This window comes from Sceloporus occidentalis, unplaced genomic scaffold (assembly GCF_023333645.1).
Source record: "Sceloporus occidentalis isolate IW3139 unplaced genomic scaffold, rSceOcc1.0.p SCAF_1, whole genome shotgun sequence".
In the NCBI taxonomy this organism is placed as follows: domain Eukaryota; kingdom Metazoa; phylum Chordata; class Lepidosauria; order Squamata; family Phrynosomatidae; genus Sceloporus; species Sceloporus occidentalis.
The window spans coordinates 169359510-169503688 of record NW_028316981.1 but is presented as its reverse complement, the minus strand read 5'-3'; the positions used below and the strand labels follow the sequence as shown (position 1 = coordinate 169503688).

The 144179-nt window shown below is 43.1% G+C and overlaps 1 protein-coding gene across 7 annotated transcripts; it reads left to right on the top strand.

Annotated features, from left to right (window-relative positions):
- Positions 1–38129: 38129 nt before the first annotated feature.
- On the top strand, positions 38130–137353 carry LOC149322705 (retinoic acid receptor gamma). Of its 7 annotated transcripts, none has more exons than XM_089481749.1 (9): positions 38130–38304; positions 89939–90046; positions 116164–116312; positions 120212–120353; positions 128043–128203; positions 130898–131074; positions 131589–131793; positions 133472–133630; positions 134692–137353. In XM_089481749.1, exons 1-9 carry the CDS (start codon positions 38130–38132, stop codon positions 134871–134873), a joined length of 1458 nt encoding a protein of 485 aa, XP_089337875.1. In that variant the 3' UTR covers positions 134874–137353. The 7 variants fall into 7 exon arrangements, with proteins under 7 accessions (XP_089337875.1, XP_089337881.1, XP_089337885.1 ...); XM_089481755.1 differs by lacking the exon at positions 38130–38304 and adding an exon at positions 76079–76266; XM_089481769.1 differs by lacking the exon at positions 38130–38304 and adding an exon at positions 89018–89185.
- The last annotated feature ends 6826 nt before the right edge of the window (positions 137354–144179 follow it).

The window sequence follows — 144179 nt, the reverse complement described above, 5'->3', positions numbered from 1 at the left end:
GACCACTACATCATGCTGTTCTGTTTCCAAATTTACACAGTTAATAAAGAGCTGCTCTTTCAGTTTGAGGTAGACAGGGCAAAAATGTTCCTCATGAATCTGGCACGTGCCAAAAGACCCCTTGTCTTTTAATCTCTCTTACAGTGACCAACCAGTCTTATGGCTTTGAAAGAAACACATTCATGGTTCTTCTGTACTGTGAAAGTTCTATGTTTTAAAGACAGATGAATTTTCACTTCCAACTAGCAATGTTGGCTTCAGTTGTTTGCGTGGTAGCTGTCATTGTTTCACCTGTGAAGGAAAAATAGCCACAAAGATTAGTTAGGAACAAGAAGTAAAAGCCACTATCATGTCTGTTGTTTCCCCAGATCAGATACAGGCAGGTGGTGGAGGAAGAGGAAGAAAGTGGTATGACAGACCTTTGTAACCTGCTTGGGACTGGGTCTTTCAGGAATCCCAATTATTTTTATTGTGCTTATACCTGTTAACTAATAGGCATTGTGGTGATGGTGGTGGATTATTGTAATCTACAATTAAAGCTTTATTTGACTCACTACATTGATTTGTTGGTGATTGCACTTGTGGTAGAGAGGTACCGTAATCTCTTGTATAAATTAGGAATGGTGCAGCGTAAGACAAACACTATGCTGATGTCACTCTCAAATTTTAGCAGACCTGGGACCCCTCTTGTGCCAGTCATAGCCATGGATAGATTCCATTAATTTACATCTATTGTTAAGGTGATTACTTTAGGTCACTGGACCAGATGCTTTGAATAGCTGGAGCATGATGCTGGGTGTGGGTCTTGAGCTATTCAGAGTTGGGAGTTTGGATAAAGTGTGAATAAATCTGTAATAAGCAGGACTGGCTCTACCATTTGGCAAAGTGAAGTAGCTGCTTCAGAAATGCTGGGGAATTGATAGGTGCAGCATGGTGGAAGCTGCTGTGTGTATATCCTCCAACCTAGTGCTTCTCAGGCTATCTGATGTGCTAGGGACTGGCATTGTGCCCATTGGCTACAATTGCTTCCAGGGACTGACATCTGTCCAGAGACCAACTACTTTGAGTAGCACTACTCCATGCCCCCCAGCTCTCCCAATCGGACAGGGAAGGTTCCAGTTATTCCTCTGTTGTCCCACTTTTTCAGCTGTTAAAATGTCCCAGTTTCTATCTCCTGCTTTCATGTCCTCCGCTTTGTCTTCAGGTTACTTCAGTTACTGAAAACTGAGCTCAAAGTACAAAAGAAGTTTGCACTCATTTAACTCAGTGGGGATGAGAGGGAGAAGGAGAGGAGGGACAGGATCCTGCTCTCCCCAGTAGGATCAGACAAAGGTAAACTGCTGCAGCCTCTCCTAGCTTACATGTTATTCCTCATTAATATCTTTTTCTGTCTCAACCACACTCATTTTGCTTGAATTTATATTTGTGTTTTTAATCTGAGAAATATTGGAGGGTATGCTACTCTAAGATAGCTGGTTCACCTAAGTACAATAGAAGACCAGGGATATCACTAGGGGTGGGGGGGATGTAGACTGCACCAGATGACATCCTAAGGTGGAGATGACACCACTGCTCCCCAAACATCTGCCTTTTGGCAGATATGGGCTGTGGCATTGCCTGAATCCCTTCAAAATACTGGTGCGAGTGGGGTGATGCTCAGTGGGAGGAGAAAGGAGAGGCCCCAGGTTTAAAATAATTTCAAATTTCAAATTTTATTTTTTTAAAAAAAATACTTTTAATTTTTGATTTTTTGATTTTTGAAAAATTCTTTTATTTTTTTTTTAAATGTCACATCTTATCAAATTTTCACTTTAACCACATGAAATACATTTTGCCTGGCCATATGATGTAATTTGCTAGTTGGGTTTGCTGACTCAGGTTTCTACAGCACAAAGCCCCTGACCAACATCCGGTATATCTCAGTCCCTGCCACATGGTCAACTGAAGTTGCTTTAGCCACACTAAGGAAAATAATAATATTAATTTTGCTGCCATGATACTCATTTTGGCTTCTGCTAAGTACAGTCAACCCAGGTTAGTACTTGATTGGGAGACCACAAATGAATAGGCTGGACTTCAAGACAAGGGACTTTCCCCAGTTTGACTTTCAAACAGCTGAGACAGAGGCAACTGCCACAATGTTAAATTAATTTGGTTTGACACCACAGTAACTGCCATGGCTCCATCCTATGGAACCATGGCATGTATAGTTTGTTGTGACACAAGAGCTCTCTGACAGGGAAGGCACCTAAACTTGTCATTGGGAAGCCCATAGAGGTGGGACATATCCATTGTCCCAGAGGTCTGGTTTGCTTTGGGAGAGGTAGTTGTATTCCACCACTCCTTCAAAGGATTTTCTTATTGCTTATTATGCTCCATGATGAGAGGGCCTCATTATGTAACCTAAAAACACAACCATGTGTTTGAATACAGCAAATAACAGGATAGGGCTACAGTCGTACTTGCTCCTGTAATACCACTGATTATCCTGGGTGAGGTTAAGGTGACCAGATGCAATCAGAGGTGGAGTTCTTGTATCTTACACACTTTGGTACCTGTGGGAATCTTCTCAGGTGAGCTTTGTCATGCCTGGCATGGGAACAGTTGCAATAACTGATATATTCTCTCCCATGAACCTATAAAAGGCACACCTGCCCAATCCTCCTTTATAGCAAAACTCTTGAGCTTGATGATTTGTCTCTGGCTGCAGAATTAATGCAGTTTGACACCACTTTAATTGTCATGGCTCAGTGCTATGGGATTCTGGGATCTAAGTTGTGTGAGATATTTCAGCTTCTATGTTGGAAAGCTCTGGTGCAACATTTGTTGTTCCTTGTTGAACCTTAGAGCCAGCATAGTGTAGTGGTTTGAGCATTGAACTAGGAGCATAAGACCAGGGTTCAAATTTCAGCTTGCCATGGAAACCCACTGGGTGTCCTTAGGTAAGCTACACACTTTCATCCTCAGAGGATGGCAATGGCAAACCCCCTCTGAAGAAACTGGCCAGGAAAACTCCATGATAGGTTCGGCTTAGGGTTGCCATGAGTTGTAAATAGTGGTGTCAAACGGCATTAATTCTGCAGTGTGGCAGCTGTTCCTGCCTCAGCTGTTTGAAAGCCAAGCTCAGAAACGTCCCTCGTGTCTTGAAATCCAGACATTTTCAGATATCAAAGTTGCTTCACACAGTTTGTATGGGTGATGACTGGATGTTATGTTTTCAAAAAGCAAGGGAAGGGGGACTCAGTCATCACACATTTATCCCAACAGTCCAAGGTGTAATCCGAAACCTGCATGACACCTAGTGCAATTTTAATCTATTTAAGTCTGGTGGGCCCCTTCCTCTACTTTAAGTCAGGCTTTTACCCCTTCTCTTTCAGCTCCCCCCCCCCCCCCCCCACCTAGTGATTTTTGTAATATTTCCCTTGATGAGGAGATCTGGAGATCTCAAAGCCAAGCTCACAATTTTATGGATGTACTGGGATGATCCTAGTAAAGCACTGTGGACTTTGAAATACCTTTGAGCAATCCCATTCTGTGCAGTAGCAATTAACAGTAAGAATTGTGCTGTCTGGTGTTGGACATCACATTTCCCTAGATACCTGTACTACTGAGCTTATGAGTGCTTGGAAAGTGTAATATCTCAATAACAGAAGGGAAGATGTGCAGACTCTGTACAGCCTGAGGGAAACAAATGCATATTCATGGCACAAAAATGCCAGAGTTATTGAAATGCCCCATGACTACACCCAGGGTCATATGTTGCTTGGTTCTAATTCAAATGTTCACAGTGCAATTGTTTTGCTACTGTATGTGTTCCTGTATTTTATCTTCCTCCTCTCTCCACACTCTTATAAAGGCCACTGTTTGGTTATACTGGATGTGCGGACACAGGCATGTCACCTATCAGATGTACTTTGAGAATGTATTGTTTCACCCTTGTGTTATTCTAGTATGATGCAACCATGCGACACTGTATTGTATTGTATTGTATTGTATTGTATTGTATTGTATTGTAGTTTAGTTTATGAGCAGCATCCCTTCCTTTCCTTCAGGGCAGGTTGCACTCTATTCTTATCTCATCCTAACAAGTGTCTTGAACATAGTTTAGTTTGGCTGTGAACTTGTGGCTCAGATATGATTTAAAGGTGGGGTTTGTGCATAATTTCCCAAAGCCATCTTCTATAGCACATTGCCTGACCCTCTGGATTCAAGGGGAAAAGGAGGAAAAAAATTTAGTCAGGTGGGATATTGCAAGGTGTGGGGATATAACTTGGTTCTGTCTTCCGCCCTTATCAGATGAGTCTGGAACTGGGGGTCTTCAGCACTGGGCGGTTCGAATTCACGTTATTTCGCACAATACCATCATACCAGCATTCGAATGGCCCAATCCGAACTCACGTGAATGTGCGAGATGCCGAACTGAATGCATACTGGCTCCTCTTTTTGGAGCGTGTTGGCCAGTGCGCTGATAAGGGGATTGGCAATATCCTGGATTGGGGCTCTGTTCGATCTCAGTGCGAATGGCTCTGGTGTGACTACCCAATCCTGAATTCCATCGCAAGACCCCCAGATTCCAATTTTAACTTCCGGTGGGTCTTTCCTCTTGCCGGTTCCAGGGAAGCGGGGGGGGGGGGGCGGTTCCAGCGGCCTCCTCCTCCTCCTCCCGGCTTGGGAGCCAGCATAAGCTGCATCCCAAGAAGGGAAGAGGCGCGGGGGGCCGCTGGAATCGTGGTTCCGGCAGCCTCCTCCTCCTCCTCCCGGCTTGGGAGCCAGCATAGGCTGCATCCCAAGAAGGGAAGAGGCGCGGGGGCCGCTGGAACGGCGGCGATCGCCACGATTCTAGCGGCCCCGCGCCTCTTCCCTTCTTGGGATGCAGCTTATGCTGGCTCCCAAGCCGGGAGAAGGAGGAGGAAAAAAGCATCCCCATTTACTTAGATGGCCATCCAGCCTCTTTGACAGCCGCTGGAACTGGTCCTCCCCCCCCCCCCCCCAGAATACATATTCACACACTCACACACACACACGTACAACTGGGCATTGCTAATTTGTTGCAAGGGAAGGTCATGGTAACGTTAAAACCAAGCAGGAATGTAGAGAGGGCACGTTGTATCGCGATTGTTAATGTGCATGAGCTGGCTCTCCAGCTGTTTACCGGGCTGTCATGACGTGACCTCCCCTTTCACCCCGGAAGCGTTTAAGGTCGCAACCCATGCAGGGCACCACTGAGCATGTGCGAGGGGGCCGATACGAATCGGCCAATCCTCATGTTGAGCACCGGTGTGACAAAACATTCTGCACTGAATGCACTTCGCGCGAATGCGTATTGGCCAATTTGAATCATGCCAATTCGGAGGGGCTCCCAGGTATGATGGTATTGTGCGAAATAACGTGAATTCGAACCGCCCAGTGCTGAAGACCCCCAGTTCCAGACTCATCTGATAAGGGCTTATGTCTCTCAGGTGATGTTAACTGCCCATGATGTTGCTTTTACTTCATTGCAGCCATTGACTGTCTGCGACTGTGTGAATTTGGATGGAGCTGTGACATTGTTGAGAGGGTGCTTAATCCTTTCCCTTTGCAATCTCTATTTTGGGATTACATTTAATTACCCATCTCATGGCCACAATATCTGGCCTGATTTTGGGAGTTTTCTGTTTTTTCCTCCTCTTTTTTTTGTACCATCCAGCCTGTTGAGGAGTTCAGGAGAATTCCAAAGCTGGCACACATCTGGAGCATTCTGACTGATCCTAATAAATGCGTTGCTGAAAATTTTGTGGGAAAAAGGATTCCTGCTCCGCTACTCCCTGTTTACTCTTCAGTCTTATTTGGAGCCTGCAACTAAAGTAAAACAAAAAACGATGGGAAATGATTCAGTTACCATATTATGACGCTATGTGTGACGTAGTTGTGATTTCCCCCCTAATTTATCTGCACTAAGTGTTGCTTCACTGGATGGGTGGGGTTGGATATGGTGAATGCATATACCAAATCCTGTTTCTTTGCATGTGTGAATAGCAATGTGTTTCTTCTTTCCCCACGTTTTAGAAATGGAAGACTGGGTGTAAAGTGAAGCGAAGTAGCTCACATGCAGCGGGGTCTGAGTAAAGTAGTCAGAATAAAGTAGTCTTCTTCAAGCTGCTGCCTTCTAGATTATTTGCATTAGAGCTACCATCATCCCAACCAACATCACCAACTATCAAGCTGTTTATAGTGGATGGGAAGTGTAGACAGAAATATTTGGAAGGCAATTACATCAGGAGATAAAATAGTCTTTGTTCTTTCAAAGATTTCCCCTATCCCTTTACAGTTGCCCCTGCTTTCTTTCTTGCGGACTTGAGGTCTGCGGTCTTGAATATTCATGGAGGAGTAATAAAGACTATTTATTAAAAAAAGAATATTCATGGAGGAGTGACCTCCATCATTTTTAATGGGGCACACTCCCTCAATGTGCGCTGTGTACATGCTTGTGGGCATGCGCCCCATTCAAGTCTATTGGGCTTGAATATAGGCGAGTCTCCATTTCCCGGGGGAGGGTGGGCGGAATGGATCCCTCACATAAATGGAGGGCTGACTGTATTTGTTTCTTTGGTTAAAAATAGGAATGGAATAGCAGAGAAAGTACAGTGGTCCCTCCACATTCACAGGGGTTAGGGTTCAAGGATCCTCATGAAAGTGGAAAACTGCAAACAAAAAAAACACTATTCTTTTTATCTAAGAGAATACAGTGGACCCTTGTTATATGCTGGGGTTTGGTTCTCAGATTCCCCCATGGATAACAAAATCCGTGGATGCTCAAGTCCCATTAAATATAACGGCATAGCAAAATGGCGTCCCTTATAATAAAAAATTAAGGTTTGATATTTGAAATTTGGTGGTGTCAAACTGCATTAATTCTGCTGTGTTGCTGCTGGCTTAACATTGCCCTGGAATTCCTGTTGCTGGACTAAGCCTCTGAAGTGTGGCCTGGAATAACTTGCTGTCTCTCAGATCCATCTTTATGGGAGCAATATAGTGCTGACTTATATCTCGGGGGTGTTTTGAAGGATTTTGTTCATATAGGTTACCATCATTCTGTGTGGTGCATGAGGTAATAGATACTTTTTCAGCATCCTTCTGTAGTTTTCCTTCCACAGTTGTTGGGATCATGTATTGTTTAGGTCTGTAAAAAAGGTCGAGTTTCTAGCTATCATTTGTACTCTATGGATTGGCAGAGTTGATCCCCTGTGGATTCACTGTATAATTAACTGTGCACTCAGTGATGATTTTAAGAAAGCTTGAAATATGTCTATAGCAAATAACTTACAAAATCAGTTGTTGTTTTTAGAAAAGTACACTTTTTTATCAGATATTTTTGCAGATGGGAATTGGTGGAAAGCTGTAAGTGGTAAATGAGAAAACTGGAAGAAACTTTGAAGGTGCAGCTTGAAGAGACGATAGTCGGCTGTGCATAGTCAAAGCAGTGTTGTGTTGTTTTTCCACCCACACCCATATTTTGGGGGCATAAGGTTGTGTTGTTGGGTTGTTTTTCCACAATACATCTCTGGAAAAGTTGGTACATAAAATTCTTGCTGGAGCAGGCTTCTTGAATAAAAAGGAACTCAAATTTCATAGGATGTTCTGGGCAGTATTTGAAGAGATAATGTGAAACTTGACTTGTCTGCAGCCTGCAAAGGAAAGACGGACAAATATGCCACTTGTGGTTTCTTTCAGTTTCCAGTTTTTCAGCATTCAGTTTGGCTTGTCCTTAAGTTTAAGAATTTTATTAAAAGCACAGATATTTTGAGTGCAAATTCAAGTATCTTTGTGCACATTCCTCCTAATACATACATTTTGTACACAATTTTACCCACTATACATATGTTTACAAAATATTTTTCTGTATAATTCTATTTTTTAATTTACATATTTTTTGTGTGCACTTTCTCCAATAAACACATTTTGCATGTATTTTGTAAAATTCAGAAAGATGTGAATTTCTAAAGATACAACTGAGTATCGGTTCACATACTGGTTCAAAAGTTGGCTTACAACTGATAAAAACATGTAGTTAAACCAATATAAATGTTAGAGTATTAAACCATCAATAATTAAAATAAATTAAAAACATTTAAAAATGTTTTACTGGGTAAATCACATTCCCTCAACCTCAGAGGAAGGCAAGGGCAAACCCCTTTTGAACAAATTTTCCAAGAAAGCTCATAATAGGTTCACCTTAGGGTCTCCATACTTCAGAAATGATGTACACAACAACAACAACAACAACAACAAGAACATGATATATGTGGGGTTTTTAAAGTCACACTGCAGAGATAATACAGTTTGACACCACGTTAACAACCATGATTCAATGCTATTGAATCCTGGGACTTGTACTTTGTTGTGGCATTATTTTACAGTTTTAATGCAAACGTGTACACATGTTCCTAATTCCAAAGATTTTCCACACCCCTGTGTACAGAAACAACATTGGAGCATAGGTTGCCAGTTGCCATTTTGGCCACTGTAAAATGTAAAATCCAGGAGGTATAGCATCTCCTCCACAAGAAGTGTGTGTGAATGTTATATCAAAGTAGAGAAAAGTTTGACCATGATGTGAATAATCATGACTGATGTGCAAAATACATTGTTCAATATTTGTTTTGAAATGTTCTGTGCTTAACCAATAGGAGGCATTTTCCAGGGTAAGAAAATGCAGGTGTGACTTCCATGAAACTTTATCAAATTGTAAGTTTAGATAAGACATGAAGCACAAGGAAGCAACCATGCAAGGATCTGGTGGGTTGACTAGATCAGTACAACTCAAAGTGTTGGTCTCATTGGCTTCTGGCCCCGGGAGAGTTTCCTGAAAATAAAAAATGGAGTTAGTGGGCCAAATATTGTGCTAGTTTTTGGCACATTGAAAAAACTTGCCAATCTCCCATATGAGATAGCCTGAGGACCACTGGGCTAGATGACCTGATAGTACTGTGACTCTAAAGCCGGTTGCTTTCCCTGGTTTTGAAAGAGAATTGGTTTTATAATATTTAAAGACTGGGACTGGGACCCGAGATGTCTTGTGTGGTTTCCATCTGATTTGAATTTATTCATGCAGATACATCCTGTTCCACCACTGCCAAAGGACCTGGGTTAAGGCACTAAACTGTTAAATGGCAATTCACATTGAACCTCCATTTGGCTTTCTGGTCAGTCAATGAGAAGCACTTCAGTGTGTTGGAGAAAGCTTCTTCCTCTTGAATGGCTCCTTGCCATAAAGCATGTTATATTGTCCATCCTTGCTTGGACCTAAGCCAAAAGAGTGCATATCTACAAGTGCTTTGAGGTCTCCTCTGCATGCTTTCCCATATGAGGCAAATAGCAACTTTGGGTGGGTGCAGTTGTATGTGATTTATGTCAGGAAAATAGTATGGGGGGTTGAATTCCCCTCCCAACCAGGTAGGCTATAATTACCACTCCTGGGAAATCTCCAGGTAAAGCAAGTCTCCTTGAATGCCCTATTTTTAACCACTCCATACGAATGTGCTCTGAAGGAACACAACAGTGATTTGATGTAAATGGATATGTAGTTCATCCAGGGACGTAGCCAGGATTTTGTGAAGGGGGGTCCAGACTAAGTGCCACCATTATAATGGGGCTTGGGTGTGGTGGCGCGGCAGCATGCACTGTTCATTTTATCTAACGGAAGGGGGGGTCTGGACCCCAAGAACCCCCTGCCTTGGCTACGTCCCTGGTTCATCACATTTTAAAGGTTGGGCCAATGGTATCTCCACTCTGTCAGCCTTTCCCTATACTAGAAATATCAAAGTAATCAACTCATTTTCCATTACTTCTGCCCCAGTGTCACTGGTCTGGTGTCACTGGTTGGGGTTTCACCAGTGCAAATTCTAACAGAGGTACTCTGGTTAGTGTGGACAGATGACTGGTGTATCCCCTTCAAAGATTTTTATCCCCCACCCAGCACAGAGGTGCCCTAAGGAGGAATGAAACTTTTTCTCAGAAGGATAGCAGTTGCCAGGTACATGTGCAATCTTCCAAGACAGCCTTGACTGACCCAGGAGGCTATACGAAAATGGCGTCTCCTCCTACCATATATGATAAAAGAGTCAGGGGGAGATGAAAGGCTTTGCCACTTCTTTATGGTCTGTTCTCTGGTCTGTGTCACCCTTATTCCTTCCTAGGGTGGCTGCTTACATATTGTCAAAATAAAGAGTGCATAATAGGACCTTCTGTAAGATTTATGTTTGATAAAGCATTAGACTACCACTCTGGAGACAAGGGTTCAACTCCCGTCTTGTCCGTAAAACCCATTGGGTGACCCTGGGCAAGTCACACTCTCTCAGCCTCAAGAGAAGGCAATGGCAAACCTCCTCTGAACAGATCTTGCCAAGAACACCCCATGATAGGGTCACTTTAGGGTCGGCATAAGTCAGAAATGACTTGAAGGCACACAGCAACAAACAACAAAATGTATGTATGATGCAGATTTGAGTATATTAGCTGTAATGTCAATCAAAATCAAGAACATCTCATCTTTGTCAAGGAGATCACATGTGTGTCTGCCTGCTCATTCTGCTATCCAGGTACTAAACCATGGATGGGCAAATTCAGAGCCCCCTTGGCAGCCCTTTCTTATGGTTCTTTGGCTTTAAACTAGACGTGGATCCATGAATTACTGAACACTTTCAACGAATGGACTGTTCTCTGTAAAGTAGGACACAGGGATGTCCTTTGCCTCCTTTTTCTTTCAACTTGCCCCACCCTAGCCTCAGTCCAAGGTTGGGCACTACTGAGTGGTTAGATCTGAAACACCTTTTGTTAATTGAGGTATACTTGTGCGGGCAAATGACTTTGGCACTGCCTTTCATTGTAGCAGCACTACAACATATGGGAATACTGACAGCTCCAGTGGCAGAGTACTCTGAAGATTCTGCCCTAAGTCCTCTGATATCTCGACTTGAAAGGGCTTTCTGAAGCAACAGGGCTGGTCAGAGAAGCAATAGTGCTCTAGGTGGAATGGCAGTCAGATTTGGTATAAGACAGTTTAATAGGAATATATGGCTTTTATTTTTAGTGTGTATTTTTAATAGAAGAAATGTAGGCGACATAAGGATGCCATTTTGTATTTCTGCCTCAGGTTGGATCACTTTGAGTGCCATCTGTTGGGACTTTGTGTTCAAGTTAAGATGGAGTCTGTGAGATTCTGATACGTAATTAGGATTGTGAAAAATGCCTTGACTGTTCTGCACACACACCCAGTAACAGAGCTTTAAGATCAGTCATGATTATTTTCATTATATACTTTCGGCATCGGGACTAAGGGAGAAAATGGCCTGCCTGAATGGGGTTCAAGCCACATTCTCCCATCTTCTAGGTTAACACATGGTCACTGGACTGCATTGGCTTCTGGTTTCTGAGAAATGCTGCTGTAAATTAGCTTTCCCTAGTCTGGCATCTCCAGCAACAAGCGTGCAATGTCTGCTTCTATTGGCTGTATTGGCTGAAGTAATGAAATTGTGGTGCAACATGTTTGGGGTGGAAATGTACTGTATCCCCCATGGGAGATAAATTATTTTATTTCCCACATTGACAACATTTCCATGTGACATGCACAGTGGGAGAGACGCTCACAGGCTCATTTCAAATTATTAATTTTTTTATATTGATATTCCACCTTGCTCCCAAGATGACTTACAATGTATTTAAAATCAAAATACAGCTAAAGCAATGTATAGTACAAACATAAAAAAAAATTAAATAAGCAATCCTATTAAAAGACCATTCATTCTAAAATGTTTTAAAACATTTAAAATATAATAATGAAGATACAGCATCCTATAAAAAAAAAACCTTCAGAAATTATTATCTTCTGTAAAAATCCTAATTGGTATCATTTGAATCATCAGGTAAAGATTTTTGGCTTTAACTGAGGACAGAGGTCCCAAGGAAATGCAAAGTGTCTCCTGACTTGACTCCTCACAACTTTGAGAATGTTTTTTAAAAAGATAAACATTTCTGAATGTGCTTGTAGGAAAAAACATAGCTAACTTTGTGTAACACCAGTAACTGGGCACTCTGGGAGTGTGCTCTATAGGGAGACTTCCCTTGAATGGTTTCCTTTTTGGTACTTCCAGTAACATTTTCCTTTTTAAAAATATTGTTAGCTCTTCAGACACACTTGAATAGTTACCTTGATTATTAAGACTCTGTTGGCACGAGGTCTAGAAACAACTGAAGGTAAAGGTTGAAAAACAAGGTTAAAAAGTTACTATATATGGTGACAACTATGTCAGACATCTCAGGGATATACATTTTGATCACATCTTGATTAAAGCTGTTATTCAGGTATCAGAATGATTAGCCTTATCCACTGTCAGGTGCCAACCAGGAATTAATCATAACCATTCATGAATACCAGCTGCTTGGTGACTCTCAGATCTAGGAGAACTGACTGCTGTGTTACTTAATGGACACTCATGATAGTTCAGTTGACCAAAGGGTCCTAAAATATTTAATTTCATGTTGCTATTCTCTCCTCCTCCTCCTCCTCCTCCTCCTCCTTCTTCTTCCACATTTCAATTTTCTTTGTCAGCTTGTTGGACTTGGGAGACGAAGCTGTTTGTGAAGGGATTCTCTCAACACCATCTTGGACCTAGCAGCTGTGATGGAAAAATCCGGTCTTTTCTGACTCCTTATTACAGCATAAGGCAACATTTACCTCTCCTTTAAATAATATTTAAAACCTCTCTTGCACTTACATAACAAATATCTCCTTCCTGAGATACTCTCTGTCCTTAGCATTTTATGTGCTTTGGCTCCTAGTCTGAAATCCAAACTATGTTACTGACTCAGGTGACAACCAGAACATTTAACTAAACAGTATTAAGCCTATCTGCCTTGTTTGTCACTTGCATAGACAGGGACGGAAAACCTGTGGCCATCCCAATGTTTTGAAACTGAAGCTGTCATCTTCTGAGTTAGCACAATTGTTTCTTTGCTTTATATGCCACCTTTCTCTTATCAGATCCAAGGCATCTTTGCTCTGGGTCTGATGTATGGTTAGGATTGATAGGCACTATGTTCCTGTAAAATCTGGAGAACAACAAGATGACCTACACTTGTATTGCAATTAGAAATATTCTCTTCTAATCTACATGCCATCCCCTTTAATCACTGAGCATGTAGACCCTCTGTAGCTAGTGATTAAGGAAATGTACTTTTCTCCTGCTCAAAAGTACTGTTGTCTCTGTTTGCTTCTGCATATTCCAGTATAGACCTGTAGTATTCAACAGGGTTCACAATTAAGTATTGGTGAACCCTGGCATAAAGCATACTCTGCTGCCCCACAAAGAAAGGACTATAGATCTGTGGTAGAGATCATGGTACACAGATAAGGAACGGCCAATTTCAGCCTCCCCTGTTTCTAACTAAAAGGGTTTCATTCAAACTTGAAAAAGAACAAAATCTGAAGCATCTTTGGCTGGTACATATCACATGATGCCGTGTCTATCCTGCTGCTGCCTGGCATTCCAGTTGTTAGTTAAGTGCATCTTTTCATTGACAGGCAAAATCCATAAATAGGCTCTCAATGTTGCTGCTATTCCATGACAGCCTTGGTGCGATAAGTCCCTTCCGTGGCAGTTCCGTTTCTTAGGCAATCACTTGGTGTAAGTAGGCCTGTTTCTGCTCCTCTCCCAGCCTCTCATAGTTATTACAGTTGCCAGTACCTTCCCAAAGCCAGCTGCTATGTGCACATTCACAGACCAGCTGGCTTCAGGAAGGTGTTGACATCCAGGATCACTTGTCCTCTCGCTTCCTCCCAAAGTGGGGGCTGCTGTGTAGAGGACTTATGGTGATGGCAGAGACAAAACATATGCCTAAGGTGGCAAGTGGTGGGCTGCTGTCCCAGAGTCACTCTTGCTAGCTGCTTGTGTTGCCACCACCACTTTTGCCACTTCTCCAGCCAACCCCAAGGAACAAAGGGTTGGCTGCCTGCTGCCATCCATGGCCACCTGCACTCATTGAGCTGCCACTACCATTGCCTCTGGCTAACTAGGTCCCCCACAGCTAGGTGGACTGATAGCCTGGTTCATCAGAAGGCAGCTCCACCTCTTCAAAAGCTTAGTACATGGATATAAAGGCACAATAACTTATGTGATTTTGGAAGCTAAGCAGGATGGGGAGCCACCAACAAATACTACAAGTTATATGTCAGATAGGTTTGCCATATCCCAGTTTCTGGCAGGACATTCATGATTTTTTAACCATTTGGAATGTCCCATCCTCGGTTTGGAACCAGTTCTGGCTCCCGGCGCCGACCTCCTGCTCCTCTGCCTCCTCCTTTGTTATCCTGCCGTGCTTTTAGCTCAAGGAGGGGTTTGGGGTGGGGCCCCAAAGGAGGAGACTGCCACCACAGCAAGGTGAGGGAGCCGCAGGGGGCCTAGCCGGCTGGCTAGGCCCCAAAGAAGGAGGCCACTGTCGTGGCAAGGCCTCCTCTGGTGCCGAGGGAGCTGTGGGGTGCCTAGCCGGCCAGCTAGACCCCAAAACAGGCCGTGGCCACCATGGCAAGGCCTCCTCCAGAGGCTCTTCTGCTGCTGATCGGGGCCTAGCCGTCCGGGCTCCTAAAAAAAGGCCGCTGCCACGGCAAGGCCTCCTCTGGCGGCAAGGGCCACAGGGGCCTAGCTGGCCCAAGAAAGGCCGCCACCGCCACGGCAAGGCCTCCTCTGGCAGCGAGGGAGCCGCGAGGGGCCTAGCCGGCCAGCTGAGCAATGTTACTGTATTGGCAGCAAGAAATTTGCAACATGAGCATTCCTAAACTGCTTCTTCACAGGTTGGTACAACACCTCTTTATTTTGGAATTCTGCTATTTTGTCTGTTGTTGTGTGCTGTAAGAATGTCAAAATCTCCTCCATACTGATTTTTTTTAAAAAAATAAGGATTTGTATTATTTTAAAAAAATTATTAATGTTTCTTGAATGTCCTACATTTTTGGGCAAATTTTGTCCTACATTTTTTCTACATTTTGTCCCGGATTGGTGGTAGCAAATTATGGCAACCCTAATTGCAGAGGAAGGAACTGGCAAAACCACCTCTGCCTAAGAAAATTCTCACCTTTATATGTTTTTAATTGTATTCTTTTAAATTGTAAGCTTCTTTCGGTCCCAATTTTTTGGGGAAAACAGGATGATGATGATGATGATGATGATGATGATGATGATGATGATAACAGCAGCAGCAGCAGCAGCAACAACAACAACCCTATGAAATTCAAGGGGTCACTATAAATTGACAGGTGGCTTGAAGGTACATGTACAAACACACACTGACCTTTGTGCTCTTCTCTGACATGCTGATGTACAACCTCACATGGAAAGGAAAAGTGGAATTCACACCCAAGAGGCCTTCTGGCTTGGCTACTTTCCGGCTACTTCATGTCTGCAACAAACCTTTGAGATCAAAACGGGCATCCTCCTGATCTTTAATGCTTTCTAGCCCCAAGCAATATTCCTCCACCCCCCATTGGCTATGGGACCATTAATGGGAGAGAGACTGAGCGAGAGACAGAGAAAAGAGAGAAAGAGATGCATGGCGGTGAGGAAAGGGTTAGTGACGAGTGCTGACAGGGCTCAGGAATGTGGTGCTGCCAGTCAAGGGAAGGGCCTTGCTCCCAGGTGCTCAGCCCAAGAACTTCTTCAGGGATTGTTTTGTTTTTATTGCTCAAGCTTGTGTGCTTGTTCCCGTGTAGGACGGGTTGGGGAGCCAGTTCCTGTGTTTCACTCTCTGTGGGTACACTGAAGCAGCCACACCCATGGCAAGTGTCTTCTAGCATCCAGCGATGAGCTGAGAGGTTGAATACAAGGGGTGTGTATATGCATAACTATGGAGAGAGATAGTGGGGGAGGACTTAGAGTGTAGAGGTTGGAGTGCTGGACTAGGGCTGCACCTACAGAGCAGAAATAATGCAGTTTGACACCACTTCAATGGCCATGGCTCCATCTTCCAGAATCTTGGGATTTATAGTTTTGTGAGACACCAGCACTCTTTGGCAGAGAAGGCTAAAGAACTGATAAAACTACAACTCCCTGGATTCCATAAGATGGAGCTACAGCATTTAAAGCGGTGTCAAGCTGCAGTATTTCTACAGTGTAGATGCACTCTGGAACCAGGGAGATCTGAGTTAAAATCCCTGCTTGGCTGTGAAGTTCACGGGATGAGCTTTGGTCACCACTATCTCTTAGGCTGACCTTTGTTTGAAAAGAGAGGAGGGAGACTGTGTTTGCCACCTTGAGCATCTTGGAAGGCATAAAAATAAAAACATATCTACATAGATTTACACAAAGAAACAAAGAAAGAAACAAATATGCTCAGTGTAATCCTCAACATGTGAATGCTAGTGTAAACCTTAGTATACATACTCACCAATTGGTCCTATTCATAAGTTCAGGTTCACTAAAACACTTAGCTATATGTAGTGACACAGAGTAGTTGTGACCTCACCATGCGTAGCTTCTGTATGGATTACTGAAGACTGAGTGCCTTACGTTGCAGCATTCACAGACTCTGTCCTGAGTCCCTTTTAAGGCGAGTGAGGTGACATGGGCATATATTAAATGTCTCTTCTGCTGTTTCTTGTACAGTGGGCCCTCAGTGTTCTCTAATGTTTGGTTGCAGGAGCCCCTACAGATACCAGCATCTGTGGATGCTCAAGTCCCATTGTATAGGAGAGTGTAGGAAAATGGTGCCCCTTATAAAAAGAATTAAACTTTGCTTTTTTGGAATTATTATTTTTGGGGAAATATTTTCAAGCCGTAGATGGTTGAATCTGTGGGTGCAGAATCTGTGGATACAGAGGGCCAACTGTACTCCCTTTGAGTCTTGCTCAGCTTTTTCTTAAAAAACGTGCTTCACCAGACACTCTGTGTGACAACTCCAAATGGTTACTGATGGCTTGCATGTCAGTGTGGTCATATATCCACTTTTTCTTTCAGTCTGAATGTTAAAGGAGTTATCCAGAGTGCTGAACCTTCTCCCCAAAATAGATTCAACACCCAGGATAGCTGAATTAGCATTTGCACTAAACTCCAGCAAAAATTCCCTGTCCTACTGAGGGCAGGGAAATTTTTAGCTGCTACTGACAACTCCCACTGCCCCCAGCCAATATATGGGAGCTGTAGTCCAACTTAACTGGAGGACACCATCAGGAATTGGGAAGACTAATCTAGCTGAACACATTTTAGGCTAAGAATTGGCAGCAGCTACCATAGAGTTGCTTCTTATAATGGAGGCATTAGCTCCCTTTAGGATGCACTGTGGGAAGGATTAAGGGAGCTTGCTCTGTGTATGGCCCTGTGGATAGTGCCGTTCAACAGCTGGGGTATGTACTCAAGTCAAAAGGATGAGTCAAGTTTTAATTTTCAGTGTTAGGGCTCAACCAGGGAATGAATCGTAAAACAGAGTTTTGTTAATGGAAAGGAACAAGGACAAGTGACATGACCAGAGTGAATCTATTCCTTCATATGTGTTATTGCTTCTAAACCCTCTACCACAGCTACAGGTAAACACAGCTGCCTAAGCGAATCCAAGCCAGAAACTCTCTCTGTGTAGTCTTCAACCACATGGTAGAGACACACAACAAGGAGAAAGGCTGTGTGAAGGGTGTCAGCGAGTCTGGCAGGTAGGATTATATGCACCCAGATTTCTGGTGAGCAACACAGGCAGTTTCCCACAGTGTCACACAGACTCATTTCTGGAAGCATGAATTCTTAATCTGATTTCTGTCCTGTCACATTCTAACTCCATACAATGCTGGAAAACATCTGTTTTTATAGATGTTTGCCTTTTTTCTATCTGCCTTTGAACACTAGTGAAATTGGTGAAGCCCTGGGTTTCATAAGAGCTTGATGAGATACCTAATATGCGGTTATGACATCCCTAATTGTCTGTCTCCTTGACATCAGCCCTACTTTTAGTTGTCCATTGAGATATTTTGACTGCTAAAATCTAGTCTTAATTTTCTTAGCCTTGATGCTTATATTGCATAGCTCATTCCACTAAGTAGTGTGTTGCTAGCAATCTTATCCTCTTGGTGCTTAATGTATACTGTAACTAGGCACAAAACATTACAATGAGAACCTTCCTAACTATCAAATGCCCTCTGCAGAAAACTAGATTTTTTTTATCCTTTAGAACAAAGCTGTGTGGTCCTCCAAATTTCAGTAAGCTTCTGCTGTCCTCATCACCGTTCACTGCTGGGGAAGCTGGTAGGTAGTGATGATAACTGGGGTCTGACAACATCTGCAGAAATATACTTTCTCCAGTCTAATATAGGATTTTTTTTAAAGGGTCATTGATTTAGAGTAGAGCCAAACTTAATACTGCTACACTCACCTGCCAGTTTATTTAGTCAGTGAGCTAAATTCTTCAGTGTGCATCCCTCCTCTAAATCCATTTACTTCCCCAGATACTTGGAGGGGAAAACATGCACATACTCCAACTCCCCAATCCCCAATTAAGACTGATGAAATTTACAACTACAGATCATGCAATTCACGCCCTCAAATACACACAGTCCACACCTGAGTGTAATGATAGTTCAGTGCAGATTTATATTGTCATTTCATCTTATACTGTATCTGCCTATGTGCACTGACAGGCTGTGCAGCAGAGCAGAGGTAGGGAATAAGTGACCCTCTAGGTGTTACTGCATTGTCACTCCCATCAGCCCTAACCAATGTCCGTCTGTCCAATGCCTTGTTCTAAGTGGCCTGCAGAGCAACATCTAAAGGGCTGCTACACATTCCAATTCCTGCAATAGAGCGTCTCAGCATCACAGGAGAGTACACGTATACCACAGTTAAAAAGCCTCTGACAAAGAATCTTCTTTTTGCAAAGCATTTCAGTGGGAGCCCATGCCAGCTCCCCTTTTCTTGTCTTGTCTAGCTGGAAGGTAGAGGGGTTGTTGTTGATTTTAGTGGCATGGGCATTAGGGAAATGGTGAAGGAGGGCTGGAGCAAAGACTTTCAGTACTGGGTTGCAGTAGTGAGTCTACAGAAAGCAAAACACTAAAGCTGGAGCTGGGAAAGTATGGGATTCTACTCTAGGTGATTCTAATGTTGCTGTGTGCACTTACATACAAGAGGCAAAGTAAACAGCTGCCTTCAAAATCACTTACTGAGCATGTATAAAAGAGCATGCAACAGAAATAAAAAGGGAAAGCAGCCTGCCCCACTAGCTAGGCTGGCATGTTGAAAAGCACAGTTTTGAAGTTTTGCCACTAAATTGGAAAAAAAATAAAGGAAAGTGGAGGTTGTTGAAAGAAAAAGAAAAAAAATCTTGGATTGCATTTTGAAAGAGGCTTTCAAGTGGTCTCTAGAAGATTCAAGATGTTTTTGTTTACTTATGCAAGGCTTACCAGATCTGATTATTTCATTTCATATGTGCATAATGTTAGTTTTGAATAAAAAGTCTACTGAAACATGTTGAACTGCTCTTCTTTTTTGTGGTGTAGAATCCTGTCCTCATTCTTACCACGTTATTTCTGTCTCTGGTAGTAATTTTTTTTGTTAAAGAAGTAATGCCTGGGAATACATAGACTTTTCTAACTGAAAATGTTTTACTTGTAAAGTGGACATTAGACAGTAGTTTGCAAACCACATTTTCATCAGGGAAACTTTTCCTCTTAATTTTCCAGAGCACAGGCATAAACAATCTGCTGAAACAAGTTGAACTACTCTTCTTTTTTCTGCAGTGTAGGAACCTATCCCTATTATTTCCATGTTATTTCCACCTCTGGTACCAAAGTTTCTGTTAAAGGAGTAAAGCTGGGGAACACATGTACAATATTTCATTAACTGAGGTACACCTGTGTTTAGAAAGTGTTGTATTCAACCATTCATACAACAGACACATGCTAGGTCTTGGTAATTGCTTCCCTTGGTTTATCATTGGCATGCTGCTTCCTGTGGTTAACATTTTACGTGTTTGGTGTCTCAATGTACAGATTGGTGTTGTGTGCCTCCTAGGCATTTGTGATTTAAGGCAAACCTATCATGGGGTTTTCTTGGCAGAATATGTTCAAACGGGGTTTGCCCTTACCTTCCTCTGAGGCCAAGAGAGTATGACTTGCCCACACAATGGGTTTCAATGGCCAAACAAGGATTTGAACTTTGGTCGCTCAGTGTCCTAGTCCAGCACTCAAACCACCGCACCATGCTGGGTCTCAATGTACAGATTAGCTTTGCATAAATGGACACTTGTCATTCCACAATTCAATAAAGAGAAATATTTGATGTGCCCCTTTGTTCTGAAGTAACTGTCTTTTGGTTCTGTGCAAAAACCTTCTAACTTTTTCAAGTAAGCTTGTCAGCTCACCAAGGATCAAAAGTCCATTGCTTCAAAAACAAAACAAAACAAAACAAAACAAAAACAAAAAACCCACATGTGCATGGTCAGGAGAACTGCAGTATTACTGTAGTTGAAATGGTAGATAAAGTGGTAAGGGTTGAGATAGAAAGCTTTTTATAATTGGAGGTCTTTGCCTTTATGCTTCTTTGTGATCATGGGAATAGTGTTAATGATCTATCATCACTATTGTTATCCAGGTAACAGAATGAAAAGTATCAAGCATTTTGTTCTTCTAGGACTTCCTTTGTATGTTGAAATTGACAGTGAGGAGACATTTTGTTGTTGATCAAGGAGGCTAAAAAGCAGAATCTCAGCAGGATAAATGGAACTTTGGGAAGTACCCATCACACTACATTGTGACTGTCCTGCCTTGCATTCCATTCATTACTGTAACGCACCTTTTCATTGAGAGGCAAAACCCAACAATAGGCTTTCAATCTGGCTGCTATCCCATTACTACCTTTGTGTAATAGGTTCCTTCTTCTGCAGCTCCACTTCTCAGACAGACACATGGTGTGAGTAGGCATGATTCTGCTCCTCTCCCACCACTGCCTCATAGCAGTGGTATGCATGACATGTGGATGACAGCTTTCCAAAACCAGCAGCTGTGTGCCTGCAGCAGTTGGCTTCAGGTGGTAGCTGCATCAATGGGCACACAGCAGCCTCACACTTTGTGAGGGGAAAGGAGCAGCACATGCACACAGAAACCAAAGCACTATCTTGGGGAAAAGTGTGATAACAAATTATGCCAAAGCAGTAGACTTCTACTCTTAAACTAGTGCGATCAAAAATACTTAAATACAAAATTGCTTCTAAATTTTTAATTATTATTATTTTTTAAATTAGGAAAATGATAAATTAAAACATTAACATGAAAATCCAGTCTGCTCTCTGTATCCACAGATTCTTTATTCATGGATTCAACCATCCACAGCTTGAAAATATTCATAAAGATATAAATTTCAAAAAGCAAACCTTGATTTTGCCATTTTATGTAAGAGACACCAATTTACTAAGCCATTGTATTTAGCTGGACTTGAGCATCTATGGATTTTGGTTTCCAGAGGGGATCTGGAATGAAACTTCAGCATATAGCAAGGACCCACTGTATATTATTGTGTATGATAACAGCAGGAAGACTACTTTATGCACAACTGTGGGAAAATGTCAAAATTCCAAGAAAGGAATATTGGGTAGCTAAAATATTTGAGATGGCGGAAATTAGTAAGTTAGAAATGCTGTTAAGGGGTAGATCAACTGATTTTTTTTTTGTTGCTGTTGAAAGATTGGGGACCTTTTGTACAGTTCTTAAAAACAAAAACAAAAAACCAAACCACTTGTTAGGTCCACATTAGGGTCTCCATAAGTCAGAAATTGTTTGAAGGCACACAGCAACAACAAGAACAATAACATGATGTATGTGTACTCTAGAGCTAGCATGACGTAGTAGTTTGCATGTTGGACTATGACTCTGGAGGCCTGGGTTTGATTCTGAGCTCAGTCATGAAACCCACTGGGTGACCTTGGTCAAGTCACATGTTCTCAGTCTCCTGGGAAGACAATGGCAAACCTCCTCTGAACAAATCTTGCCAAGAAAACACCATGATAGGGTCGCCATAAGTTGGAAACAATTTGAAGGCACACAACAACAATAACAATATATATACTTTGTGAGGCATCTATGACATACAGTGGGCCCTCCCATCTGTGGGGGCTTGGTTCAGGGTCCCCTCCTGTGGATGAGAAAAAAGCACAGGAGCTCAAGCCCATATTTTTCAATGGACGATGGGATCCATACACTCATATCAGTTCACCCATGGATGCATGCCAGCATGGGATAATATGGGGTGGAGTAATCTGTGGGAGCGTCAATCCATGGATGACTCACTGTACAACACTGATACTTCATGCACTCCTGCTGTCCTGTGTGTTACAGGCTGCATATATCTCATTGACTTGAATGGGATTAAAAATGACTTTTGTGCATGACTGTACTCCAAATTTACACCTATGGAACACCACATGGCTATACCTGTTTAGACTGCAATTCACAGCTACTTACTAGGTAGTAAAACTAAGGAATTCAATGCATCTCATTAACCTCTCAGTGGATATGTACAGGTTGTCGAAAGCACCAGTATTCTTGTTTTGGTATACCAAATTTGGCACAATTTTACTGAATTTTGTACAATGACATTGAACGTGAAAGAAACAAACATTTACATTCTTCACTAAAAACATATACATATATGTTTTAAATCTAACTGTAACAATTAATGCTGCAGTTTTTAATTGCTAAATTAATCAATTTCTAATTTCAGTTGTTTGACTGGCGATACCTAACATTATTTGATGGAGTTACATCTTGACAGGCTATTGACTAATTAAGCAATTTTATTTGAGTGATGTTACTCTACAAGGGAGTGAAAGAGATAGTCTTTAATATGGCTTCTCATGGTTGAGTTCAGATCTAATGACAACAAGCCATGAACACTGTCCCTATGTGACTGAACAGTGGTGAGTTTGGCTTCACATACTCTCTCCTTTCCTTTCCTCCTTCCATCTATTTAATACAAATTGCCATTTAATTTAAATCAGGGTTGTAAATTTAAGCTTCTGTTTGCTTTAGGCTTCTTCCCCATTGTATTTGGACACAATGCGTAAATTCACAGATCACATTTACCTTTTTTTTTAACCATGGTTTGTTACTCATGCCACAAATTGAACAGTAGATGGCCCAGCAAACCATGGCATGTTGTCTCACTTCCTTGTTTCTCTCCAAACTATTTGTCAGATCCTCTTTCAAGCTGAGCATCTGGAGAAATAGACCAGGGATAAACTATAGCCATAGGTTTGGATGACAAGTACAACAAGTCATAGTTTAAATAAGCCAGTGTTCAAAAGCCAAAAACAAAATATGGGTTCAGATTCTGGTTTATGGGTGTTTAACAAATTAAGGATTTTTTTTAGCACAGGTGGATTCACACATAATCCAGAATTTAGCAAATTACATCACGATGGGTGAGCCTGGCCATTAGCAAACTAAACAGAAGCTTTTGCTCTTACATTGTAAAATCCTTTCAGCAACTTGTTATATATAACTGGAGATGAATGGGGGCAGTTGGGGTTAAATTTTCACAACATTAAGTCTCACCTCACACACCTTTTCAAAATATGTTTATGGATAATATGGGAATTCTAAACTGCATTAGCAGTTGTAGTTTTAGAATCAGGTACCAGATTGTGGTGGCTTAGTGGTTAAGACACCAGTTCTGACGATTGAAAGGTCAGAAGGTTGGCAGTTTGAGGCCTGAGTGCTGCATGATGGGGTGAGCTCCTACCATTAGTCCCAGCTTCTGCCAACCTAGCAGTTTGAAATCATGCAAATGCAAGTAGTTAAATAGGTACAACGTCTCAATGGGAAGGCAACAGCATTCGGTGCAGTTATGTTGGCCACATGGCCACCAGGGCAGTCCTTGGATAACACTGGCTCTTCGGCTTAGATGAGCACCGCCCCCTACAGTCCGTTACGACTTCACATTTATGTCAAAGGCCTACCTTTACTTTTATCATTACCTTTACCTTTACCATACATACATCTGAATTAGATCACATGGTGTACAAACAAAGCATTGGTTGGCAATGATGTAGCTCAGTCTCAAATGGAAACGGAAGAAATGCCTCTTAGGCCAGGCCATATTCATTTTGTTGGCGAGTTTCTAACTCTCCTTTTAGATGCCCATTTTTTTCTTTTCAAAAAAGGCAGCCTTTTGAAAGAGATTGCTGTTACCTTCCCCCTTCAATGGCTTTTGCATGATATGTATTTAAAAGGGTGTGTGTGAAAAATAACCCCCATTCCATTGTGGGCACTGAAGTGCATGGAAAATGTAGATCGTGGCAGCTTAATTTTAGAGGATTTCAGTGCCCGGAACCATGAGCAATGACTCCCTTGATGCTAATGTTTGTGTATTTCTTATAAACACCTTTTCCCATAACCTTTGCCCACTAAGTGCCAACTCAGTCCTTCACACAATCCTGTCATTGTGTTGTCCCTTTAAAAAAAAGAGTAAAATGGAAAATACATGTAGATTTTTCCACCCTGGAATAACGTTTTTTAAAAGCCATCAAAACCAACTGAATGGCTTCTATCCAAATTCAAATCCTACCCCCTACCCTTCTCTAAATTCCTCACAAAATTACTTTCCTCCATCTACTGCCACTGAGCCACAGACCACTCCAGAGATGCTGTAGGCAGCAAAGGAAAGTTGGGGGAGGGGTCAATTCTCCTCCCTTTTCTTCTACCTTTTCTCTGCTTTTTGATGAAGGAATTGGCAGTGTAGCATACTCAGTGTTCCTTTACTGTTTGTGGCTGCCAGAACACTTTGGACAGAACAGCAAATTGAAATTAGGGAATATTATCAAAAGAACGAGAGCATGGAGCAGCGGTTTGTGTGTTGGACTAGGACTCTGGGAGACCCAGGTCCAGATTCTCAGTTGGCCGTGGGTAACCTTAAGCAAGTCACATTCTCGCAACCTGAGAGGAAAGCAATGGTAAACCCTCTCTAAACAAACTTTGTCAAGAAAACCCGATAATAGGTTTGCCTTAGGGTCGCCATAAGTTGGAAAGAAACGGGCTGAAGGAACAGAACAATAACACATAAAGAAGAACAGGCTCGTTTTAGCATGAAAGAGCCCCACAAACTTGAAATCATAAGCCAGAAGTGTAGCAATTTAAAAATTATGTGTATTGGATAAATGGGCAAAAGTGCATTACTGTATTTTCCTAATGTATTCCAGTTATCAAAAGTAGTGTAATACTTTTATTACGACCAACTGGAGTGCGGGAGGAGTGAGGGCAGGATTTGTATTTTTTTTTGGCAGGGACGTGGATTGCAAAGAAGAGAGTATTGGTAGACATGTGCCGGCAAAGAGAAACAAAAGGAGGGAACTGAAATGCTTCATTTTAATCCAGAACAGGTTGCCATGACTCTTGCCACAGAGTGTTATTTTAAGAGGGCTGCCTGGTCTGGTGGAAGACATGATTGGGCTTGGATAAGGAAAGACTTTGGTCTGTGCCTCTGCTTAACGTTGGTTAGAAAGCAACCATTCTAGCCCTCAGCTTGCCTAATCTGCAGCAGAGTTATTAGGAGGCAGAAGATTCTTGGAGCCTGAATACTTTTGTAATATCTATTTATAACATATACATTATATCCCAAAGAGCACAAGCAGGCATACAAAGATACTTCCTTTTTTATCCCACACAACAAGCCTGTGAGGTAGGTTGGATTTAGAGCAGGGCTATGCATCATTCAACGCATAGGTTGCATGAACACAATACACACACACAGAGTACCATACTACAAAAAAAATGCACTTTTGTGCCAAAACAAGGTCTCTGGAAGTGGTCTTTTTGTTTGAGAGGAGAATTATGTTTCCCAGAGATTTCTTGGAATGTCATTCCTTAGTCTATAGACCAAAGTGCTTGCTTCCACAGCACTTCGTTTCAGTCCAAAGGTGTACGTGAAGAAAACTCTGAGTCAGGACTTCAAACTCCCAGTTGCTAGTACTCTGCTACCATGGGAGTGCAGGATTTAAGGATATATATTGGAGTCCTGAATCTGCTAAAATTGCCCACTCCTGGTTTAGAGAAAGTGGGAAAAGGAGGGAGAACTGGGTAACTGGCCTACTGGTGTAGAATCTTCCAGTCAGATTCATGGTTCAGGCAGCTGGTGTATATAGTACAATTTCTCTAGTTTTAGCACCACACTTGAACCTCAACAGAAGGAAAAGACTGTGGTTCTGGCACATTTCTTAAAAAGTAGTTTTTAACGAGGAGTATGCCTTTGCCTCTTTACCCTCTACCTTTCCCTAGGACACTGTAGATGCTACACAACACAGGCTGGTAACCTACACAAATTAGCTTAAAAATGGACCCCTAAAAACCTGTATGCTTTTTGGCACTTAATTATATAAGATGTTGCAATGATTTCTAACAAAAGTGCTTTAAAAATATCAGGTTTTAGCCAAAGTATGTCTGCCAAGAGCTATAATTATATATGGAAGCTCTATGTTTAAAGGCGATGGACCTATGAAGTCTAGGAACCAAGGTCAAATAACACCACTTTGCCCTGGTTGTGAGCACCCTGGAATTGAGATTGTTGTTTAGATTTGCTACTTGTGTCTTCTACATCCACGAACCTTGTGACCTCACAAAATACATCCACAGCTTGTAGGCAGGGTTTGAAAATGCAGTTCAGCCCCATTTCTAGCCCGGTGTTGACGTGTGATGTGTCTTGGCTCTGGGTTAAACCCTTATTTTCCCCCTGCTGTCATAGATTAAATTTGGGATAAAAAAGGACCACATATTGTACTTATTTTTCCCTGTATTTCTTTGCTCTTTTAATGTGTGGTGTGCATCCTAACTTCATCTCACCTCTTATCTTGCACTAGGGGGACAGCCAAGGGAAATATGGATTTGAAAATTAAAAAAATAGAAAAATCTTAATAGGAGTAGCCATTATATACTTTCCAGGAGCATGTGAACATATGCACAATCATGCAGCATTGCCTCCAACTGGGTTGGGTGGGAGGTGCAGGGAGTGCATGTCTCCCAGCAAGGACAAATGGGGCAGGGGCTGGTATGGACCAGAGGCAGTCTGGCCTGTTGTGCTGCTGCTTCTGGTGAGTCAGACCTGAGGCTGTCACTGTGCCATTTTGGAGGTATCTGGAGGGGTTTCCCCCCCATAACTTCTCCATCAAGGGGTGAACAAGGGCCAAGAAGTCCCTTACACAGTTCAGCTGCTGGAAGAAAATCCATACTGCCTCATCCTGTTCTTGCCAAAGCAAAAGAAGAGAGAATTGTTACCTAGGAATACGTCCCACTGAAGTCAATGGAGAGGCATGTGCAAATAAGGTGGAGATGAGATGGTGCTTAAAATACAAATAAACTTGTTGCAAATGAATAGTAAGTTTGACACTATACTGTATTCAATTATGTGTATATGTGTATATTTAAGTATAAAAATAAATATTTCCTGGAAAAGCATACATGCACACATATGAGGTATTTTTTAAAAATCCAGGGGCTACAGATCATTCCACTCCTTGTGGCCAAGACAATAGTACATTCATGCAAATAAGAGATGCACACTGCTAGCATGCCCCTTTAGTCTAATTTTACAGTTGCCTGAAAGTCCAGTTCAGAGTCAGGTTAAAACGTCTAGTGTGGCACATCTGGAGCTTACTTTGATAAAAAAATAAGCAGATTCAGGGGACATACGTTGGGATGTAGATTCTATCTTTTCTGCAGCCTCTCTTCAATATCTTCTGTTTTCCATTAATCCATTAGGGAACAAAATGGACTCTAGTAGGTCTCTGTATGATGTTCTTGACTTGGCTATGTTAGGCATCTATTGACACTATACACTTCTCTTTTAATATCTATTTGATATCCTGGGAGTTGTAGTATCTCAGGATGCCAGGAGTTCTTTACTGGAATTTGCTAGCCCCATTCATATACCAGGATAACCACCCACATTGTCAGTTCTTGACTCCCACCCCTTCCTCAATTCCCTTGCAAGTGCTAAAGTTCCCCAGAATGTGACTAGGCCCTGTAGTATTGCCTAAGGCCTGAAGACTTTTGGGACTTTATCACATGGGCAAAAAAGATGGGAGCATAGTGGGATACTCTTGTCAATATCGCACAATAACATGAAGATTGTCACTCGACATTGTGCAATATTGTGATTATCCCATGATTATTCTGTGAATAAAGAGGAATTATGGGGTGGCCTGTAGGCGCTCCTTTCCCCGCCAGATCAGGGCCCCGCCAGATCGGGGCCTCAGCTGCCAGAACGGCAGCCTCTGGGGCCCTGATCCACCACTTTCCAGGCCGCAGGGAAGTGGCAAACGGCCGCTTCCCCGCGGCCTGGAAAGGGGTGTCCTTGGGGCTTCATGCCCCAAGGACACCCAACGGTGGCAGGGAGGAGGAGAAAGGGGTCGCTCGGTTCCTTTCTCCCTTGCGTCACTGGCGCAGTCGTCTAAAGGCTGCACCAGCGATGCAAATTGCGGAAGGAGCTCCGTTTCAGAGCTCCTTCTAGTGCCGCGGAAAGGGTGATCTATGCGTCCTCGCGCGGCAAAAAGATGTCACGTCCGCGCCGCCCCATTTGGAGGTGGCGCATTCGTGACGTCGTAATGGTGCCCCCCGTGTGGAACGGGGGCCGCCATTTTGTGCGTCCTGGGGACGTATTAGGGTTAGGTGTGTGCGTAAGGCATGCACTTTCCCTAACCCTAGTACGTCCCCAGGACGTACTTTATGCCCATCTGTAACGGGCCACAATATCACTTTTTATTCACAGGATTTTCATGTGATAATCTTTGCATTATTGTGCAATATTGACAGGAGCATCCAGCTATGCTCCCGTCTTTTTTGCCTGTGCAATAAAGTCCTTGGTTTCTTCCCTGTGTGGGCATGTACTGTGACAAGAGATAGCTTATGGGAACAAAAAGCTTACCATAAAGCTTGATCCTTTTGTTCCCTGTTGAGATGACCTACCCCACATAAAGATTTCTAAACACTATTACTGTAGACTTTCTTGTTACCTGCCTTTAAGTTGACTTTGGTTCATGGAGACCCAATGAATAAGACATTTCCAAGACCCCTTATTCTCACTTTCAGTCAGGCCCGTGACTTCCCTGGTATCATCTGTATGGTGTCATCTGCATATCCTAGGAGTTCATCACGCAGGGGTTTTCCCATGCAGAAACAGAATTTTAAAAAGGGAAATCCCACAAAAGTGGGAACATTTTTACACAACATTGTGTATTAACACATACACAGTGAAAAAAAATCCCTCAAAAATGGGATTGTTTTCACACTATATCAGAGGCATCAGCTGCTTTTCACTTTTGGGATTGTCCCGAAAGTAAAAAATGGCCAATTTTGTCCACTTTCTGTGCGGTTTATTTTTGTGTTAATGCTCAATGACTCTTATGAGTGTGAAAACAATCCCACTTTTGCAGGATTTTTCCTGGATTTAAATCTCATTTTTGCCTGGGATTTAGGCACTTAGCCTCACATGTGATAAACTCCTTAGATTGTTGAGTAGACTTCTTGTTATTGTGTGCCTTCAGGTCATCAAGTCCAATTTACGGCAACCCTGTAACAGGGTATTTTGGGCAAGTTTCTTCTGGGGAAGGAGGTTGCCAATGCCATCCTCTGAGGCTGAGAGTGTGTGACTTGCCCAAGGTCACCCAATGGGTTTCATGGCTTAGTGGGATTCAAACCCTGTTCTCCAGAGTCATAATCTAACACTCAAACTTTCCCTAAACCAAACATGAGTGGATACCAAGGACCCACTGTACAGAAGACTCTCCCTCAAGGCTTCTCTTTTACAAAACCACTGTGTGTGCTCCTATGTGGGAAAGGTAACCATCAATGTACAGTTTCTCCTTTTGCATAGCCCACATCCTGGCTTCTCTCCTCAGCCCCTCTCTCTGTGCCCCCCAACAGAGAGGCCAAGTGCCCCATTCCTCAATTACAGTTCTTCTTCCACTGCCTCTTTCCACCTTCTGCCTTCTTCTCCTAGTATGTGGTGGATTATTTGGGGTCCCTGCAGTAACTGTTGTGTGCAGAGAAGCAGGAGGGAACCGGAAATTTGCTCCAGCTGAAGGAAGGGCCAGAAAGGGGCAGAGTGGTGTGTGGGGGTGGTTGGGGGAAGGGAGGAATTTGGTATCCTACCAAAAATAAAGGCTAGACAGATGTGTTTGGTGCAAGGTGTCATTTTGAGGTTAGTGGGAGAGGAATGCCAAAGTTCAGTCGGCTGCCTCTTTCGGCTGTGCCATTCCTGGCCTCTTCTTTTTTCCTTTGCTTAAACTTGGAAGTGCTTCACGGGCAGAGACCGGCCACCTCTGTAGTAGCAGCGCCATGGAGAACACAGTCATACAAAAAAGGCTTTGAGAGGAGATGGCTCCAGGCTGCTGGGAGCTATCACGTTAAGCGTTCCAAAGAATTTAGGGTTGTGTGTGTGTGTTTTTCTTTTTTATGTGTGGTTTTTTTTTTTTACAAAATTCGTTTTGACAGAACTGGTTTCGTAGATACGCTGCCCCTCCCCTCACCGCAGAAATATGGAGACATAATAAGCTCTTTTGCCCATGAGGGCTAGGAACAATTAAGGAGCCGGGGAGAACATATGGGTTTCAACCTCTCCAGGTTGGATGCATCCCAAAAAACAGAAGGAGCCCCGTTTGGGTGACCTCTCTGTGACCCCACACTCCCAGCCATGGATGGGGCAATCCAAGGGCCAGGTTCCCTCTAATGGCGAGGGAATTGAGTGCATGCCTGGAATTAAGTTGAACTCTGGGACAGGGTTTTTGAAGAAAGCCGGAGCCACGGCTTGGAAAAGAGGGTGAGGGAGGGAGAAGAAATATTGATGACCCCCCCATTTGAAAACATGCCCTTCTGTCAAAACTCTCTTCACCACCCACTCTCTCCTCCATGAAGCAAATGTGCCCCTGAGCTTGCTGGCAGAAGACCACACTGTTTTTTTTCTTTCTTTCTTTCTTTCTTTCTTTCTTTCTTTCTTTCTTTCTTTCTTTCCCCCCAGTTTCCATGCGCTTGGACACCTCGGCCTGACGGCGCGTTTATTTTTGGAACACGAGCTTCAAGAGAGGCCCTCACATATGGAAAAGTTTACGGAAATGAAGCCTTTAAGTTAGCTGCTCGCTTGAAATCTCGTGGCTTGAGCTGCTCAGGGCACTTGGCAGAACCCACGGCAGCGGGGCGGCGGAGTGGAAGCGAAGAGGGGGGCCTGACAGAACCAAAGTCATTTTAAAGGGGCCGAGCACTAAATGTGGCCCACCCGCCTGCCCTCCTCCCTGTTTGTGGACGGGCAGATTTGGCTGGGACAGACACAGTGCTTGGCAGCAGGGTCACTAAGGGGTGCGGAGGGTGCGGACCATGGTGACACCCTAAAAGGGGGGAGGTGACACCACTGCTCCCAAACATCTGCTTATTGGCAGAAATGGGCTGTGGCATTTGTTGTATCCCTTTAAAATGCTGAAGAGATGGTGTGAATGGGATGAAGCTCAGTGAGAGGAAAAAAGAGAGCCCTCAGTTTTTGTTTTTTTAAATTTAAAAAATTAAAATATATAATTTTTAAATTTTCTTTAAAAACATCACATTTTACCAAATTTTCACTTTAACTACCAGAAAGTATGCCACATGTAAATACATTTAGGCTGTATGTATGTTATTGTAATTTCAAGTTATAATTTTAATTTTGTTAAGTGTTTATGTCACAAGTATTACAATTACATTCAGTGATATGCAGGAATTATAATTTATGAGTAACATTAGTACAAAAAACATTACTAAGGATTCTGTATGGTGTGGATAGGAGGAGGTCAATGTGTGGGGTGACACCATGCATTGCAACACCAGGTGACATGAACCCTAGTGACGCCACTGGTGCTATTTTGTGGATTATGGATTATAGTGTTTGTTATATGGCCAACATGGCAACCCTTGGATTTGTTGTTGTTGTGTGCCTTCAAGTCATTTCTGTCTTATGGTGATCCTAAGGTGAACTTATCATGGTTTTTTTTTTTTGACAAGTTTCTTCAGAGGGGGTTGCCATTGCCACCTCTGAGGCTGAGAGAGTGTGATTTGCCTAAGGTCACCCAGTGGGTTTCATATCCTGTTTATTCAACCTGCATGCAGAAAATAATAGTATGCAAAGCAGGCATGGATTCAGAAGCAGGAGGAGTGAAGATAGGAGGAAGGAACATTAACAACCTAAGATATGCAGATGACACAATACTACTAGCAGAAACCACAAAGACTTGGAACAATTACTGAATAAGGTCAAGGAGGAAAGTCCTAAGGTAGGCTTAATGTTGAACATTAAGAAAACAAAAATAACGACCACAGAAGATCTACAAGAATTCACCATAGATAATGAGAGCATTGAAATAGTCAAAGAGTTGCTGTACCTTGGATCAAACACTGATTGGAATGTTGACCACAGTCAAGAAATAATAATAGTATTGGGAAAGGAAGTTGTGAAAGAACTAAACAAGAGCCTAAAATGTAAAGACATAACTTTGAACACTAAAATGAAGATAGTCCAAGTCATGTATTCGCTATCACCACATATAGATGGACAGTGAAGGAAGCCAATAGGAAGAGAATCAACTCGTTTGAGATGTGTTGCTGGAGAAGAGTGCTGAGGATACATGGATGGCCAAGAAGACAAACAAATAGGTTCTAGAACAAGCCGAGCCCAAACTGTCCTTGGAAGCCAGGATGATTAAATTGAGGCTGTCGTACTTTGGCCACATCATGAGGAAAAATGAGTCATCAGAAAAGGCAATGATTCTAGGAAAGGTGGAAGGCAGTAGAAAGAAGGGAAGACCACATGCCAGATGGTTAGACTCAATCAGGGAGTACACAGGCCTGGGCCTGCAGGGCCTGAGCAGAGCAGTGGAAGACAGAGGGTCTTGGAGAGATCTCATCCACAGGGTCACCATGGAGGGCAGTTAACAACAACAACAAAACAAGAAACGGAGGGGGGATGTCTCTTGGCTGGTCCTTCTTGTAGGACCCTGTTGTGAGCAGACTCCACATAGCATTGGAGTCCCAAAGCATGTACTTAGAATTAAGAGACCTAACTGTGTTTGTCTAGAAAATCAGTCTGTAGAACATATGTCCTGCCAGAATTTAGAGACCTAGCTCCATTAGTCTGGAATATTTGTATGCAAAGGGATCTTGCAGCCCCTTTGAGACTAACTGAAAGAGAGAAGCTGGTAGCATGAGCTTTGCTAGAGGCCATCCACACTGCAGCAATAATCCAGTTTGACACCACTTTAACAGCCTCAGCTCCATGCTATGGAACTGTAGGATTTGTATTTTGTCGTGGCACAAGAGCTCTCTAACAGAGAAGGCTAAGTGTCTCACAAAACTACAAATGGCAGAATTCTTGAGCCAGGGCAGTTTGACAGTGGTGTCAAATTGGATTGTTTCTGCAGTGCAGATGCTGCCCTAAACTTGAGCCTCCTTCCTCAGATGCCTGTGTTTCTCGGTTTCATGTTTTTGGGATATTTCTCCTGGGCCATCCCGCCATTGGCACGCTGTGGGAAAAGATGACTGAGGCAACTCATGCCTGGCCCGTGGTACTCGATGTCGCTGCCTTAGCCCCCCTCAAGTTGGCCTCATCCTGGGGTGGGAACCATGTCCCGGTGGGAGAAGAAAAATGAAAGCTGTGTATGTGAGGGGAAACCTAAAGAAAGAGCAAGGGAGGGGGCACAGAGGCGAAAAGCAGAAGGTGAAGAGTGAGTGATGGGGTGGGAGTGGGTAGGAGGTTCGCTCTGAAAGCCAGAGACACAGAGTCGGCAGGAAAAGGCGCTGCCTGGGCTGTTGTAAATTAGGCCTGTGGTGTTGGGTTCCATGTGGAAGATGTGAGCTCACATTCTACCCCCAGGGTGGTACAGCCCCAGCCAAGCCCTGGCAGCAAGAACATAAGCTCCATTTATCTGGGAACCTGAAATGACTCTTGATTTAAATCATATGGTAAAAAGCACCCGAAGAAGAAGAAGCAGAAGAAGGAGAAGGGAGGGGAGGGGAGGAAGGGAAAAAATAAAAATAAAAAAAATTGCTCGCTTTTGGAGATGGTTCAAAAGTGAAAATACACACACACCCCTTGGGCAGAGAAGGGCTTAAAGGCACAGTCTCTCCATCACCACTTTCCCAGGCGGAAAGGGACACCGAATCTAGCCAAGCAGCTCTGTGGCTGTATCCACACTGCAGCAATAATCCAGTTTGACACCACTTCAATTGCCATGGCTCAATGCTATGGAATTCTGGGAATGGCAGTTTGTTGTGGCACTAGAGGAAAGCTACCATTCCCAGATTCATTGGCATTGAGCCATGGCAGTTAAAGTAGTGTCGACCCAGATTATTTCTGCAGTGTGGATGCAGCCTGGGTCTGGGGAGTGGGCCCTGACTCTGGTCCAGCAGTTGTTTCTACCATGAGGAAAGTTGGCTAAATAGTTTTGGGAAGGGAGTAGAGTGTACATCAGAGTAAAGAATGCAAATCATCATAAGACAAAAAGAGTGTAAGAACTTGGGTTTGTAAGGGGTGCAGCTAGCTGGTGAATTGTGGTTAGGAACTCCAGTCCTCCTGGCAGAAAGGGCCATGTTTGTTGTTTTGAATTGGGAAATCCCTACGTTTAAACCCAAGTATTTGGGGGATCTCAGAGGAGGGCAGTAGCAAGCCCCCTCTGAAGAAACATGCCCCCAAAAAACCCATGAAAGGTTTCCCTTAGGATTGCTATAAGTCAGAAATGACTTGAAGGCACACAACAACGGTTGGGGAGCAAGGACATAAGAGGCGTTTGGGCTGTGGCTTGCTATAGAGCAGTGGTTCTCAACCTTCATAATGCCATGACCCTTTCATACAGTTCCTCATGTTGTGGTGACCCCCAACCATGTCTTGGTTCCTAAGACCATCAGAAATATGTGTTTTCCAATGGTCCAAGACAACCCCTGTGAAAGGATTGTTTGATCCTGAAAGGCACCGCGACCCACAGGTTGAGAACCACTGCTATAGAGTGACTTATGTGTGCTGAAAAGGGTGACTACACAACCTTTAGTAGATGTTAACAGAGTTGTGTGTGTGTGTGTGTGTGTGTGTGTGCTGTGTGTGTCCGCATGTGTTCTAAACCTACTAAGTTGTTCTGTTTTGCTATCCAGCTTGTTGTAACCCTCCTTCAGTCCTGTGACTGCTTGCCTATCTCTCTCTCTAGGCTCCCCCACAAAATTCAGGGCTCAGTCCTGAAACTTGTATCCCCTCCATCCCAAAAGTGAATCCTGAAAAACAGGAAGTGATGAGTACCTTTGATCATGTGCTGAGTGCATCTCCCTTTGGACGGAATAACCCCAGCAAGACCCACACACATCTGGGATTTGGGGGCAGAGACCTCATTTCCCAGCAGATTTCAGCAACAACAACAGCTCTTAGCAATTAATCCCAGCTCATCTCTCTGCTGTTTTCCCCAGGAGGTTCATTGGCTTCTTTCTTTGTAAGCCCTCTGTGTATGTCCTCAAAAGCATTTTCACACTAAGAAATTAAGTAAACGAAACTTTAAATGATGTAGGAGTAAATGCTAAAAAAACACACCAAAAAATCCATCTGTTCAATTTCAGGATTTTTAAAAAGAGTAATTGTAAATGTAATTTTCATGTAATAGTAAATGCTATTTAAAAACAAAATTTGCCATCCTATTCCCAAATTTCAGAAACCTATATAGCTAATCTCAATCTCATGCCCTCTAAATGTCCCAGTTTGGCAGGGATCTTTCCAATTAAACCTCTGTTGTCCCACTTTTTCAGCTGCTTTTAAAGAGGCCCAGTTTCTCCCTCCCGTCCCTCCCAGTTTCCCACTTTGGGCTCCTCTACACTGTAGAAATAATGCACTGTGATACCACTTTAACTGACCATGGCTCCATCCTACAGAATTCTAGGATCTGCAGTTTGGTGAGGAACCAGTACTCTTTGCTAGCAAAGGCTAAAGACCTTGCAAAATGACAGATCCCAGGCTTCCATAGGCTGGAGCTACAGCACTTAAAGTGGTGTCAAACTACATTATTTCTACAGTGTAGATGCACCCTTCATCCTCAGCTTCCTTGAGCTGTTGCAAACTGAGCGCAACATAGTTTGTACTTAATTAACTCAGTGAGTGCAAAGTAGTTTGTACTTAATTAACTCAGTGAGAAGGAGAGGAGAGGAAAGGGCAGAATCCTATCCTGCCCAGAAGGCTCAGGCAAAAGCAGACATTTAGATAAGGGAACCATGCTACCACTGTTTATAGTGTTTAAAGAAATAAGTGTTAACATAGGGAAAGAAAGGAATCCTCCAGGTGTACAGATCTATAGGGAAAACATATGACTGTTTTTACCTATTCATAGTTGACATGTTGAGTGCAAAGAATTTCAGATTATCATCTCTCTTTGTTATTTTAGAACAAACTCTGATATGAGAAAATTAAATGCTAGCATTTCTGTTTGTTTCCAGAAAATGTTCCCAACAAATTGCAGAAGGGCTAAAAAAAATGTGATTGGCCAAATAGATATAAAATTCAGAGGTTTGTGTCCTAGCTTGTATGAATGATCACTAAAAGAGAACAAAAGGCCATGCAGATCTTGGAAAATTTAGTTTTGGGGGCTATAGCTCCCATAATTCCTTAGCCAGCATGATTTGGGGAGCTGTGATCTAGAAATGTTTTCCAAGGTGTTATAATCTTCTGATTGGCATGTGGTGTGCACATGGAACTTTTCAGGGCAGGCCAATCTACTCTACTGTGGCTGTGAGGCAGGAAGGCTCAATCTGTCTTCCAGCTTGGAGCCATATGTGTGTCCATCTCTGGTCATTTTGTTTGCCTTCTGACAGTTGCACTCCAAATGTTAACTTCTTAACTGTTTTCTCTTCAATGTCCTTTTTGCTTATTAAGAGGGCAGTCCTGTGCATGCTTTGGCAGTTGGAAGAAAGCCACCCTGAACACAGTGAGCCTGGCCTCTGAGGAGGACACATGCATTATGTCAGAGGAAGGAACTGACAAAACCACCTCTGAGTATCCCTTGCCTAAGAAAATCCTATGCAATTCATGGGGTCACCATAAGTCAACAGGTGATTTGAAGGCACATAAACACACACACAAGGGAAGAAAGGCTGAAGTCTGAAAAGGCTTGAATGGCTAGATCAGCACTGAGGCTTTGGTAATACTGCAGTACCTCCTGTAAGCTAATGAAAGTGAGCAGCTTATGCTCTGCAAGGATGCAGCAGCAACTGCATTTATAACTTACAGAGGTGCAACTCAGGGTTTTAGCGTGTACAGTTCAGGCTTAATACAGACAAAGAATTTGGGGTTTCAGCAATAGTTTTATGGATGTTATGTCAGTGAATTCACCATATATTCAGTTTGAGTCTGAAGTGTTGTTTAATGTGATAAGGAGCTGGGAAGTTTCTGATTTAGGCTTTGATCAGAAGGGGAAAATAGTAGATTTACCAACAGCTTTTTCATTTGCTGACTGTGGAAGTCAATGGCTGCCACTGGGAAGTCAGTCACCACTGTGTGTACCATTTCCTCTCTGGACCTTTGTAGTGAACTCTATTTTATCTTCCTAATGTTACAAGGTGTCTTGTCACCTTGCTCCCAGCTGTGCTTTTCTCTTCATTCTTCCCAGAACCCTTCTCCTTGCTTCAACAGATTCTCCACCCCCTGCTTCCTAGCACCAGGATCAGGATGTGCCTCTCATCCTTGCTCCAGAATAGAAAATAGGAATTGTGTGCTTCTCCAGATACTGTTGAACCTTGGCTCTCAGCATTCCTTAACATTGACTATGCTGGCTGGAGCTGGTGGGAGTTGTAGTGCAACAAAATTCTTACTATTGCTTTAGCATACTATGTGGTGAGGGAGTAAAAGAATCTTGGGGACTGACTTTTTTGTCTGTTGCTAAAGGATACTGGCATAATTTCATGTGTTCCTTCTTCTCTCCATGCAGGACTGTGGAACAGAAAGAGGAAGGAAAGGGAAGACACCTTTCCCTAAGACTGGAATTTTATATGGACCGCTGCCATGGGACCATCTGCTGGGAGCAGTGACAGCACTGAACAGATTATCTAAGGGGAATCTTGACTCTCTCTCTGTCTTGGGCCAATCTCCCCTGTGCTATCAGCTATGGCAGGAAACAAAGAGAGGAGCTGCTCGGGTGGAACCCCTCTGGCTCATGTGAACGGTTTCCCTCCTGCTGTATACCCTTTTCCTTTCCCTAACCCACACTTCGAGATGCTTACGAATGGAGGTTACTTCCGGAGTTATCCTACTGACCTGCCCAAGGAAATGGCATCACTGTGTAAGTATCTAGAAAGAAAGACTGGGTGGAGATGAGGATTAATGGTGGAGGCCCAAAGGAACAGAGGGACTGGGGCTTCAGGCCAGAAAAGTACAGTTGCCAAATTAATTTGAGAGAATATGGCATCCAAAAGCTCTTTCTAGTCTTAGGACCTTATCGCACACAGAAACATAAATGTTCCAGGGACGGGAGGAGGACTCTCGTGTGCGCGCGCGACCGCCCCAAAACGGATTTTATCGCACATGCAGACGTCCTCCAAGGAGCCCCGTTCCGTCCCCCATTGCGCACCTGTTCGCGTCCAGTCCTGACGGGCGCCATTTTTTGCCGACGGAAGGTAATCCGTCAGGCAAAAATCACACCCATCAGGACTGGACGCGAACGGGTGCGCGACGGGGGACGGAACGGGGCTCCTTGGAGGACTGAATCGTGTGTGATAAAATCTGTTTTGGGGCGGTCGCGTGCGCACACGAGAGTCCTCCTCCCGTCCCTAGAACGTTTATGTTTCTGTGTGCGATAAGGTCCTTAGTCTTATGGCTGGACCTGGGGGGGGGGGACGGACTTAGTTTGCTTTGATTGCAACACAAATGTGGTGAAAGAGATCACATGCAGGGAACAAGAGTGCAGGCTGGCCTGTTGTTGCCTTCTCCAACTATGGTCTTTCTTGATTTTATGAACCAAACTTCACCAAACTCAGCCAGCATGGCAAGTGGTCAGCACTAATAGAAGTACAGTATAATCTAAAATATCTGGAAGGCACCATATTAGCTGAAGGGTTCTAATGACCACTTCAGGAACATAGTGTTGCTGTTGCTTTGAGACTGATTTCTGTCCTGGATCCTAGAATGATTTATGTCAGTGCTTCCAAACATTTAAGGTATTGGGATTCATCAGCTGATGATCAGGTGTCACTGGACTGTCATGGTATCCCTGACAGGAATATTACTATCACTGATAGGAATACTACCAGCATTCAATAGATGGATGTTTCGGGATCTGAACATGGAATTCAGCCACATATCCACTATGAGTTGTCTGGCATTTCAGTCCAGTGTCAGAAACCTATCCACAAAATAGGTATAGCAAAGCTGTTGCAAGGACAAAGGAGGCAACACTTGTCAAATATTTTGCACTTAAGGATGGTATAAAATTGATCAAATCATAGCTGAACATGGCAGCAAAGATTTTGTGCAGATCAACTCTTGTCTCAGGCTGTTTCTCTTACGTAACATTTTATTTTAGTGCTAATATTACAGAAATCATGTGTTCAGAAGGTCTCCATGCTAAAAGGCAGTTCATATGAAAGTGGAAAAATCATGATGAGATCTTGGTGGAGATATCCACAGGACAAAATACCCTCATTGGTGATCAGAATTTTGTTAAGATATGGTTTCCCTCATCAAGAAAAAGTGAGTTGAGCAAGAAAGTAGCAAACCTTTGATCTCAGCATATCAATTGAACTATTGGTTAGAGCTCTAAATCATATCTGGAAACTGACCAAAACCCAAGCAGTTGATAACCTACGGGCTTTGTGTACTCGTGTCATGATTGCCCATCCTGACAAAAGGAGCATTGCAGCCCATTTTATGAGCTACAACTTCTGGATATTCTTCAATGGCATTTTCACATATAGGACATTACCATAGCTAATCCTAGAGTTTACCAAACTATGTGTTTCCAACTCCTTGGCAGACAACAAGGGAGCAGGATTTAAATATAGGCAGAGTTCATAGTACCCAGTATGGAAGCATTGTTGGTATAAGGGCCTAGCAAGAGAGTAGTTTCTGTTAAATTGCCTTCATGGTCTGACCATGAAGAGGAAGAGACAATAGTTCAGTGGTAGATGGTCTCAGATTCAACCCTTGGCATCTCTGGCTAGGAATAGGACTAAATCCTGGCTGAAACCTCAGAAATATGCTGCTAGTCATTGCTGATAATACTCAACTATATGGACCTGCTTGTTTCAGATTTATCAACACAGGGCATCTTCCCATGATTCTGTGAACCTAATATAAAAATCTTATCAGTTATAGGCTTTTTTTTATTGTTGCTTAGTCAAGTTGAATAATAAAAAAAAAAACAGTCCTAATATTGGGCCCAAAGAAGGTTTGACTACAATCTGACACGCTTGTTATGTCAGCACTGGGCACCCAGAGTTGAACTGGAGGCTGAGCATTGAGTACTGTGTGAAAATGAAGACTTTGGAATCCAGAATTATTACCAGATTAGTATGAAGCTGGACAACACAGAGCAATTGACACAGCCATATTTTAGGAGAAATATTTGTAGCATGGCAACTTTCACTATACTGTAATGTTTATTATGTTAGTTTGGTTATGTTAAACACGCATCTGAAGTTACTGTAATTAAAACTCCAAAAACCCAACATGAGGGATTTACAGGGCTGTGCATGCATTTATGCATGTGTAGAAACATGTTCCCCCACATAAATATTTGGGGGGAAGTGCACTGAGTGCATTGAATCAGCCCACACAATGCTCTTAATGTAGAGCAAGACCTTTCAAGAAGTTCTTGACTATATCCACTTGTAGTGTTGTTCAGAGGGGTGGTACTTAGCTTTATAAGATACTCTCTTCTAGTCTCACTGAGAAGACTCACATGACAGTGTGCTCATAGTAGAATCACTCAGAGCAGTGTGTGTGTGTGTGTGTGTGTGTGTAAATGTAAGCACATGTGTATATGCTGATTGCATGATGGCACTTTTGAACTGGGTTGCAAAGGGATGTCAGGCTCTGGGCTTGTCGGGTGTGGGTCTCACTGGCTTCCCCTGGGTACTCTGCTCTGTTCTCCACACTTTGGGGCATGTTCCGACCGCTCTGCCCTTTCCCGCCCCAAGGTGTGCCCAGGCTTGGTGCCAGACCTCCAGGCACCACTTGGCTCCATTCCTCCCGCCTGCCAGTGCAGGGACTGAAGCCCTACATGTTTTCTCAGGTGCGGGTTCCAACATGTCAATGCAGCGTCCCCACGCTGAAAGGCTGTCAGTCAATCAGGCCTCCAGCTTACAGCATGTCCCTGACGCTTCAAGACTGTGTAACCCTCCATCTGCTTGAGCTCTTGCTTGAGTGGGAAAAACCAGAGAAGAAAAGAATGTCCAGAAAGCTTTTCAAATAACTTCTTTGCTCCATCCTTTCCCTTTCTGGGTTCTGCTGCATTAGTTTGGGCTCTTCTGTTTTGCTCTGTTCATAGGATCTTGAAGCTTCAATCCCTCCCCTTGGTTTCCCTCTCTCAGCAGCGTTCCTGTCTTTGCTAAGCTGAGGGCTTCTCTTGCTTCAGTTTTGCCAAGAGCAGCCCATTCTGCTGCCATTATTGCAAACGTGTATGTGCCAGATTGACTGACTGACTGATTTATCCACTGGGGGGCACCCTCCAAGTTCAATAACAAGCCAGATTCAGTTCAGTTTAATTATACTGTATCTATGAAGGAGTGCCTAAGTTACTTCTAGAGATATCTTTCATCAGCACTTCACACATGAGGCGTAACTTGGCCTAGCTTTCAAAACTGCTTCTTGCCTCAAGGTTAACTTAACCCAACTGCAGCATGCATTTTTTAAAAATTGCTCTTCTTTTCTGCATCAATTCTCTTCCATAATGAAAACATATCTAAAGAACTCTCAGTAAACGGTCTTTTAGGTTTACCCTAAGCTGGTCAAATTGTTTGATTTATTCAATTTGTAACCTGTTTTTCTGAAATCATAGGCAAACAAATCTGATAGAAAACAAGGAAACCCACAATCTGGTTCTTGTCTGAGTGTGAAATAGAGTTAGATGAAAACAGGTTTCCCTGCTCAGGCCTTCCCAGAGCAGCCCCTCCAAACTCCTGAAAATATTGGGGGACCCTGTTCAGTGGGGTGAGTTTTGGCTTGTATGTGGAGGAAGGAGGAATTCTTGAAAAATTTGCAGAGGTGCCTTTTGTGAGAAAGACTTTCTGTCCAGAGGAGACAGATTCTGCCTGGATCCAGCTCAGATTATTCAGATTTTAGCAATCTAAACAAGCATACAATTGAATACCAGCATAGTTCTTACTATGGTTGCCAGATTGAAAATTGAAAACCCTTGGCAATTGGTTGTGTAGAAAAGAGAATTTCAGCAGGTTTTGCTTGTCATACGATCAGATAAGCAATACCTGTGAAATTCCCTCTTCTACACACTCATTAAAGGTTCAGGAGCTGTTTCCAGTTTTCAGCCTGGCAAGCCTAGTTCTTACAGCGCTCCAAATACCTTCTAGAGAGGCCCTTGATTTTTCTTCCTCCCAACAAGGCCCAAAGATCAATTTAGCTGTATCTTTTTAGTTCTGGTGCTGCCTGTGAGAGGGCCTTGCATGTGGTCTTTCTTGCCTGACCTTAGAAAGAGATGGCATAGGCTAGCAGGCTAACATTGGACCTGAACAAACAAGCTGCTTCAGATCACTTTGGAGGTATGCTGTTTAAATGACACATTCATCCTAAGAGGCTGGAAGTCATGCTAAAGCCACGCTCCACTCCTGGCCTCTTAAGATGCTTGTGTCATTTAAACTGCATACCTCCAAAGTGACCCAAAGCAGCTTTATTTTGGTCTGCCTTTTCAGGCCCATTGTCAATCTAATAGAGTAGGGAAGCATTTCCTTAAATAGGCAGACTGGTGGTCATTTTAGGACTAAGGATAAAAACCTGCACCTTGCTATGGACTCAGAAAGGTGAACCAACATAGACTTTTTACTATAATGTCATCTGCTCTATGAAGCTCATACCACTTACTGATTAAGCTGCAGCTTCCTGTTTTAATGAAGTTTCTGAACCAAGAGAAGTCCCAGATTGAAATTATTATTATTATTATTATTATTATTATTATTATTATTATTATTATTAATGGTATTTATACCCCGCCCTTCAGTCCTTAAGGCTATCAGAGCATCTTACAATTATTATTTTTAGACAGTTCCCTGCCCTCAGGCTTACAATCTAAAAGACACGAAACAAAAGGAGAAGGGAATGGTGGTGGGAAAGGGGATGAGGTTCTTCTCTCCCTCTGAGGCCTGGACCAAGGCAGATGGACTGGAGGGAGGGTTCTTCTTCTTCAGGCTAGCCCTGGTGGAGCTGGGCCTGCCTGTTCACTCCCTCACAGGCATTATAGTAGTCCAAACATGAAGTGTATGAATGAATAAGAGGTTCACCCACCAAATACCATGTCACTAGTCACTTCTTTCTCTTGACAAGCCAGGAATCCTTCCTAGAAATAAACATTTTCTTTACAAAGGCACATGATTTTCCACAGGCCTTCACATCTCTACATATGACCCTGTCCAGAACTGTTACAATGTGGATTTCCACAGCAAGAGAATAGCCAGGTTTCAATATCTGCCTTTTCTCTGTTCAGCTTCACCTCATTCCCTGTTGATCACACAGTGGTCTCCAGGCACCTGTTCTAGCAATGGTCTTGCAGCCAAGGAAAATGAAAAGCAGAGCTAGGTATCATCGACATGTTGATGACACTGCTCCAGTTCTCCAGACTATCTTTAGTCTGCATATCAATCTAACTGAGCCCTAGAAGGTGCCACACAATGATTTGCATAAGGTGGAGGCATGGAGGAATTGATGAGAGAGGAAAGAATGGAGTCCCCACAAAGCAAATTTCCTTTCCTCCATATTCTTGATTCCCAGTAGCCTAAGAATTTTGGTGTGACTTTATATGTTAGAGGCAGGCGTGTTTTATAGAGGATCCATATGAGAGTTACAATGTAGGTATCTCGGGTTAGGGGATCTTTGCTTCTCCAGCTGTTTTGGTCCATAATACCCAATAGCCCCACACAGTCTCCACAGTGGTAATGAAACAGAGGGCTAGAGCTTCCCTGTTCCAGTATATATAATTTCCCCACACTGCATTGTGAAGCTAAGAGAGTAAATGCATGCAGTTGTACAGTACTTGTGTTTGTCTTTTCCTGCATGTGAATTGGGGTGGGCCTCTGAATGTGCATTTCTCCCTATGTATGCATAGTGAAACAGTACATAATAATTAATAATAATTTGTTTTATTTATATACCGCTATTCCAAAGATCATAGCGGTGAACAGCAAGTATGCTAATTAGCAAGTAAGCTAATTTGCCCCCAACAGTCTGGGTACTCACATTTTAGCGACCTTGGAAGTATGCAAGCCTGAGTTGAGCTTGGGCCCTTTTGCTGGTCTTGAACTCACAACCTTGTGGTTTTGAGTGAATGGCTGCAGTACAGGCATTTAACCCCTGCGCCACCAGGGTGCTGCTTGAAAAGAAAAATGCAAAGGCAGGAAAATAACACTGGGTAATGTAGGCAGTTCTCCAATGCCAGAAAGAACTTGTGAACCAGCCCAAGACCTTCCTTTGCCTGAGTCATTTCATTGTGATCAGATCTACTGTTTTCCTCCTCCACTTATCACTCTGGCTTGGAGATTCAGCAAGTTTTTTCTAAAAGGAGCAACTTTTCTGCTGTGTTTTGTGTGTATCTTCAGGGCTCATGAAGTTATAGCCGTTCTCCCTCTAGTGGACACTGATGGAACAACCAGTGTATTACCTGATCTTTCCCAAGGGCTGATGAAGCTGTTGAAGGCAGCTGTTCTGCTTGCTGCATCATCTCTCTCCCTCCAGTGACCAGGAGTAAAGGAAAGGCTTGGACTTTTAACAGCTGTAAAGAAACAAATAGCTTAAGCAGCTACAGGTTTTCTCAGGCCTGTACATCTAAGTGCACCTGCCATGATTCATTCTTTTGCGCTTTTAATAGTTTTTAACAAGTGTCTTGTTTTCTTTTTACATCTGGTCATCTTTGGTCAGGGATGATGAACCTGTGGCTCTCCAGATGCTGTTGAACTCTGTTCCCTTCTGCACAAGCCTGCCTGACCAATGGTAAGGCCTGATGGGAATAGTACAGGTTGAGTCTTCCTTTTTCTGGAATTGCAAAATCCAAAATATTCTAAAATTCAAAATTACCCACACCAGTGGCTGAGATAGTGACACCTTTCCTTTCAGATGGTTCAGGGTACACAAACTTTGTTTCATGGTCAAAATTATTTAAAATATTGTATAAAATTACCTTCAGGTGATATGTACAAGGTATATATGAAACATAAATGATTTTTGTGATTAGAATTTTGTGGATCCCACCTCCAAGATAGCTCATTATGTACGTATGCGAAAATACAGGTATTCCAAAGTCCAAAAAAACCTGAAATCCAAAACACCTCTGTTATTCAAACACATTTGGGATGAGGCAGGCTCAATCTGTACTTCCTCAGCAATTTTAGGGCTGAAGGTTCTCAGCCAGTGCCTTAAGCAATAAGTAATCTGCAACAAGCATTTCTTGCACCGTGCTCTAAACAGTTTGTCTGGCTCATTCTCTTTGCTCCTGGATCCTGAAAACTTTTGTTCAGGATCCTGTTCTCCTAAGGCTTCCTGGTGGTAATCTGAAACAGGCAGCTGGCACCACACAGCCTGCTATGTTCTGCCCATTCAAGTTCTGTGCTTTCTCCCTGACTACCATGGAGAGTACTGGAAAGCCTTGGGTTGCCAGGTTGCATCCCTCAGGCCTGCAGTGTATTTCTTTGCACTTCCTTATGCCATGGGAGATGGGACAGCTGCAATTTCTTCTGCTTATTCTCTGTCATTCGCCTTGGCGTTGTCAGCCCTCCCCCCCCTTTTTTTTTGGTGCTGTATATCACAGCTGGAATCCACCTTGTTCAGCAAAGGGGGGAAAGGGAGACTATGTGGAGTAAACCAGGCTTCCTTGTCTCCTGGATTATTTCAGCAAGTGTGGATACAGCCTAGGTGATTTAAGAGCACAGTGTGCATCTACTGGTTGTAGCATTATCTGGACATTCTGCCTGCTCCCTTCCACATTCTACCAGATTGCAGGGGGAAGTGCAGGATCAGTAGAAGCAGAATAACAGAGGCTGTGTAGCTGGTTTGTTGCACACATATATGTCTTTGCTTGTGTGTGTGTGTGTGTGTGTGTACTTGCTCATATTTTAGCTATCTTTTCCTTTTTTTATTGCATGGTACACTTCCAGGTGTGTCTCACAGCAAGTCATAGTACCCAGGGTGATCAGATGTCTCCCTTCAGGGCAGGGTAACTTAGATGATATAACTGCAAAGGAGGACAAAGCACTGTAAAATGTAAAACATTCAAGAAACAAATGTAGGACATTCCAAAACAAAAGCTAAAAACACTAATATAAATTCATGCTTCTTAATCATGATCAAAATGGAAGACATTTTGGAATTCCTCCTGGACAGAAGATTGAAATGTATGACAGTCCTGGAAAAGGAGGACATCTGGTCAACCTGCTTCAGGGCCCTCCTCTTTTCTCTGACATGACTGAACTCATCCTCTGTTCTTCTTCCTGGGTTCACCTCTTACCACCCTAATTTTTATACACATGTACTCTCTCTTTAACTCTTGGCACAAGATTATTACTGTCTAGAGCCTTTTGACTTGGTGGAGAGGGTGTAGGGTCAGGGGATGGAAGGGAGCATATTCTGACATTACAAAACAAAAAGTGTGGAGACAGCATTTGGATCAAGACATCTAGAGTAGCCATATCCTCCAACGTTTCACAGAGGAGGACCAGGACACATGTGGCCAAGCAATATCAGAGTGTGGTGAAGACTGTAGAAGTTATTAATGCAGAGGAACCTACAAGCTAGAAGAGGTTGCAGCAGTTTGCTTTTGCCTGAGCCTGCTGGGAAGGACAAAATGTCTCCCTCCTTTTTCTTGTTCTTACCCCAGCTGAGTTAACTGATAAGTTTATTGCATGCACTTGCAGGAATGAGAACGGAACGGAACGGAACGGAACGGGGGAGAACAGTTTTTACCACATGGAAGGATGCCGCCAATGCTGTTGGGAGTCCCCAAGTCATCCCCCATCTGTTCCACAGCAGCCAATTTTGAAGCACAATTTTGAACCATTCTTCAAAATTGGCTGCTGTGAATGGATGGGGAATGGCTTGAGGACCTCCGACAGCATTGGCGGTGTTCTCCAGAGCAGTAACACCCATTCTCCCTCCATTCTGTGCCATGCCATGCCGTTCCCATTCTTGCAAGTGCCATGTGATAAACTTATGAGTATAAGTTACTTTTGTACTTGGAACTCAGTTTGCAGCAATTGAAGCAAGCTGTAGCTAAAAGGGTAAGGTAGAAAGAGGAGAGAAGAACTGGGGCATTTTAAAAGCAGCTGGAAAAAAATAGAATAATAAGGAACAATCAGGATTGTCTCTCCTAGATCAGGACAGATGGAGGGCATGGGTAGGTGGGCCGAAAGCTCCATTGATTTATCAGATGGGTTGCCATAATGTCTAGGGTAGTCTCTCCCAACCTAATGCTTCCAGATATTTTGAATTCCAGTTCCCTAGGGCTGATAGGAATTGTAATGCAAAACATCTGGAGGGCCCCACATTGAGGAAGGTTGGCCTGGTTCTCTGGGGAATGGATCCCCTGTGTACAGGATTTGATTTGAAATAGTCATCCTGCTGTAGGGTTCAGTGCTTATTCTAAGAGTATATAAAGTGATAATAAATGAACATGTGGTAAGTGCTTCTACATAATCATTACCATCACCAAGGAACCATAGTAGAGCCCTGTCTATCTGGAGGAAGGATGAAAATCACCCAGTGCCAGAGCACAAAGCTTCACTAGGGCAATTTGAGCCTTAATAATTCATCTTTTTGAAACGAAGCACTGGGCTCCCTTCTCTCCTTTCCCATGGGTTATTCAGATAGCTAAAAAAAAAATCCTGGATGAATGTGGGATTAATCTCTGTTGTTCACATGTATTTTGAATGCATCTGCTAAAGTTTCTATTGGGGAGTGGCTACTCCCAAACCCACAAATCTCAGGATGATCAATCTCAGGATTTTTCTTTTAGTTTTCCAAAAAGATTTGCATCATCGGCTGTGTGAATAACTAACTGACAAAGACCTGGGATAAACTGGAATAAAACTCTGCATGTCTTGAAAATGTTTCAAATACATCTGCATCCTCAACTCCATCTTTATTTGCAGTGGTGACACGTGTGAGCAACAGAACATGCAGAGATGTGCTGAGATGTGGTTCCGATAAAAAAAATTATGTGAACAATAAAACTGGAATGAGTGAGTGAAATTATTTGCATAGTCACACTAACAACAACGTCTGTGTAAGCCCCCAGATAGCAGTCATCTGAGGGCCATGGCTGTCCTGGCAGCACAAATTGCTAAGCATTCCTTGTTGCAGGGCCCCCATTATGAGTGCTGAGGCCTATTTTGGCCCATGCTGCCTGAAATGAATTGGGACTCCCTCCTGGCCAGCTGAATGAGCTGGCAGGGTGGCTGGAAATAATTATTTCATCTAGGAGGAAAGCGAGAGAGCACAAAACCGAGGCAAGAGATTGGTGCTGTCGGTTCCTCTCTCAGCTAAGCCCCACTCCCATCTTTTCTCTCTGACACCTCCTACTCTTCGGCCATTGGTCCTCTGAAGCTCTGCTGAAGTTTTAAGAACCCCTGCTAAATATTTTCTGCTCTTAGCCAGAAGTGAGGGGGAGCCTTGGATTCTCATAGCAATGCAAAAAACAGTTGTGATGCACAGAAGGAAGGGAGCAGGAGAGAACGCTGATTCTAATTTTCATCCTGAAGTCACATCTCTTACAGCAGTGGTTCCCAACTTTTTCGGTGCCCCACAATCTTTGGAAATGCTTGGTTAATGTTTGCATCCCATACAAAACTAATATCACATTTGTAGGTGAAAAAATTGAATTTAAAAATAAGATTTTAATTCAGTGCATAAAATGCCATTCTAAGGAGTCATTCAGATATCTTTTTTTTTTTTTTTGATGCAACAATGCAAATAATCTCACTCATGCATTCTGGGTTTATTATTCACACTATGGAACTGCATTGATGCACATCTCTGCAAGTTCAGTTGCTCACATGTGCAAGCATTCAAATAAAGATGGAGTCGATGATGTGAATGCATTCGGAATATGTTCAAGGCATGCAGCATTTTATCTTGGGTCTATTCAGGTCTATTCATATCTGTTATTCACACTACCAGTGATGCGAATCTTGAGAATATAATTGCTCAATTTAGGGTGGTTTTTTTTGGCAGCCCTCCCCAAACTTAATGGGGGGCTGTGTGTGAACAATGGAGATACAACCTGGATTCATCCTGGATTATTTTCACAGTGTGAATAATCCCTAAATTTAGCTATTAGATTTTAATTCAGAAAAAGTTGTCAACTATTGTAAATTGTAAAATTCTCTCTTTTTGATTAAATAAAAAAACTATTTATGCAACACAACTACCTAATACACTTGTCAAGGCACACTGGGAGCTGACTAAGTGATTACTCATGACTCGGCATTCAAGAACACAAATCACTCTTTGTTGCACCCCCTGAAATTACGTCACGCACCCCCAGTTGGGAATCCCTGCCTTACAGTTTTGCCCGCTGCAGCAGCTTATGCCTGTTCCCCAAAAGACTCCATTCCTCTCATGTTATAGGAACTGGAGCTCCCAACCTGCTTCAGTATTCAACATTTGGCAGGGATAGTCCTGATTCATCTTCTTTCATCACACTTTTTTTGACTAAAATGTCCTAATTCCTCCTTCTACTTCCCCATTTGTTCTCTGTTTACATCTGCACACTGAGTTCAAAGTGTAAAAGTAGTTTGCGCTCAGTTAACTCAGAGCTGGGGAGAGTGGAATCTTGCCCTTCCCAGTTGGCTCAGGCAAAAGCAAACTGATGCTGCCTCTCTTAGCTTGTCTGTTCTTCATCATTAATAATTTTTGTCATCTGGACCACACTCTGATGTTCCTTGGCCAGACACTTCCTAATTTTCATCTGTGAAATATTGAAGAGTATGACCTCAAGCCATATGGATAAATTCAATCAGGGAGACCATGGCCTTGAGCTTACAGGACCTGAGCAGAGAGTTAGAGGATAAGGGGGCTTGGAGCTGCCTCATTCATAGGATCTGATGAGTCGCGGTCGACTCAAAGGCAGCTAACAACAAACAACAAATGCTCTAGTACTGTGAACCATGCTCTTCTGATGGCCAAGCTGAATTTAGTTTAGCCTTACAGCCATTCTTTATTGCAGTACATCCTTCTCTGTGGAGTGCAGTGGAGAAACCATGGGAAGAAACATAGGCGCGCTACAGACTGTCCTTAAAGGACGGTCTGCCGGCGGTGCCGTTTGGCTTGGCGGCAGCAAGAAAAAGAAGCTGCAAAAAGTGGCTTCTTTTTGTGGCTCGCCAGTGATGCTGCAGTGCGCCATTGGCGCACTTGTGACATCACCTGGGCGCCACGACGTGCGGATGCTAGGCGTCCGTTATGTCAAAATGGCAGCACCCGTGTGAACAGGGCGCTACCATTTTGTACATACTCCATACGCACTAGGGTTGCGGGCGTCTAAAAGAGATGCCCCCAGGCAACCCTAGTACATATGGAGTACGTACAAAATGGCCCGTCTGGAGAGGGCCATACTTTATTCTACCTTTGCCACTTTCCTCCTAAAAGTCCTCTTCTCAGCACCCCTCCCTACTGATCACACCTGTATTTGCAAGATGAATATAATTTATCCTGTAAAGGGTGCTTTGCAGTTCTGGGAAAAGGGCTGTCAGGGGCTTCATCCATAGTGCAGAAATAATCCGGGTTGACACCACTTTAACTGCTGTGGCTCAGTGCTATGGAATTCTGCGATTTGTATTGTAGTGAAACATTTAGCCTTCTCTGTCAGAGAGCTCTGGTGCTACAACAAACCACAAACCTAAGATTCTATGGCAGTTAAAGTGGTGTCAAACTAGATTATTTCTGCAGTGTGAATGCAGACGGTAGCATTGCACCTGGAATTCACTGTAAAATGTAGTTTTGCCAGTATTAGTTGCTGTTGTCTTATACAGTAGGGTAGAGGGAGCTAGAAATCCATATAAATGGAGGAGATGTGCATCTCTCTGTGGAGCAATTTTTCTGTGAGGGAAGCACTTGTTTGTTTCTTTCAAACTAGGAGTTGACTGAATGGGGCACAGATAGGTGTCTGCTCCAAATGCTAGTGAGACAGAATAGACACATTTAACAATAAATCAAATTTGAAGAAGACAGTTTTAGAAAAAGTCAATGTGTAGAGACAGGAGAAGGTACAACCCATTTTGTGGTTACTATGATTAATAAAGTGAGAACATATGTGGTGATGTGGGAAAGTGCTCACTCTGAAAACAGCAAACAGACAAAGAGTAAATGCAAAAGAAGCTTTTAAACAGCGGCATAATGCAGGAAAAATATATGTGCCTTACCCTTAGTGACAGCATGGGCATTTGGCAAATGTTGCTTGTGTTATGGCACAGTTAATCTGACATGCAGTCATTGCAGTGGCAATAGAGAGCCTGGTTGTGCAGGGGAGAAGGATCACATTTAACCAGTGGCATCAGATTGCCATCTGAAATGCTAGAAGAAGGAATTCATCACCACAATGGAAACATGGCCGAGAGGGAAGGCATCCTTATCTCTTGCAACAGAAGAGTTTCAAATGGGGTATCAGTTCTAAAAAGGAACAATCTTTGCAAGCCTTTGAGGAGCTGTCTTTAGCGACTTTTAAGCTGTTTGCACTGGCTAGAGGATGAAGGCACACATAATCTTCATGAGACCAGGGTTCATATTGTAAGAAAGCAAATGTACTACAATGCATCATTATCTCAGAAGCATTCAACAACAGAGCACTTTATTTATTTATAACATTTCTGTATATGCATTTGTATGTGAATTTCAGTTTCTGTTTGTAACATCTCTGTGTTTTTTTAAAAAAGATTCTCAGGTGGTAGGCAATGCAAAATCCTGATGCAGCTACATATGTGCAACCTGCTTTCCAGCCAGCCAGCCTTAACCTGTTACCCTCAAGGCAATCTTGGAGCACAACTCCTACCCTTCACACTCAACATGGGCAGTTGTTGGAGATCATGGTTGTTATAGTAAAAAAAAATCAGCAAGGTGCCAGGTTCATGGACACGGCAGCAGGCTGCTAAATAAGATGGATAGTCTGGCCTGTATAAGGCAGTTCCCTATATTCTTTGAAGTCAAGATGATTGCAAGGTAGACTGCAACTGAGGCTAGAGGTGCAGTTGCAACATTTATTGTTTTAAAATAATCCTAGGTATCTGCACTAAAGGAAGTCTACTGGCTTATTCCTCTAGACAACGTCTATCATATGACCAGGAGACGTCAGAAATTGAAGGGAGAAAGAGAATTAATATATTGAGGATAAGCAATATGGAGAGACAGAGAAAGAAAAAGACCTGGTTAAGCTCTAGTTAAGGACTATTGTGACAGATGTAGGCCAGTCTTCTCCCTCTGTCCTCTTGAATGTTTGACCATGGCAATCTCAAACTGAGCTGGGCAGCAGATTTTAAACATTTATGACCAGCTTGCAGGATACTTTCTAAGGGTTATAGGAAAGGCTATACCTGGACACAGCTGGACGAAAGAGAGGAAGACAATGCAGTGATGGTCCAAAGGGATGAAAGAAGGAAGGGGCTTGGGTCAGCCAAGAGAAGGAGAGGTGGTACAAAGCGAAATGGGAGTGATTGTTGGGGCCTGTTCTCACCCATTCTGTATATTTGCTGTCTTTATGTACGTTCTCTGCTATGTTTTGTACATCTAGCTAGGTAAAGAATACTTCCCACAGCTAGGCACAGAGGAATTAAGTGTCAGCACAGGTGACTTTCTGCCAAGATGAACCAGGCTGAGCATCTGTGCTTCAGCATCTCCTTTGTTACAAAATTTCATTGGCTAAATAGATGTCTGAGTTCCCCCGCCTCTATCCCACCACCTTTTTAATACCTGGACCAGACATTTGGAGGTGGAGTCTGAAAGATGTACAAACTCAGCAGATCAACCCCAGTCATGTTTTTCCTGCACCACCCATGGCCCCTGACTATTAGGTACTTTATTTCCTTCCCTGAGTTCCTTGCCTTGCCTATTGTCCCTAAGCTTCAAATAGCAGCAAGGAAACCTTGTAGCAGCCAAAGCCGGTCTTGGCTCCTGGCTGGGAAATATGCTTGTGGGGGAGGCTGAGACTTCCACAGCTCCTGAAAGTGCTGCACGCCCCTTATCTCCATCCCTATTTAATACTGTTCCTCCTCCGCATGAAACAGCTACTGGTGTTAAAGGGATGGGAGAGACATCTGGCTGTACACAGCTCTCCTCCCCTGGGTAGTATCCTGCAGCCAGTCAGCAGGAAATGAGGACTAATGAGTCTCCAGGGCAGCAAGTTCTGAAGGGCAGCTGATTCTGCACCTAATTTTATTTGTGTGTTGCCTCCTCACCTTTGTGACAGCAATGTATTTATGTAATGCCTTCAGCTTTCCCATTAGTGTGGACTGGCCTGTGCTCTTAGCTAAGGGCTGCTAAAATTGGGGCTGGAAAGAGCCAAACTTTTCGTATGACCTTATACCACACCAAATTCACATTTTTTTTGCTAAATTCTTCTGTGGAACCCAAGCAGGCAGTCCTTTCTTTCAAGGAAATAATTCTTTTGGGGGTGGGTGGGGAGGAAGTAGTACATTTTTGTAGCAGTCGTGCAAATCTAGATATGAATTATTAAAGCAACCCTCACCATCCCTCCTCCCATGCCTGACAAATGGTGCTTACCAATGGTAATATAGAGGGGCAATGTGATGTAGTAGTTTGAGTGTTGGACTGCAACTCTAGAAACCAGGGTTTGAATTCCTGCTCAGCCATGGAAACCCACTGGGTGACTTTGGGAAAGTCATACTCATGCAGCCCCAGAGGATGGCAATGGCAAACTCACTCTGAACAAATCTTGCATTGCCCCCTCCCCCACACCACCACCACCACCACCACACATAAAAACCCCATTATAGATTTGCCTTAGGGTCATCATAAATCAGAAATGACTTAAGGGCAAACAACAATGACAGCAACATAGGAGCACTGCTGCAAGCAAAAATTCTAAACAGGGCAATCTTATTTGTGTATATTTGGATGTTTAATGTGGACTTTTCTCCCAGGTAAGGCTCTAGTCCTATACACCCTTAGCTTGGGAGTAAGAGCTAAATAGCCTGAGGTACCAGATCCTGTCTGATCATGGAAGCTAAGCAGGATCAACTCTGGTTAGTACTTGGATGGGGGATGATCAGAGAACACCAAATGCTTTAGGCTGTATTTTGGAGGAAGGCAATGGCAAACCACCTTTGAGTATTCCTTGCCTAAGGAAACTCTATGAAATTAATAGGGTTGCCATAAATTAACAAGTGACTCAAAAGCATGCTTGCGTGAATACACACACACACAAACTCATGTACTTGATGGAACTAACTTTTTAGTAAGCATGTATTATTACTGTTTAATTCTGTTTTAGTACTGGGAATGGGGGGGGTGGTAGGTCTAGGGTTTGATTTTTTTTTTTTATTCTAAAAATAAATCTTACAATATTGATACATTCTCGAACAAATACGATAACAAACTAAGATACTTATACATATACTTATATTCCTCTTTCCCCTCCCCCCTAATATCATCTTATATCTTATGGTATATTATATTATATTTCTTCTTTAAACAGCATTATTGGACTATATGTAATAATACCTATATCTTTTCTACAGTCCTTAGTCTTCCGGTCTATCTCCCATTGTTCCATCAATTCGGATTAATCCATTTTCGGCTCCTCTATATACATTCCTCGTTTCATATATCCGTTTATCCGACTTCATCTCTCCACAATGTTATCCTAAGCTTTTTGCTTACTTATCCCAGACTACGTGTTAGGTCTCTATTATCAAATATTATCTTGCTCTTTCTTCTATTTATTAACAGAGTTGTCTTCACTCTATACTTCTTTTGTTTTCTTTCTTTTCTTTTCGTTTTTTCCCTTGCCCAGTTTACTCTTTTAAACCAATATTTCAATTTATACACAAAAAGCAAAAACAAAAACAAAGACCAAAGAAAGAGTGCAAGCTTACTGCTCTTACAAGTGTTTGATTAAAACCATCTTTTTTCACAAAACTTTAACAATGGTTTCCACATTTTTTCAATACTATTTTCATAGTCATCCTCATCTCTTAATCTCATTGTGACCATATCCATCTCAATTACATCTACAGCCTTTATTAGCCATTCATCAACCTCAATATTCCCCTGCTTCTTCCAATTTTTGGCGATTATTATCCTTGCCGTCGTGATAAGATATAATACTGGTTTTAAATATTTCCTTATCTCCTTATCTTCAATTATATTCAAGAGGTAGGTTTCTGGTGTTAATGTAACCTTTATATGATATATTTCTCTTATAGCTTTATATACTTCCCACCAAAATTTCTTGATTATAGGGCATGTCCACCACATGTGAAACAGGGACCCGTATTCCTTTTTACATCTCCAACACATTATCTCATTCGTATTATATATTTTCGCTATTCTTGCTGGTGGGAGGTACCATCTATGTAACATTTTAATAAAGTTCTCTCTTATATCAATACACACTGTAAAATCCAGATCCTTCCCCCACGCTCTTTCCCAATTTTCCAGTTCTATATTTCTTCCAATATTCCTTGCCCATTCAATCATGTTTGTTTTAATCACTTCTTCTTCAAGCTCTATCTTTAGACATAATTTATATAATTCTGAGATAAGCCCCCTGTTTTCTTTATCACTTTTTAATATTATTGTGTCCAATTCCGTTCTTTCCCTTAATATTCCTGTGCTTCTCATATCCTCGTTAAATTTCTCCCAGAGTTGTCTATATGTAAACCACCCTAAGTTTATGCCCTCCTGTTCTAGTTGTTCCTTGCTTTTCATAGCAATCTTCCCATTTCGGTTTTCCGTTAATTCCTCATATCTCAACCATCCCTTTCCTCCTAATTTACTTCTTTTCATGAAAGCTTCTTGCGGTGAGGTCCATATTGGTAATTGTCTGTATAATTTTCCTTTGTATTTTACCCAAATTTTTAATAATGTTCTTCTAATTATATGGTCATTAAAAATTCTATTTTGCTTTAGTTTGCCGTAACATAGATATGCGTGCCATCCAAATTCGGTGTTAAATCCCTCTAAATTTAACAGGTCTTCATTTTTTAATTTAATCCATTCTAATACCCATTCCAAGCAATTTGCGTGAAAATATAATTTTAAATCAGGTACGGCTAATCCACCCCTCTCTCTCGAGTCGATCAAATTCTTCCATTTTATCCTCGATTTCCTTCCACTCCAAATAAATTTTTGAATATCCTTTTTCCATTGGTTGAAGATTTTTTCGCTTAATATAATGGGTAAATTCTGGAAATAGAACATCATTTTTGGTAATACATTCATCTTAATTAGTGAAATTTTCCCCATCAGTGACAATTTTAGTTTGGCCCAGCTTGCGAGTTTCATTCTAATCTGTTGCCATGTTTTTTTATAATTATTGTCAAAAAGTTCCAAATTTCTACTAGTCAATTCAATACCTAAATACTTTATCTTTTTCTGTATTTGTATGTTGGTCTCTTCTTGGAGTTTCTTCTTTTTCTTTTCCTCCATATTTAATACTAACATAGCCGATTTGCTTTTATTCAGCTTTAAGCCCGCCCACTTTCCATATTGTTCAATGATCTCTAATACTTTCGGTATGTTCTTTAATGGCTCTTCTGCGACTAAAGCGATGTCATCTGCATATGCCAAGATCTTAATTTCATTTCCTTTTATCCGCATACCTTTTATTTGATTATCCGCCCTTATTTTCTTGCATAAAATCTCCAAACATGTAATAAAGAGGAGGGGGGAAAGGGGGCATCCTTGTCTTGTGCCCTTTTCAATTTTAAATTCCGCTGTTTTACTTCCATTTATTATTATTTTTGCTCTTTGATCCTTGTATATTTGTTTTATCCATGAAAAAATATTCTTTCCCCAATCTAATTTTTTAAAAAGTTCTAATAGAAATGTCCAATTTAGATTATCGAAGGCCTTTTCGGCATCTGCAAACAAAATCGTCGCTTCTTTCCCTGGATTTTTTTCATAAAATTCAATCAAATTAATAATTGTTCTCATATGTTGTTTTGTGTGTCTTTTTGGAAGAAATCCACATTGATTTTGGTGTATCCAATTTCTAAGTATATTTTTGATTCGTTCCGCTATTATACTTGCAAAGATCTTATAGTCGCAGTTCAACAAGGATATAGGCCTGTAATTTTGTTTATTTGTCTTATCCTTGTCTTCTTTCGGAATTAACACTATATTAGTCTCCTTCCAGGTATCTGGGATTCCTTCCTCTGATATCTTGTTTAGGGTTTTTTGAAGAAGGTCCTCTAAATCTTGACTAAAGGTTTTATAAAACCCGGCTGTGAAGCCGTCTGGGCCGGGCGATTTTCCATTTTTCATTCTATTTATTGCTTGTTTAATTTCAGTCTTAGTTATATTATTATCTAACTGTTTTCTCATTTCTTCCGTTATATTTAGTTTTTCAATGTCTTCCAGATATGCCTGAATCTTTTTCTCTATCTCTTTACTTTCTGGTTGCTTTTTATATAACTGTTGAAAGTATTTCAAAAAAATTCTTTTAATTTCCTTTTGCTCTGTATATGTCCCATGATCTTCTTTTATTTCACATATCATTACAAGAGAGTTAAAAAATCACTAGGGTTTGATTTTTTAACTCTCTTGTAATTTGTTGTATTTTATTGTTGTAACCCGCCCGGATTCTTCGTGATTGGGCGGGCTAGAAATAAATCTATTATTATTATTATTATTATTATTATTATTATTATTATTATTATCCTGAAAATATTGTTTATTACATACTCAAGCACATCTCTCTACCAGAAAACTGGTAATGTTACATTTTATATAGCAGGTAATAGAATAAAGTAGCACTTTCTGGCAATCTTTGTAATATTTGAATCCTCATTCCTTCACTATATGTTTTTGCTGGGGTAATGTAAAACTCATGTCCTCATCCTGACATTGTCCAGAGTTGGACTACAATGCCCATTACACCAACCAGCATGACCAATGCAAGGTGATGAGAGCTGTAATCAGTACATCTGGAAGATACTAAAGGATGAACAACTAGTACAAGCTATGTTGAGACATGTATGTCCTGAACTGTGAGCCTTGAAAAACGAAGCTACTGAGATGGCAGCTCCTACCACTCCATACCTATTAAATAGAAGGGCCCCATGGAGAGTTTCCACTCCCTCTCCTGCTTTGTCTGTTGTTTATGAGCAATAATGTAATCTCCGTAGAATGAGTAAGGATGCAGAGTGATGACAGCTATTGTCCAGAAAACCCAGTCCCATCTTTTAGGGTGAAAAGAGACAGATATGTACCATTTAAGTCAGAGGAAAAGCAGAGGTATGCTAACTAAACACCTGTGTGTGTTTGGTGGTGGTGGTGGTGGGGACTACACAGCTCTGGATCTTTTTTTACAACAGAACTGTGACATCATAAAGCAAAGTCCTAAGGTAATAGACAGTCTCTTTCTGCTCTGACAAGCGAATGCAGCAGTAATGAAGCTTTCAAGGTTTACTATGACTTAGGATATTAGCATAGTTCAGGAAGGAAATCTGTGGCCCTCCAGGTGCTTTTAGACTGGAAGCAGTGGCAAACAGCTGGTGGGATTCTTGTTATTGGAGCAGTGATTCTGTTGCAGTCTTAAGTCTGGATTTTGAAAGAACTATGCAAAGTCCATGGATGGAGTGGCTCAGGTGGTTAAGATGCTGACTCTGTTGATTGCAAGATTGGCAGGTTGGCAGTTCGAGAAATCAGCATCCTTCGGGAGGAACTGTGCCCGCTAACCCTGCAGTTTGTTGGAAAGCAGATTGGGCAAGTGGGATCTCAAAGGCAAATGAAGCCCTCCTCATCCTCTGCTCTGCTCCTGCCCCTTATATTCTCACCCTTAGATTATGAATGTTTCCGTGTGTTTATGGCATCAATTTGGCAGGAATGCAGGAAGGTGCCTGCGGCTGTTCCCGTCTCCTCTGCTGGCTCCAGAAAGAATCAGGCAATACATTCCCCCATCCTTCCCACCCTCTCCCGCCACCAGCAAACACCCCTCTCTCATTCCTTTTAGAGCTGTGGACTGTGTACTGAGCTAATGTGAGTGCCAAAGGGGGCATCCTAGAAAAAGAACCCCCATCACAACTAAAGAAGCAATAGGAACCAACTTGTTTGGTTACCTGTCTCAGCCAGGACCAGCCCTACCTTTAGGCAGAGTGAGGTGATAGATTTTAGTATAGTAGATAGAAGCAAACTGGTGGGAGGAGAAAGATGTGTGCTAAAAGGCCTATTCTGTACCATGTTTGGGATATTGTGTACAGTTATAGTCATCCACTAGGAAAAGAGTATCATGCAGTGGGAAAGAGAGACTGAGTGTGGTATAGTGGTTTGAGTGTTGGACTAGGATTCCAGGAAATCAAATCACTGCTAAGCCATGGAAACTCACTCTGTGACCTTGGGTAGGGTTCCACACTCTCAGCCTCAGTGTATAAAGGGATCATGTTGCACCTTTGATACTAACGGAAAGAAAGAGGTTGGTAGCATGAGCTTTTGTAGACTTGAATTTACTTCCTCAAATGCATATGGTCTCTGTGCATCTGGAAGTTGGCTCAAGTCTACGAAACCTCATGCTACCCTCATGAGGCAAAGGCAAGCCCCCTCTGAACAAATGTTGCCAAGAAAACCCTGTGATAGGTTTGCCTTATGGTCACTATAAGTTTGAATTGAAGTCACACGTCAGCAGAGCTGGAAAAGTTGGAAAAAAGAGTAACCAAAATTCCCAAAATTATGGATACAAAGTCAATAAGGAAAACCTGGATGAGGAAAGGTTGCAGTATTTAGAGCTGTTTAACTTGGGAGGAAAAAGCAGACAAGAGGAGGCATGGCTGAATAAAGAAATAAACACAGATAAATAAAATTATGTAGTGTGGAGAAAACAGAACAACACTTTTATCCCTCCCCTGTAACACTAGAACCTTCAGGCTGAGAGGCAATATGACTCAGTGTTTCAGTTGCTGGAGAATGCAAGATGTAGGCTGTAGTTGCATCCATGTCCTGCTAATGGACTTCCCATGGCAGCATGATCACTGTGTGAACAGAACACTGGGACATTGGTTCTATCCAACATGACTTTGGATGTTCTCATGCTTCTTGTCTAAGTGTAGATTTAAATCCAGGCCTCCCTGATTCCAGTACACAATTCTGGATCCCTGGAATACATGTTTGAGTGCATCTAGTTGAACCAACTCTTGTTTTTGTGTGCACTTATCTCTGAAGTTGCCCATGTGTACAGTATAGATTGTGGCAACAAAGCTCAGAAAAAGCCAAGCTGCACTTAGAGGACCTGGTGCAATTTTCAAGAAGTCCAAGAGTGGTGACAATGCCTTGGCAGTGCAAGACTTTTCTGGTGCCAGGGATCCAGGGAGCTAGATGATCAGAGATGAGAAATGTGTAGCCCCCCAGATAATGTTGAACTGTAGTTGTTACCATCGCTCACAATTGGCTCTGTGCCTAGAGAACTGCACTAGGTTAAAGGAACAGAAAGGAGTATCTAATTGATAAACAACTGGAGGATGAAGCAATTCGGGCTGATGTATGTTGGAGACACACACAGCAGCAGGAACAGGGCAGGAGGGTTTCTTTTGTCCCTACAAAATATTTTTAATATAGCTGTATTTTGAATATAGCTGCCCCCCCCCCAAAAAAAGATGGCTGTCCCAAGATTTTGGCAACTTGTAAGAATGGTTTTGCCCAAAGCTTGGGAGTTATATTTTTGGACAACAGCTCCCAGCATAGCTGAAGGATTCTAGAAGCAGTAGTCCAAAGAAGTAACTTCCTCATGCTGTGCTTCTCCCTGCATACGTTTCCTCCATCAGATGGTAGGAAGGAGGGTTCAGGAATTAGTTCCATATAGCCAGAAAATGTATTGGCTGCCACCAGGTGTCTTTGAGGGTGTGATGCCAGGGATTTCACAGTGCCCAGGCCCAGATCCCCACAGTTCTGGCCAGCAAAGGAAGCTGTCAACATTGCGGCAACAGGAAACAGTTGTCAGACACTCCTCTGATGGGAACTAAAAGACTTGTGCCCAGGACCTGTTCCCACAATTGAAACTTCCTGGCTTCACTTAATAGGACTCACACAATCTTTTTCGCTAGAAAGATGCGCTAGATTTAGCGGGGGGGGGGAGTTAGGACTTCATTAGAATATCCGGTCTGTTTCACTCACACAGCCCCAGTCATGATGAGCTCCTTGGCAGAGTGGGTGCCATTGAGGTAATTCAGTTGCACAAGCAGAAATGACTCTGCTTCATAAAAGTACATGGTACACAAGTGCCTGTAGAATATGAGAGGACAGGGCACACATTAGACTTAGACACACACACAGATCCACAAACGTATACTTGCATCCATAGAGGAAGAACCCCTCCTAAGCTCAAGGAGACTTATTCAGACGGTGAAAATAGTCCAGGATGAATCTGGGTTTAATCTTTTGTTGTTCACATGCGTCCCTAATGTACCCAATTAAGTTTTTGAGGGGGCAGCCAAAAAACCCACTTAACTTGGGATAATCAATAATGTTTTTTCTCCCCAGTTTTTTTATTTTTTTAAATTGCATTGTCAGCAGTGCGAATAACTGATGCAAATTGGCCTGGGATTAAAATCTGCATGCCTTATTGACTCCATATTTATTTGAGTGCTGGCACATGTGAGCAACAGAACTTGCAGAGATGTGCAGAGATGTGGTTCTGTAGTGTGAACAACAAACCCGGGATGAGGTGATTCACATCATTCCCTTAAAAATGGCATCTGAATTGAAGGAGGAAAGATTCAAATTAGCCTCTGCACAACCTAACTCTCTTCCCCACTAATTTAAGAGTGGGGAGATGGGAGTTGTAGTCTAACCCATCTGGAAGGTGCTATGTTGGGCCAGGCTGTTCTAAATACTCCTTTTACTCATTAAAAAAAAAAAGCAAAACTCATGCTGCATCATCCCAGAGCAGCCTCAGGAATCTCCCACTTCCACTCTCATCCCTAATTTTCCCAATGTCCCAGCAAAAGAGTGGGAAGGGGCAAATAGTTTGGTTGATTTTCCACAAACAGCCTGGGCTTAAGCAAAATGTGGGGCACTTAATTTAAGTCCATTCACTGAAGTGGGATCAGGGCATGCCTGACTCTGCAGAGCAACTGAGTGAAAGAAGATGTACTATAAGCTATCTTTGGACTAGGGCTGCATCTATATTGCAGAAATCATGCAGTTTAACACCACTTTAACTTCCATGACAATGGACTGATAGGGAATTATGGAATTTGTAGTTTTGTAAGTTATTAGCCTTCTCTGTCACAGACCTTTGGTGCTCCAACAAACTACAAGTTCCAGGATTCCATGACAGTAAAAGCGGTGCAAAATGCATTACTTCTTCAGTGTGGAAGCAGCCTTGGTCTACTTTCTCAGATGCATCTGAAGATGTAGACCAAGGTTACAAAAGCTTATGCTACAGTTTCTTTTGTTCAATTCATCCCAAAAGTACTACAAAATCCCTTTGCATGCTGATATTCCAGACTAAGATGACTGTGTCTCTAAATTCTGCAGAGCAAGTGAGCAAAGGCTTTGTGGTATGGTGGGGATCCAGCTGCTTCCATGGGGCCAGATGGGATGACTCAGTAAAAGCAATTTTGAAATATCAGTTTCAAAAAGGGAATAAACATTTCTCTACAACCCAGAAATTATGCTTTGTTTTCACCCATTCTGTTGTCAGAGTTTGGGGGGAAATGATACTTTTTTTGACCTACAACTCTCAGTGGGGTTCTGGGAGTTGTAGTCCAAGGAGTAACATTTTCAACTTTTGCTATTGCCTCACAGTCTTAATGTTTCGATATCAAAAGACGTTATAGAAATCTGGTTCTAAAGAAGGCAAGCAGTTCTGTGTCAGCCAGATGGCTGCTATTGGCTGATAAGATTTAGTAGCTAGGTACAAGCTCAGTACAGATTATCTGTTCTGTTTTAGCACTGGACATCTGCAGAGCTATGGGATGGAACTAAGGAAACCAGCTCTTGGGCAACTGGTTAAAAAAAACAACTGGTGAAGGGAATCTAGAGAAAGCATAAAGTTATGTCTATAGCCAAAGGAAGAAGAAGGAAATGGTAGGGCCATTGCATGGGAAAGATGGTGAAATGCTAACAAGGAACAGAGAAAAAGCAGATTAGAAAGCTGGGCCAAAACTAAGAGAATGAATTTCAACAGAGAGAATTGTAAGGTACTAGACTTAGGTAGAAAAAATGAAATGCACAGATATAGAATCGGGGACACCTAGCTGACAACAGTACATGTGAAAGGGATCTACGAGTCCTAGTAGACCACAAGTCGAACATGAGTCAACAATGTGATGCAGCAGTTAAAAAAAGCAAATGTGATTCTAGGCTGCATCAATACAAGCATACTGTTTAGACTGGGAGAAGTAATAGTGCCACTTTTGCTTTGATGAGGCCTCACCTGGAATACTGCTTCCAGTTCTGGGCAGCACAATTCACAAAGGATGTTAACAAGCTGGAGCATGTGCAGAGGAGGGCAACCAAAATAATGAAAGGTCTGGAAACCATGTCCTATGAGGAGTGATTTAGGGAGCTGGGCATGTTCAGCCTGGAGAAGAGAAGGTTAAGATGTGATATGATAGCCCTGTTTAAGTATTTGAAAGGATGTCATATTGAGGATGTAGCAAACTTGTTTTCTGCAGCTCCAGAGAATAGGCTCTGGAGCAATGGATTCAGACTACAGGAAAAGATAATCCACCTCAACCTTAGGAAGAACTTCCTGACAGTAAGGGCTGTTCGACAGTGGAACATGTTCCCCTGAAGAGTGGTGGACTCTTCTTTTTTGGAGGTTTTTAAACAGAGGCTGTCTGTCATGGGAGCTTTGATTGTGTATTCTTGCATAGCAGGGAGCTGGACTGTATTGGCCTTTGTGGTCTCTTCCAACTCTATGATTCTATGAAAACCAGCAAGTCCAGGGCAGACAGCATTATCTGAGAACTGTCAGAGCTCCATCCTGGTGCATGTTGAACCAGATCTTGCAAAAGTTAACTTTTTGGGCTACAGCCTCTAGGGTTCTCCAGCCAGCATGGTCACTGGATTACAAACAAACCCTGCTTGTATCAACAGTAACCCAACTAACTGGTTCCCGGACAGGAGGCTGGCATGTGTTAAACCTAAAGCAAGAGAGTCACATTGTTTGCACTTCTAGTCTAATTGATCAGTCACTCTCCTGTCACTAAGTGTTGCAGCACATGCTTTGCATGCATTTAGCCCTGGCATCAGTTCTGCAGGCGATATCTCCATTCAAAAGATCTCAGATAGCATAACTAGGAAGGAGATCTGCCTGAAAATATGAAGAAAAATAGCTAGTCACAATGGACTGGCTCAGATAGACCACTGGCCTAACTCAGAGCTTGGAAAGTAACATTTTTTTGTTTTTGTTTTTTTGTTTTTTTCAATATGTAACAAATTTTATTTGAAGATTGGAAAGTAACATTTTGGATTACTACTCCCAGGATCCCCTAGCCAGCATGGGCATAGCTGTGGAGCTGTAGTCCAGCAAGGTAACTTTTCCAAATGCTCATGTGACCGAGCTTCCAATGGTTCACTTTTTGCATCTAAGGAAACAGTACACTGTAGGCACCATCACCCAGGGGGCTTGCAAAGAGTGAAGCTCCTATTGGTAGTAATCAAAAGGCCAAGTGGAACTATTTCCACCTTCTCTTTCTTAACATATTTTCTTTAGTAAGAAAAAATGACAGCAGGAGCAGCAGGGAGTGATGGGAGGGTTATAAATATGAGAATGATGTCTGGATCCTCTGTAAAATTCTGTGAATGTGGCAGATAATTGCCTTGTAAAAAGCCTTGCCCTGCCACCATTTATCTGCCCCCTACTAAACAGCAAGCCCCATTCAACTCTGTGGGGTTTCCTTGTACAGGGTTCCATTGTTTGTTTCCTAGGTACCCCAGAATTATTATTTTTCCCATCCAAGAGGCATGACCATATTCTCTGGTACAGTGAGGAAATAATCTTGGTCTCCTGAGTCATTACAACAAGACTGCTGTTATGCCCCTTGTTGATTCATGAAAGCATGTGTGTTGAAGTCCCAAATGTTTTGAGATGAAGTCAGAGCCAGCGTGATATTCTGATCTGAGTAATTCTGGAGACCAGGGTTTGAATCTCTGCTTTGGCAAATCACACTTTCTCAGCCTTAGAGGAAGGTAGTGGCAGCCTCCCTTTGAACAAATTTGGCAAAACCAAAACAAAAAAACAACAACCCCATGATAGATCACCTTAGGTTGCCATAAGAAGGAAGAAGGAAGAGCCCTCCCTCCAATCCATCTGCCTTGGTCCAGGCCTCAGAGGGAGAGAAGAACCACTGGACCTCATCCCCTTTCCCTCCATCATTCCCTTCTCCTTTTGTTTCGTGTCTTTTAGATTGTAAGCCTGAGGGCAGGGAACTGTCTGATTAAAAATAATAATTGTAAGCCGCCCTGAGAGCCATTAGGGCTGAAGGGCGGGATATAAATACCTAAACAAATAAATATAAATAAATAAATAAGTCTGAAGCAACTCAAAGTACATGACAACACCACTAAGGGTCATTCAGACATATCACTCATGCATTCAAGGTTTGTTATTCACACTATGGAACTGCATCGATGCACATCTGTGCAAGTTTGGTTGCTCACACATGCAAGCATTCAAATAAACATGGAGTCAATGATGCGAATTCATTCAGAACACAGTTAAGGCATGCAGCATTTTATCCCAGGTCTATTTAGGTCTGTTTGCATTGGTTATTCACACTACCGATGATGGGGATCTTTTTTAAAAACTCGGGGAAAACCGATAGCGATTATCACAGATTAAATGAGGGTTTTGGCAGCCCCCCCCCCCCCGACTTAATCCGGGATGCATGTGAATAGAGCTTCAAACCAGATTCATCTTGGATTATTTTCACAGTGTGAATAACCCCTAAGTGACTAAAAATTACTCCTGTTTACAACGAACCTCCCTCTTGCTCACATTTCCTCTCAAGTTAAGAATAATGTGCTTTTCTTTTGGGACTGATGAAGGGTTTTTGGTAACTGGAAAGACTAAAAAGATCCTGCTTTGTCTGTTTTTTTGTTTTGTTTTTGGTCATGCAGAGTTGAAGCCCCTACCGCACCAATATCAATACAGGTTTCTGTTGAAAGATGGAAACGTACTGTTGACACTGCAAGCGATCAACTAGACCTTTGTAACTTTTCTTGACAAGAAGAGCAGAGCAAAGCCACATTCCAATAGCTTGAGAAGGAACCAAGCCACTTCACTGCTATAGAAAGCAACACAATCTATTTAAGTGTTATTTTAAAGGGCATTTAAATACATAACTAGAGTTATTTTGCCAGCAGTTTTTCAAGTTTTATGCCATTCTCTAATCAATCCTAATGTGTTTCCTGTCTCCCACCCCACAAGAAAAAAAATGTAGCAAGTAAGACAATGATTAATGTGCCATATTTTTCTAACCTTGCAAGAAGTAATGGCAAAAAATTACTTTTCAAACACTGAACACACGGGGTGACCGTGGGGAAGTCACACTCTCTCAACTTCAGAGGAAGACAATGGCAAATCTCCTCTGAACAATATCTTGCCAAGAAAACCCCATGATAGGTTTGCCTTAAGATCTCCATAAGTCAGAAACAACTTGAAGGCACACAACAACAACAAGCTGTGTAGTGGGTATAGCAGTTTGAGTGTTGGACTAGGGCTGCATCCACACTGCAGAAATCATGCCGTTTCACACTGTGTTAGCTGCTCTGGTTTCATCCTATAGAATACTAGGATTTATAGTTTGTTGTGGCAGTAGAGCAGCTGCTTGACAGAGAAGGCTAAATATCTCACAAAACTACAAATTCCAAAGTTCCATAGCATTGAGCTGTGGCAGTTAAAGCGCTGTCAAACTGCTTTCATCAGGGGCAAGGAGTTGGATACAAGAGCTAGCATGGTGTGGTGGTTTGAACATTGGACTATGGCTCTGGAGACCAGGATTCAAATCCTTGCTCAGCCACGGAAATCTGCCAGGTGACCTTGGGCAAGTCACACTTGCTCAGTCTCAGAGGAGTCTCAAAATCCCTCTGAATAATTTTTGCCAGGAACACCCTAGGATAGGGTCACTTTAGGGTCACCATAAGTTGGAAATTACTTGAAGGCATACAACAACAAGCTATCTTAACCACAAAACAAAATCCAAATTCCAAAGTTTCACCACAGTGTGTACTTTGGAATTGGTTTCCTAACTCTAGGATAGATACAGGAAAGTAAGCTATCTCAGAAAGGCCTGGTGTTCTAGATGAGCTTAGATTTGTAGGCAATGGGATTCTATAGTTCCAAACAACAGACCTACAGTTAGAAAGAAGGAAAAAGAAAGGAAGGAAAGAAGGAAGGAAGGAAGGAAGGAAGGAAGGAAGGAAGGAATTCAGACGTCATTTTTTTAGTGTGACGATGCTAATCATCTCACTCTCATATTCCGGGCTTGTTATTCACACTATGGAACCACATCAATACGCATCTCTGCAAGTTCGATTGCTCACACGTGCAAGCATTTGAATAAAGATGGAGTCGATGATGCGAATACATTCCAAACACGTTCAAGGCATACACCATTTTATCCCAGGCCTATTCAGGTCTGTTTGTATTGGTTATTCACATTACCAACAATGCAGATTTTTTAAAAAAATTAGGAGAAAAATGATATTGAATATCCTGGATTAAGTGGGTTTTTGGTCAGCCCCCCCCCCCCCCTTAATCAGGTGGATTCGGGATACGTGTGAACAACGGAGAGTCAACCTGGAGATTCATACTGGATTATTTTCACAGTGTGAATAACCAAAGAAAGAAAGAAAGAAAGGAGGGAGGGAGGGAGAGCGGGAAGGAAGGAAGGAAGGAAGGACAGGCCACCAGGCAGGTGGCAAAGTTAAGGATGGCAAATCAAACTGGGCACCAGAGGAATGTTTTTCTCCTTTGTCCTTCCTCCCTTCCAATGCCTCTCAAGTAATTAATTAATTAATTAATTAATTTCTATCCTGCCTTTCTCCCTCAAGGCAGCTCACAAATAAAAATTCTAAAAACATATTGCAATAAAACAATTAAACTTAATAGTGTTAGCAAGAGGCTGGTCGGCTGGCTGCATGGGGAGAACGGTGAGAGCAAGTGAGGGAATGTCTGCTCTCACTGTCACTGGGCTCCTCCGGCACAGTTCAGCCACAGAGCCCAGGCTCATGCAGAGCACCTTCTGGTTTGAATTAGCAGGCAGGCGGGTCAGGCTAATTGGGACCTTTCAGATCCCGCCAGTGCAAGCGAGAGGGATGCAGGGAAAAAATCCCTTGTGGGCCAGAGTCCCAGTCAGGCAAGGAAAAGCCACAAGGCAGGGGGGGAAAGGGGAGCAGCTGTGGGAGAGAGTCATGTATCAGCCTCAGGCTTAAGACATTTGGGGAGGAGGCAGAGAAGGGAAGAGACAAGAAGCAGCCCCTTAGGCATGCCGGCAGACGTCCTCTTTGGTTTGTTTTCACAAATTGATTAATGCCCATTATACCTTTTAACATCAATTATCCCCTTTTCCAAATGAACCATGCAGTGCCTATTGCGAGTAGGTGTGTACATGTACAGGGTTGTTCCTTTTTGGTAAAAATAAAAATCAATTGTCCACATCATTGCAAGGCCGACTTCAGAAAAGACAGAGGATTTAATCTGGATTCAAAAGCAAGCTGTTAAGAGTGTTGATATGTAATATTGACAACTGGGCAAAGGGTAGAGGGGAAGGGTAGGACTCTCAGGTTTGAGGTGCAATTGTGATATAGTGGTATGGATTACTCCCAGTTCTAGACTTTTCTTATAGGATATGTTGTTTCCCCAAAAGTAGGTTTTGTAAACTCTAGTGAGGATAAGTAGCTCACTGGAGGTGGGGGTGGGTGAGGAGCTGGTTTCCCTTTCAGCAAATGTTTCTAGCTGTGGCACAATGTGGTTTGCAAATTAAATCAGCATTTCTGTACTTTGGGAAGCTTTGCTTTGAGATATTCAAGACTACATAAATCCATAGCCTTTCTCTCTCTGCCCCCCCACCATGGCTTCCACCCCCACAAACTGGCACAAAGCATTGGTGGAGGTGGGGGTGGAATCTGCTGATGGAAGAATTCACTGAATTCATTTGTTTATGTTATTGCATTTAAATGCATGCAAATCTGAAGCTGTCGGCTGATTAGCTCAGTTTTAAACAAGACGCCGCCAGCCTGATAAAAATTCTTGTTTTTCATCGGATTTTTTAAGGAGCGTAAATAATAACCACAATGCCAGTTTAGAACGCATCATTTGATTTGCCAACCTGGTGGTTTGTTGGATAAATGGGATGGGTCTGTGGGGCCTATGCTAGTTGGCGTCTGTGAATGCGTTCTCTAAAAACTCTGGGGCGCAGGAGAAGGCTGTGGAAAAACTGAGCAGGAGGAAGGAGAGGGAGTAAGGGCCTGGCTTGGCTGCTGTGCTGCTGCAGGCAGCAAAGGGAAGGGAAGGGAAGGGCTGCCATGGAGCTGGGTCATGCGAAGGTTACTGCACCCAAAGGGGGTTCTTGCAGAGTTCATGCCGCTGGCTTGTTCAGCGCTTGCTCGGCCTCTGCGCACTGGAAGGAAAGGGAGAGGCTGGGTGGGGGATGGAGGATGGAGAAGGGGGGTGGACCACAGCCTGGCCTGGCCAGTTACTGGCAGGGAGCCTGGTCCAACCAGTGGAGAAAGACAGGCCTAGCCAGTGACAGGAAGGCCCAGTTTAAAAGTTAATGTTGGTTCGTCCCCACTCAGCACAGAGTGAAGGAATGAGGTTTGGCTCAGTTGTAGCAGCAGTGGGGTGTGGGGATAGGAGGGCAGAAGAAACAGGGCTAACTGAGCTCGGACCAAGGGAGATGCAAATGCCGGTCTTGTCCAGCACAGCTAGCAAATGTGTATGTCTTGGACCAGGGAGTAGAAACACAGGACAGGGCGGGGGGGGGGGGGGGCGAGGCTAAAAACACTATCAGCTGGGAGGAGGGACAATGCTTTTCAGAGTTTGGGAAAGTTACTCTTCTGGACTACAACTTCCAGCATCCTCAAGTCAGCATGGCTGTGGTGATTAGAGGATTCTGGGATATATTGTTCAAAAATAAGTCTCTTCAGATGTGGTGTGCTTTGTATAGGAGTCAGCCTGCCTTGGTTTCTGGGAAGAAGCCAGACTCACCAAACTGTTGATGCGGGAGTTCAGCCATTATGGCCAAAAAGGGAATGTTTGCACATTTACTTGCCAAACAATCTCATCCTTTCACTCAGCTGAAAAGTGAGTGGTTTTAACTGGTTAGATTCAGCCCCTATTGTAGATCATGATTTGTGGCACTGCCACAAAAGCTGAGTCTGTTCTTGAAAACAAGTGCCACACTGGGTGTATAGACTAATGTTTAGAAGACCCCTTTTCCCCACCTCATTTAACATATCTATCATTTTAAGTGCTGGGAGAACTGCTGACCCACTAGATGCTGTTGAACTCCAGTTCCAATCAGCACTATCCAAACTGGATTGCAAGATTAGCAGGTCAGCAGTTCGAGGCCCAAGTGCTGTATGATGGAGCGAGTTCCCATCACTAGTCGCAGCTTCTGCCAACCTAGCAGTTTGAAAGCATGTAGAAGTGCAAGTAGATAAATAGATACCACTTCAGTGGGAAGGTAACAGTGTTCTGTGTGCAGTTATGTTGCCAGTGCTGGCTCTTCTTCTAAGTAATGGAGATGAGCACCGCCCCCTACAGTCAGTAACGACTAGACAATCTTGTCAAGGGAAAATCTTTAACTTTACCTTTAGTAAATCATAAAACATTTGGAAGGCCTGAGAAATGAGCTACCTTAGCCAAACCTTAAGGATTGGGTCACCATTTGTGGTCTAAGCTTTCTAATTAGAATGATTGGAAAGGGCTCACTCTATTACTGTCAATGTCCAGAGGGGGAGATGTTTTATTCAATGTCAACTGAATGGATTACTGGCACCTTAGAAGAACCAACGGATTTCATTACGGCATAAGCTCTCATGGACTAGATTCAATGAGGTGGACATTTGTACATCTCTTTCTGCCTATCTGCTGCTTTGTTGTCAGGGCCCTGGGGGCAAAGGAGATTATCACACTGGCAAAACAGACGGGAGCATACTGGTATGCTCCTGTCAACATCGAGCAATAACACAAAGATTGACATTGCAATTATCCTGCGATCATCCCATGTATAAAGAAGAATTCTAGCATCCCTTTTTATTCATGGGGATTTTCTCATTTATTCATAGGGATTTTCCGTGAATAAAAAGTGGTGCTAAAATTCCTCTTTATTCATGGGATAATCACAGTATCGCATGATGTTGTGTGATAATCTTCGTGTTATTGCGCGATAATGACAGGAGGATACTGCTATGTTCCCTTCTGCTTTGCCAGTGTGATTAATGGGGAATCACACCTTGTCTGCTTTGCCAGCCCAAAGAACATGGCCCATGTCAGCACTGTGGTCAGTGAAACCTTGGGCTTCACCTGGTCCAGTGGTTAGCTACTCCATCTTTAAGTAGTTGCACAAATAAGCACTCCTAAACACATATTCAGAGGTGCCAGATCAAAATCTACTGTAGTTCTCCAGGTGTCAATGGCTCCCACAATAATGTCAAGGTAGCCCCCTCCCAAAAAAACCTGGTAGATTTTTCCAATCCCTTTTCCAATCCCTTTTCTTTAGTAACTCAAATGTAGATTGGTGTGCAGATAGGCCCACCATGGCACTACCTTTCCATGGTGGTGGGATTGTGTGCTTTTTTAAAGCAAGAAGCTATGTTGACAGCAGTACTGCTGCTGGTGGGGTCTCCTATGTCAAACACGCTATTGCTGAGCAGCCAATCTAAATGTGCCAAACAACTAGTGGGCAGCAGCATTTGTAAGGGGTGACAATGGCAGAGGATGTCTCAGAGACAACAGCAGTGGCAGCATAGCTAACACTTGTAAGCACTGTGCAAAAGAAGGAAATGCTAAACCACTCCTGAAGCCTTCTACCTTGAGAAAGTCCAAAATGAAACAAGAGATAGTGCCAGAAGAATGAAACTCCCAGGTTGGAAAGCACTCAATGAATTATTAAGGAAGACTAGAGGACATGTATAGGTTGCACTGTGGCTAATGATCCAATTGGACTGAAGTTGAAAGGACATTCAGTAGTTGTAATGCAAAAAGGTGAAAGGAAAGTCTGAAGTTTCATAACACATTATAGGAACATGGAATGTGAGAAACATGAATTAGAGGAAGCAAGATACTGTAAAACAAGAAATTGAATGTATAACATTGCAGTACTTTGGCTGAGTGAGCTAAAGTGGACAGGAATGGGACATTTACTCAGGAAATGAAAATCTATGAAGAAATGGGGTGGCATTAATAGTAAGCAGAGATGTATCAAAAGCAGTCAATGGCTATAATGCAAAGTCTAATCAAATAATATCAATAAGACTTTAGGAAAACCCAGCAATATAACCACGACCCAAGTGTAGAGGCAGAAGAAGAAGAAATTGAAAGATTCTATGCTGGAGTCCAGGAGGGCATTGACCATACACTAAAAAGGACATGTTGGTAATGACATACTGATATCAAAAATTAGAGTAAAGCTAAAGAACAACACTAAATCAATCATTGTGCCAAAATATGATGACTACCGAAGAAAATCAAGGAAGAAATGCAAAAGCAGGTTTACAGCTGAACATTAAAATAACAAAAATAATGACCACAGGTGATTTACATAATGTTAGACAATGAAGACACTGAGATGGTCAAAGACTTCCTATACCTTGCCTCAGTCATTAATCAAAAAGGGGGCTGGAGTCAAGAAATCAGAAAAAGACTAAAACTTGGAAGAGCAGCTATGAAGCAACTAGACAAAATCCTCAATTGTACAGATATAGCATTGAATGCTAAAGTCAGGATTGTCCATGCCATTGTATTTCCAGTTTCTATGTATGGTTGTGGAAGCTGGACAGTAAAGAAAGGCTGACGGGAGGAGAATCTACCCATTTGAAATGTGGTACTGGAAGAGAATTCCGTGGATACCTTGTACTGTACTGGCAAAAAGACAAGTAAGTGGGTCCTAGAGCAAAAGAAGCTCAAACTTGCCAAAATGTCTAAACTGAGACTGTTGTATTTTGGATGTATCAAGAGAAGAAATTACTTAGTAGAAAAGATAATGATGCTTAGTAAGGAAGAAGGCAGTAGGAGAAGAGGAGGACCCCATTACAGGTGGGCAGACTTAAACAAGGAAGCCACTGTCCTGGATTTGCAAGACTTGAGCAGGGCTGTTGAGGGTAGGGTGACTTGGAAGTCTCTCGTCCGTAGCGTTGCCATAAGTTGAAGTTGACTTGATGGCTTTTAACAACAACAACAACAACAACAACAACAACAACAACAACAACACAAACTACCTCAGAGTATGTTTAATGGGAGTTAAGTGGATATCTGGCTCCCCCAGTACATTCAGGTTCTGTTGGTAGATGTTGGGGGTTTGAAGTCCTGGAAGCAGGTACCCTGACTTCCTTGACTGAACCTGGTGTGTGGAAGGGAGAGAGACTTGCAGGCAGAGCAAGTGGCAAAAGATATGTTATACATATAATGGCCACAGTTGTGGTTTGAGGGCTGAAAAGATGTTGGGGAGGAAGTGTGCATTGTGGGTTTGCAGAGAGAGAATCTGAGGCCTGTATGTGTGTGAGAGATGCCCTAGTTGTGCTCATTTGAGAATGCTAGTTTCTTGGGTGTGCTTTTATGAAATATATCAACTTGCACATGAGACAGAGAATGTGGGACCCTGGTTGTATTTCAAACCAAACTTAGCTTTTCCATCTGTCTTTGTATATGAGTGGCTGGACCATTTGCTCCAGGCTAACCTTTTTTCAGACAGGCTGTGCCTCGGACTCATACAAAGTATTCTTGGATTAATTTGCCCTTTATTACCTGCAGGAAGCCTTTTAAATCCAAAAGCTAGCATGCCAAATATAACACTGGGCTCTGTAATATTATCCTATTTTGCAACATGGGGTGTATATGCGAGGAACAGATTTTTTGAGGAGAGGCTTGTTATCTGTGGCAAGTAAGTAACTTGCAAATAATTGGTAGGATCACCCATTTGGGATGGTGTGTCCGTGAAAGCCCCTAGGCCTTCATAAATGTGTACAAAGTGCCACAGAAACTTTGTATGCCCCTTCTGGAGGCTCTGAACAGCTGGGCCATTTAACAGGCTTGATCTGCATGAATTAACAGGTGATAAATTTTATTTCCATGCTGGAAAAGTTTCACCTGTCGATTTCGGCAGACCAGGCCCTATGAAATTCATGGGGTTGCTGTATGTCAACGGGCAACCTTAAGGCACACGCACACATACAAACGCACCTGTTGCTGTAATGTTTGTGCAGAAGAGGGAATTTTGGCAGGTGTTGCTTGTTACCTAGTTGCGTGACAAGCAACACCTGCCAAAATTCCCTCTTCTACACAACCATTAAACATTAAGCCACCATTAGAAGCACAAGAGCCCGCTCCATCAGTGTGGCATAGGGGTTTGAGTGTTGGATTGAGTGTTGGATTGTGGACTTGTGACTTGTGTCAACCTTCAGGCGAACCTAACAGCCAGTGTGGTGCAGTGGTTTGGGCCCTGGACTATGACTTTGGAGACCAGGGTTCGAATCCTGATTTGGCTGCGTAGACCCACTGGGTGACCTTGGGCAAGTCACGCTCTCTCAGCCTCAGAGGATGGCAATGGCAAACCCACTCTGAAGAAATGTGCCAAGATAGTTTTGCCTCAGGGTCGCTGTAAGTAAAAATGACTTGGAGGCACACAAAAACAACAAGGTAAACCTAGTCTCAGGGGGCTGTCAAGTCATTTTTGACTTATGCATCCACACGGGAGAGATAACCCGGTTTGGCACCGCCTCCGCTCCGGACCCCACAACAAACCCCACCTCCCAGAATTCCATAGCCTTGAGCCAGACCGGATTAACTCTCCCGTGTGGATGCAGCCTCTACTTGTGCGCGTTTCCTAGGTCCTCCTTCTCCTCGGAGGAGGGCTGCTCCTGCAACGCAAAACCAGAGTCCTTCTGTGTGTGTGTGTGTGTTGTGTGTTTCCCCTCGTTTCCCTTTCCCCTCCCACTCGGGCCCGCCCCTTCCATCCAGACCCCGCCCCCAGCCCCTCCTCTGTCCCCCCCAAAAAACCCTAGTGGCTTTCAAAGCAGGCAGCCGCTCCGAAGCCACCCAAGCTTGGCTCAAAGGGGCCCCGAGAGCCCCGGAGGAGGAGGAGGAGGAGGCAGGCGCCTGGAAGGGACCGGGGGGTCGCAGCTGGGCCAAGGCCACCCCCAGCCCCGCTCAGCTCCTCTCCGCCGAGAGGAGGCTCTTCCTGGATGCCCTTCATCGCAGCACCTTCCTCCTCATCCTCAGAAGCCTCGCCAGTGCCCTCCTGACTTTCCTTCTCCTTCGCCCCATCCCAAGCCCGCCTTCGTCCTCTCCTCTTCCTCTTCTTCCTCCTCCTCTTCTTTTTCTTCTTCCTTTCCCCTCCTTCTCCTCCTCCTCCTCTTCTCTCGCTTCCTCCTCTTCTTTTCTTCCTCCTTCCTTCCTCCTCCTCTTCTCCCCCTTTTCTTCCTCCTCCTCCTCCTATTCTTCCTCTCGTCTTCGTCCTTCTCCTTTCCTTCCTCCTCCTCCTCCTCCTCCTCCTCCTCCTCCTCTCCTCCCCCTCTTCCTGCTGCTGCTGCTGCCGCCTGAAGATGTACGACTGCATGGAGGCCTTGGCGGCCGTGGCCCCGCGGCAGCTCTACGATGTCACCAACCACCGGGGCTCCTCCTGCATGCTGCGCCGCTCCAGCCTGGGCCCCTGCTTCCTGGGCCTGGACCCCTTCGCCTGGCCCCAGGCCGCCAGCTTCCAGTGTAAGAGGGGCAACCAGGAGGAGGAGGAGGAGGAGGAGGAGGCCTCGGGGGCCGGGCGGCCAGGGAAGGGGACTCCTGGGGGGCTCCGGGTTCAAATCCTACCCCTTTTTGCTTTGCTTTGCTTTTTTCGCCTGCTTTGAAACTCTGGCAAAAGAGGAGGAGGGCCTCGATTGGGGGAGACTTAAGATGCCACGATCCTGGAGTTTCTTCTTCTCCACGGAATTTTGTCAGCCGCCTGGAGATGGGGGGAGGAGGAGGGCGGACTATGGCATTCCCCCCCCCCCCCAAAAAAAAAGAATCTTCTTGTTAATCTGAAGAAGGGTCTCTTTATACTCAATCTGAGTGACACTGGACCGTGTGGGAATGAGAGAGAGAGAGAGAGAGAGCTTTGAGATGGGATCAGGGCAGAAAGGAGGGTCGCGATGGAAGCGCCTTTATGAAAGCCAGATGGGGAAAGAGGGTCTTGGCAGGGTTTGGCCATGGGTCGTGGGGATGGAGAGATGCCGGGGTTAGAGAGAGAGAAAGAAGGAAAGAAAGAAAGAAAGAGAAAAAAGTGGGAGAGGTGGGAAGGAAGAAGAAAGCAGGCTTTGGGAGAGAGAGCTTGCTAAGGAGAGAACCCTAGAATCCTATTAGAGTTGGAGGAGACCTCCAGGGCCATCCAGCCCAACCCCAGTCTGCCATGCAGGAACTCCCAACAGACAAGGAAGGGCGCGGTGGGGAGAGGAGGAGAGGAAGAAGCCCTGGCCCTCCTTGACCTCGCTTTCCCCTTCGCTTCTCCCAGCGTCTCGAAGGAGCTGCGTGCCTCCAAGCCCTTTCCGAGTTACGGGAACCTAGCCCTTGAGGCTGAGAGGATGTGACTTGCTGTTGCCAAGGTCGCCGCCGCCGCCACTCATGGCCCAGCTGGGATTCGAACTCTGGTCTCCAGAGAGGGAGCGTTTGAGTGTTTCAGGACTAGGGCCCTGGGAGACCAGGGTCTGAATGGGGCCAGTCACACTCTCTCAGCCTCCCCTCGGAGGAAACCTGCCAGGAAAAGCCCCAAGAGAGCAGGGAAGGGCTTGATGGCTGGCAGCCACCACTCCGGCGTCTTCCCCTAAGGCTCCAACCACTAGGCCGCGCTGTCTCTGGCAAGATTGCTGGGGTTTTATATTGGGGAGGAGGAAGCTGGGAGGAGGAGGAGGAGGAGGAGGGTCGAGGCGGAGAGAGACCTGTCAAAACACAAAACAACACCCAAGAAAAAAAGAGGGGGGTCCATAGCCATTTTCTCCCTGGCTTACTTTCTGGCCCCCGTCCTCAGGGTTTACAACTCGGAGGAGAAAGGAGGGCTTGGATTGACACTCCCTAGACTTTTGAAGGGGGGCTGGGTGCGAACATCACCCTTTGTGGGGGGGGGGGGTCCATGGGGGAGGAGGAGGAGGAGGCCTGGGGTTTCGCTTGGAATCGCTTCTTTTCTTTTTCTTTCCTTTTTCTTTCCTTTCTTTTCAACTCCTCTTTTCCAAGCGGTTTTTCCCGTTGGGAAGGGCCCCGCCCGAGACCCAGCCTGCCAAAACGCTCGCTAGAAAATGTGGCACTTTTTGTTTTAACTCCTAGAGACCCAAAGGCTTCCTGGCTAAGAGGCTGCCTCCACACTAGAGACATAACCCGGTTTGGCCTCGCTTTAACAGTAGTGTCTGGCTCTTTGCTATGACATTCTGGGAGTTGGAGTTTGTTGTGGGAGGCACAAAACAACAAGAGAGGAAACCACAAGCTCTCTCTGTCTCTCTTAGAAGGCAACCACTGTGGCGCTCTGCCTTTTTGCAGTTCCCAGTGCCCTGGCTTCCACTTGTGGCTGTCCGTAGTTTGTCACAGTGATTGCTGCAACTGAAGCCTTTAGCAGCCATGGGTGTGCCAAAGATCTAGAACCGATCTAGTCTTTCTTTATACACCCCCCCCCCCCCAGGACTAATAATGAAAAGGCAGGAAAGGTCAGGAACTCTCAAAGGAAATAGTGAGGGTGGAGTAGTGGTATTTATTCGGTTCATTGCTGTTCTGCCAAGGAAGTAAAGACAGCTCCTTGATGGCTCTCCTCATCCCTACTTTATCCTCACACCAGCCCTGTGTGGTAGTTAAAGCTGAGGGAGAAAGTGATGGGTCCAAATGCATTGGGTGGCCCAGCAGGGACTAGAATGTGTATTTCGCATCACCTAATTAGAGCACTATGATTCCACTTTAGCTGCCATGGTTCCAGGCTATGGGATCCTGGGATTTTTTGACTGGAAATTCTGAAACCCATTCCCTCAAATGGAAACCCTGGGATCCCACAAGCTGAAACCATTGCAGCTAAAGGGGAATCATAGTGGTGTGAGATCCATGTTCATCCATGCTGGGCCACACAACTCCTTTGGACTCATCGCTTCCTTTGGTCCGTGCCACTGACTAAAGTACAAACCCTAGGATGCCATAGGATGGTTGCCTTGGCAGCTAAAGTAGAATGATAGCACTATAACCTGTGTTGTGTGAAAGGGCCCTTAGACCAACCTCCTACCAGCTGTACCACTCTGGCAGGTAAGGTGACTACAGGGGAACCTTAGGGACTGCTTTGCTCATGACTGTATATCAGATGGAACTATTTTTGTTTACTTTGTTTATTGTTAGGCATGGATACACACATGCGTGCTTGCACGTATACACAGCAATTTTTAATTTAATTTAATTTAATCAATTCATTTTTTTTGCATCCTGGTATCACCAACACCTGCCTCTCTCAAACCGTAGCAGGGGCCTTTTTGCTGAAGCTAACTGCAAGACTAAGAGCAGAATGGGGCATCCCTTCTGCTTCAAATCCTTGTAAGCACATCTCTTGTTTTATGTTTCCTCTGATTCCTTGCCCTCACCTTATCTCCAGAATGAAAGGGAAATCTAGGTGACAGTCTAGAAAGTGGTAGAAAGTGAGAGGGCTGTTTTGTTGGGTGCTCACAGTCAAAGGGGGATCACTATCATTTGTGGAATGAGCACAGGACTACAACTCTGGGAGACCAGGGTTTGAATCCCCACTTGAGCATAGAAACCCACTGGGTGACCTTGGGCAAGTCACACACTCTCTGCCTCAGAGGATGGCAATGGAAAACCCTCTCTGAAGAAAGTTGCCAAGAAAGTCGTATGATAGGGTTGCCATAGGGTCGCCATAAGTAAAAAACGACTTAGAGGCACGCAACAACAACAACGCAGGCCAGCAGATAGGAATTTTCTCCAGATGACTAGAGAATTTTCTGCCTATTGGAAGAGACTTCATTATTAATTTTGTGATGTGCGGCAGATGACTGACACAGATAATCATGTGCGGTCAGGCAAATGGATACAAATAAAACTGAGGGCTAGGAATGGGTGTGCATCTTGCTTGCAAGTTGGCTTGATGTCTCAACACCTAACAGTGAAACCTGGAAGATGGCTTGGAAAACTAGGCCTTGATGACTGAGTCTTTCTGAAAGTGAGGGTGTGTATCCAAAGGCTGTCCTGTCCTGAGCATATCAGCTGCCAGTTTACCTCTATATGAAATGGAAATCCCTTGATGAGGTAAAAGTAATGCAAGAGAGGTCAGTGAAACTAGCCATAGTACCGGTGCTTAGGTTCCTCCTGTGTCCAGAAACTGCTATGTTTCACCTTTGCAGCACTGAACCATTGCTCTTTTTTTTAAAAAAAAATATTATTAATAAAATTCAACACAATGCAAATATTTACAAACAGATAACGGATAACATATAACATAAAATGACTTCCTCTCCCTTATTTTGCATATTTGCGTTATAATTCTTTTTCTTGACCTTCTATTATTAACCACTAAATCTTTAGAACTTTATATTATAGAATTTCTACATATAATAATAAAATTTCCATTTTAACACATTCTGTAATTTTCTTATTTATCGTCTCTCATTTCCATCATAATCATTCCATATTTGTATGTCCTTTATTTTCCTTCAACTCGTATTAAGACAGTGTTAGTGTTACATTGCTATATATACAAAACTTTTCAAAAGTTATTCACCTTTATTCTACTAATGCAATTAGGGTTGCCATAAGTCAGGACCTCCAAACCAGGACAAATGTAGGACAAATGTAAGATAACATTTTCAAATGTAGGACACATTTTTTCTAAAATTTGGTGCTTTTTTAAAAATGTTAATACAGTGGATCCTTGTTATACGCTGAGGTTTGGTTCCAAGATCCCCCGTGTATAACAAAATCCGTGTATGCTCAAGTCCCATTAAGTATAATGACATAGCAAAATGGTGTCCCTAATAAAAAATGGAACATCAAGGTAAATTTATACTTTTTTGGAACATTTTCAAACCGTGTATGCTTGAATCCGTGTATAAAAAATCCGTGTATAAGAAGGGCCGACTGTATAAATGCATGTTTCTTAGGCATGATCAAAATGGAGGACATTTGGGCATTATTCCTAGACAGATGGCAGAAATGTACTTCCCTTTCTGGCCAAACACCACCAACCTCCATTCCAAAACACACACAACAGCACATTTGGGCATTTCACATGGCTTCACATGGCCTCTTGCATCAGAGGCTTATTCCATAACCAAACCCTTTGGGTTTAACACTTAGCATGGGTTAACATGGCTGTGCATATTGAACATGTCAAGGTGGTTTCACAGTTCTTGCACCAAGTGTACTTCTCAGAAGTGTGTGTCAAGGGACTGTGGTTTTTCTTCACTGTGCATGAGTTTGTAAAAATCACAGCAATTTACATTGACCATGCCTCAGAGGCTTTCTGATATCAATATCACCATTAAAGAACCAAAAACACACAGAAAAGGCACTTTGGAAAGTCACACTCTCTCAGCTTCAGAAACAGTGCGTGCATGCCTCTCAAGCTGACTCATATCACCATCATCACCACCACACTATCATTGTCAAAACAAGGGAAAATTGTTGGCATTAAAAGCACCCCCCCCCAAAAAAATAAAAACACTTTGAGGCCTCTGGCCACTCACTCACTCACTCACTCACTCACTCACTCACTCACTCACCTTCTTCTCCTCCTTCTTCTCCTACCCCCTCCTCCTCCTCCTCCCCCTCCTTCTTTTCCTCTTCCTCCTTCTCTCCCTCCTCCATTCGCTGCACTGCCTGGGGCAAAGGGGGTGGAGGAGGAGGAGGTGGGTCACGCGGCTGCGCCACCTTCCTCTGCCTCCCCACGTGGCCGCGCCACCTTCCCCTGCCTCCCCACGCGGCCGTGCCACTCACCTCCTCCTCCTCCGCCCCAGGCCACGCGGCCACGTGGAGGAGGCGGGGGTGGCGCCTGCTGCGCGCGGGCGTGCCACCCTCCCTGCCTCCCCCGCCACTCACCTCCTCTTCCTCAGCCCCAGGCCATGCAGGGAGGGTGACGCGCCCGTGCGCAGCAGGCGCCACCTCCGCCTCCTCCACGTGGCTGCGCGGCCTGGGGCGGAGGGGGCGGAGGAGGAGGTGAGTGGCGCAGCCACGTGGGGAGGCGGGGTAAGGTGGCGCGGCCACGTGGGGAGGTGCTGCCTCTACCCTCGCCTCCTCCGCTCCAGGCCTCGCTGCTCCTCCTCTTCCCCCATGCAGCCATGCGCGGTGGAGGAGGAGGAGGGCAGCGAGGCCCCGCGGGCCGTGGCAACCCAGCTGCAACCGGGGTTGTCCTGGTTTATTGGTGGCACCCATGGCGGGAGGGGGATGGTGCTGCCAAAACTGGGAAAATCCCAGTTGCAGCCGGGTTATGGCAACCCTAAATGCAATGGTACCATTTTCTCCCCATCTTTGTGAGAAGTATTTAGTAATTAATGACCAGTCCTTGTTTATCTAAGATTTGTTTTCTGTTTCTTTATGTATCTGAGTCCAATTATTTTTCACTCTTTTACATTCCCACCACATGGGTATATATGTACCTTTATTATTTACACAGTTCCAGCAATCATTTTTTGGTGTTTTTACTAATTTTGGATATTTTTCCCACTGTGAGGTACCATCTAAATTGTGTTTTGAAATAATTTTCCTTTACATCATAACTGGAGGTATATTTGAGTCTTTTTTCCCAGTTTTTCTCCCACTCATCAAAAAGGATAGGTCTGCCAATGTCTTGTGCCAAGTTTATCATATATGACCATTGTTCTATAGTATTTGTGATTCGCAACAATCTTGTGAGTTAGGCTCATGACAACTCAGTAAGCTTTGTGACTAAGCAGAAGTTTTGATACTGGTTCTGTTACAACACAGTGGAACAAAGCCCTCTTTTTTGTACAGAGTAGTAGAAAGTGAGACACACAGGTCTACCCACTGACCTGACCCTTCAGAGGAGGTTAAAGTGGGATCATTACACACTGAAAGATTGAATTGGACCCACTGGCTATTGAATTAGACCAACAGTCATCCTAACTATAAGTCCTTTTTCCATTGCAAGAAAATTGTAGCTGGAGTTTTTGATAGTCTCTACAATTTTCTGTTTCTATTGCACAAATTTCTACTGGTTGGAGATTCTTGAGAATCTCTTGTTTTCATTTGAAAAACAAAAAGCAGGGTGTGGTCTTTAAAATTGCAAAAACTCATCCTAGGTTTGAGAGTTATGTGGGCTTGAGGTTAGGTTTGTGCTGCATTTGTGATGTGTGCATAATATCTATGTGTGTAGCATGCTCTAAGTCAAAAGAAAGCATGTGCGAGCATAGTTATTTGTGTACATAAGTGTATGAAGCTTGTGCTGGGGGTGGAGGAATTTGTGTCACATGCTTGTGCAAGGGTAGTGAGCATGTTGAGTGATGATGGGTGGGGCAAGAGAAGTAACAGAGTATAATGTGTGTTGGGGGTATGAGCATTGTTTGGGTTGTGTGTATTGGACAATGTCTACTCTCTCAGTCTTAGAAGAAGGCAGTGGCACACCCCTCTGACTTAAAACTCTGTGATAGGTTTGCCTTAGGGTCACCATAAATCAGAAATAACTTGAAGGCATACAACAACAGCAGCAAATGCATGAGTACAAGGCTAGCCCAAGATGCTTGCCTGCTTGAAGCCAATATAGTATCCTACCCTTCCCCACACAGAATCGAAGTAGAGCTGGCTATGGAATCTTAGACGTTATTCATACTATGAAAATAATCCAGGGTGAATCTGAATTGAATCTTGGTTGTTCACATGCATCCTTAATACACCTATTAAGTTTGGGGGTGGGCTGCCAAAAAAGCCCCACTCAATTTGGGATAATCAATATCTGGTTTCCCCCTGAGTTTTTTTTTTAAAAGATCTGCATCATCAGTAATATGATTAACCGATGTGAACAGACCTGACTAGACCCAGGATAAAACGCTGCATGCCTTGAATATGCTCCAAATGCATTTGCATCATCAACTCCATCTTTATTTGAATGATTGCCTGTGTGAGCAACTGAACTTGCAGAGATGCACATCAATGCGGTTGCATAGTGTGAATGACAAACCTGGAATGCGTGAGATGATTCACATCATCCCGCTAAAAAAAAAAGCAGTGTCTGAATTACCCAAGACTTCAGTACTGGTAATGAGATGCTGTTCTTTTCTCACATATGGGAACAACAGGCTAACTTTGGGCATCAGGACATTTGGGTAGGAATTGGGAGAGAGTTATTTTATTTATTTATTAGTTGCACTTCTCTCCTGGCTTTCTTCTGTGAGCACAAGCATGTACAGTAGAGTCTCAATTATCCATCCTTCGGTCATCCGACATTCCGAATTATCCGATGTTGCGGCTGCTTGAGGGCGTGGCTCTAGCCATTTCTGCTCCCCCAGACACGTCCCCAAACATGGCAGCTGCGACGGGTAAGGAGTTTATCCCTACCACAACAACTTTGTGGTGTAGATCTGGTAGAGTGAGTATGACTGGGAGCAATGTCACAGAGTGTGATACATAGATGAGCAGGGTCTCAAACCTAGATCTCCCAAATCCCAGCCCAGAACGCTCACCACACTGGCTTTCTCTGGAGGGCTAGGGAGTCTATGCTGTCCATAGCTGGGGTCTGCTTGCTCCCATTTATTACCCTCATCTACTCCCTGAGAACATGGGGCTACCCCACTTTCTCTTCTGGTAAAGTCAGCCGTGTGTGTGTGTGTGTGTTTCCATGTGCGGGACATGTTCTCTGCCTTCAGGAATGCCATTGCTGAGACAAATGGCTTATATAGCATCCCAGCTGCAAACATTTTATGGCTGGTTATAAATGGCTTGTTTGAAGCTCCGCTAGGCAAGGGTAGGAATTTCCTCAATTTCAGCAATTTAAGCTTTTAAAGCCCTCCTCCAATCCCTTCTCCTCGACATGGGTTATGCTGTACTGGAAGAACGGGACCCTGATTTGGGAAGTGCTGATGGACCCCTGGCTCTGACTCTACTAGGGTTGATCATGGAACTTGTGGCCTTCCTCTCCACTGAAACAAAAGTGCATGCAGTGTGTGTGTGTCTTGTAGGGCTAAAAGTGCACTGCAGCTGCTGATGGCATGGGGAGTGCTATGCAGTCTCTTTCTTTTGCTTGCTCGCCTCTTTGCTGGGCAGCTAAGAGACTGCTGGTGGATCAGTTACAAAACATGCATGGAGAAATGAGAGGGACACAGGTGTACTCAAAGTGGTACGCATTATTTTAAGCTTGGCACATATCTTTAAAACCAATTCCTATGGTGGAGCCCTAGCTCTGGCACAGACTACATTTAATGTCGGCTTGGTTTTCAAAGAATGCATTCTTCACTTACTCCAGAGAAAGGAAAGCTTCAGCCCTCCAGATGTCAGTGAAGTGCTGTTCCCATCATGCCTCACCAAGCTGTTGGGTGGATGGGAAATAAAGTCCAGCAACAATTGAAGAAGGTTCTAGACTCTCTCCAACTATGACATAGACCCATTGAAAGTCACTAGAAAACACATCCACCAGGTTATGCCAGGGATATATAGAAAAACCTTCTCTTCATTTGCTTAGCCCTAATGGGAGATGAAATTTGGATGTCACTTTGATTTTTGCGTGTGTGTGAATAGTTCAGATTCTATCAGATGTCTACTGTGTTGTGCCGTATAACAATACCTTTCCCTTTAGCCTTTGTTATTAGGTCTCAAGTACATGACTAGATACCACTGGTATTCAGGTAACTGCAACATTAAAAAAACCCAATTGAAAACGCATACGAAGCTAATTTATAGAAGATCAAATTTTAAAGTCCCCGTGCCCCAAATTTCTGGTTGTCTACCCTGCACAATTCTTATTATTTGGGGTAAGCTATAAACTCATAGCTATATATCGTATGATAATCTAAAACATGTGTTTGCTTTTTTAAACAAACAGATGTAAAGATACAATCCCAGAGTTTGAAAACCTTAACTCTGTCTGATGTGAGCCATTTTAAACCTAGCTTCAACTTTACTGGCTTCTGAGTAAGAAGGAATCTTTTTGCAGGGCTCCGCAGCTAGAAGCTTGGTTTTAAAGAGAGCTGGTCTAAAGTAATGAATCTCCATTGAAAAAAAGGGTTGGTAACCTTTTGCCCTCCAGATGTTTTGTCCTGCATGGGCTGTAATCCCTTACTGTTGCTCATGCTCCCTGAATTTCTGGGAGCTGAAGCCCAAAAATGAGGGAGGAGGCAATGTGTTCCCCACATCAGCTTTGATGATACAATAAAAAATGAAATGCGTACGTCTGAGATTTAGAAGCCTTGTTTTAACATCCATAGAGATCTGGGTCTATTTGTATGCTGCCCATGCTGTGTACAGTATTGGTCAGTACTTTCTAATATGGTGCTCTTCAGATGTTTTGGACTCATCTCCCATCAGGTTAACCTGGATGTCCATGGCAATTGCCCAGGGGCTGGGGACCTATTTCCCCCGCACTTCACCCCATAGTCACAGCCACCATTTATACCCCTTCTCAATAAAACCTCTTTCTTCAGCCTCTGTTTGCCATTTTTGCTGGAAAATTGTTGGGGAAAAAAGCATTGGGACGGATGGGGAGGACATTTTGTCTTGAGGGGATGGATGTATTTTATGAGTTTCAGAGTGGGATTTTCAGACCAAAAAAAAATGCCTCCAAATGGCAGGCCCTTGTAGCACAAAAGTAGGTTTTGGAGTGAGCCTGTAGGTCACATTTTTTCCATCCCAGTATATTTTTTTCTGAACACAGAAGCTGAATTTATGCATTGTGCTTATTTAATGTGTCTGGATTTTTTTTCTTAAGCATTCATCAAAGCTAGTGACTACACTATTAGATAAACTCGCAGTGTTTCCCAAACTTTGGTCCTCCAGGTGTTTTGAACTTCATCTCCCAGAAGCCCTAGCTAGTTTGGTTAATAAACAAGACTTCTGGGAACTGAAATCCAAGACATGTGGATGACCAAAGTTTGGGAGACACTAGAATAAAGTATACAGTGGGCCTTTGGTAGCCACTGTGGTTTGGTTCCCGAACCTCTTGGGGATACCAAAATTCGTGGATGCTCATGTCCCATTAAATATAATAGCATAGTAAAATGGCATTCCTCATATAAAATGACAAAATCAAGCTTTGCTTTTGGGAATTTATATTTATTTTTTAAAAAAAATTACAAGCCATGGATGGGTGAATCCATGGATAAAGAATCTGTGAGTACAGAGGGCCCATAAGATCATGCTTCCAATTCTGTGTATTAAAAAAAAAAAGACTCTCCAGTGCTGGTACTGGGAGGGTATCACCTCCCAACCTGAAGGCAGCAGGCTACCCTAAAGAGCACAGGGCAGATCTTACGGCAAACAGCTCTCTTCTCCCATACTTTGCTGCTGCCTCCCAGCATCTAGTGCCTGAAGCAGCAACTTCACTTGCTTATGGTGATGCTGGTCGTAATAGTGATGCTGCTGTGCATGGAAGATGCATAGGCTTCCATTATTGAACATCTCCTGCTATTGCCTTTTGTGATCTGACGGTAACCAATTAGTTAAGGAGGTCTGTTCCACAGTTACAAAACCCCAGCATTAACAAGATCCTTACATTATTCTGTGGCCATGTTACCAGTTGCTGTACTGGAAGGGGTGGGAGGAAGAAACAACTTGGATTGGTCCTAGGAAGCTCTGTGGAATTAAAAAGGGATCCCAGCACCTTAAGTCTATAAACTTAGTGTAGAGGAAAGAAATAATTAGTACTAAGTTCTCAAACTTTGCCAGAAAATGAAAAAGCCTGCAAAAAGCAAAACAAGCCATGCTAAGCTACATGAAGACTACAGATCAGCAAAGCACCTTTTTGTTACTGCCTGCTCTGCTTCATGGAGGGCCAGTGTGGTGTACAGTATTGGTTTCAGTGTTGGACTATGACTCTGGAGACTAGGGTTCAATTCCCTGCTCAGCTGTGAAGCCCACTGGGTGACCTTGGACAAGTCCCACTCTCTCAGCCTCAGGGGAAGGCAATGGCAAACATCCTCTGAACAAATCTTGCCAAGAAAACCCCATGATAGGGTTACCCTTGGGTCACCATAAATGGAAAACTACTTGAAGGCAAACAACAAGAAACTGTGCTTCATAAGCAAAGGACAGATTTTAAATCATGAGTGTCTGTTGTAACCAGGATGTAAAACATTTAAGGGATTTATATCACACCTTTCTCCCAAAATGGGATTCAAGGCAGCTTATAATAATTTAAAAAGACAGAACTAAAACACTGATTACAAAAGTTAAAAATAAATAAATATTACCAACATTAAAACATAAGTTAAAAAGAACATACCGTAGTTAAAATCAGTAAAAACCATTAAAACATTAAGATAGCATACCACTTCAAAAAGTAAAATTCATCCACCAAAAGCCTGCCTAAATAAAAATATCTTCAGCTGCTGGGGGGAGGGGGGAGAACATGACAGAGCTCAAAAAAACCTTTTTATTTCAGCTTTATTTCCTGGAAGATGTGGGGGGGGTGGAGTCTAAAAAAGTAACTTTTCTAAGCTCTTTGCTGGAGGGCAACCTGATAAGGTGCTCCTGACTTTCCTTTTACTTCCCACTGAGTCTCTAGTGTCTTCAGTGTTTGTATTTTGTGTGGTCAGGGTCAGTATCTCTATACATATCTCCCTCCATATCTTGAACAGTCCCCATCCCTCTGGATGTGGGATAGTTTGTAAATACAGAGAAGGAGACAGAGAGACCTTCTTTTTCTCCTCTCCTCTCCTGGGTGGCTCCAAGCAGTTATTTGGGTGTGTACAGAAGCTATTTGGAGAGGATTAAGTTAGGACTAAAATGTGATGCTCTCCAGGAAATGACAGGCCAGATAACAGCTCGGCCTCAGAGGAGCCTTGCCTTAGTTTGTCATTGGTTTTGATGCTGCTCTGATAAACAGTGTCGCTCCTCTCCCACCCTGTCCAGCTGAGCTAGCAATCCTGGGCTCTCTTTTACAGACTTTCGAAGCATCACTGTTCTGTATGACAGCACCCAGAATCCCCTGGACATGCTGGAAAAAATGTTCTTCCCCTGGGAGTTGTCATCCAAATGAGTGATGCTTCCAAGCCCTGCTCTTTTTCACAATGGAACCAAAGCAGGATTTGATTAATGCTGGGGTTTTGTAACTATGGGACAGGCCTCCTTAAAGTATAGACAGTTGCTGGGGAGGCCCACATTCCTCCCAGCTTCAAGTTATTTTACTGGGTCAGATTACTGAGGCTGGATGAGCTCTGCAGCCCTCCCCTCCATGGGTGATGTTGGGGAGCTGAGACACTTTTCTGATTTTGTATGGATTTACAGTATTTGGTGTTTGTGCTCCTGCCTGCCTGCCTTGTTCCTTACTTCTTTCCATGCTTCCCTCTCCCTTTCTTTTCTGATGGACTTTAGGCAACTCAAAAATTGCCTTTTGATTTTTGAGTTCCTTGTTGGTCAAATCCTGGGGTACTGTCAACTAGACAACAATACTGGACCTCATACCAATGGGCAAAAGGAGCCACCTGCCTCAGGTGACAGATTTGGGACACAGCAAATGGTTAGTTGTCTATAATGTTGTTGTTCCATTTTTACTGTCAGGGAGAGGGCAAAAACACTTGGCACAGGGGGTCTGCCTCATGTGCCAAAATAATTTGGCTGTCTTTGGATACTGTGCACCAGTACTGTGGACTGGTGGGGCAGAATTTGCTCTCTGCCTCAGCCAGCAAAATAACTTGAGTGCATTTTACAGCCCAAGACACATAGTCTTCATAAACCTAAGGGGAGGAATTCAAGGTGGTATCCTTACTTAGGGAAACTATAAGGCCAAGTGGTTAAATCTTCACCCAGCTCTGCCACTGATGACTATGTGATCATGTGTGAGTGGCTCCGATGGGTTTCATTTTCTCCCTTTCATAAAATGTCAGCCTCAATGAGCTTTAATTAGTAATTTGATGTACTTTACCATATTCTGGAGGGTCCAGCTAAAAGCTGCCTGCAAAGGATTATTATCCCTTTCTGCTGAGTAGTGAGTGGCTAGATTGTTGGACTGGATTTGGGAGAACTAGTTTTAGTCCCCACTGAACCATAAAACTCCCTGGGTGATTTCAGCCACTCTCTTATCCTGGGCTACTTCACAGGGATGTTGTGAGGATAAAGTGGGGGTTGAGGAGGACAGCGATGCATGTTACCTTGAGTTCAGCAGAGGAAAGGAAGGAAAGTTATAAAAGTAACAAATAAATATCTGTGACAAGCACCCAACTCTGATGCAAGCAGGTCCCTGAATTCCTTTGCTGGTTGCTCCTTCTGACAGGTTTAACTGGCTACCCACACAAGGAGGATCCTGCAAAGGCCAGAGCCAGATCTGAGGACTACATTGGCTGGCTGCAACAAAGATCCAGAGAGACCGGGATCACATCTGGTACTGGAAGCAAATCCTCTTGTTGTTTGTCGAATTTCTTGTCAGTTTCCAAGCTTAGCAGATATCACTGAGCAGCAGTTGGGGCATCCCTTTACAATCATGGTCCCATCAGGTGTTTTAGATTGCATCCCATCCTATTGGCTTACATTGACTAGACCTGATTGAAGTGGGAAGTCCAATAGCATCTGCAGGGATCCAGATTAGGGAAGGGAAAAGATCATTAAAGTGGAAGCAGTGGCTCTTTTGAACCTCTAGAAGGCTCTCCTTAATTCTTTTCTGTTTAAGCATCCAGCAGGCAATCTTCTAATTTTGGAACAAAAAAAAAGTAACCTAGATGTTTTTGAATTATAGCTCATGATTTAATATAGATGTATTGATCATTTTGTGGATCACGGTTTCCACAGTTGGTGATCATGATCACAGCAATCAGTAAACTCTTTTCTCTGTTTAAGGTACACACTTATCACCATTATTTTAAAGTCCTGATTTCTGGCTGTTTCGAGGTAGATGGTTCCTAGGACTAATAAATCATTGCACTTCTTCAGTAAGCTACAAGTGAAATTGCAACTGAATTTCTTACACTGTCACAATGTATTTAATTTTTTCTGTATTTTTATCCCACTGTGATCAGTGGGAAGCTTTGGGTGGGGAAGTGAAAGGTCTGATTCAGCCTGTAGAAGCCATTTAAAAAATAACTAAGCAACTAAGCAAAAACAGAAACAAGTGAGCAACCTTTTTTTAAAAAAAATCAGTTTTAAAAACCAATTTATCTAGCACTAAACACATATTTCTTTAAACATGATTGTTCATGAAATGTCAAGAAACAGGGTTTAGCATTCATTTTGGATTGGAAATATCCAATTAGGATAAAGACATGCTGTTAAAATGGTTATTACCAGAATGACATGTTTCCTTTATTTGTTTATTTTAAATCATAGACATTGTGATATAGTACTCTTTCATTCAAGCAATAATTTAGTAATTGTTTTAAATTGCCATGGCAGCATGTTAACATTAAACAAGAGATCATAGTTTTTGCGGGTTTTTCAGGCTATGTGGCCATGTTCTGGAAGAGTTTATTCCTGACATTTCACCAACATCTGTGGCTGGCATCTTTAGAGAATGAAGATCAGTTAAAAATTACAGGGCAATAAAATAGTGCCCTCAACAAAGGTGAAAGGCTGCTGCACTATGATGAATACATTTCCTTGAGATGTCACAGTTGATGTCAATATCATATTGATTGACATTGTTCCCCTTTTCAAAAATCGAAAGTTTTCTGTGATAGGAAAGACAGAAAAATAAAAATCAGTGAAAGGATTACAAATGGATGCTAATGTGTGGACTGCCTGTAAAATGTGAGTGACTAATTCACAGAAATTGCACACTAAATGCCAAGTGTGGAAACAGTCTGGTCCCAGAGAGTACTGCCATTGTTTGGGCCAGATTCTGCTCTTCAGCAGAGGTGATGCCATTTTCCAAGAAAAGACTTAGCAACATTCATGGATCCTGATCCTTTCCCCTCCCAAGCGTGGCAGAACACTAGGGGTGGTTTGATAGGCAAGAGCTTGCTTGTTCGTGTAGATCAGTGTGCCATGGATTTGCTAAGGATATATACATGTAGACCCAGGAATGTTGTTAAAGAAACTATCATAATAAATAATAATATGAATGCAGAAATCAGAATATAAAGCAGATTGTTGTTTTTGTGTGCCTTCAAGTCATTTCGGACTTTTGGCGACCTTAAGGCAACCCTTTCACAGGGTTTTCTGTGGTCAGTGTGTGTGACTCGCCCAAAGTCACCCAATGGATTTAGTGACTGAGTGGGAAATCAAACCCTGGTCTCCAGAGTATAGTCCAAAGCTCAAACCACTACACTATGCTGATGTACCTTAACATCTAGAATGCCACCCATGAATGGAGGCAAACCTCCTCTGAACAAACCTTGCTAAGAAAATCCCATGACAGGTCCGCCTTAGGGATGCCATAAATAGGGAATGACTTGATGAAGGTACACAACAATTACAAATACACACATATAGACAAAGAGTCAACAACTAAGAGCTGCCTTGTGCTAAGTGAAACCATTCTTCTCATCTAGTTCAGTCCTGGGTGCTCCAAGGGTGGGAATTTTCCTCTCATGATTTAATTTACAACCCCCACAGCCTCTTCCCACTGGCTGTGGGAAGGAGGGCTTCTGAGAGTTGTAGGCCAAATTTATCCACCCTCCCAATCTTGAATTCACTCCATTTATGCTAATCCTGCCCTTTCCGCCTAACTCCGTTATATATCTGATTGTGAGCTTGTTTTATGCTTTGCATGAAAATGTGTGTGCGTATTTTGTTGCAAAGTTTCCCTGAGACATACACTTCTGAATGCATTTTTTTCTGAGAATACACATTTCATTGTCCCAGTGATAGATGTCTGCCTGCATGCACTTTTTAAAGATACATCATTTTAGTTGGGTGCATTTATTTGTGTCCAATTCTAAAAGGAAAGAAAGAATGCAATGCTTGTGGTTTCCTTCCAATGACAGGAAACTGAAAGATGTACAGTACTCACACTGATTAACAGTCATAAGTGTGTGCGTGCATGCGTGCGCTTGTACCTTCAAGTCGCCTGTTGACCATCAACTTTTCAAAGGGTTTTCTTAGGCAAGGAAAACTCTGAGGAGTTTTTGCTTATTCCTTCCTCTGCCTACAGTACCTGGTATTCATAAGCAGTCTCCCATCCAAGTACTATCTAAGTACTAACCCTGCTTAGCTTGCAAGATCAGAAAGAGTTTGGTTCCTTTAGGGTATTTAGATCCTTATCAATAGTATTAACAGACCACAAATTGGATAAATTGACTTTAAAAATAAATTAATACATATTTCTTTCCTATCCCTAACTCTGACAGACGGCAGCTTCCCAGCCTTCTAGGCAAGGGTCTTTCTAACTCCCACATTAAATGACTGAGAAGAAAGAGGACTCTTTTTCATGCAAAGCAATGTTATTGTTTACCACTGAACTTACAACACTTTCCCAAGATCACTGAATAGAGAGCATGGTTCTGAGTGGTTCCTGTTATGATAAACCAGTTAGACCTGATTTACACATTAGCTTTGTTCTTTTCCCTGTTGTCTTATCAGTTGTATGTAACATGTGAGCAGCCAGGATCACATGCTTGCTCTCCACCACCCTCGAAACCCAGTGCTGCACTTCACTGAGCCACTGTTGTCAACGGAGGAACAGCAGCATGGACTTTTGACACATTGTAGGCATATTTCACTTAACATAGCCTATAACAGGCGCTCCTTTCTACAAAGTCTTTTTACATGTGATCAGACCCCCCCCCCCTTCTTCCTTTTCTTCTATGTAGCTGGAAATATTTCAGCAGTGTCAGCACTGAGAGAATAGTGAAGAAGGGCTGGAGGAACATAGATTTTCAATAGAGAGTTGTTGCAGCATAGCTGCAGTAAACAATGCAATAAACAAAGCTTGGAGTGGATATATTCTAGCCTAACCTGCTGTAACCATAAAACAAATCTGGGGGTAGATGTGTTGACCATGTAGCAAAGTACAATAATATCCAAAATCCACCAGTGATACTGTTTTTGGGCCAACCAAATGAAAACAAAAATACAAGTTGTAAGCTTTCAAAGCTTCCCTTGCTTCTTCATCTGGCAAAGATGTCAAAAATAATACAGGATTTCAACATCTTTGCCTAATGAAGAGGCCAGTGAAGCTTCAAAAGCTTGCAACAGGTATTTCTTTGTATTTGGTTGTCCCAATAAAAGGTATCACTGTTTGGTGGATTTTGGATATTATTGTACGTTTCTGTAGCCATATGTGCCTGGCTATAATTGTCGGCAAGATAAAGCAGCTGCCTCCAAAATCCCTAACTGAGCATGCGTGAACAGCAAAAGAGAGAGAAAAGGGGAGAACAAATAACCCTGCTTCACTAAATACCCCAGCATGTTAAAAAAGCATAGATTTGGCCACCAAAATGGCAAACCATAAACAAAGTGGAGGCTGGTTAAAGAAAAAGTCACCCCTTGATGTATTTTGGAAGAAGCTTTTAAGTGGTCTCTAGAAGGTTCAGTGTGCTTTGGTCTCCTTACACAAGGATTTACCTGGCATAGTTGTTTCCTTTCACATGTACATATTCTTAGTGTTGGGTGAAAAAAAATGCTGAAACATGTTGACCTGGCTCAGCCATGTAAACCCACTGGGTGGCTTTGGGCCAGTCACACTCTCTCAGCCTCAGAGGATGGCAGTGGCAACCCCTCTCTGAAGAAGCATGCCAAGAAAACCCCATGATAGGTTTACCTTATTAGGGTCACCATGAGTCGGAAGCAATTTGAAGGCACACGACAACAAACAATGAAAGCTATCTCCCCCCCCCCCCCAATGTTATTTCTGCTTCTGGTAACAAATTTGTTGTTAAGTAATGTTTAGGAACACATTTACTACGTTAGCTGGGGTATATCTGTACCAGTCCAATAGCAAGTCATTGGTGATGGGGAAGCGGGGGATAGCAGTCATATTGCAAAGATTACATGTCAGGTCCTTAATCTGCAAAGTAGTCTGATTCCTTTTTTTACTATTAGCTACTATAGACTAGGGTGGAGTGGGCCAAATATTGTCTTGCAAACCCCAAGGTGTTTTTTTACTGCCTTCCCCAAAGCCACTGTAGCCCTGAAAAAGTGAATGAAAAATGATCAACTGCTATACCCAAAGACATTCAGAGGAGACAATTTTGTAAGAAATTACCCCTAGACGCTCTCACCGTCCCCCAAACCCCTTAAATCTCAAGAAAACATAGCATTCCAATCACTTTCAGTTATAATTTTCAGCTGATTTGGAGGCACAGAAGCCAGAAATGGGTCTTTGGGGACAATAAATGAATAACCTGCCCCATATTTGCACACCCTTGGACTCAGGCCTAAGTACAGTTCCTCACCTCAGCTAGAGAACACCCATTAAATCCATAGGATTTACCTAAGTGTTGATTCAGTACTTGATTCAAAAGGTCTGCAGAGTAGCAAAAGATTAGGAAGGTAAACAATATTTGTGAATTCCCTTGTCGTTGGCATAAAAAAGGGGTCCAGTTATGTGTGTCAGTATGTTATGAGGCGCTTTTTACATTTTTAAAATGATTTTTCATATTTGGGACTGGTACAAAAATGTTATTTTTACAATACACATTCTATTTGTGCAAAAAATGCCATCTTTACATACAAAATATGGTGCATTTTACAGAGTACAATAATATTTGTACAAAAAATTTTTTTACACCGAAGTATAGTGTTTTTGTGAAAAATGAACCTATCACAAAAAAAATCCAAAATGGGGGGGGGGGGGGCTCAAAAATGCCCAAACACATAAATCTCACTTAGCAAGGAGAAACATTTTGACATTTTTGTCCTCCTGTGTGAAATTCTAATAAGCAATGATTTACATCTATAGTTGGGGCTAGCAATCTGAGATGGTTTTATTGCTCTGTTTATCTTTTTATTAGTGTAACACTTGTTGACATAAGTGTTTCTCTGTGTGTGTTTGTGTATGATTCATTGCATATATTTCTATAAGAACCAGTGTTAAAAGCCTGGTTAAAAATATAGTAAACAAATAATTAAGCCAGTATGCAGCTACTTTTGGATGTTTTTTTTCCTGGTAAATCTTGTTAAACTGGTGTCCAGATCCCAGATTCGTATGGTGCATAGCACCTGTCTTTCTACTGGTGCCTCTCCCTCTACAAACAGTGGTCACCCATACACTGATATAAGAATCCAGTCCATCCACCACCACGACCACTTGCAGTAAAATGCAAAGTGTTACTCTATACAGAATTGAGGGAGACAAATCCTAAGAAAGTGGCCCAGAGGCTGTGCAGACCGCTCCTAAAGGGTGGCCTGCAGCTGCCTCCAGCTGTGCAGGATCAGGGCCACAACAACCACACACTGCACCCCCAATCTGGCCTTTCCAGGGCAGAAAAATGAAAGGGAACAATAGCAGCGACGCCGTGGCTTTAAGGTGCTCCTTTGGTGCTGTGTTGTGTAAACGCAGCACTAGAGGAGCGCCATGATGTCATGTGCCATGTGGAGCAGCGCGCAGTATCATGCTGCCATGGGGGCAGAGTCGGGTGTGTGTTGTATGGATGCCACACTCTGACTCCACTCCCAGCCAGCCTTAATGGCCGGTCTGCACAGCTCCTCAGTTATGGATTCTGCCCAGCAAAAGCTATTTGGTGGTTGAATACTTTTAGATTTGGGGCTTTGAATGAAAGGATATGTCATGTAGAAAAGCAGCTGTGCTTAAATTAGCAATGCAAAATGCCCAGTTAATGAAGATTTGCATTCTCTCTTAAGGATGTGATAACTTAATATAGATTCTCAATTCTGGAGAGAGTCAGAGAGGATTTTAATGCACCACAGTGAGTGTGTATGTGCCTTCAAGTTGTCTATCAATTTAGGGCACCTCCTTGAACGTTATAGGGTTTTCTCAGGCAAGGAATACTCAAAGGTGGTTTGCTCTTGCCATCTTCTGAAATACAGCCTACAGCACCCAGTAATCCTTGGTGGTTTTTAGATCTTTGCTTTCACTCAGCCCCTCAGTCACATGTTGGACTGGTACTGTGCTGGAAAGTATGAGCTTTTCACTTCAGGTAGAAGCAAGATCACATTGCTGTCCATTTTGTGTTGTAAGACGCCAACAATTTCTTCCTCAGGATGTTGACTGCCATCATGACTTACATCTTCTACTGGATATCTCCCTTGTTGATTCTCCAGAGAGTCAGGGCGAACTGGTTGGATGTGAGGGACTTCAGATTGGTGATGAGCTTCTTGGTCATCCAACATCGACCTGTTTTCTTTTTGGATTTTGTATGGAATAATCTATCAGAGTGGCAGCTAAATGGAACTTCCATATTCAGAGACAGTATACCTCTGAATACCAGGTGTCAGTGACAGAGAGTAAACAACTGTTTGTCTTTCTGTTCTTTGTTTCTTGGCCTCTTAGAATGCTCTGGCTGGACCAAGTGGACTTAGTTTTCACAATGAGGAATTCTGGCTCAGACTCCCCGCATCCACTGCCCTATAGATGTGGTGGACCACAACTTCCATCATTCCCAACCAAACACATTTGGAATACCCCAAGCTGGAGAAGGTTCTCTTCAACCGTTAGAGCATGGCAAGAGCGACACTGCAAAATATTTGGTATAATACTTATTCCAGCGCTGATGGGGTGGGAGATGTAGCTCAGCAGTAAAGCAGACAACTTGGATGTGGAAAATCCCAAGTTTGATCTCTGATATATGACAATTGAAGTCCAAAACAACTGAAAGGCCCAAATTTGGAAACAACCTAGTATATGGCGAGTTACAGACCGCCCAAAACGGGTGGTCCGCCACCGCCGCTGGTTGCTACGTCCAGGAACCACAGCAGCCAAACCGCGTGGCTCCCGGGCACAGCAAGAAAGAAGCGCTGAAATGGCGCTTCTTTCTGGGCCCGGGAAGTGGCGCCACGAGGCGCTAGTCGCGCACACACGGCATCACTTCTGCCACGCGATGTCCGGGCACTATGTGTCCGCGACGTCAAAATAGCGGCCCCCGTGGGGACGGGAGCCGCCATTTTTTACGGACTCGGTCCGGTTCTCAACCCTAACACACCCCTTTCTAACCCTAGTACGCCCCTTTGGCGCATCTGTAACGTGCCTATGGCAGCTACCTGTGATCTTGTCCCTCAGCCTCTGAGCAGAGGATTTAGCTCGGCGGGGGGGGGGGGTTTCTGAGAGAATATGCCTGGAGATAGAGCCAGTTCTCAAAATATGTGGTAGGATGAGAGCAAACTATCATCATTCCCATTTGTATGTGAGTGAACAAAACTTAGGACGAACTTAATTTTGTCACAGAATGAAGGGAAAGAATTCTGCCCTGTTCTGCTTCCTTTAGACTGCTTCTGCAGAGAAAGGCAGTATATTTCAGTGTCTGCCAATTTAAAAAGAACTCACTCTGCTAGTAATAAAACAAGTCAGTTACATTAGTCAAAGAGTTGGTCCTGGAATTTTTAACACCTTTTTGGACTATTGTCCCCGACTCGCCCCCAAGCAGTATGGTCACGGTTTTGTAGACATGACTTTGGCGAGTACAACTGCTAGACATGCCAGGCAGTATAGTTGCTGGTCTGTGTAGGTCAGGGGTAGGCAACATTTTTGAGCCGGGGGCCGGGTTGCTGTCCCTCAGACAACTGGGGGGCCAAAGCCAAAAAATAAATAATTAAATAGTTTTTAAAAAAAAGTTAAATATATAACTAAACCAGGACAAATGTAGGACAAAATTTTCAAATGGAAGACACTTTTTTAAAAAAAAATGGAGGACATGCAAAAAAAATTGCTGATTTTTTAAAAAAATGTTAATATAAATGCATGTTTCTGAGGCTTCTATAGACAATTGCCCCCCAAAGGCCCCGGTGGCAATCGGCGGCAGGACCGGGCTGGGGCTGGTCCCAAGGCCTCACCGGGCCGCAGGTTGCCTACCCCTGGTGTAGATGCTAGGGTTTGTGATTCAAAAAGTAACTTTTCTAAAATGTGGAAAGGCTCCATTTCCAGTAATTGGCTATATGCAGAGAAGGAATTTTTTTTTAAAATGAAACATTTACAAGTGTTTAAAAACGTAACCATTGCCCACATACAGTCTGAAGTAATACAATCCAAAATTTCGCCATTTTATCCTGCAGAACTGAAGATGGGGCTGTGAAGCACTTTCTCCTGGCCTGAGAAACACTGGAGTCAGAATGACTGTGTTGTTGCTGAGCTCTTGGTGGGGCTGCATATTTGGATTTCCTGCCTCCGTTTGTTCCCCAGAGAGACAAGGCTGGACACTTCCCTCCATTCCCAGAGGCTGACAGCCATATTTCATGCTGCTTGTTCAGCGAAGGTGCTGTGGTGGCCTCCTGCCCTTTGGGAATGTGCTTGGGATTGTTTCCTCTGTCGGAGCATCAGATGGCTGTCAGCGCAGGGGGGATTTATGGCCCTGGTGTCTCTTCCCTGTGTCCATGGAGGCGGGAGAGCCCTGTCCTGCTGTGGAATTTATTTCCTGCCCTCTGCTCCCACCTGTTGCAGAACACACTCTTTATCTGGTTAATGAAGCCTCCAAAGCCTGTTGGCTTGGCTTCCGGGTGGCAACTCCCGGAGCTTTGGGTGGCCTTGGCTTTGGCTCTTTGGCCACTGGAGGTTTGTGCTTGTTCCATCCTTCACGCTGTGCGGCTCCAGGCAGGCAAGCCGGGTGCTGTCAGATGCAATAAAGGAGCCCAGGAAAACAAGTCTGCTCTTTGGCTTGGAGAGATCAGAGACCTACACTGCGCTGCCTGGAGGGGCTTGGCTTCTTTCCAGTTTTCATAGTGTAGAGGCAACTGAAGAGAGCTTTTCCAGAGGTGTTATCCCAACCTGTATTCAGCAAGTATGAGAGCCAGTGTGGTATAATGGTTTGAGTGTTGGACTACGGCTCTGGAGACCAGGGTTTGAATCCCGCCTGGGCCATGTAAACTCACTGGATGACCTTGGGCAAGTCACACTCTCTCAGCCTCAGAGGCAGGCAATGGCAAATAACCCTTGAACAAATCTAGCCATGAAAACCCCATTATACGTTCACCTTAGGGTTGCCATAAGTCAAAAACAACTTGAAGGCAAACAATAACAACATTCAGCAAATGCTGAAAGGCAGGTAGAACAAAAATGGCCAAGGATGCGGCCTTTGTAATGCACAAACTGATGCGACTTGTTCCATTGGTAGTACCTCTGTTGCATGCATTCCAGATCCCATCTGAGCTTAGAAGTTGAGCAGGGTCAGCCCTGAGTTAGTACTTGGATGAGAGACCATCAGCAAATAGAGGTGCTGTAGGCTGTACAGTTAGCCTTCCACATTTGCAGCTTTGACTTTTGAGGATTTGATTATTTGCGTGTTTGATTACTATGTTCTCTCTAGGAATCTCTAGGTCCTCCAACGCAACTGTTAAACAGAGTTGTGCTGGAGAACCTAGACGTTCCTAGAGAAAATACTTCTCTAGGCATTTGTAGGTCCTCCAGCATGATTCTATTATTGACTTCTGGCAGATGTTGACCATAGAGTTGCACTGGAGAACCTGGAGAACCTGGAGATCCGTAGAGAGGTGTCCTCTCAGGTAAAAAGAATAGTGCTTTTTGGGGCAGTTTTTCCACATTCACTGGGATCCTTTACCCCTAACTCCAGCAAATGTGAAGGGACCACTGTATTTCAGAGGAAGGAACTGGCAAAACCATCTGTGAGTATTGCTTTCCTAAGAAAACCATGTAGTCACCATAAGTCAACAGGTTACCTGAAGGCATATTGTACACACTGCCTTGTGTATTGTAGTCTGCCATGCAACGATTTAGGTGAAATCAAAGTGGACAGTTGAAGTAATCATGCCATATTTTATAAATATGCCATACATAGATTTTTAAAGTTCTATGGGGAGACTGAAGTTCCTGTGGGAAATCTTTTAAAAGGTGACCCTTCAGCCTTGTTTCCAACCCTCTTGGACTTTACAAAGTGCTCATTGAGATTGATTGAAAAGTTCATAATTGTGCCTGTTCATTCTGATTTCATACTGTATTAAAACAAATTGACCTGGAGAGCTGATATAAAAGGCCTCTGATCATACTAGGAGCTGACAGAAGATGTTCTGGGATAAACTATACACACACACATTCACACACACGGTGGTGGTTTGTACCTTCAAGTAGTTTCTGACTTATGGTGCCCCTAATGTGACCCTATCATGGGGTTTTCTTTGCAAAATTTGTTCAGAGTAGGTTTGCCATTGCTTTCTCCTGAGGCGGAGAACATGATATATGTATCTCCAAAACAAAATCAGAAAGAACAGGAACAAAATTAAGGTCTTTCTGGTCTTTTAAATCAGGTTGGATGCACTACAGTCTTATAACTTTTAACTGTTTTTCTTAATTTATTTGTTATGTATTTGTCTTGCTCTTCCTTTTGAGAACATAAGATGTAGAGTTTGGAGCTCCCAGGAAAGTCCTATTTAGATGGCAATCCAGTCTTTATCTCTGTTACCTGTAACATTCTGTTTGCTACATGATTAGATGCAGCCAATGGTGTGGCACTGTTGCAGATCAGTTTTCTCCTACTTTCTTACCTGTGAATTTAGAAAGCAGATAAGGAACTGTAGTAGTACTATGGTATGATGCTGCAGGAGGAAGCAGTCTTTCAAAAAGGAAAAAAGGGTTTGTGGTCAGGGTTTGGTTGAGATATTCATGGAAACTAAACACACATCACCTTCAGCTCCATCATAAAAAGGGAGTTGCATGATATATATGAGGAAAGACAGCCCACAACCTAGTGCTCTCAAAATAATTTGGATTTTAGCTCTCATCAGCCCCGGTCAGTATGATCAGTGGCCAGGAGTGCTGGGAGCTATATTCCAAAATATATGGAGGGTACCAGATTGAGGAAGGTTGAGATAAGAAATAAAAATAAATAATTGACTTCTCATTTATTTTAATAGGCATTTGTGGTGGTGATGTGGTTTTGGACTTTGGAAATTGTGGCTTGTGAAATTACCTTGTATTTGGGCAGAGGATCCAGCAAGATATAGTCTGACTAATTTGATGTGTCTGAAAATCTTTAGGTGTTTTAGCATCCATTGTGTGTGTGTGTTTACCTCCTGGGGCAAGCTAATGCATTTATGTTATCTGAGGAATGTGTTCTTTAGTAAGACTCCTTTCTAGAGACCCAGTGTGGTATTGTGGTTTGAGCATTGGACTACGACCCTGGACACCAGGGCTTAAATCCCCACTCTGCCATGTAAACCCACTGGGCAAGTCACTCTCACTCTCTCAGGGCAAACCCCGCTGAAGAAACCTGCCAAGAAAACCTCATAATATAGTGATGGTGAACCTTTTAGAGGCCAAGTGCACAAACTGCAACCCAAAACCCACTTATTTATTGCAAAGTGCCATGTCCCTCTGGCTTTCTAGTAACAAACTCTGGCAAACTCTGTGCTGGGGAGATGGCACATGTGCCCACAGAGAGAGCTCTGAGTGCCACCTCTGGCACACATGCCATAGGTTCGCCATCACTGTTTTGCCTTAGGGTTGCCGTAAATTGGAAACAACTAGAAGGACACAGCAACAACAAGACTCCATTCTGCTATCTTGGGCTGCAGAGTATAGTACTTAGTTAAAAGCTCCTAACTGCCCCCCACTTCCTTGAATGTCTAGGACCAGCATCTCAAGTGTGCTTGACAAGAATGGTAGGTTGGCATGCAATCCAAAAACCAATCTATTCACCAATAAATCTGCCAGCCTCCTTTTTAAAACAGCAGCAGGCTAGGATACTTACTTGTAATTAGTGCCATTTCAGTGTTTGAGGACTGCACATGAACAATAAGCAGTGTGAATGGAATAGCATGGGACAAGGAGCAGGAGTTTTCTTTCTTTGTCTTGGAAACCAAAAATAGACATCATTCTGGTTGCAGGACCAGCTTCAGATGGAAGGGGAACTGGCTTTAACACTCCGTGCCAGTCTTTCCCACAGGCTGTCACTCTTTCAGGTATGTTGAACTACAGCCCCCATCATACTGACCCACCTTGATTATTTTTGTTAGGGATAGGAGGATTTGTAGTCCAACATATTTACAAGTATGCTAGCTTGTGGGAGGGTGTACTCTATATAGCTTATTCCTGGAGAAATGAAGAGGAACAAACTTTTTAGTCCATCCCCTCCTTTAAGTTACAGTCAAATTTACCACGGAGCCAGCATGATGTAGTAGTTTAAGTGTTGGGCTCTGGCTCTGGAAAGCAGGGTTCAAATTCCCACATGGCCAAGGAAACTCACTGGTTAACTTTGGGAAAATCACACTCTCTCAGCGTCGGAGAGTGGCAAAGGCAACCCAGCCCCTTGCCAAGAAAACCCCATGATAAGTTCACTTTAGGGTCACCATAAGCCAGGAACAACTTGAAGGCACACAGTGACAACAGAAACAGCTTGGATCCCTTTCGATACAGACAGCTAATATATTCCTTCATATATATTAGTATATATCCCCGCATTCCACAGACAATTTAAACCAAGTAATTTTAAAAAAGGGGGGGAGGGGGTTGGAAGTCACCCAAAATGTACAGTGGCACATCTAGTTCCAGGTGGGATGAGGAAAGACTCAGAGCCTTGGTTAAGGATAGCCCAGCTGCCCCTGAGCTGTTGCTTTGTATGTGGAGACCACCCATTCTACATTTTTTCCAGCTTTGGATGACAACTTCCCAAATGTGAATCAATTTTAAATTTCGTTTGGCCACAGAACACAAAAGGCCAGATATAACACTGAGCAGAAGCAGTCAAAAAAGCACCTTGTGTGCATTTAGCAGCATGCTTTTTATCTGCTAAATGTAAGTTCTTCCTTTTGGTCAGGGCGTTTTAATTGTGGGATCCAATGTGTTTATTTGGGGCTTGTTTTGGTTTTTTTGCCTATTCCAAAATGCATTCCTTCCCCTCTTTCTGACTTGTGTGGTAGATATTAGCATTCTGTTTACCTTTTGCAACAATGTAATTTTTGCTTGCATCTCCATGGCTTACACACAATAATTTACAATCCCCTGGGGTTCCTTGGGACAGTTTGCAGCTTTTCTGATGAAATGAGCAGTAACAGGTTCAGGAAAGAAGACCTGACCCATCATGATAGATTTCCCATGCAGAGGAGATTGACAGGTGGGCATGCTTCAGAGCACACTCTTAGCTCATGTATGATAGGGCTTAGAAGTGATTTTGTTGTTGTTGTGCACCTTCAATTAATTTATGGCTTATGGAGACCCTAAGGTGACCCTATAATGAGGTTTTCTTTACAGAATTTGTTCAGAGGAGGTTTGCCTTTGTCCTATGAGTCTGACAGAATATGACTTGCTCAAGGTAATTCAGTGGGTTTTCATGGACAAGCAGGGATTTGAACCCTGGTCTCGTAGAGTCCTAGGGTGCATCTACACTTTATAAATAATGCATTTTGACACCACTTTACCAAAAAGATAGTGACTAAAACTTTCTTAAAACAAGGTAAGGGAACAACACCTTGAAGAGGATCATTTCCACTCCACTACATTTCCTCCATATTTCTTTGTCTTCCTGTGCTACTATTGCAGGTGTATTTCCTTTGAAAGGCTACACATTAGTCAGCCTGATCCCATTGCCTGTTTGCTAGCAACAGCCTTACTAATTTTTCAGTGGAACTTACTCCCAAGTTAAACTCACCCTAAACAAGAGAGACAATGCCATCTCTCATCTTTATTTTAATTTTTTTTCTTTAAAGACATATTGCCAAATACAATGTAATACATATGAAATGTAAAACTTTGACTGTTACTTGGTCCCATATAAAATGCTTTTAAGTTGCCAGTTACTTTTATTGGCTTTTAATAAGATATTGTGCCTTTAGAAAGAGATTGATATACAGATTTTTGTAAGGCAGAAGTCAGTAGGAAAAGAGGGAGACCACATTTCAGGTGGATAGAATCAGGCTGCTGCAGGACGGCAGAAGTAATACTGTTTGACACTGCTTTAACTGCCATGGCTTCATCCTGTGGAATCCTGGGATTTATAGTTTGTTGTGGCACCAGTGCTCTCTGACAGAGAAGGCTAACTATACTACAAAACTTCAGATCCCAGAGTTCCATAGCACTGACCCACGGCAGCTGAAGTGGTGTTAAACTGCATTAATTCTGCATTGTTGATTCAGCCCCTGTCAGAGAAGCCACAGCTCTGAGTTTGCAACAACTGAGCAGGGCTGTTGAAAACAGAGTGAATTAGGCTGTATCTACACTGCAGAAATAATCCATGTTGGCACCACTTTTAACTGCCATGGCTCAGTGCTATGGGATTCCGGGAATTATAGTTTTGGGACAAAGTTAACCTCTGTCAGAAAGCTCTGGTACCACCAAAAAAAAAAAAAAAAAAAAAAAACCCAAACTACAATTTCCAGAATTTCACAGCACTGAGCCATGACAGTTAAAGTGATGTCAACCTGGATTATTTTGGCAGCACGGATGCAGCCTTGGGAGGTCTCTTATTCATAGGGTAGTCATAAGTCAAAGTTGACGTCATGTGGCAACAACAATGCGGGTTTCTTTCTCTCTGTGAAATGAAAGCCTTCACCTTGTTATTTAAGCTAAAGGTATAAGAGCTGGGACTAGTTAAAAGGGGGAGAAAACCAGACCTTTTTCACTTAGGTGGCATCTGTGAGGCTACCACCAGGAACTGTCTGCAGCCAAACTTTTATGTCTCTCTCACACTGACCACTTGTCTCTTGTAATGCAGTGTCTATTCTGTACCTGAGTTTTCTCTGTCATTCTTTGCTGCCTAGTGATCTCCCCTTTGAAACACAAATGTTTGCAGAGTGCTATATCAGCCTAATGAAAGAAACCATTTTACCCAAATTTCTGTCTTCCTGATTAAGAAAGAAAAAGCACCCTGATGTAGCTCACTGGACTCCATCACATGCAAAGTACTGGTGGGTGAGAGTTTTGAGTTCCTTCTGGCACTACAGCTGAATGTGTGAGTGTTAGAGAGAGAGAGAGAGAGAGAGAGAGAGAGAGAGAGAGAGAGAGAGAGAGATCTTGCATTCTTTCTCTCTTATCCACTTCTTTAAATTCTCACCAGCTTCCCTTACACAGCCCTCTGTGTTTATGTGTTCTTTTCAGGTAAATAAAAGCCTTCCACTGAGATCTAATCACCTGGCTGGGCCCCCTTTTGTGTGCTTCTATCTCCTGGCCCTGGGGAGTCAGTCATGCACTGCTGGAGCCAAGGGAAAAGCCACCAAATGCCTATTGTCTTATTTGAAAGAAGAGGAAAATGGCACAGCTCTGAAATTCATGAGCTTCTAATTGTCACTTCTTTTCTGATGCTGATGAGGAGGCAGGCATTTATTGTTGTTGTGCCCTCAAGTCATTTTTAACTTACACAAGGGGCCCTAAGACAACCCTATCACAGGGGTTTTCTTGGCAAGATTTCTTCAGAGGGGCCTTTGCTTTCCTGTGAGGCTGAGAGAGTGTGGCTTGCTCAAGATTACCCAGTGGGTTTTCATGGCCAAGCAGGGAATTGAACTCTGGTTTCTAGAGTTGTAGTTCAGTGCTCAAACCAGTCCACCATGATATGCTAAGCAGAGAGAACGCCTAAAAACGTTTGTCTTCTTTCTCATGGAAGAAGGGTTGGTGCACATGTGTTATACTGCAATATAGATTGTGACCAGGAGAAGAGCCATTGTGGCAAGGGCTGTTCGACAGTGGAACACACTTCCTAGGAGTGTAGTGGAGTCTCCCTCCTTGGAGGTCTTCAAACGGAGGCTGGATGGCCATCTGTCGGGGATGCTTTGATCTGGATTTCCTGCATGGCAGGGGGTTGGACTGGCTGGCCCTTGCGGTCTCTTCCAACTCTATGTTTCTATGATTCTATAATTTACATTAGCTGTCAAGAGTACTTGGTGTGTTCATGGAGTTAAAAAAACTTTTTAGAAGGCTTCAGTAGTTTTATTGTGCTGGAGTAACGCAGTGCTTGCCTCAGCTGTTTCCATTGGAAAGATGAAGCTCTAAAACGGAGGCAGTGTGTCCAAGAGTTCAGGTTCTGGTGTCTTAAATCACATGCCATTGATATAAGTTTGCCGGAGTTAAAACTGGAGAGGGCTCCTTGATGTTTAATGGTTGTGCAAAGGGGGAATTTCATTAGCTATGGCTTATTACCTGGTTGCATGACAAGCAACATCTGCTGAAATTCCCATTTTAACACAATCATTAAAAGTGCAGAGTCTTCTCTAGTTTTCAGCCTGACAACCTGCCAGTGGTACATGCTCTATGAGCTCAGTAGAATCAATTCTGTGCATTGATGTCACCCAGGTTGCAGTGCCAGCTTGCCTGATCACCAATAGCCAGCCCTTACAAAATTTGTTTTTAGGATGGGGATCCATGCAGGCCTCACTTTGCCCATACCTACCCTGGATAGGTTCGCCTAAGGTCACCATAAGTTGGAAATGACTTGAAGGCAAACAACAAAAACTAAATCTGTATCAAGCTCTAGAAAGCCCTAGTATGAGAATTGTGTTGTTTCTATGAGGACTTTGCCTTTTCCCCCTTTCCTGAATGCTGTCTGGACCATGCCTCATGCCTGATTTTGGCCATATATCTACCTCTGGCTCCTAGCTGTCTTAGAGCTTGATTCTAATCTAATTTTTTAAATTAAACTTCTGCCTCTCATCCAAATTCTCCCTAGAAGCCAAAATGACTAAACTGAGGTTAACATATTTTGGTCATTTCATAAGGAGAAAGGACACATTAGAAAAGCTCATGTGACATAGTGGTTTGAGTGTTGGACTATGACTCTGGAGATCAGGGTTTGATTCCCAGCTTGGCCATGAAACCCACTGAGTGACCTTGGGCAAGTCACACTCCCTCGCAATAGAGAAAGATAATGGTAAAACCTCCTCTGAACAAGTCTTGCCAAAAATACTCCATGATAGTTTTACCTTAGGGTTGGCATAAGTCAGAAATGACTGGATGACAACAACAACAACAGAAAAAACAACAATGCTTCATAAAATTGAGGGCAATAGAAAAAGAGGAAGACTGCATACTAGATGGATAGATTCAGAGAAGCCACGGCCATGAATTTGTAAGAGCTGAGCAGGGCGAGTATGGCTAGGGTGACTTCGAGGTCTCTTATTCATAGGGTCACCACAAGTTAAAGCCAACTTGAAGGCAGTTAACAACAACTGTCATTCTTCTGATCTCTGCCTCCTCTTGAATGGCAGATGCTTAACAAAATGGTAGCCACAAGCTTTGGGGCTCATAGAAACAGTGGAGGTCCTATTTCTTAGAAATCACTCACACTGCCTTCCCCAAACTGATGTCTTCTGGATGTTTTGGACTACAATTTCCACCATCCTAACCATTGACCATGCCATGCCAGAGTGACTGAAGGCACTCTAGAGACATGCAGACCCTTGGTCAGATAGGATTGCCAGAGTGAAAACTGGAGAGAGCTCCTGTACCTTCAATGGCTGTATAAGAGAAGGCATTTTTGCAGGTGTTGTTATTTGGTTGTGTGACAACCAGCATTGCTGAAATTCCTTCAGAGTGAATGTATGTGCCTTCAAATCACCTGTTGACTTACGGCAATCCCATGAACTTCATAGGGTTTTCTTAGACAAGGGATGCTCAGAGGTGATGTTGTCAGTTCCTTCCTCTGACATCTAGCCTACAACACCTGGTATTCCTTGACATTCTCCCATCTAAGTACTAACCAGATTAGATGACATCTGGTGGCTTTAGGATATTTAAGTTGGAAATATTAAAGGTGCAGGAGCCCTCTCCAGTATTCCCTCTGACAACCCTAGTCTAGAGCCATTCCTACATGTGTAGCATATTGTTCCAGAATTGAGAGCACCCTCCAGCAATTTGACAAAAACTTTAGGCTTCCTAAGGTCTTTATCACCAGAATACACTGCAGTGAAATTTCCTTGCCCAAAGGCTAAGGATGAATCAGTGGGACTTAAACTCTTCACTATTAGATCCTCTGGCAATTTAAAGTTCTGTGGGCAGCTTGTGTATCTAAGAGTACCCTTAAGAAGCATCACTTAGAAACTGTTGCCTAGAGAACACCCTTAGATAAGGCAGCATCCTTTATACTCTTTATAGGTCACTGCCTGAGAGAAACAAGTAGTCATGCCTAACAGTGTGCCAGTGTGATCCTGTGAAAAAGTGTTTAGATTTGGAGAAGAAAGAAGGAGACAGTCATTTACTTTCAGCGTCAGTTCCCCATTGGCAATACTAGAAGACTGGGGGTGTGCTTTTCAGGATTATGTTAAGAACTGGAAGGTATATATGCAGTGCTTACTCACCACATGTGAAAAATACAAGTGCTTTGTAAAATAATGGCCTAAATCCAGTTGCTACTACCAGCTAGAGTAGGCCCACTGAATCAGCTATTGAAAGGTAATCCAACAAACAGCACTGATTATGTTGTCTCGTCTTTTTTGAACTAGCAATTGGGTGTAGGTCAATTAAAAGAGTTAATGAAATATCAGGAGAAACCAGTGCAAATGTGGATGAAACTGAAGCAAAGGGATTTCTGTGGGAGATTTTTTTAAAATCTTGAATAATATAGGTACCTGACTACCAATTACCTTTTTATTGGCTATAGTTAGAATAAGAGCCAGGGTGGTGTGGTGGTTTGAGTGTTGGACTAGGACTCCGGGACACCAGGGTTTGAATCCTTCCTTGGCTATAGAAACCCACTGGGTGAATTTGGGCACTATCTCAGGATCAGAGGCATGCAAAGGCAAACTCTTTCTGAACAAATCTTGCCAAGAAAACCCAGTCATAGATTTGCCTTAGGGTCTCCATAAGTCTGAAATGACTTGAAAGCATATAGCAATAGCAGTCTGAATATATGAAGGGCCAGCAGCACAGTCACCATCAGTCGAGATTGACTTGAAAGCAGTTAATAACAAACAACAACAACAGCGGCAATAGTTCCTGATAATCCTTACATACTTGTGTTGCATACTTTCAGGTTGTTTCTGACATGATGACCCAAAGGTGAACCTATCATGGGGTTTTTTGGGCAAGATTTGTTCAGAGGGGTTAGACATTGCCATCCTGCCATGAAAGTATGACTTGCCCAGGATCACCCAGTGGGTTTACATGCTCCAGTTTGAGACAAAATACAAAGTAAGGGTTCATTCAAGCCTTCATCCTCAGCCACTTACTACCTGCTTCTTTTTGCCTGTATTTTGGTTTGCATCTAAGGTGTTATGATATGGGGAGAGCTCCACTAAAACCCCTGTTGTTAGCTACACACTGAAATGGCACAGGATTTTAAAACGTCCTGAATCTTAGGTTTCATGCAACTGTAAAGGTATTTTATGAGAGACCTCTTTTGCTTGTATCTTGTCTGCTATAGCTTCTGCAGTGGCTCAAACACTGGAGAAGAGGTACCATTCAAAAGAGTCCATTGCCCATGGCTTTTACACCTGTGTGGGAGAAAGCAACTGATGTCTCTCTTAAACGGGTGGGGGTTTGGAATGGATGTTCTGAAGACCAGATTGAGTCCCCAACATTGAGCCTTATCGCACGTGGGGGGTTTGCAGCTCAGATCCATGGTCACTCCTGTTCTAGCAACACGAAACGTGATGTTTTTTCACACCAGATCTGGAGTCACTCCTGTCTAGCAATACAAATTCACGTTAAAACGTGATGTTTTACCACACCTGGTAGCCTTTCCATTGCCCTTCCGAACCGAGGGGGAAGCGGAGTCAGTTTGATTCCAGACAAGTCACGTGATGCGGATTCAAGCAAAGCGTGGTGACTGCACATTGTATTACCACACTGGAACATACTTTGAGGGTTCAACGATTCGAATCGGCACCCTTGCGCATGCTTAGTGGGGTCCTGGATGCTGCCCTCCTTCCCTGCCCCCTCCTTAGCTGTCATCTTTCATCAAGATGAAGGAGCAGTCAGGGGATGATGGGATATGTCACAGGGTGGCAGTGAGGATGAGATGGGGATGCAGGAACAGTCAGGGGATGATGGGATAGGTCTCAGGGGGTCACTGGGGCCAGGATTGGACTGAAGGAACAGCCAAGGGATGATGGGATAGGTCGCAGGGGGTCACTGGGTCAGGATCAGACTGAAGGAGCAGGCAGGGGATGATGGGATAGGTTGCAGGGTGGCAGAGAGGATGAGATGGGGTGGAGGAAGGGGATGAAGGAGCAGGATGCAGGGGGGGTGACATTAGAGTGATTTTCCACACCAGACCAATTTGAAGTAAAATCGAAGTGAGCTTGAAAGCGAATTCTGTGAATTCACTTTTTTTCCAATTTCACCAAAATGAGGGGTCACTTTGGAATCACTGCAGAAGCGCCACAGAAGGAGTGCCCATAGAAAGGAATCTCGTCCGATAATACATTCGCGTTATAACGTGAATCCGCATCGTTGGACCTGCAGTCACCCTGGATCTGAGCTGCAAAATCTCCAAAAAGCTCCAAGTGATGTACTCTATTATCTTTCACATTGCCCCAGCTATACTTTCTCCCAAAGTTCTCAGGCCCAATAGAAATCTGCAGTCCACATTCATGCTGTGTGAAGAAACCAAGCAGGTAAGTGATCAGAGTTTGTGAAGTGTTGGTCCCTTCAGTGCAGCTTTCAGGCAGGCACTCTAATCATGAGTTATTGGTCTAACCTGCACTGCAGAAAAAAATCACTTTGACATTGCTTTAACTGCCCTGATGCAGTCCTATGGAATTCTGGGATTTGTAGTTTATGGTGGCACCAGAGCTTTCTGAGAGAGAAAGCTAAATAGCTCCAAAAACTGCACAAAACTGAACTACAAAGAAAATGTGAAGCCTTTTTAGTTTCAACATAAAAAGCAAAAATGCCATGTAGCTATGTTGGGGACAATGTTTGAACGGGGTTCCTGGAAGTCCGTGTCCTGTGTGAAAATGCTGAAGCCACTTGTATCTGTTATAGTCAGAGGTGTATATATGAAATTTCTATATGAATGCCTCCTGTACAGAGAAGACTCTGTACTTGGTGAGCTTACTTCTTTGGAGTATGCTGGCTGAGAGATTCTGGGAGCTGTATTCCAAAGAAGTAACTGCTCAGAGCTCTGCTGAGTATCACCATTGATCCATCTTGCTCAGTGGTGTCCACTACCTTGTTTGGGAGCAGCATTCCAAGATCTCAAAGACATACAGCTGTACAGTTCCTTTTATAATAATTCATTAAAAAACCCCACTAAACATTGAACCTGAGACCTTCTTCATGCAGTGTGTATACTTTACCAATGAGCTAGTGGCTATCCCATACTTACAGTTTTAGAGAGAAGTTTCCAAAGAGATAGCTCTATTAGTCTTTTCCATCATAAAAAGGAAGCAAGGCTGGGGAGAGAACTCAAACAGTACCTTGAAGGCTAACTGATTTATTTTAGCATGAACTTACATGGATTTCAAAATGCATCTTGAAATACAGTGATGCGGTACCGCATGCGCTTTTGTGAATTTCAGTCCACTTCTTCACATGCACTCCATCTGTTTTGTGATTGGGCACATGCTGGTCAAAGCATGCAAGGTGTGTGTGTGTTTAAATCTAAATTAGATCTATGCACCATCTCCATACTGCACTCAGAACAATGGGACTTGGAATGGGATGGAAGAGGCTGTGGATTTCAATCAGCTGCTGCCACTGTTGATCAGCAAACAGCTGGTTAGTGCAATTAGTTGTCACCACCAAAAATGCAGACCAATGCAAGTGCTGACAAATACTAAAGATGTACCCACTTTGAGAACAAAGCGATGCATGGACCAGTCTGGGGGGGGGGGAGTGTTTTAGAATCCTTGATGTTAGGATCACATTTTTAAGGTTATAAATTTGAGTGAACTCCCCCTCAAACATACCCACCCTCTGTTGCTGAAATGCCATCCATGTTACAGTTTATTTTATTTTATTTTAATTTATTTATTTTATTTATATGCCTCCTTTCTCCCAGGAGGGACCCAAGGCAGCTCACAGATGAAACAAACAATCTCAGTAAAATCCAAAACAATTAAAATAATCTACAAACAATTCAAAATCACATTAAAAATACAAAACTTAAAAGCATAACTAAAACCTACCTGCTCCATAAAAAACACTCTGATATCAATTATATATCAAATGCATGCTTAAATAAAAATGTCTTGGCTTGTCGACTAAAAGCGAGCAGGGAGGGGGCCTGCCTAACCTCCCGTGGAAGGGTGAGCAGCCACTGAGAAGGCTCCCTTGTGATCTTGGTGGGAGAGAGGGAAAGCCTTCTGAAGATCTTAGGGTTCTGGCTGGTTCGTATGGAGAGATATGGTCTCTCAAATAGTCTGGACGTAAACCTTACACAGTTGCTGTTCAGAACATACCCATAGCTCTGCAGTTTTGGATTGCATGCTCACAGACCTGATTTGCAACCACAACTGAGATTTTCAGAAATTGTGTACCCTCTACCACATTCCTGTGGGCTTTTTTTTTTTTTTTTGGGGGGGGGGGGAGAATCTCTGCCAATGAAGAATCTGGTTCAGCATACTATTCCATGTGCAGAGAAGAAGAGCTGCGGCAGTATTATTTCCTAGCCCAAGGCTGTAAACACTAGTTTGTTTATTGCAGAGAGTCATTTATAAGGAAATACATAAATGGCCTATTGTTGTCATGAGTGCTGAATATTCATTGGAGATTTATTTGGTCAGGGTGGGAAGGCTGAATTTTTTTTATTGTCAGGTCACTTATAAGGGCAGACATGGTAGCAGTTGAGAGGTTTGTGTATTCTGGTCATCTATTGCAGTGGAGTGGCTGTGAAGTGCTGTTTCCCCTTTTGCAAACAGTTTACAGTGGAGTCAGGATTGGGAGATATTCCCAGATAGTGGGAGGGTGAGGTGGAGGTGGGAGAAAGGGTTTGTGGATCCCTTTCTGTCTGCTCAATCACAAGGGCTCTACTGTAGATTGTCATTGCCCTAATATGCTGTCATGTCAGCTTCATTTTATGAATAAGAGACTTCCAAGAGCCCTAGCCATCAGTCAGCCCTACTCAGGACTTGCAAGCATGACAGGGAGGGAATTCCTTATACAAAGATTCAGACAGCCCCCCCCCCCCCCTCTGAACATTTCTAGTGGATAAAAATTCATATCAAAGAGGTTTTTTTGGCTATTAGATATTCAGTAACTTCTAAAATAGCAACTTGTCATTCATTATCCTTGTTCACCACTGAATAGTCTCAAAAAAGAAAAAGAAAAAAGGATGCCACCTTCTTCTTAATCATGCCAATGAACAGAAGGACCATTGCTTGCAAAAGTTACTTTTTGGACTATATCAGGCTGGCTGGGGAATTCGGTAAGCTGCAATTAAAAAGAATAACCTTCCCAAGCTCTGACAAGAGCTAACTAAAAATGATGTTCAAAAAGGTTGTTAATAACATCGCAGCTAGAAAGCAAGAAAGATTTGGCTAACTTTTAAAACCAAAATTTTGATGAAATGATCTGAGATTATGGAACTCTCTTTTAATATTTTATTTAAAAAGAAATCTATATAGCCTGAGTCCACATTTTGCCAAAGGAGAGGATGATCCAACCTCTCCAATTTTGTTCCACAAAACTGGGTGGTGTGGGGCATGGATTATAGGACTTTTTAAGAGAGGAGAACAATTAAAGGGCTATCGTTTCCCCCCATGCACAGTTTTTCCTAACCTGCATCTCTTTGGGAGAGGGTCATTCCTTTCTTCCCTCCCCCAGGGAAGGGGATTAGGTTACACAGCTCTGGTAACAATTCCAACCTGTTTGACCTGGAATGTGGCATTTAGGGCCTTGTCACAGGAAATTCAGTCTGTGTTGAAAGCTAGAATTGCAAACAGTTTCATGCCTTGGCTGGGTTGGGGGTGGTGGAAAGCACTGCTGGAGTTGAAGGAGATCCGTCCAGGCACGGGTGGGTCATGGTGAGGGCAAGAGGCAGGGAGATTTAAGGCTCAATCTTTAGTTGATGTGCAACTTTATTGTGTGCATTTGTTAGGCAATCTGATATTCGCTGGCTGTTTTAGACTGCAGCTTCTATCAGCCATAGCCAGTGATTGTGATTTGTGGGAGCTGTCATCCAAAACATCAAGTAGACTTGAAGTTACCTGTCCTGGAATCAATGAATAGTTACACCTTTTTTTGGCTGTCCAAACTGTAACTCTTCCAACCGCCTCCCTTCCCAAATAGTCCTGTCATGTACCTCACTATTGCTGGAGTTCTTCCCATTACTTGTTTTGGCTTGACTCTGCTTGTTAAATGTTGGATATGGATATTTGTGGATATGGACTCCAGTGAGTACTTTTCGTTCTACCTTTGTTTCTTCATCTGCAAAATAATAGGAACAACATTGTTTCCAAAGAAGATGATGTTCATGTTTATTAGTGAAGGAAAATGTGTGTCTAAACTTAAGTGCATAGTAGAGAAAGTTGAGAATTTCTTCCTCTCTCACAGCAGTTGAACCTAGAAATTGAAACTGAATGGGAGAGATTTAGGACAATACATAATCAAATTATGGAATTCAGTACCCTAGACACAGAAGTTGGAGAAAGTTGTCTTTTTGGACTACAGTTCCTACATTCTCCCAGCTAGCATGGCCTCACTGGACATGCTGGCTGCAGGATTCTGAAAATTATCAGCCAAAAAGTACGGTCGACCGTCAGTATCTGCTGGAGTTTGGTTCCAGGACTCCCCGTGGATAGCAAAATCTGTGGATGTTCGAGTCTCATTAAATATAATGGCATAGTAAAATGGTGTTCTTATATATAACATGGAAAAATCAAAGTTTGCTTCTTGGAATTTATATATTTTTACAATTATTTTCAAGCTATGGGTGGTTGAATCCGGAGATTTTAAAAAAATCCATGGATACAGAAGGCCAACTGTAACTTTTTCATGAACTTTTACTGCCAACTTGGATGATTTGAAAAGGGAAACTAGATAAAATTAGGGAAGATAAAACTGTTAGTGGCTACAAGTCACTACACATTGCCTCTGCTATTAGAGGCCACCAACTCTCACTACCAGTTGCTGGGGAATGTGATATGGAGTGTGCAGTTGGCTTTGTGTCCTACTGGTGGGCTTCCCATGGGGGAATCTGGGTGGCATCTCTGTGAAGCAGAATGTTGGAATAGACAGGTGAGGTTCTTTAATTCTAGCACAGAACATTGTGGTTCTTACAGGTTCTTGACATCACTTGGTGAGCTTAATGATTGAGTGAGCTTTGAACTAGTGACTTTACCAGTTTTTTTTGGGGGGGGAGGGAGGCTATAACTTCTAGCATCCCTCAGCCAGTGGTCATGCTGCCAGGGGATTCTGGAACTTGAAGTCCCAAAAATAATATTTCCATGGATTGTTCTATTCAGCCCTGTACAATTTTGCACAGTAACATCACCCTGGCTTGATAAATGTCCCCTCCCAACCCCATTACCCTGAATTCTAGAAGCTTCCTTTAAAAAGAAGAAAAGAAATGAATATGTTTTGAGAAGGCTGTAGATATTCGAGATTTCCACCTGATGTGCTTTCTTTCTTTCCTTCTGCAGCAGTGGAAACCCAGAGCACCAGCTCAGAGGAGATGGTACCCAGCTCCCCCTCTCCACCCCCACCTCCACGTGTCTACAAACCTTGTTTTGTCTGCAACGACAAGTCCTCCGGCTACCATTACGGGGTCAGCTCCTGTGAGGGCTGCAAGGTGAGTGACTGGGAGCTACTGCTGGGTTGGGTTCCTTGCTTTTCACCTTGCAAGCCAGATGGATGAGCAAGTGGAGGGGAGAAGAAAAGCTCTGCCCAACAGCTACCTGGTCCTCTGGCCTTTTCATGGCTCAGCTGTCCAGACTCCTGAGCTCATGAAGGCGTCATGCTTGCAACTGTTCCACCAGCAGGGTGTGGTTGGCTGCTTCACCCAGGCCTCCTTCCTCAGCAAAAGAATGTTGCAGCAGGGAATTCCAAGCCCCTGCGTGCCAAGACCCAAAACAGATTATGCAAGTGAGATGAAATGTGCAAAACAAGCATATGTGTCTTTTCAGTAGTGGAACCTGGGTTTTTGGTTGCATAAATTCTACCCACATTAAAATAAAAGAAACAACCCACAGAATATTCCATAATCGACTGGGAAAAGCAGTGGGGAAGATGTGGTCCTCCAGGTGTTGTTGGATAGGATTCCAACCCCCATGATCCCTCTATTTGATTGTACTGATGGAAGGTGACGGCTAATGAGAGTTGCAGTCCAGCAACATCCATCCATCCCTGCTGTAGTAAAGGAGTAGGAGTAGGAAGAGAGAGTCAAAGCAGGACTGCAGAAGGTGGGGTGCCCTTTTTTCTGATCTAGATGTCTTTTTCCATGACCATTTTAAGGAATGTTCCATGATCCACCTATGAGAAGGGCCTCAGATAGAAGCCACACAACCTTGCCATTGCTACATAGTTATCCACTTATTTATTTACGAGTTCCTTAAGGAAGCAGCAGGTAGAGGTCTCCAGTAACTTTCTACCAGGCTCTAGTCTCGAGCCTATAGATTCTGAAGAGCAACAGGCAGAAGGGAGAGGGAAGGTCATGGAGGCCCCAGGAATTTATTACCAGATTGGACCAATTCAGAGGCTTCATGCTTTCTGTAAGCAAAGTGCAGAATGGGAACATTCTGCATCTAAAAGGGGCTCCACTACTAGAATACACTGAGGGCCGTAACACACTGCCAAAATATGCCGGCTTCCCGGCAGCTTAGGGGCATAATGTATGCACGATGTATCCTCCATGCCAGCAGGAAGCCACTGTGAAGCTGCCCAGCTGTTTACATGGCACCAGCTTTTTTGTGCTCTGTGGCGAGGCGTTTAGACACTGCACACTGCAGGAGTCCCAAAAAGCTGTGGGGATGGCAGAACGGGCGCTTTTTTTCCAATGCAAAAAGGAGCAGCATTTTGATGATTCTTTTTGTGCCGGAAGAAAGCCAGATTGGGGCTGCAGAAAGTGGTTGTTGTGGCCCTGATCCAGCAGCACTCAAAGGGGCGGCGTCATGCTACCCCTTTGGGTCGGTCTGTTTCGGCCCTGAGTTGGGAAGGCATGGGATATAGCCATGACTTTAGGCAAGTGTAGGGAATTCATTTATTATATTATTTATATAATTATTTACACAGTGGGCCATTATATACAGTGACATAGTAAAATGGCGTCCCTTTATATAAAATGGCAAATCAAAGTTTGCTTTTTTGAATTTGTTTTTTAATATGTAAAACAAGTAACCTGAAAGTTCACATCATACCAAGATTAAATATAATTAAACTGTTGATAGAATTTAATTTAATTTTATATTTTATTTATTTATTTTATCCCGCCTTTCTCCCAAAGTGGGATCCAAGGTGGCTAAGAACACATATAAAACACATTAAAACAACAGTTAAAATCGTAGAATTAAAATAGGAAAAAATATTAAAAATTACACACATTCAATTTAAAACATACAAAGTTAAAAATAGTAATCTAAAACCAACCCCCTCATCCCCCAATAAAACCAAGTCTGCCAGATCTCAAAAGACCTGTTTAAACAAAAATGTCTTTGCCTGCCTGCAAAAGGCCAGCAGTGTTTAGGGTACTGAATTCCATAGTTTAATTATGTATTGTCCTAAATCTCTCCCATTCAGTTTCAATTTCTAGATTCAACTGCTGTGAGAGAGGAAGAAATTCTCAACTTTCTCTGCAATGCACTGTGAGGGGGCCAGCCTTTTTTCCCATGGAAGGGAGTTCTGGAGGGTAGGAGCAGCTACTGAGAAGGCTCTCTCTCGTGTCCTCACCTGGTGAACCTGGGATGGTGTTGGGACTTAGAGAAAGCCTTCTCCTGAGGATCTTAGGGCTCTAGGTGGTTCGTACGGGGAGATACAGTCTCTCAAATAGTCTGGACCTAAGCATAACTATTTAAAAGAAAAACAAACACATATACTCAGTTTGTGTGTTTATGTGCGTGCATGGTGCCTTCAACTCGCCTGTTGACTATTGCCAGCCCCATGAATTTCATAGAGTTTTCTTAGTCAAGGAATACACTGTGCTGGTTTTGCCAGTTCCTTCCTCTGAAATGCAGCCTGCACTACCTTGTATTAGTTGATGGTCTCCCACTGGAGTAGTAACTAGGACTGACTCTGCTTAGCTTCCGAGATCAAATGGGATCTGGTGACTTGAGGTAAACAGTGTGGTACATTATTAAAACTTCCCCTCTCCCCCTCTCAGAAGCTCATGGAAACAAAAAGGCACCAGTCTAATCTCTCTAGGAGGGGTGTTCCAGAGCATGGGAGCATCGATCAAGAAAGCCTTTTCCTGTTTTCCCACTAGATTACTGGTGAGGCTATGGGACAGAGTGAAGGACCTCCCCTGAACATGTGTGGGTCATAGCCTGGAGAAGCGACAGTTCAGATGTAATATGATAGCCCTGTTTAAATATTTGAAGGAATGTCATACTGAAGATGGAGCAAGTTGGTTTTGTGCAGCTCCAGAGAACAGGGCCCGGAACAATGGATTCAAACTACAGGAAAAAGAGATTCCACCTCAACATTAGGAAGAACTTCCTGACAGTAAGAGCTGTTTGACAGTGGAACATATTCCCCCAGATGCTCAAGCACTAAAAAATGATAATCCATCAGTACCAACCATGCTGGCTGGGATTGATGATAGTTGTAGTCAAACATGTTAGAGGCAGGGGAGTGTTTGGTGAAGTCTGTTGCAGCAACCCCAGTTCTTTTATTATTTTGTTTGTTTTTCTATTTCCCTTCAATTCATTTCTGATTTATGGGGATCCTATCAAGGGAATTTTTGACTTGACGATCAGTGGAGGGGCGACCCGCCATTGAGGTGAATAGGGCGTGCTCCTGCAGTGCATCCCATATGCTTGTGCGCAGGAGCCCATCCGACTCATTTCAATGGGGTTTGATTATCTTAGTCTCCTAACTTGCGAGGGGGGGCAGAACAGATCCCCCACAAATTAGGAGGGACAACTGTACTGTTTCTCTCCTTTAAAACGGAGAGAGTGTGACTTACCCAAGTGCACCCAGTGGATTTCCATGGTTGAGAGGGATTTGAGCTCTGGTTCAAAGAAGTAACTTCGCTAAGTTCTCCACTGAAGGACCAGTGGCCTGATTCTATATAAGGAGCTGTTCACAAGGGTATATACTCAGATGTACTTACATTCAAATAGTCATGATGTGTACTGCCATAGATCTTAAATGCTGGTAAGTCCTCAGGGCTATTAAAATGTCTCTCTCTATGTAGAGGTCTCAGAGGAGGACTGTGGATATTGCCTTATGCTGGCACCATTGTCATTAAGAGAGAAAAGAAACACCTTCATAGCTGAAGACTAAATTTCTCCTTTTAATTGGAAAGGAAGCATAGTTCTGGAAAAATTACTTTTGTTAACTCCAACTCCCAGAATCCTTCACAACAGTGTTGACTAGTGGATATTGGGAACTGGAGTCCAAAAATGGGAAAATGGGCTTTGAAAGCAGCATGTTTAGAATGACCAGGTAGGGACTTTCTTTTCTTTCTCACCCACCAGGTTGCCTCTCTTTTTCTCTCTTACTTGGTTTCTCTCTCTTTTCATGATCTTCCTTTAGGGTTTCTTTCGCCGAAGCATCCAGAAAAACATGGTGTACACCTGCCACCGTGACAAAAACTGTCAGATCAACAAGGTCACCCGCAACCGTTGCCAGTATTGCCGCCTGCAGAAGTGCTTTGAGGTTGGCATGTCCAAAGAAGGTGAGCTACTCCATTGGGACTTGGACACCAGATCCAGTTGGGAAGCAGATGCATGTGTAGGTCTTCCTGTGGTCCAAGGGAAAACCAGAGCCAGGATGGTCATCTCTACCTTTTAACTGAGGTGTCTACTGTTATGTTTTCCACAATGTGTCAGAGACACCATATGGAGCCTTGAACTGACATGAGTAGTACAAGAAAATGGGGCAGGGTATCACTGGGGGATATTAGGCGCTCTGGATGTTTTTGGACTGCAGTCCCCAAATGCCTTACCATTGGCTGTGCTGGCTGGAGCTTCTGGGAGATGAAGTCTAAAACATCTGGGTGAGGAGTGAATTGGCAGCAAATCGCACAGAAAAAGTAGAGGCTGTGGTAGTCTGGAAAGAGCTCTGAGGAAGAAACAAGTTGGAAGAAGCCCCTAAGAATGTAAAGGGACATGACATGATATGCTGTTGCTCAAAGCATTGTGAGAGTGTGGTGTAGATATGGAACATAGGATGCATTTACACTGTAGAAATAATGCAGTTTGACACCACTGTAAGTCCTGTAGCTCCATCCTGTGGAATCCTGGGATATGTAGCTTTACAAGGTCTTTAGCCTTTTCTGCCAAAGAGTGCTGATGCCACACAAAACTACAAACCCAAGGATTCTGTAGGATGGCAATTAAAGTGGGGTCAAACTGTATTATTTCTTCAGTGTAGCTACACCCATTGAGGCTGAAGAAAATTAAGGACAGCATTTAGAAGAGTCCTGCTGGATCAGGCCTAGGGCTTATCTAGTCCAGCATCCTGTTGCCACAATGGCTAGCCAGATATTCTAGGAAACCCACAAAAACGGGGAAAAGAGAATGCTGCAAAGCAGTGATTGTGAAAACCATAGAAGTGAGCAAATGAGATTGGAATGGGCTGAGAGCAAAAAGGAGGAAGTCGGGGAGAATGCTTTGGGGACTCTTCAGAAGAACCAATGTGTTCAGTCCCCATGCCCAGTTAGGGCATGTCTGCTTTGGAAATGTAAATCTACACAAAGGGACATTTTACACATGGTGCTTGTCCCACATTGCTTGGGCTGGGGGGGGGGGGGAGTTGAGTGGGGAGAAGGAGAACCATGTCAATATTCAGTCCTGGTGCCCCTGCATTCCTGTTTGGAGGAGCAGATTCGGTCTTTTTGCCAGGGGAAGGAAGAGCTTTTCTGTCCCTTTAAGAGTGCTGTCAGCTGCCTGGCCTTTTCAGAGACGGAGTGCCTCTCAGCGGCTGTTGCTTTTACTCCCAACTGCTTAGGCATGTCTTTGCGCTGGCCTGGGCCAAGGCTCACATTAATCACCATCTCTTTAAGAGCCCCTAATTAGGGATGTCTATGTCTCAAAACCTGGCAATTTATTTCCAAGGGCCTGTCACTTTTAACAGAGAGGAGGGGGGAGGAGGATGAGGCCAGTGGATATGTGGCTATGGGGGTGGAAGAATGTTATCCCAATGGGTTGTCACTACAGAGACAGGAAACGGGCAGCCGAAGGGGATTTGGGCAGGCAGAGCTCCTCTTCTCATCCCTTCTGTATCCCATCTAGACATAAATGGGATTTGAAGACTGAGGTGCGTGGAGGGGATTTCAGGATCCATTGCGGGGAAACTGTGGCATTGGAGAGATGGGTAGTTTGCTCAGTCAGCTTAGTACCTTGCCTAAAAGCTTGCTCTATGGAGTTATTCAAACATTGAAAATAACCCAAGTAGAATCTGGGTTGACTCTTTGTTGTCTAATTAAGGGTTGTTGTTTTTTGTGGGGAAGGGCCAAAAAACCCACTTAACTTGGGATAATCAATCTTGGGTTTCCCCCCCTGAGTTTTCCTAAAAGATTCTCATTCTCAGCTTTATGAATATCTGTTGCGAAATAGACATGGCATAAACCAGGATAAAACTCTGCATGCCTTGAATGGGTTTTGAGTACATCCGTATCATTGACTCCATCTTTATTCAAGTGGTGTCATGTGTGAGCAACTGAACTTGCAGAGATGCATATAGATGCAGTTCCATAGTGTGAACAATAAACCCGGAATGTGTGAGTGAGATTATTCACATAGTCATGCTAAAAAACAACAATGTGTGAATAACCCTATGTCTTTTTTACTGTCTACCTTTTTATAAAACAAAGAAGCTAGCTATCTTTTTGCCGTGGTTATCTTTCCGTTTAGCCAGTGTGTTGTGCGATCTCACTCTTCTGTATTATCCATTCTCTGGAGTGCTGCATGGTTTGGCTGGCAGTCGCCCCCCCCATCCCACCCCCACCAGCATTGTGCTGACTGTGGCTATAACTGTATATCCTGCCGATTGGCGTATCCTGTTCCCAGATCCCTGGCGCTTTATCCTGGGGTGAACAGGAAGGGCAGCCTGGGAAGGCTCAGGCTGAAGAGAGTGCACACGCAACCCCGGGGCCAGGCCGCCCGATAAAGGAGGGGAATGCTGGCAGGGTTTGTGGTGGAGGGATGGGGGATACTGAACCCCTGATGGGGGGGAAGGAGGGTATAAAGCATCTCTCCCTATAAACACATGCCAACCAAAGAGAAACTCCTTTTGAGGAATCAGTGCAGCCATCTCGCCCAGATTCCTTGCCTGGAGGGCACTGTGACGCTGGTTTCTTGTTTTCAGACATCTGGAACTAGTTGTTCAAGCAATGCAGCTGCTTTCTTTGCTGTAGCATACTGCGGTCTGCCTGATATGGGAGGTACTGGATAGTCCTGCCTTGTGCCTCAAGCATTTGTGTTTTATTTTTTAAAAAAAAACTTTTATTTTAAATTGTAGCTTCCATAATCCCCCAGCAAGAATGGGACAGTGGTTATGCAGGCCCGAGGAGCTGAGTCCAAAGCAGTAATGTTTCCAGTCCAGAGAATGTAAAGGGCTTTCCTTCTATGACCACATGAAGAAGACTGCATCTTCTAAACCAGGAATGAAAATTGTATAGCCCTCCAGGGGTTGATGGATTGCAGCTCCCAGCATTCCTTACTATTGGCTACCCTGGCTAGGGCTGATGAGAGTTAGTCCAAGAAAGAAAGAATCTAACCCAAAGGGAACAAATTTAAGGTTGGTCCCTGGCAAACTGGGGATGGGGACGACAGCCCCCCACATCAGACTGAGAAACCCTGCTGTAGATTAGGGATGTACTTCAGAATTACTGAAGTAGTTTGGAGTCTCTGCTGCATCCCTAAACATGAACTGAAAAGCCAGAGACATGAGAAGCATGATTTTGGTTTCTGAGGGATTTACTCACAGGCAAGTGTGCATAGGATTCCATCTTTATACATAGCACTTCAGTATAAATTATTCTTTAACCACTTGAATGATAACAGCTAAAACATATTGAACATCTTAAAGAATAAGTAGGTAATCTTAATGCTGGTCCTTAATCCATAGTCGTAATTGGTGATAGATTAAAAATTGCCACTCTGTAAGAGCATCCACCTTCTCTCTGTGCCCAGAATACCTTTTTAGTGTTCCTTAACTCAGCTGATTGAATGTAAAATCACATTATTAACATTTACAAAAGGCTACTGCTGCTTCTCCCAACCTGCCTGCCAGACATATTGTCTAGGGATAATGGGAATTACAGTCAGCACATCTGGAGATTCGTCACATTCTGTGGTGGCTGATAATGAATCTACACTATGTTGTTTGGGCTAAATGTCTAGAAAAAGTCATTAATATGGAATTTGGCTGTGTGTGGTTTTTTAACACACATGTTTGAACAAAATTAGTGTTATTGATGGCAATTTCCATCAGTTTTTCATTTACACAGTACACAGTCTGCTCTTAGTCCCTGGTAGTCCCTCTCATTGATGTTTATCACACTATACTCTTAAAGTGCTACTATTCCACTTTGACTGCTCTAGCTGCCTCCTGTTGCATTCTGGTATTTGCAGTTTTAAGGAGGGGTATTTAGAATTCTCAGGCAGAGAACTTCTCTGCCTGAGAATTCTAAATACCCCTCCTTAAAACTGCAAATCCCAGAATGCAACAGGAGGCAGCTAGAGGAGTCAAAGTGGAATAGTAGCACTTTAAGAGTATAGTGTGATAAACATCAGTCTCCCTCTAGATAAAGTATTAACTGGAGTCATGTCTCATAGAGGTCTGAAATCAGTAGGGGCAAAATAAGAGGTTCATTTAATCTATACCCCACTTTTCTTCCACTATAGATATGAACATTGGAAATACCCAAATGCCAGGGTCCCCCTCCAGTTACTGAGCAAGCCCAGACCCTCCTTGACTTCAGCAATATGCCTGCATTATGGGCCTTCAGACCACTGTCAAGGGACATTGTTACAACAGATGAGTAAAACAAATAAATGAAGAACAGCTTTCTACTGTAAGAGCTGTCCAACCGTGGAACAGACTGTCTTGGAGGGTGCAAAACTCTCCATCTTTGTCTTTAAATAGAGGTGGGATGAGTGCCTTTCAGGAGCGCTTAAGTTGTGTGTTCCTACATGGCAGGAGGTTAAACTAGATGGTCCTTGTGGTCCCATCCAACTCTTAAATTCTGTGTTTCTATGAAACACACACTCTATAGCTAAAAGGAGCTGAGCAGGCTTCCAGGCTCCCATTACCCTAGATCAGTGCTACTCAAAAGCAGTAGGAGTTTATCAGACAAGGGAAATTGGAAGTATAATCCAATGGCAATCTGAGTGCAATCATGAGGTTTCACGTTATTGCATGATAGACTGCCACATGCAAATTCGGGCAATGGCATGCTATTTTTGGGCAATGGGGAGCCAGTTTGAATGAAATGAGCATTCACATAATTTTGCTAAACTAGCGAATTTACGTGAATGTGTTCTGGCCCCACTTTCTTTTCATTCAAAATTAAGAGAAATTCCTAATGTGTGATAAACTCCGTAGTCTCTGGACTGGTGCTGGTACCTGACTTGTACTCATTCCTAAGCCATTGATGGCCAGACCCTGGTAAGTTTCCAGGAAAGAAAGAAAGAATCTAACGCAATGGGCACAAATTTAAGATTGATACCTGGCAAATTGGGGGTGGGGATGACAGTCCCCCACATCAGACTGAGAAGCCCTGCTCTAGATTAGGGATGTAATTCTTCAATAAAATTGTTTCTGAAGGTAGCAATGAGTCATTTCAGCAATTTTCATCCTGTTGTGAGTCTTTGAAACCCATGCAATTTTAAAAGACTATTCACAGTTTGGGACTTATTGGCACAAAATTCACACATGGTTGTTTTACACAGGAAACAGCATTGTCTGTGTGCAAAATAATATTTTAACCCAGAAATATTAATTTCTGTTCAGAAAATGCTGTGTTCTGCTCAGAAAATACTATTTTCTATGCAGATCAACCTGTGTGAAGTTTATGCAGAATAAATCCCGAATCACAGCATTAGTTCAGAAAACAGCATTTTCAGTGCAGAAATTATTATTTCTGTATTGATTTTTGTCAATCCAGGATTCTTCTCATGAGCGTTTCTCAACACTCAAAAAACATTTTCAACCATTTTTCAAATATTCTTTCCCTCCCTACTTTAGATGTCCTCTCTTCATCTTTGTAGAGGTGAAGAAATCTGCTCATTCCAGAAACTGTCAGACGAAAAAGACAAGATGGGCACTATTACTGAACCTTTTTGCCATCAGAGCTTTGTTGTTGTTGTGTGCCGTCAAGCTGTTTCTAACTTATAGTGAGCCTAAGGACAACCTGTCATGGCCTTTTCATAGCAAAATTTGTTTAGAGGATGTTAGTCTTGCCCAGGGTCATCCAATAGGTTTCCATGGTCAAGCAGGGATTTTAATCTTGGTGTCCTAGAGTCCTTGTTGAACACTAAAACTATTGCACTACACTGACCATCACAGCCTATAGCAGCAGAATTTGTAAGCATTACTTTTAGCTAACTCCCAGAATTCCCCAGTAGCGTGGGTAGTTGCTGTGTTGTCAGGGGGGTTCTGGAAGTTGTCATACAAAAGGTAATTCCCAGTCCCTGTTTGTACAGCAGGCTTGTATATTTCGTGACCTTGCACACCTAAAGCAATCCATTGGACATGTGTTGCTGCAACCAGTCAGGGGCTCAGAAAATCTTGTTTCTTCCTCCTGCTCAGCTGCCCAAAGGGAGTATTGGAAGAGGTTGACAGGGATCTTGGCCTTTTCACAGGAAAAACTCTGTGCTTGGTTATTGTTATTCCCCAAGGAAAAGGAAACAGTACCTGTTGGCTTGAGTGAGCTGTAGCCACCCACCTCCCCTTCCACCATTACCACCACCCTCCCAAGCCTGCCCAGCAGCTCTTCAGCTCTCTATCCGGCTGTCTTGGTTGTCCCTTCCTGTTTGTCTCTGGCTCAGCCCTGTGCTCAGAACTATTTCATGACAAATATCCCATGGTATATTTTGGATTGGGGAATTTGCTGCACAATCTGTGGGGCAGAGTGATAGCAGAGTGGTGCATATTTCAGATTGGGGAGTTTGCTGCACAGCCTATGGGGCAGAGTGATTTTTGGATTTGGGATGGATGGCTTCCTCCTGGTTACAGACAAAAAGTACCTAGGCCAAACAATAATAAAACATGTCAGCATGCATGTGGAACAAATGGATGATTTCTCTATTGACAAAGGTGTGGGTAAGGGAGAAGCTGCACTTGCTGAAATTGTCCCTGCTGAGCATCTGTTAAAGGCACAGATGCAAGTGTCGGGCAACACTGAGATGGATGATGTTGTGACATGAGAGGCAGCAACTCAGTAGTAAAGAGCATCTTTCACTTGGAGAAAGTTGCAGGTTCAAGTCCCTAGCATTTTTTGCTCAAAGAATCTCTGGTAGTGGTAGTAGTGAGGAGAAAGATGATTCCATGCTTGCACCCCTGGGGAGGTACAGTCAGTCCAAGTAGACAGTATTGGATTAGAGTATTTTGGCCTCCCAGATGTTGATGGATAGTGAGTCCCATCAACTCTAGACAGTATAGTCAATGGTGAAAAAAATTGGGAGTTGCAGTCCAACAACATCTGGTGATACAGTTTCCACCTCTCGGTTAGATGGAGAATAACTTTGACCTGATGTCAAAGGGACTACTAAATCCCATTTAGTGGTGATTCACCCACTTCCTTATCTCTGCCTACAGAGGCCAGAACTTGAAAAAGTTACAATTTTTAGACTAAAATTTTCAGAGCCAGCCAGCCAGCCATGGCTAAAATGGTTTTTCTTCAAGTTCTGACCTTCCAGACCCACCCCAGTGCTTTCCATAGCTGCTGGTAGCCCAATTTCTGTAGCCATTCCTTAACTTTTCCTTATAGTGGAGCAACCATGCAGCTGAGCTTGGAATACTGGTGGCCTCAAGGAGGCCAGGGAGAGTTGAGATGCCTGAGAAGCTCTTGAAACAAGCTTTTTAGGCTCAGTGTGGCCCCTGGGCTACATGTGTTAAAGATCAGGGCTTTAGGCCAGAGCATGTAGTGGCCCTCCAGATGTTGTTGGACTGTAGTTTCCACTAGCTCTCCAGCTTGCCACTATGCTGTCCAGAAATGATTTGGCAAGAATGTATATCTGGATGCACCACCTCAACCTCATCTCCAGAGCTTTGCCCCGCCCCGCCCCGCCCCGCCCCAAATGAATCCCTGGACTTCTTTTTAAAGTGTTGATATGATCAGGGACAGAAGAGGTTGCCAGTCGGGTTCCAGGGTCCTGTCACAGCTCTTTCCCCTCACTTTGCCCCTCTCTGCTTTCAGCTGTAAGGAATGATCGCAACAAGAAGAAAAAAGATGTGAAAGAGGAGGTGGTGGTGGATAGCTATGAAATGACACCTGAGCTAGAAGAGCTCATTCAGAAGGTCAGCAAAGCTCATCAGGAGACCTTCCCTTCCCTCTGCCAATTAGGCAAATACACCACGGTAAGGGGGCATGCACTTTCCCTGGTTTATACGTAATCCCTATGGAAAATAATAAGAGCTGAGCTTGGTAAAGTTACCCGTTTTCAATATTTTTGAACTACACTTAACAAAGGGTACTTGTTATACCTATAAAATAACTTCACTACCATGTGGGAGCAGAGTTACATTATGGGTGTCACAAACAATGTTTTCTAGTTCCTTTTAAAAGTTACTGTTAAAGGATGTTTTTAGAAGCATTGTGGCAATAACTTTCCAAGTTTAATGTTGTTTTGTTACCAACCCTAACCCTTTTTAAAACTGTAACACAGAAAAGGATAACGTACTGACTTAACTTTTACTCGTAATGAGTAGTGGCAACAAATTATTTTCTAAAATACTGCAAAAGGTAATAGAATCTTACTGCTTTTTAGAATATCTTTTCAAGCTTTGTCTATATTGTTTGGTCTAAAATGGAAATGAAAGTTTATAATGCCTTGCAGCCAGAGGCGGGAGTTAGAGAAACATACAAACTGAGGGGAGGCTGGACTTCTCCTAACACTAAAAATGCTGCTATACTGAAGCATTAGGACAGTTTGACATCACCTTCACTGTCATAGCTCCATCCTGTGCTATCCTGGGATTTGTAGTTTGCTGTTTGTAGTTTGCTGTGGCACGAGAGCTCTCTGGAAGCAAAGGCTTAATATCTCACAGTACTACAAATCCCAGAATTCTATAGCATTGAGTCATGGCAGTTAAATTGGTGTCAAACTGCATTAGTTGTGCAGTGTAGATACAGCCCTAATAGTGGTTTGAGCATTATCTCTGAATGTAGTCACTGTTCATGTGTTATGTGCTTTATGAATTTTGTCATTGCACTGACTTTGCATTATATTCTCTGGTTTATTCTTTCCATTTGAGGTAAAATGGTTTTTCTTTCTCTCCAGTTATATAAAATCAAGTACCCTGCAATTTTAAAAAAATGGTTTAAAAGTTGAAAACTTTAATAAAGGCAGAGCCAGAGTTCAAATTGGGAGAACTAAAAAAGATAACCCTATCTCTTAATTGTATGACTCTGTAGATGTTGTAGGGTTGTAGTTCCTAGCATTCCTTGATATTGGCTATGCTGGCTAGTGGTGCAGGGCTTTGCAGTCCCAACAACATCTGGGGGCTTCATGATTCTCACCCTTGTTCTGCGTAATGATTGTTTCAAGGGGCAGCATGTTAAGCCACTGAGATGTAATAGAATATTATATTCTGGCTGAGGACATCCTGAGTCTGACCTTTCTTGTAGGGCTGATGTTAGAATAAAGTGGGTGGAGGACCTGTATATGTCAAGTTGAGCTCACTGGAGGAAATGTGAGGCTAAATGTAATTTTAAAAATAGTAAAATAAAGCTTACTGTCCAAGGGTACCAGCTTTTCCTATTAAGACACTAGGGAAAGTGACAGAACATAGTATCAAATTGAAGCCATACAGGCTGTTAGAGACACATATTAAACCATTTTATCAAAATGGGTTGTGTGGACTTACTTTGAATCAATACTTTCCTTGGGATGTGGGATTATCTTGATGTCTAGGTTTTCAGCTGGTACCCTGAGATGTCTAGATAGCCATGTTCTCACTGAAAGTGAGCTGCACCTGTAGTACCATCACTATTTTGTGCTTCTGGTTATTTAGGAGGGTGTTTTTTTTTTAAGACAAAGATGGATAGAGAAAATGGGAAGGAGGGGAGAAAATAGTACTAAGAGAGGATAAAGATATCTATACACAGTAGTAGTAGTAGTAATGATAATGATAATGGATTGCACCTTTCAGAGGTGGAACTAAAAATGGAAAGTTTAAAGACTACTGACCAGTTTTAAACTGATTTTTAAAATAATTTTAATACACAATGTAATTTACCATCCAAATAATATACAATCAAAGATAAGGAAACCAAAGCAGAAAAAAGGAGAAAGAAGAGAAAAAGATAAGGAAAAGGGGGAGAAATAAAAGAAAGAGTGGGGGGGGGGGGGAGAGAAGAGTGAGAAAGCAAAAAAGACCTGAGATAAACTAATATACAGCAGAGCATGCCAATCCTGACTATAGTGCAAAGAAAAATAAAAAATATTATTCTACCATAACAGATCCAACTAAATAAGCCTACTAAAATTACTAATAACCTTAGCCACAGATTATTACATCACTAGATTTCTTATTGCTCAAAATGTCCATAAACGTTTTACAATCTTTCAAAAAGTCTTCAATTGACTTATCCTTGAAAACTCACATTATTTTGGCCATTTTAGCTGACTCAGACACCTTAACAACTCATTTTTCCATCATCAGCGCTTCAGTCCATTTCCAGATTTGAGCAAACAATATTCTTGCTGCTGTTATCTTACATTGAAGAAGTGATCCATGTTTGTTCTCCAGTTTTTTTAAATCTATCTTTCCCAACAGAAAACATTTCTGATGGCATTGCAGAATCTAGCTTTAAAGACTACTGTCTAGTTTTACTCTTGGCACCAGCCACAACCAGCAGCTTTACTGTAAGGGACCAAAAAAAAAAAAAAAGGGGGGGGTGACTGCTGGTGAGAGGCAGGCAATGCAGCAACACCCTTTGGTCCCTCTCTAATGGGGTGCATGTGCTCACATGCATAAAGTGAGAAGGATGATGATGTGAGAGTAGCAGCAATTGTACCTGATATCTTATCCTTTCTGCATCCCATCCAGAACTCTAGTGCGGATCACAGGGTGCAGCTGGACCTGGGGCTATGGGACAAATTCAGTGAACTGGCCACCAAGTGCATCATCAAGATTGTGGAATTTGCCAAGCGTCTGCCAGGGTTCACCAGCCTCAGTATTGCTGACCAAATCACCTTGCTCAAGGCAGCCTGCCTTGACATCCTGGTGAGGGACTGAGCTGCAGCAGCCAGTTGGTGCTGGGGATGAAAAGTGGGGTGGGTGGGTAGGATGCCTGTATACACCTGTTGGGGATGTGGGTAGAGATTTGCATTTACAAGGGGCTGTTGTGGAGTCTGAAACCTAAACAGCAGTTACAAAAATAAAAATAGAATCCAAGGGACTTGATTTTTCCAAAATGTCAAGTCTATGCATAGACTTGAAAAGTGTGGGGTGGGGGGAGAGCCATACAAGGAGTTGCAAAGCCTCATCCTTTGCCATTTCATCTCTGCTGCTTGGCTGCTGATGTTTCACCAGCCATTTTCCAAATTCTTCCAAGACTACTGTGGTAGGGTTAAATGGCAGAACATAATTGAAAGGCTGTAATTTGGGTACTAGCTCCTGTCTCTATGCAAAGTCACAGAGCACATGATGCAGCCTTTCATGCAGGCCCACTTTCAGTAAATCTGTCTCCTCCCACAACACCCTTTTTGACCATTTTCTCTATCCCTCCCATCCCCAGATGCTCCGTATTTGCACTCGCTACACTCCAGAGCAGGACACTATGACTTTCTCAGATGGGCTTACCCTGAACCGCACACAGATGCACAATGCTGGATTTGGGCCCCTCACAGACTTGGTCTTTGCCTTTGCTGGGCAATTGCTGCCTCTTGAGATGGATGATACCGAAACAGGCCTGCTCAGTGCAATCTGCCTCATCTGCGGAGGTAATGCTGACCTTGTTGCACACTCTGCAACCTTTATGTTTAGCTGGAGATAAAGGTCACAACATTATCTCTTTGAGAATAGGTCTCTGATCGTTGCAGACAGAGTGCTTTGCAAGCATAATTTATCGGGCTGTTTCTGGAAGCAGGTAAGTGTGCTGGCTATGGCTACTTTCTTTTGCCAAGGTGTAGGCAAGAAGTATTAGACAACTCCCATATCCCTTAGGTCCAGTCATGCTGGAGGAGGATGGGAATTACAGTGTATCACTTCCAGATGGTGGGGAAAAACTGCTCTAAGATCAGTGCTATTCAGAAGTGGTATAAGAGGTCCAACCTCTATATACAATATTGGCTGCTGCTCTCTGAAGAGTTTCCAAGAAAGAAGGGAACCATTGTAGCCAATGGGCAGAAATATGGTGTAGGTTGCGAGTTCAATACCAGACAAGGGCTGAAGCTTGACTCAGGCTTGCATCCTTTCAAGGTCACTAAAATAAGTATCCCAATTGTTGGGAGCAATTAGCTTACACTTTGTAAACCGCTTAGGGGGAGTGCTTAAGTGCACTGATAAGCAGTATAGAAATGTACTTGCTATTTCTATTGCTATGGCAAATGGGGGGGGGGGGCTCTGCTCATCACTCACATCATGTAGCTTAAGAATTACTGTGCTATATGCTACAGTAGAAAGAGAGGAGAGAAGGTATAATTTTAATTTTGCTAGTTGTTTGTGTGGCAGCTAACAAGGCCAATGCAATTTTAGGCTGCATCAATAGAAGTATAGTGTCTAGATCAAGGGAAGTAATAGTAACACTATTCTGCTCTGCTCAGGCCCCACCTGGAATATTGTGTCCAGTTCTGGGCACCACAGTTTAAAAAGAATGTTGACAAGCTGGATCATGTCCAGAGGAGGGTGACCAAAATGGTGAAGGGTCTGGAAACCATGCCCTATGAGGAACGACTTAGGGAGCTGGGGATGTTTAGCCTGGAGAAGAGAAGGCTAAGAGGTGATATCATAGCCTGTTTAAATATTTGAAGGGATGTCATATTGAGGAGGGAGCAAGCTTGTCTTCTGCTGCTCCAGCAACTAGGACCCAGAGCAATGGATGCAAGCTACAGGAAAAGAGATTCCACCTCAACATTAGGAGGAACTTCCCGACAGTAAGGGCTGTCCAACAGTGGAACACACTCCTTCGGAGATTGGTGGAATATCCTTCCTTGGAGGTCATTAAACAGAGGCTGGATGGCCATCTGTCGGGTATGCTTTGATTTAGATTTCCTGCATGGCAGGGAGTTGGATTGGATGGCCCTTGTAGTCTCTTCCAACTCTATTATTCTATGATTCTATTGCCATTACACTCAGTGGTATATGGGAATTATGATTTATAAGTAACATTAGTACAAAAAGCATTATGAAGGATTTTATAAAGTATGGTATGGGAGGAGGTCAATGTGTGTGGTGGGGTGGCACCGTGAGTTACTGCACTGGGTGATGCCAACTTTAGTGATGCCACTGCCAATCTCTATGATGCTGTAATTTACTTCTGGTGAAAGGATATGGTTTTTTATTTTTTTTTACATTTCCTACCCCACATTTCTTTGAAAGAATGAAGGCATCCTACAAAAGCAGCAGAACAAACACAAACCAACTGACAAGCAGTGCTCCATGGCTTTCTCTTCTCCACAGATCGAATGGACCTAGAAGAGCCAGAAAAAGTGGACAAGCTGCAGGAGCCATTGCTAGAAGCATTGAAGATCTATGCTCGTCGACGTCGGCCCAACAAGCCTTACATGTTCCCTCGCATGCTGATGAAAATCACTGACCTGCGAGGAATCAGCACCAAAGGTGAGCACAAAGTTGTTGAGGCAATTTCCACAGACAGGCATGCAGGCAGGTTTATTGAGCATTATGCTCATGAGGTCGATATATGCCATTTTCTCTGAGCACCTGACATCCTGTGGAGGAAGCCCTAATGGCCATCCAGTGATAAAGATCAGTCTGAATCTATCCAAGCTTCTAAAATTAAAATGTTGAATCATTTGTAGTGGCTTTTGTGTCTGAAATCCATCACTCCCATGGGAGGTGTTGGAGCTTATCAGTGAAATTAAGTCTGATCCTAGATCAGGTTCCTGGTCCAACCTGACCCCCTCAGTTCTGCTTTACCAAACAGCAAATGCTTCTATTAATGGAGGCCCATTCTGTTGAGCAGGATACAGCATACTGATGCTCCCCCTCATCCATTGTTCTCCAGTGTGACAATTGAAAGTAGGATTGCTGTCACAATGTCTCCTTGCACTGAAGATCACTGGAAGGAAGGGGTTGGAAATGTCATTATGTTGTGCTTGGATTGAAAGGACAGCAGACCTCCATTTCTTGCAGCATCAGGTGACCTGTAACACAGGATTGGGTGTACTTTTACAATTGTGACCATAGTGCCATGATTGTGAATACATAGAGATTATGGATACCAATGTTACAAATTGGTAACTCTAAATCATGCATCTGTAATTATGACAGTGAATTCTAGCCAATGTTTTCTAAACAGGCACACCTCACAATGTGCTTAATTAGAACCAAAGGCCCGGCACACACCAAGTTGCCCACTGGAACTGCACTGTTTTTTGTGGAGATGCAGGAGGAAGGATGGGAATGTTTCTGGTGGCCACAGAAATGATGGCTTGGAGAGGCTGCATGTGATCCATAGGCCATGTGCCCCCCCCCACCTCTGCATGAGCAGTAGGCTTCTCCTGGATTCAGTGCAAAGGCTCCTGTCATGTGCTTGCAGCACTGTCCCTGAGCTGGCTCTTAATGAAGCCTGCAGCACAGCTGTTCTTGTGTGCTTTCCTGCTTGGGTAACTCACAACTCCTGATGACTACCTTTGCCTTCATCTCCCCTGGTGCAACAGGTGCTGAACGAGCCATCACACTGAAGATGGAAATCCCTGGCCCCATGCCACCACTCATCCGAGAAATGCTGGAGAATCCTGAGATGTTTGAAGATGAGCTGTCACAGCCCCCACCATTAGCCGAACCCCCCAACACCGAGGAGAGTCCAGCTGACACCAAGAGCCAAGAGGAGGCCCCCTAGCATCTCCAGAGACACAGAATCTAAGTGGGGAAAGGCCATTGGGGTGATGGGGAGGGGAATGGAACCCCTTTTACATTGTATATCCTCCATTCTTCCCACTGCCTCTTTTCTCCAGGACTCTTTTTAAAATATATATATATATATATATTAAAAAAATGCTTGCCTTTCCTGCTCCTGGTCCATCCGCCAGAGCTAGGTGTAATGGCAACATGCAAGACCAACTAGGAGGTGCCATGTTCCCCTCTCTGCTATGTTTGTTGACATGTGGGGAGAGGTGGCTGTATGCCTCTTGCCTTAACCCATTTTTCTGTATGGGGCCTTGGACATATATTCTGAAGCCTTTGCCTCCGTCCCTCCCAAACCCTGAAGCTTTGCCAAAGTCTGCCTGATTGCCTGTCCGACAGAGTCGGGGTGTCTCAAGCCAAATATTTAGGACATGACAAGTCCCCAAGGGGCTTAAGACTCTGAGAACCCTTCCTTTTGAAATGGGCTAAGCTCCAAATGTGCAATTCCCCTGGACTTCTCATCCCTGAGGGGGAAAAAGGGAGAGGGGCACCTCAAGAGCTGATAGAGGGCTCAAGAGCTGCAACACATCTGGGCCCTCTTGCAATGGTTCATACCTCCTGCCCTGTCTGGAGGTCAGCTCTACCCTTCCACCTCCCAAGCCAAGAACTCCAAGCATCTGGGATACTATTTATTCACATTTCTGAAGACGAGAGGGATGCCCTTCATCTGCCAACACCACCAGCATACCCCACCACGAACCCACTGCACACCTGGGGAACTTGGACCAATGACCATGGGGTTATGGGGAGAGTGAAGTCAGGAGGACTTCCAACACAGCACATCCCTGTTGGTGGGCTTCTTTGGGTGCCTGTGGGGTTAATATCCATCTCTTATGGATTCCAATGGGATGTGGATTTTGTGTGTGTGTGTGTGTGTGTGTGTGTGTGTGTGAGAGAGAGAGAGAGAGAGAGAGAGAGATTGGGGGAGAGAGAGAAGGGGAAATGTGTGTGAGAGAGGAAGGTGCATTTTGAGGGTGGGGGGAAAGGGTTTTTGTTTTTGTTTAAGCTGTATAAATTGCTAATGTTTTATTGTTTGAGGCAAAGATCAATCCCATAGTGGGGTTTTGAGGTGGAGTGGGGCTGGTGGTCCTTTCACTGCTCCCCCATTCCCAAGGCAAAAGGGGTATCAGGTTGGGGTGGGGGGAAACACTGTATCTGTTTTGCTTGGGATGCTTTTGACCCTGGTGCTAAGAATTCTGGGAGACAGACCCCAAAGGACACTAGATACCAAAGATATTGAGAATATGGTGGAGGTTAGGAGTGCAGAGTGGCAGACTTAGTTTTACAGTGCTGTCCTACAGGAGGTCTCCCTTGGAACACCCCACACAATGAGAAGCCAACTATCCTCCACAAAAGCTGTATGGAGGGTGTGGCATTGGAGCATGGCTTCCTCAACTGGTCTTTAACTCTGCTTCTCCAGCACTTTGATGGAGGGGGAAAGGGGGACTAATTACGCAGTAGGGAGTTGGTTCAGCTTCCCATCCACTCTTCAATCTTTCTCCTCCCTGCCCACCACCAATAAATAAATAAGGAGACGTGCTTTGCTCCATCACTGCATCTCCAGTGGACCAAATAAAGAGAAAAGCCAATGCTCTTTCTTATTGCTAGAGGACAGAGGTCTGGCTGAAAGACTTGGTGGTTTCACTCTGTTTCGAGTAATATGAAATGAATGAAACCCGGACACTACAAGGGGATGGATCTGTCCTCACATCATTGCCCTTTGCTGATGTTTCACCAAGAGCAGTTGCTATTCCATCTCCTCCTGCTGAATCTTAAGCAGGGAAGGAAAGCAGGCAGCCTGGGCAGCCCCTTTGTTTGCAGGACTTTGTGTCCTCATTGGGGATGCTCCCTGGCTCTCTTCCAACTGGGTGCCTTTTGGATGCTTCTGCTGGGCCTTAGGGTGAGAGCTGAAGGTTGTGCTGGCCATGATTCCTAAGCTCTCACACTAAGGCCCAGTAGAACCATCCAAAAGGCACTCAGTTGGAAGAAAGCTAGGGTACTCCCTCAATGATGACACAATAATGTCTTGCAGACACCTGGGAGGGTTTCTTCCTTTGCCTTTGTTGACGCCAGGGAATGGGGAGCATGGTGGGCCTCTTCCTCCAAGGGAAGTAGGTCATGGTGGGAAACTGTACCCCAAGGAACAGGAGCTCTGCTGAACTAGTTCAGTTTCTCCCCCAGATGTTTTAAAGCTGCCACATTGAAATAAGTAAATACCTTAGGCCTTAAAAACAGTGTCTGTTTGCTGGGGAGGGGGAAGGTGCAGGATGAAAAAGAGGGTAAAGCCCTTCTGTGATGTTTACAGACCAATGTTCCATGGTATTTTAGAGTGGTCTCTCCTCCCCTGCGCTCCCAGCTGTGCCGCAGAAGAGGGGGCTTTTCTATTTTTGCAAAATAAAGTCATGGAAACTGAAACACTTTTGGGGTAAGTCTGTTTGTCTCTCTGCTGGTACACACATTGTTTTCACATGGAAGTAATTAAGAATTCATGAGCAGGAAGCCACCAGATATTTTGAACTATCCCTACCATCATCCCCAGCCAATGAGGCACATGCCAATCCCAGAGGGGCCTTTCATAGATTTGCCCCCATATAGTTCAGAGGAAGGTGATGGCAAATCACCTCTTGAATAAACCTTGCCTAAGAAAACCCTATGAAATTCATGGGATTGCTATAAATTGATAGGCAACTTGAAGGCGTATACATATACACTGAGTTGAGTTCTTGTCTGTGCTGAATTATACTATCAGCTTATTTTTACTATCAGTTTAGTTCTATCTATATTGCTGTGTATGTTGCCCTTTCCAAGTGATCGTTGTTGTTAACTGCCTTCGCGTCAATGTCAACTCATAGGCAACCCTATGGATGAGACATCTCCAGGCCCTCCTGTCCTCTACTGCTCTGCCCAGCTCCTGTAAACTCATATTTGTGGTCTCTTTAATGAAGTCCATCTGTGGCCTTCCTCTCTTTCTACATCCCTCCACCTTTCCTAACATTATTGTCTTTTCCAACAATTCATGCCTTCTCATGATGTGTCCAAAGTATGACAGTCTAAGTCTTGTCATCTTGGCTTCTTGGGACATTTCTGGCTTGATCTGCTCTAGGACCCATCTGTTTGTCCTTTTGGCTGTCCATGGAATTCTCAGCACTCTTCTCCAGAACCACATCTCAAATGAGTTGATTTTCCTCCTATCATCTTTCTTGACTGTCCAGCTTCTCACATCCATACAATAGGGCATACAATGGCTTGTATGATTTTTATTTTTATGCTGAGTTGTATGTCTTTGCATTTTAGGATCTTTTCTAGTTCTTTCATAGCCATCCTCCCCATTTTTAATCTTCTGATTTCCTGGCTGCATCCCCGTTCTGATAAATGTTTGATTCCAGATATGAGAACTCTTACTGTTTCTATTTCCTTGTTGTCTGCTTTGAATGTGTGTAAGTTTTCTGTGATCATTATTTTTGTTTTCTTTATGATCAACAGTAAGCCTGCCTTTGCACTTCCTTCTTTGATCTTCCTTAGTACAGGTAGTTGTTCTAGGTCTGTGAGGTTCTCTGCTAGTATTATGGTGTTGTCAGCATATCTCAGATTGTTGATATTTCTTCCTCTTCCAAGTCCAAGCCTGCTTTTCTTACGATATGTTCTGCATATAAGTTGAATAGATAGGGTGATAGGATGCAGCCTTGTTTGACTCTTTTGCCAATTGGGAACCATTCTGTTTCTCTTTGTTCTGTTTCTGACAAGAATCTCTTGTCGTGAGTAAAGATTCATCATCAGGACTATCAGATGTGTTGGAATTCCCATGTCTTTAAGGGCGTTCCATAGCCTTTCATGATCTATGCAGTCAAAGGCTTTGCTATAGTCTACAAAGCACATGCTGGTTTTCTTTTGGTAGTCTCTGCTACGCTCTGTTAGCCATCGTATATTTGCAGTGTGATCCCTGGTGCCTCTTCCTTTCCTAACCCTACTTGGACCTTTGGGATTTCTCTCTCCATGTATGGTTGTAGCCTATGCTACAGAATTTTGAGCATGATTTTGCTTGCATGGGAGATTAGTGCTATGGTCCTATAGTTGCTGCAGTCTCTTGTGTCTCCTTTTTTGTGATGGGGATGTATATTGATCACTTCCAATCTGTTGGCCATCATTTTATTTTCCATATCTGTTGACATATGTTGGTTAGTACTAGAGTTAACTCTTTCAATGTGGATTCAGCAGTTCTATCGGAATATCATCTTTTCCTGGAGTCTTGTTTTTTGCCATTTCCTTTATTGCAGCTTCCACCTCAGTTTTTAGAATTTGGGGTTCATCTTCATATAGCTCTTCGTTCCATATGTCCTTCATGTTATCATCTTTTATATAACTCTTCTGTGTATTGCATCCATCATCTTTTTATTCCTTCCTGGTCTTGAATTATGTTATTTTTATTGTCATAGAGCATTCTGGTCCTTGGTTTGAAGTTTATATCTCATCCTATCCCAATCTACTAGTTGTTGGTGGGGTGTGGGGGTGGGATTGAACTATCGTTTCCATTATCCCTGTCTTGCACGTGATACCTGAGGATAATGGGAATTGTCGGTTGTGGAGGAGGAGCACAGTTCTGAGAATTTGCCTTCAGAACAGAAGCAGTTCTGTCACCTGCTAGAGCAACAGGGAAACCAAAGAGTTTTCCTCAGTCTGCCAAATGAGATGAAATTATAATGATGCTTTTAAGTTTTGCTATACAGTGGTCCCTCCACATTTGCTGGGATTAGGGCACAGGACCCCCATGGATGTGGAAAAACCACAAATAAAAAAACACTACCCAAGAGAACACCTCTGTAGGAATTTCCAGGTCCTCCAGTGTAATTCTATGGTCAACATCTGCCAGACGTTGATCATAAAACCATGCTGGAGGACCTACAAATGCCTAGAGAAGTGTTTTCTCTTGGGACGTCTAGGTTCTCCAACACAGCTCTATGGTAAACTTCCAATAGAATTGTGCTGGAGGACTTAGAGATTAGAGAACATATTAATCAAAACCACAAATAATCAAATCTGCAGAAGTGGAGGGCCAAGTATATATTTTGTAAGACATTAGAAGAATGAGGAAGCAAAGAAGAAATAAGAAAGGGTGGATTCTTGTATTTTATAGATCTGTTCATTCAAGGAGTCTAAAATTTAACTCATATACACATCCAAGGTTAAAGGTTACATTTCATTTAGTGTGGAATCTTTTGCTAGAGCTCAGTATGTTTTAACAGGCAGAGGTAAGTACTGCTCCCAGATAAATTATACATAGGATTATAGTCATGTTGAGTGGTTGCTTTTGGATGCACAGGATTATGATGAGCTTCTGCACATCAGAATTTGCCACTGTGCCACTGGGAAATATAGTTCAAAACATGAATTTGAAGGCTTTCATGGCCAGCACCCAGTTTTTTGTGGGTTTTTCTGTGCTATGAGTCCATGTTCTAGAAGAGTTTTTTCTTGACATTTCACCAACAGCTGCCAGCCACAACTGCTGGTGAAACATCAAGAAAAAACTCTTCTAGAACATGGCCTCATAGCCTGAAACCCCCCCCCCCCCCAAGATAGTTCAAAACCATGGTTGGAGAATACCAAGTACTGTAATTCAAAAAGAATGGTGCAAATGTAAAGCTGTACTCAGTTTTGCACTATTCTTTCTTAATCATCCTATAGAGATCTTTCCCTCCCTCCACATGGGAATCATAAAAGGAGTAAATGTAATAACACAAAGCATTGGCAAAGTATTTTAAAAAACTTTTAAATTATTTCACATATATTAATCTTCACATTTTTGTAAGGTATAAAACAACAAACCCGTAAGGGAATCTTACTGTTTATATATTGCAGAAAAGAGTTGGGAGGGGATTGGTGGTAGAAGAAAGCTATAGCCATAGCATGAATTAACAGGAGAGGAGAGATTCAAACTGAGTTCACCAAATCTTACCTGCGCTGTATGAATGTATGTAAGGACAGTCAGCCCTCTATATCCATGGGTTTTTTAATCCATGGATTCAAACACCCACAGTTTGAAAGTATTTTAAGTGTATAAATTCCACAAAGCAAACCATCATTTTGCCATTTTATATAAGGGTCACAATTTGACTATGCCATTGTATTTAATGGGATTTGAGCATCCACGGTTTTTGTTATCCAAAGGGAGTCCTGGAACCAACCCCCAGTGGATAGCAAGGGCCCACTGTATCTCCTAGTTTGCAAACATCAATATGCATACAACCTCATGCACCATGCAGTACCACTGCAATTGTGGTGGCAAGTTTGATATTGGTAGTAGGGGCAAATGCAAGAGCAGTATAGCATGCATAGTTGTGCACCTCTGATTTGAAACAAAATTCAGGCAAATACAGTTGTAGTTGTGTATTTTTCCAGCAGGTGGTGTGAGTGATCTTACAAAGGCAAAGGATGCATCATTTATCTGATTTCCCTCAACCTGAAGAGACACTTCTTACATATTGCATTCTCAAATAGGCTACAAGAGCAGGAACATTAGAAATAGAAAAACTGGTGTTCATATGTGAATACTTACATTTTTCTATACCTTTTGATTTCTCTAGAAACCCCTCCCTGCCCAAAGCGTACCGCTAAAAACATGAAATCATCTCTGTCCCCACTGCAAGCCATACTCGTGGCGTAAGGGTAAAAGTTAAAATGGTTTGGATTTGTGGCCAGAAGAAAGCTGAAGCCCAGCACACCTGTTCTGTCTGATTCTTCTTTGCTGGTAATATTCTTCTTACTCCTGTAGCCACATTAGCAGCTAAATACATGCTGTAGAAACCAAAAAACAAAAGAAACAAACAAAAAACCCTCCACTTTTTGAGTAGTCCTTGCTTCAGAAAACCATACAAAATTAATGGGATCATCTGAAACCAGTAGGTGATTTCAAGGCACATACATTACATTTATTTGAAATGAAATAGGGAAGCAAGATCTATGGCACTCCGAAGAACTCTTGACTACAGCTCCTGTAAATCCCAGACCATTGGTCATCCTTGCTAGGGCTGATAGGAGCTGGAATCCCACAATATCAAGAGAGCCACATGTTGTCCCCATCCCTGGCTTAAAATAATGGGACAAAGGAAGCACAACCACCTGCCAGATCTAATTTACACCTGGACTTTCCCTCATCTGGTAAAAGACAGTCACCTGTGTGGGGTGAGCATATCAAAAGAAATAAGAGGCACGTGGTCTACAAAATATTTCAACGGAAGGAACTTCCAAAAGCACCTCTGAGTATTCCTTGCCTATGAAAACCCTATGAAATTCATGAGATTGCTTTAAATTGAAAGGTAACTTGAAAGTACATACACACACACAGGGTACAAAATGTAAAGGGGAACAACAATCAGTTACCCCTTAATGTTCCTTTTCACCTGCAGCTTAATTCACAAACATTAGCAACTAACAGTTTTTGTGGGTTTTGCGGGCTATGTGGCCATGTTCTAGAAGAGTTTATTCCTGACGTTTTGCTGGCATCTATGGCTGGCACCTTCAGAGAAGCAACATTAGCAACTAATGTTTTTCTCTTTCTTGTGAAATGCATTGTTGCTGTTCATTGCCATCAAGTCAACTTTTCTTTATGGTGATCCTATGAATAAAAGCTCTTCAAAACATCCCATCATCAACTGGTCTGCTTAGGCCAAATGAAACCCTCTTCCTTCATACTACTCTGAAGCCTAAATCAAGTCTAGCTTGATCTGTTAACCTTAACCCTTGGCCTACTGGTAAATAATATAAAATATTAATATCAAAGAAAGGAAAAGAAAAGAAATGCAAGAAATAAAATAAAAAATAAAATAAAATTTATTAAATTAAATATATAATAAGATATATAAAGTAAAATTAAATTAAATTTAAATTTAAAATAATATAAAAATAAAAAATAAAATAAAATATAATAATGAAAAGAAAAATGATATAAATGAAATAATAAAACACAAACATAAAACTTAAAAATAGAAATAAAAATATTAGATAAAAAGAAAAATAGAATAACTATTAATAAAATAAAATAAAAATAAAATTAGATTAAATTAAAATCAATTAATTAAAAATGAACAAAATAAAAATAAATAAAAATTTAAAATAAAAATTTTGGGGCTGGAACAGACTGCCCAAAAAAGCCTGCTTCGGCACATCATTGGCTCATGGTGTTTAGATGCCCCACATCCCAATTATACCAGGAAGCCTGCTTGAAGCTATGTGGCTGTGCAGACAGGGGCGGCTTCATGACGTTCTGGGAGCGTGGTGTATACATGCCACAGCAGGACCTGCAAAGCCAACTTTTCCCTGGCCGAAAAAAGAACAGATCATCTGGGTTCAAGGTGGATTGGGAACGTGGCATGTGTTTACTGTAGCCCCAGTCTGTCTTCAGAAGCAGCGGTTTCAAGACGCCCTTTCAGGGCCATCTGTTCCAGCCCACATTTCCCATCAGCTCATCAGCAGTGGCATTGTGACCGGGGGTGACAGCAGCTGTAGTCCAACATATCTGGAACAGGTTTGCAGAAGGTAGCTTTAAACAAGCGTTTAGTTTAAGAAAGATATTTATAAGTGCGTTTATGCAGCCTAGATGAAAGTAAAAAATAATTGAAAAATTAAGTACCTTATAAAGCCTGTGAATTAAATGCCAGGAATATTTTTGCTTTCCTTCATTTCAGGAGAATGAATAAAGTGAATACTGTGGAATACAAAAAAGTTATCAACAGGCTCAGAAATACCTCTTGAAGTGTACACAGTTAGAAGGAAGTGGAAAAAAATAGTTGCAGTTTATACTTTTAGACCTCACTGTTTTAAAAGACATAATGGTGCTGCATGCACAGCTGACTTTCCTATTGAAATTAATGCACCCCTGCAGATCTGCTTCTGTGCAGGGGCAATACCATGCCATTTGGTAAGTGATGTTTGCCTGGAGCACTAAGGAGATTATCACACTAGGGCCAGTTCCACAACAATCGCGCTATTGGAAGATAATGAAAGCATAGTGCAATAGTGATCGAAATTTCCACAGTTGTGTGATAATGACGATAAAAAATGAAAGAGAATGCAATTGTGTTCTGCATACATCCATGTGTATATCCTTAGTATATCATTATTGAACATTTTGCACATGCACACATGTCTGAAAATTATGGTTCAATCCTGAACACAACAAAATAAAATGTATATATTTCACAACATTATTTTTATCCAGCTGGAACAAAACCGTGCTCTACATCTTGAA

Excerpts from the sequence above, each read along its gene's own strand:
- LOC149322705 (XM_089481749.1), top strand. The coding sequence starts at position 38,130 with ATGGCAGGAAACAAAGAGAGGAGCTGCTCGGGTGGAACCCCTCTGGCT. Across the intron at positions 120,354-128,042 it reads GGTTGGCATGTCCAAAGAAG|CTGTAAGGAATGATCGCAAC; the intron begins GTGAGCTACTCC and ends CTCTGCTTTCAG. Across the intron at positions 133,631-134,691 it reads GCGAGGAATCAGCACCAAAG|GTGCTGAACGAGCCATCACA; the intron begins GTGAGCACAAAG and ends CTGGTGCAACAG.